The following is a 140,584-nucleotide window of genomic DNA, read 5'->3' as shown; positions in this document are numbered from 1 at the left end:
TGCAGTTCTGGTGTTGTGGCCGCCACACACTCCTCCAAGAGCAGCAGCAAGGGCTGATGGTCCTTCTGATCCACTGCTGCCCAGATGGGGATGAAAGAGCCCAGGGGAAACAGGCTGGTCTTAGCCAGACCAGTAAGGTCTTCTACATGCAACAGAGGGGGGAAGGGGCGCAATGCTCATACGTACTGTACAGCCACAGGTTTCAACTAGCTTTGGGCAGTGTCCTCTGCTAGGAATTTCTTTACCAGGTAAGTTGACTGAACATATTCTTACAATAATTGTTGTTGTATGAGTCACTCACCATTGAGGAGTGCCATGTGGAAAACCAATCCTCCATGACCCTCAGCACTACCATAGGCAGGGATAAGGAATGGGGGAATCCATCCCTCAGGTCTACATACAAGGGGGAATGTTTAGTTTAATAATGAAGGTGGCAAAGGAAGATTTGATTCCAACACCATAGCTACAGTACACCCAATAGAGCCCTAAAAGGCAACACATCCACTGCATTTAAAAAAAATCATTCCCCTCTAAATCAGGGACTGATTTAGACCTGGGACACCAGGTGTGTGCAATTAATGATAAAGTAGAACCGAAAGACAGCAGGCGCCAGACCTCTTAGGGTAAGAGTTGAGTACCCCTGGCATAGATGGTTACCTTATGTAAACACACTTAATATGGTGACTAATAGCAGCAGGTTTGGGCTTTCGGTTAGGTCTGTAAGTCAGGTTGGTTGAATAGATGTGTTTTTTGCCAGTCACCTGGGGAATAGAAGGAGAAGCATTAGTCGTCGCAGGATCCAAAATGGCATACATTGGGTCAAGAGTTAGACATTACCCGTTTCTTGATGGCACAGCCATTGAGGTTGTAGTGGAATGTCGCCATCCCTTCTCCCGTGGGAAGAACAGAAAATGTGGACGGAACACAGTGTCCAAGGAAAAGACGGGCAGCATTTTCAACCAACTCTGGACTGACCTTCCATGTCACTTTAATGGAGTGTTTCTCACAATCCACATTAAAATCTAAAAATATAAATTTGATAATGTCATCATTCACATCTCAAGAGCCAACACCACAACTTGGCTAGTCTGTTAGGCGGTCAGCATGAGATAAGTAGCCTATTCAAGTTAACATGGTATCAGCGCTACATAATCATATTATGCGTTCATTATTAGACGTACCTTCATTGGCAGCGCTTGCTGCTACAACAGCCAAAACAATTGCACATTGCCAAAGGAGAGACATGACTGAATGATCTAGGAGTGCCTACAAACTAGAAATATTTATGGACCAATTGATCCTAATCATCTTAATTCTGAACACCTGTGAGAGGTCAAGGAGCGATAATTATAGACCTAAAAACTTACCAACATCATCAGTTTTGGTATTTCCTGGTCTGAAAACATCCTTGAATTTTTATGGGTTTTAAAAGTAAAAATTGTAATAGTCACATCTTTTCCCCATAAAGTAGTCTGCAAAGCGGAACCTATGTCTCACAAAACACGATGGACGGACGGAATAGTGACTTACACAGGAAATAAAGTTGAATCAAAAAGATTGAACAATCTGGTTTGCTCAATTTGACAGTACCACACTAAGTGTGGATTAGGTATTTTTTACATCGATTTAAAGCGTATTTTATGTGACAGTCAAAATGCTGATCAAGGTTAAGGTAAGACCAGCCATTTAATTGGTGGCCAAGCCCGCTAGTTTACATACTGAATGATTATCTCATCACCGATCTAGCTATCTGCCGTAGCTAAATATATGAATAGATCTGAAAAGCGCTATATAGTGGGCATCGCAGCAGGCCATTGGCATTGAAACAGTCATCCCCGTATAGATTGCCGAGTTCGCTAACGTTAACTATACTGAACCAAAATATAAACACCACTAGCAACAATTAAAGATTTTTCTGAGTTACATTTCATATAAGGAAATCAGTCAACTGAATTAAATTCATTAGGCCAAAATCTATGGATTTCACAGGACTGGGCAGGGGCGCAACCATGGCTGGGACTGGGAGAGCAGGGGTGCAGCCATGGATGGGACTGGGAGGGCAAGTGCGCAGCCACATGGGAGCCAGGCCAAGCCAATCAGAATGAGTTTTTCCCCACAAAAGGGCTTTATTACAGACAGAAATACTCCTCAGTTTCATCAGCTGTCAGGGTGGCTGGTTTCAGAGGATCCGTCAGGTGAAGAAGCCAGATGTGGACGTCCTGGGCTGGCGTGGTTACACGTGGTCTGTGGTTGTAAGGCCGGTTGGACGTACTGCCAAATTCTCTAAAACGACGTTGGAGGCGGCTTATGGTAGAGAAATTAACAGTCAATTCTCTGGCAAAAGCTTTGGTGGACTTTCCTGCAGTCAGCATGGCAATTGCATACTCCCTCAAAACTTGACACATCTGTGGCGTTGTGTTGTGACAAAACTGCACATTTTAGAGCAGCCTTTTATTGTCCCCAGCACAAGGTGTCAAAGTGGATTGTTTGGATTGTTTTGGCAAAGGATCATTGCTAACTAACAGGGATTTAAACAAATTTGTACAAAAAAAGAGAGAAATAAGCTTTTTGTTGAGAGAAACATTAGTTGTTTTAGTAAAGTAGTAATATGCTAGGTTAGTATGTTGAGGGCAGGATGCTCCACCTAAATAAATGCTAGCCAGCTAGATAGCATAATATCATGTCTATTAGCATAGCTAGCTAATTCCCAGTTAGCAGGGTCAGAGTTAGAATAGGGTTCAGGTTTGGGGCCAGGGTTAGGATTAGAATGCCTCCGCTGTACCCGCGCCCCACCATACCCCTGTCTGCACATTATGCCCAGAATCTATTCTACCACGCCCATAAATCTGCTCCTTTTATTCTTTGTCCCCAACGCTCTAGGCGACCAGTTTTGATAGCCTTTAGCCGCACCCTCATCCTACTACTCCTCTGTTCCTCGGGTGATGTGGAGGTAAACCCAGGCCCTGCATGTCCCCAGTCACCCTCATTTGTTGACTTCTGTGATCGAAAAAGCCTTGGCCTCATGCATGTCAACATCAGAAGCCTCCTCCCTAAGTTTGCCTTACTCACCGCTTTAGCACACTCTGCCAACCCTGATGTCCTTGCCGTGTCCGAATCCTGGCTTAGGAAGGCCACCAAAAATTCTGAGATTTCCATACCCAACTATAACACTTTCCGTCAAGATAGAAATGCCAAAGGGGGAGGAGTTGCAATCTACTGCAGAGATAGCCTGCAAAGTTCTGTCATACTTTCCAGGTCTATGCCCAAACAGTTCGAACTTCTAATTTTAAAAATTAATCTCTCCAGAAATAAGTCTCTCACTGTTGCCGCCTGCTACCGACCCCCCTCAGCTCCCAGCTGTGCCCTGGACACCATCTGTGAATTGATCGCTCCCCATCTAGCTTCAGAGTTTGTTCTGTTAGGTGACCTAAACTGGGATATGCTTAACATCCCGGGAGTCCTACAATCCAAGCTTGATGCCCTCAATCTCACACAAATCATCAAGGAACCCACCAGGTACAACCCTAAATCCGTAAACATGGGCACCCTAATAGACATTATCCTGACCAACCTGCCCTCCAAATACACCTCTGCTGTCTTCAATCAAGATCTCAGCGATCACTGCCTCATTGCCTGTATCCGCCACGGGTCCGCGGTCAAACGACCACCCCTCATCACTGTCAAACGCTCCCTAAAACACTTCTGCGAGCAGGCCTTTCTAATCGACCTGGCCCGGGTACCCTGGAAGGATATTGACCTCATCCCGTCAGTTGAGGATGCCTGGTCATTCTTTAAATGTTACTTCCTCACCATATTAGACAAGCATGCTCCGTTCAAAAAATGCAGAACCAAGAACAGATATAGCCCTTGGTTCACTCCAGACCTGACTGCCCTCGACCAGCACAAAAACATCCTGTGGCGAACTGCAATAGCATCGAAGAGCCCCCGCGATATGCAACTGTTCAGGGAAGTCAGGAACCAATACACGCAGTCAGTCAGGAAAGCAAAGGCCAGCTTTTTCAAGCAGAAATTTGCATCCTGTAGCTCTAACTCCAAAAAGTTCTGGGATACTGTAAAGTCCATGGAGAACAAGAGCACCTCCTCCCAGCTGCCCACTGCACTGAGGCTAGGTAACACGGTCACCACCGATAAATCCGTGATAATCGAAGACTTCAACAAGCATTTCTCAATGGCTGGCCATGCCTTCCTCCTGGCGACTCCAACCTTGGCCAACAGCCCCGCCCCCCCCGCTGCTACTCGCCCAAGCCTCCCCAGCTTCTCCTTTACCCAAATCCAGATAGCAGATGTTCTGAAAGAGCTGGAAAACCTGGACCCATACAAATCAGCTGGGCTTGACAATCTGGACCCCCTATTTCTGAAACTGTCCGCCGCCATTGTCGCACCCCCTATTACCAGCCTGTTCAACCTCTCCTTCGTATCTTCTGAGATCCCCAAGGATTGGAAAGCTGCCGCGGTCATCCCCCTCTTCAAAGGGGGAGACACCCTGGACCCAAACTGTTACAGACCTATATCCATCCTGCCCTGCCTATCTAAGGTCTTCGAAAGCCAAGTCAACAAACAGATCACTGACCATCTCGAATCCCACCGTACCTTCTCCGCTGTGCAATCCGGTTTCCGAGCCGGTCACGGGTGCACCTCAGCCACGCTCAAGGTACTAAACGATATCATAACCGCCATCGATAAAAGACATTACTGTGCAGCCGTCTTCATCGACCTGGCCAAGGCTTTCGACTCTGTCAATCACCATATTCTTATCGGCAGACTCAGTAGCCTCGGTTTTTCTAATGACTGCCTTGCCTGGTTCACCAACTACTTTGCAGACAGAGTTCAGTGTGTCAAATCGGAGGGCATGTTGTCCGGTCCTCTGGCAGTCTCTATGGGGGTACCACAGGGTTCAATTCTCGGGCCGACTCTTTTCTCTGTATACATCAATGATGTTGCTCTTGCTGCGGGCGATTCCCTGATCCACCTCTACGCAGACGACACCATTCTATATACTTCCGGCCCTTCCTTGGACACTGTGCTATCTAACCTCCAAACGAGCTTCAATGCCATACAACACTCCTTCCGTGGCCTCCAACTGCTCTTAAACGCTAGTAAAACCAAATGCATGCTTTTCAACCGTTCGCTGCCTGCACCCGCACGCCCGACTAGCATCACCACCCTGGACGGTTCCGACCTAGAATATGTGGACATCTATAAGTACCTAGGTGTCTGGCTAGACTGCAAACTCTCCTTCCAGACTCATATCAAACATCTCCAATCCAAAATCAAATCAAGAATCGGCTTTCTATTCCGCAACAAAGCCTCCTTCACTCACGCCGCCAAACTTACCCTAGTAAAACTGACTATCCTACCGATCCTCGACTTCGGCGATGTCATCTACAAAATAGCTTCCAATACTCTACTCAGCAAACTGGATGCAGTTTATCACAGTGCCATTCGTTTTGTTACTAAAGCACCTTATACGACCCACCACTGCGACCTGTATGCCCTAGTCGGCTGGCCCTCGCTACATGTTCGTCGTCAGACCCACTGGCTCCAGGGTCATCTACAAGGCTATGCTAGGTAAAGTGCTGCCTTATCTCAGTTCACTGGTCACGATGGCTACACCCACCCGCAGCACGCGCTCCAGCAGGTGTATCTCACTGATCATCCCTAAAGCCAAAACCGCATTTGGACGCCTTTCCTTCCAGTTCTCTGCTGCCTGCGACTGGAACGAATTGCAAAAATCTCTGAAGTTGGAGACTTTTATCTCCCTCAACAACTTTAAAAATCTGCTATCCGAGCAGCTAACCGATCGCTGCAGCTGTACATAGTCCATCTGTAAACTACCCACCCAATTTACCTACCTCACCCCCCATACTGCTTTTATTTATTTACTTTTCTGCTCTTTTGCACACCAGTATCTCTTCTTGCACATGATCATCTGATGATTTATCACTCCAGTGTTAATCTGCTAAATTGTAATTATTCGATTTATTGCCTACCTCATGCCTTTTGCACACATTGTATATAGATTCTCTTTTTTTTCTACCATGTTATTGACTTGTTTATTGTTTACTCCATGTGTAACTCTGTGTTGTCTGTTCACACTGCTATGCTTTATCTTGGCCAGGTCGCAGTTGCAAATGAGAACTTGTTCTCAACTAGCCTACCTGGTTAAATAAAGGTGAAATAAAATTTAAAAGAAATTTAAAAAAAGAATAGGGGTTAGGGTTATTGTCAATTGGCGATGCCTATAATAAATGTCAGCAAGCAATCAAGTTAACCACTGCCATCTGTGTGTTTTGCTATGTTAACAACCTCCAGCTGCAGGTGTAACCGGTTCTGCACCGGTGCCTTTCTGCGTTGTGTTCTGGTAAGGTGTAGGTGGAAGATAAGGCTCTGAACACAATTCAGCCGGTTGTCTCTCTTTTAATGATTGCATGGAATGGGTACAAATACAAGGCAAAAGTTACTGCTGCAGTCTGGACTCCGTACAAGTATATTTGCCTCTCCTCATCACACTGAGCAAACTGAGGAGTAAGATCATGGCTCCTGTTGATGACATCACAGCATTAAGACAATTTAGAAAAGAAATACAATAAAATAATTCCCTCTTGAAAGTAATGTAATACATCTTAAAATAACCTTAAAATAATAAATACAAATAAATATGAGGGATTTTCGGTGAAATACATAAAGTATATTTTACACCTGTTACATTCACCCCTCCTGAATTTCACCAACATCCTGAATGCATATCAAACAAGATATGGAACACAAGGGACAACAAACTCTACTGAGTCACTACTGGCACGAGTGAACACCAAGATCTCATCTTTGGTCTCTGCTATACAAGCTATCTGCAGGCAGATTCAGAGGAATCTAAGGTTGATCAGGCCTGAGAACCTCCTGGACAAATACGCTGCCAAGTACATCATACAACACTCGTCCTCACATTACATTATCCCTTGACACCATTCTACACATCACTTAGATGGCTTTACATATCTGTGAATATTCCTCAGAACAACAGAAAAAATAAAGAAAACCTTTTTTAAAACAGAGTTAGAAGAGACTGGGACTTCTTTCCTAGTTTGGTGGCTAAGCCCTCCATAGTGAATGGTCTCTGAGCCATTGTCTCAATAAGACGACTTACAGATTTCACTACCCTGCCAGTGCGTGTTCTGACCACATCTTGCGAATCACATGAACCCGGTCTTTGTAAGTCTTGGTCACTAGCTAAATCAGCTGGTGCAATTGAGTCAGGAATATCTGAAGGTTCTGTGTCAGGGACTACAGCCACCCTGTCATAGTCAGGAATGCTAATAGCAGTCTCATTATTGAGAGATAGCTGAGCTTGACGGTCTTGATTTGGACTGTCCCTGCAGCTGTACGCTGCCTGTTCTTGCTCCATCTCATCTCTGACTATCTCCTGTCTCTCCGAAGATTCCTGATTTGCGGGGTCATCTACTCCACTGAGTATCCATGAACTGGTCATATCTCCAGAGCTTTCCTCTTCATCAAAGCCTGAAAGGTTCATTGACTGACCCTCATACTCTGGATCTACAGCGCCATCTGATTGAGATTCACGTGAATCATCCTTAGGCGTTTCTACCGGCAGAAAGCTGATGGCTAGCAGAAGGTTGGTGTTTCCTTTATCATCCACCAGCTTATATATGTGTGTGTATGTAGGTTTCTGTCAATGACCGTGTACACCTTAGCTTCCCACTTGTCGGCAAGTTTGCTTTTTCCCCTTTCTCCTTTGTTAGCGAGAAGCACTCTGTCTCCTTTGTTCAGGTGAGTGCTTCTGACTTTTCTGTCATAATGTTTGGCCTGTTTCTGTTGTTCTTTAACTGTATGCCGTTGAGCGATGCTCGCTGCTTAATGAAGATAGGACATCAGTGTTTTGACATAACTACTATAGTCAACAACCACAGGATCCCTCAAAACTTGCTTGAACATTACATCAACAGGGAGTCTCGGAACGCGACCAAACATGAGCTGGAATGGAGCATAGCCAGTGGTTTCGTGAACAGTAGCATTGTAGGCAAACGTTAGAGTTTGTATCCGCTGTGGCCATTTCTCTTTAGCTTTTAGAGGGAGTGAGCGAAGCATATTTCCCAGAATTCGATTGAACCTTTCCGTTCCCCCATTCCCCATGGGATGATACGCAGTTGTGTGTGACTTGGTGACACCAGAGAGCTTGAGAAGTTCTGTGATTAGCTCACTTTCAAAATTGGCTTTGCCGTTTGATTTGAGCATGGAAAGGCGTGAGCCAACTTGGTGAAGTGATCTGTCAGAACCAATACATCCACTGAGCGTTGCTTGTTGTCCTCAGCACTCCAAAAGTCGAGACATACTAACTCCATAGGCGCAGAGGTTCTGATGCTTTCGAGGGGAGGTCGAGCAGACGGCTCAGGAGACTTAGCCAGGATGCATCTCCGACAGCACTTGACATACTCCTTCACATCATGCTCCATCTTGGGCCAGAAGAAATGCTGCCTTGCCAAAATGAAGAGTTCTAGCTTGCCCTTGGTGGCCAGCATGGTCATGCACACCACTCAATGCTTTCTCCTTCATATTTTTGGGCATCACATACTGATGTCTCTTTTGTTTGCTCAGGGGATCCTTTGTCGCCCTGTAAAGCACTCCATCTTGGACCCTGAGCCTTTCCCCCTGCTTGGCGAGAGCAAGGGTTTGTGAATCAAATCCATCCCTCTCTCGTCTTGAAGTACGTCTTTTGCGGTTGACAAACAGGATAGCCTTAGAAATCGTAGGATCAAGTTCTTGACTCCGCTGAAGCTCCTCAAAAGAGATCGCAGGAATGGAGTCTTGGCTTGGAGATATGAGTTGTTGCACAGACTGCACTAACTGTACTGCTCGAGCTTCGGTCGCTACATCACACTGATCATAGACTTCACAGTTCGCTTTCACTACTGCAGAGCCACAGGTTAAAGGACAGCTGTCAGACTGATTTCTAGAGATTGTCTCTGCTTGTTTTTTCACTATATGACTCTGGACCTTCAAGCGAAACACATCTTGAATCCCATCTTCTCCTATAGCATCGGCTTCAGCAAGCAGACTGACATAGTTCTCACTGATCAACCTGTGACTAACTAACTTGGCAAATTGGTCCCTACTGGGGGCATCAGCCACAACGTTCTTTGTATCTGCTATGTGCTTCAGATCGAATGAGTAGGGCGCCAATTTGGCTACCCATCGTTGCTCACAGGCGTGGGGTTTTGGTTTCGTCATTATGTATGTGAGGGGATTATTATCAGTCCAAAAAAAGTAATGTAATACATCTTAAAATAACCTTAAATATGAGGGATTTTTGGTGAAATACATAAAGTATATTTTACACCTTTCACACAGGCAATCACTCACTGATCTGGAAATCATTAGAATGAACACATTCCAGTCTTGCAATTGATTATCAGATACTTATCCCGAGTTTGTAACCAAGTGGGAGATGTGAATTTACCAGTTATGAAGTCGTAACTAGTTGGATGCATTGAACTCGTTGAGAAACGCCAATTGGCCAACAAGCTGCATAAACAATAAACTAAAAATACAGCTATCATGCTTGTAAACAAACTATAGTGTTCAAAAACCATATTAATAGATGGCTTTTTATAAATAATGTTTTGTTGTTGCATTTAACTGAAGAAAATGCAATTATCGAGGTATTTTTCGTAGTAGATGACGTCAGAGGTCAGCATGTGGGAGCTCAGGATGATAGACAAGTTTCCCACTAGTAATTAAGCTTGTTTGGAATTGGAACTTTCCCATTTCTTATTCATCGCTTAGAAGTGTTGTAAATTTACCATCAAATTCATTGGGATATAGGGTACTATGGGGCGAGACGCACCCTGGGGTAAGACGTGCCCTCCCCCCTGTAACGATATTCCTCTTCCTCCGAAGAGGAGGAGCAGGGATTGAACCAAAATGCAGCGTCGTGATATGACATGATTTATTAAAGTAAAGACGAAAACACTTTAACAAACTACAAAACAACAAACGACGTAGACGCACCTGAACATAAGAACTTACATGACACGAAGAACGCATGAAACAGGAACAGACTACATAAACCGAACGAACAAACAAACCGAAACAGTCCCGTGTGGCGTAACAGACACTGACACAGGAGACAACCACCCACAAACAAACAATGTGACACCACCTACCTTAATATGATTCTCAATCAGAGGAGATGAAAACCACCTGCCTCTAATTGAGAACCATATCAGGTACCCATTAAACCAACATAGAAACACAAAACATAGACTGCCCACCCAAACTCACGTCCTGACCAACTAACACATACAAAACTAACAGAAAACAGGTCAGGAACGTGACATAACCCCCCCCCTCAAGGTGCGAACTCCGGGCGCACCAGCACAAAGTCTAGGGGAGGGTCTGGGTGGGCATCTGACCACGGTGGTGGCTCAGGCTCTGGGCGAGGTCCCCACCCCACCATAGTCAATCCCAGCTTACATCTCCCCCTCAGAATGACCACCCTCTTACTCCACCCACCTAATTTAAGGGGCAACACCAAGATAAAGGACAGCTCCGGGACAAAGTAGCTCAGGACAGAGAGGTAGCTCAGGACAGAGGGATAGCTCAGGATAGAGAGGTAGCTCAGGATAGAGGGGCAACTCCGGACTGAAGGGCAGCTCCGGACAGAGAGACAGCTCTGGACTGAGGGGCAGTTCTGGATAAATAGCAGCTCTAAGCTAAGGGGCAGCTCATGGCTGGCTGACGGCTCTGGACGCTCATGGCTGGCTGACGGCTCTGGACGCTCATGGCTGGCTGACGGCTCTGGACGCTCATGGCTCGCTGACGGCTCTGGCTGCTCATGGCTCGCTGACGGCTCTGGCTGCTCATGGCTCGCTGACGGCTCTGGCTGCTCATGGCTCGCTGACGGCTCTGGCTGCTCATGGCTCGCTGACGGCTCTGGCAGATCCTGTCTGGTTGGCGGCTCTGGCAGATCCTGTCTGGTTGGCGGCTCTGGCAGATCCTGTCTGGTTGGCGGCTCTGGCAGATCCTGACTGACGAATGGCTCTAGCGGCTCCTGACTGACGAACGGCTCTGACGGCTCGGGACAGACGGGCGGCTCTAATGGCTCGGGAGAGACGGATGGCTCAGACGGCACTGGGCAGACGGATGGCTCAGACGGCAGTGGGCAGACGGATGGCTCAGATGGCGCTGGGGAGACGGATGGCTCAGATGGCGCTGGGGAGACGGATGGCTCAGATGGCGCTGGGGAGACGGATGGCTCAGATGGCGCTGGGGAGACGGATGGCTCAGACGGCGTTGGGCAGACTACAGACTCTAGCCGACTGAGGCGCACTGTAGGCCTGGTGCGTGGTGCCGGAACTGGAGGCACCGGACTGGAGACACGCACTTCAAGGCTAGTGCGGGGAGCAGGGACAGGGCACACTGACCTCTCGAAGCGCACTATAGGCCTGGTGCGTGGTACCGGCACTGGTGGCACCGGGCTGAGGGCACGCACATCAGGACGAGTACGGGGAGAAGGAACAGTGCGTACAGGGCTCTGGAGACGCACAGGAGGCTTAGTGCGTGGTGCCGGAACTGGAGGCACTGAGCTGGAGACACGCACCATAGGGAGAGTGCGTGGAGGAGGAACAGGGCTCTGGAAACGCACTGGAAGCCTGGTGCGTGGTGTAGGCACTGGTGGTACTGGGCTGGGGCGGGAAGGTGGCGCCGGAAATACCGGACCGTGCAGGCGTACTGGCTCCCTTGAGCATCGAGCCTGCCCAACCTTACCTGGTTGAATACTCCCCGTCGCCCGACCAGTGCGGGGAGGTGGAATAACCCGCACCGGGCTATGCACACGTACAGGAGACACCGTGCGCTCTACTGCGTAACACGGTTTCTGCCCGTACTCCCGCTCTCCACGGTTAGCCTGGGAAGTGGGCGCAGGTCTCCTACCTGCCCTTGGCCCACTACCTCTTAGCCCCCCCCAAGAAATTTTTGGGGTTTCTTCTCGGGCTTCCTTGCTAGCCGCGTACCTTCATATCTGCGGTTTTGGGCTTGATTCTCCGGCTTCCAGCCTTGCTTCCTTGCTGCCTCCTCATATCGCCGCCTCTCTGCTTTCGCTGCCTCCAGCTCAGCTTTGGGGCGGCGATATTCTCCTGGTTGAGCCCAAGGTCCTTTTCCATCCAGCTCGTCCTCCCAAGTCCAGTAGTCCTGTGTATTCCACTGCTCGAACATACGCTGCTTGGTTCTGATTTGGTGGGTGGTTCTGTAACGATATTCCTCTTCATCTGAAGAGGAGGAGCAGGGATTGAACCAAAATGCAGCGTCGTGATATGACATGATTTATTAAAGTAAAGACGAAAAACACGAAAACACTTTAACAAACTACAAAACAACAAACGACGTAGACGCACCTGAACATAAGAACTTACATGACACGAAGAACGCATGAAACAGGAACAGACTACATAAACCGAACGAACAAACAAACCGAAACAGTCCCGTGTGGCGTAACAGACACTGACACAGGAGACAACCACCCACAGACAAACAATGTGACACCACCTACCTTAATATGATTCTCAATCAGAGGAGATGAAAACCACCTGCCTCTAATTGAGAACCATATCAGGTACCCATTAAACCAACATAGAAACACAAAACATAGACTGCCCACCCAAACTCACGTCCTGACCAACTAACACATACAAAACTAACAGAAAACAGGTCAGGAACGTGACACCCCCTGTAATTCTCACAACAAAAAAATCAACAGTTTCTCTGGCTGCCGCTAGTCTTGATCAACTACAAATGTCCTCTGTTTCAACATTTTTGAAGTCATGCCATCAAAACAATTTTGAGTTAAATGTATTTAATTATTAATAATTTAGAAAAAGTTGTAGATATAATCCAATGAAGTTAGATACATTTTGTTTTTATATATACATGTAAGGAAGCCTTAAGATAAATCATCCATTTGTTTAGAGAGAAACATTTTGATAGTTTTTTTAGTAAAGTAGTAATATGTTAGGTTAGTATGTTGAAGGCAGGAATCCGTCTGCCACACCAATGCGGCAAGATATCTCTCCTCTTTATGATTGATCATTTGTTTCTAGCTGTAATTTAGGCACTGACTAGCCAAGTTAGCTAGCTAGCAACCTCACTAGCAGAAAGTCTGAGGTGAAATAAATGCTAGCCAGCTAGTTAGCATAATATGTCTATTATCATAGTCAGCTAATCCCCCAGTTAGCAGGATTAGGAGTCAAAATTAGAATAGGAGCCAGGGTTAGGATAAAAGCATATGCTAAATGGCATATGAATAGGGGTTAGTGTCAGAATAGTGTTTACGGTTAGGCTAGGTTCAGAATAGGAATTAGATTACGTGTCAGTTCTCCACCATTCCTAAGATAATTTTGTTTTTAGATGAGTTAACAAGAAAATATCTGATTGTGGAGGCTATGGCGAAGAGGCGCTTCGTTGTGCCCTGAATGCTATTGAAATTGAGGAGGGGCATTAAGACAGCTGCACGGGCTTATAATGTGCCACCCAAAACCCTGAGGCGCCACTGAGACAAGCAGGTCAAAACCATTTGAGTGGGTAACCAGTCTTCACTGGTTCTTTAGAATGAGACCTGGTGAGTCATACCCCAAAAATGGAAAGAGCCCTGGGATGTCTGAAAAGTTGCCTTTGACCTGGCCGGAGAGGATGGGAATCCAAAACACATTGAATAAGGAAAGGCAGTTGGCAGGCATAGACTGGTTTTAACGGTTTTATGAAGCAGCACCCAGGATTATCCATCCGTATATCCCACAAGCAACCAGTCTGGCTCGAGCTGTAGGCTTCACACCCACCATGACCTCTACCCCTGCCACATCAACAACCTCCGACACAACTTCCACCCCACAGGTCTCCAGTGACCTTCCTCCAAATCTTGGTAAGAAAGGGAAACGTCAGCACACATTTTAGGAAAAATAGTAGCATAGTGTATTTTATTTAACTAGGCAAGTCAGTAAAGAACAAATTCTTATTTACAATGACCGCCTACCCCGGCCAAACCCTAACAATGCTGGGCCACTCGTGCGCCGCCCTATGGGACTCCCAATCACGGCCGGTCAAACCAGGGTCTGTAGTGACGCCTCTAGCACTGAAACGCAGTGCCTTGCGCCACTCGGGAGCCCATTATTATTGAACCAATAGTCATGCGTTCCTGTTTCAAAGTACCAGGTCTCCAACAAACAGCAGCCATATTGGAGTCGCCCACCAGGCCAAGGAAAAGGCCAAGTCAGCTACACCCCACAAGAGGTTCCTGGCGGACAAGGCAAAAAAATAAAAGCAACCTGTGACGCTTGTTCTGTAAGGAGTTCTTCTGTTACCGGATACAGTGCAAGTACTGGGCTCATGAGCTATGCTGAAATTTAACTGGGGTGTGATTCATTTGTGACCTGTCAGAGGGGAAATGCCGGTGTTATGAAATGTTTTATCAGTTACATGTCAATGTGACAAAAATGTTAAAGTGATGAACAGTTTGCTCTTGAACTGCTGGGATTTTAAATCTTGCCTTATGCAAATGATAATCTAGTTTAACTGTGAGAAAGGTAGACATTTTTGCAGGTGAGGTATGAAAGACACTGCAACCAAGGCATAATCTTTGGGGTAAATTCCCCTGATGGGCACTTTCCTAAAAAAATATATTTAAACTAAAATGTAAACTACAGCCATTTTCCTGGATTGTTACCTAAGCATGGCAATCAGCCAGCTACAATCTCTAAACTTGGCTTGTCAATTTGATCTTGGGGTGGGCTACTGCTGAATAAGTATAGGTTCACTTATGACAATCTTTCAAATAGCTTTACCATTGCATGAACACCTGCTGTGACTATCATTAGCAAACTAATTATGCCAAGAGAAGAAAGTGTTACAGTTCAAGAGTAAACAGGACACTGGGTAGTCCAGAACAGTCGCAAAACACTGAGCACTCACATTGTGATCATCTTCTTACAACCAGATGGTCACCTCTAGGCTATTTTGTGTAGATACCGGCTCCGCACTACTGGATTTAGGGTACATCTCATCAGGATCATAGCATTTTGACAACCGACAATCATTAGAGACAAAAACCATTGTAAAGTACTCATTTTATTGAAACGTGCTAAAGTCAAAGGACCATACTGGGGGGGGGTGTAATTTCCACCACTTCTCTAAATGTACTGGAAAGTGATGCACCCTTCAGGCCACCAACAATTAGATGGCTGTGGAGACAGAAAAGACAGCCATCCCTGTAACAGGTTGAAGAATTGTTAGTAACATGCATCTCATTGCAATGACAGATGAGTCAATTACAGGTTCAAGTTCATTTGGCATCAAAGCTGATACAATTAAAAGCCAAGTGTAAACTATAGTCTTCAATGCCAAAAGCACCAACCTTGTTCTACAGTAGGATATTTTACAAATTCACTGGGGATCTGGGTTTCAGAGTTTTCCACTATTGTGAGCGGTCCAAGAACAGAGTTTTGAACCAGGCCCTGGGGTTCTGAGAAAAAAGTATTTATAAATTACTTCAAGCTGCATTCCCATCAGAAACTCAAGAGTGATCAGCTCAAATGAATATGGAACTACTGTTTATTCAGGCTTGAAATGAAGCGCCTCAAAATACCTGAATCCACACCCCTCTTCAACCGAGGCTTGCAACTCGAGTCACAGCACTTGCAGAGGTCACTTTGAGACGGGTCGTCCAGCAGCTCCCATCTATGAATAAAAAAAGTTGGCTGTTGCATTGGCACTAACGTCATTATGGTCCAATGTTAAAGAATGTGACCAATACTTACTCTCCAGTCTCTTTAATGTAGTGGCAGGCCTTCTTTTCTATATCAAAAACCTCAGGGTCCCATGCAACAAGCTTACAATGAATATACACCTGGGGTGAAATAAGAGAACAGTCAAGAGCTACAGTATGAAAACAACCCAGTCATACCGAGAACTTGTGGTCCACTCACTTCCTCGCCTAGGGCAAACTTGAAGGACTGCAGGTAAAGCAGAATAGCAGACGAGTGGTACCTAGGCAGGAACCTGGAGTTCCCAGTCTTCCCATCTGCAAGGCAACTGAAAATGCATTGTGCAATGAGCAGACAAACAGAACTTCCATCCAGCAAATAAGCCAACTTTAAAATGTATTCAATACTTTAATGGGATGAATTCCCCCCGTGCACATTTTGGGTTTCGCCCTAGCACTACACAGCAGATTCAAATAATCAAAGCTTGATGACGAGTTGGTCATTTGAGTAGGCTGTGTAGCGCTAGGCAGTCAAAAACCAAAATGTGCACCCTACATGGCCATAGCCAGGTCTGGTACATACCCCTTGTTGGTGATGATGGGGTACACCAGGCTCGCAGAGTGCAGTTCTGGTGTTGTGGCCGCCACACACTCCTCCAAGAGCAGCAGCAAGGGCTGATGGTCCTTCTGATCCACTGCTGCCCAGATGGGGATGAAAGAGCCCAGGGGAAACAGGCTGGTCTTAGCCAGACCAGTAAGGTCTTCTACATGCAACAGAGGGGGGAAGGGGCGCAATGCTCATACGTACTGTACAGCCACAGGTTTCAACTAGCTTTGGGCAGTGTCCTCTGCTAGGAATTTCTTTACCAGGTAAGTTGACTGAACATATTCTTACAATAATTGTTGTTGTATGAGTCACTCACCATTGAGGAGTGCCATGTGGAAAACCAATCCTCCATGACCCTCAGCACTACCATAGGCAGGGATAAGGAATGGGGGAATCCATCCCTCAGGTCTACATACAAGGGGGAATGTTTAGTTTAATAATGAAGGTGGCAAAGGAAGATTTGATTCCAACACCATAGCTACAGTACACCCAATAGAGCCCTAAAAGGCAACACATCCACTGCATTTTTTAAAAATCATTCCCCTCTAAATCAGGGACTGATTTAGACCTGGGACACCAGGTGTGTGCAATTAATGATAAAGTAGAACCGAAAGACAGCAGGCGCCAGACCTCTTAGGGTAAGAGTTGAGTACCCCTGGCATAGATGGTTACCTTATGTAAACACACTTAATATGGTGACTAATAGCAGCAGGTTTGGGCTTTCGGTTAGGTCTGTAAGTCAGGTTGGTTGAATAGATGTGTTTTTTGCCAGTCACCTGGGGAATAGAAGGAGAAGCATTAGTCGTCGCAGGATCCAAAATGGCATACATTGGGTCAAGAGTTAGACATTACCCGTTTCTTGATGGCACAGCCATTGAGGTTGTAGTGGAATGTCACCATCCCTTCTCCCGTGGGAAGAACAGAAAATGTGGACGGAACACAGTGTCCAAGGAAAAGACGGGCAGCATTTTCAACCAACTCTGGACTGACCTTCCATGTCACTTTAATGGAGTGTTTCTCACAATCCACATTAAAATCTAAAAATATAAATTTGATAATGTCATCATTCACATCTCAAGAGCCAACACCACAACTTGGCTAGTCTGTTAGGCGGTCAGCATGAGATAAGTAGCCTATTCAAGTTAACATGGTATCAGCGCTACATAATCATATTATGCGTTCATTATTAGACGTACCTTCATTGGCAGCGCTTGCTGCTACAACAGCCAAAACAATTGCACATTGCCAAAGGAGAGACATGACTGAATGATCTAGGAGTGCCTACAAACTAGAAATATTTATGGACCAATTGATCCTAATCATCTTAATTCTGAACACCTGTGAGAGGTCAAGGAGCGATAATTATAGACCTAAAAACTTACCAACATCATCAGTTTTGGTATTTCCTGGTCTGAAAACATCCTTGAATTTTTATGGGTTTTAAAAGTAAAAATTGTAATAGTCACATCTTTTCCCCATAAAGTAGTCTGCAAAGCGGAACCTATGTCTCACAAAACACGATGGACGGACGGAATAGTGACTTACACAGGAAATAAAGTTGAATCAAAAAGATTGAACAATCTGGTTTGCTCAATTTGACAGTACCACACTAAGTGTGGATTAGGTATTTTTTACATCGATTTAAAGCGTATTTTATGCGACAGTCAAAATGCTGATCAAGGTTAAGGTAAGACCAGCCATTTAATTGGTGGCCAAGCCCGCTAGTTTACATACTGAATGATTATCTCATCACCGATCTAGCTATCTGCCGTAGCTAAATATATGAATAGATCTGAAAAGCGCTATATAGTGGGCATCGCAGCAGGCCATTGGCATTGAAACAGTCATCCCCGTATAGATTGCCGAGTTCGCTAACGTTAACTATACTGAACCAAAATATAAACACCACTAGCAACAATTAAAGATTTTTCTGAGTTACATTTCATATAAGGAAATCAGTCAACTGAATTAAATTCATTAGGCCAAAATCTATGGATTTCACAGGACTGGGCAGGGGCGCAACCATGGCTGGGACTGGGAGAGCAGGGGTGCAGCCATGGATGGGACTGGGAGGGCAAGTGCGCAGCCACATGGGAGCCAGGCCAAGCCAATCAGAATGAGTTTTTCCCCACAAAAGGGCTTTATTACAGACAGAAATACTCCTCAGTTTCATCAGCTGTCAGGGTGGCTGGTTTCAGAGGATCCGTCAGGTGAAGAAGCCAGATGTGGACGTCCTGGGCTGGCGTGGTTACACGTGGTCTGTGGTTGTAAGGCCGGTTGGACGTACTGCCAAATTCTCTAAAACGACGTTGGAGGCGGCTTATGGTAGAGAAATTAACAGTCAATTCTCTGGCAAAAGCTTTGGTGGACTTTCCTGCAGTCAGCATGGCAATTGCATACTCCCTCAAAACTTGACACATCTGTGGCGTTGTGTTGTGACAAAACTGCACATTTTAGAGCAGCCTTTTATTGTCCCCAGCACAAGGTGTCAAAGTGGATTGTTTGGATTGTTTTGGCAAAGGATCATTGCTAACTAACAGGGATTTAAACAAATTTGTACAAAAAAAGAGAGAAATAAGCTTTTTGTTGAGAGAAACATTAGTTGTTTTAGTAAAGTAGTAATATGCTAGGTTAGTATGTTGAGGGCAGGATGCTCCGCCTAAATAAATGCTAGCCAGCTAGATAGCATAATATCATGTCTATTAGCATAGCTAGCTAATTCCCAGTTAGCAGGGTCAGAGTTAGAATAGGGTTCAGGTTTGGGGCCAGGGTTAGGATTAGAATAGGGGTTAGGGTTATTGTCAATTGGCGATGCCTATAATAAATGTCAGCAAGCAATCAAGTTAACCACTGCCATCTGTGTGTTTTGCTATGTTAACAACCTCCAGCTGCAGGTGTAACCGGTTCTGCACCGGTGCCTTTCTGCGTTGTGTTCTGGTAAGGTGTAGGTGGAAGATAAGGCTCTGAACACAATTCAGCCGGTTGTCTCTCTTTTAATGATTGCATGGAATGGGTACAAATACAAGGCAAAAGTTACTGCTGCAGTCTGGACTCCGTACAAGTATATTTGCCTCTCCTCATCACACTGAGCAAACTGAGGAGTAAGATCATGGCTCCTGTTGATGACATCACAGCATTAACACAATTTAGAAAAGAAATACAATAAAATAATTCACTCTTGAAAGTAATGTAATACATCTTAAAATAACCTTAAAATAATAAATACAAATAAATATGAGGGATTTTCGGTGAAATACATAAAGTATATTTTACACCTGTTACATTCACCTCTCCTGAATTTCACCAACATCCTGAATGCATATCAAACAAGATATGGAACACAAGGGACAACAAACTCTACTGAGTCACTACTGGCACGAGTGAACACCAAGATCTCATCTTTGGTCTCTGCTATACAAGCTATCTGCAGGCAGATTCAGAGGAATCTAAGGTTGATCAGGCCTGAGAACCTCCTGGACAAATACGCTGCCAAGTACATCATACAACACTCGTCCTCACATTACATTATCCCTTGACACCATTCTACACATCACTTAGATGGCTTTACATATCTGTGAATATTCCTCAGAACAACAGAAAAAATAAAGAAAACCTTTTTTAAAACAGAGTTAGAAGAGACTGGGACTTCTTTCCTAGTTTGGTGGCTAAGCCCTCCATAGTGCCAGCAGCATACCACCCTGCATACCACTGTTGGCTTGCTTCTGAAGCTAAGCAGGGTCGGTCCTGGTCAGTCCCTGGATGGGAGACCAGATGCTGCTGGAAGTGGTGTTGGAGGGCCAGTAGGAGGCACTCTTTCCTCTGGTCTAAAAAAAATATCCCAATGCCCCAGGGCAGTGATTGGGGACACTGCCCTGTGTAGGGTGCCGTCTTTCGGATGGGATGTTAAACGGGTGTCCTGACTCTCTGAGGTCATTAAAGATCCCATGGCACTTATCGTAAGAGTAGGGGTGTTAACCCCGGTGTCCTGGCTAAATTCCCAATCTGGCCATCAAACCATCTTGGTCACCTAATAATCCCCAGTTTATAATTGGCTCATTCATCCCCCTCCTCTCCCCTGTAACTATTCCCCAGGTCGTTGCTGCAAATGAGAACGTGTTCTCAGTCAACTTACCTGGTAAAATAACGGTCAAATAGTGAATGGTCTCTGAGCCATTGTCTCAATAAGACGACTTACAGATTTCACTACCCTGCCAGTGCGTGTTCTGACCACATCTTGCGAATCACATGAACCCGGTCTTTGTAAGTCTTGGTCACTAGCTAAATCAGCTGGTGCAATTGAGTCAGGAATATCTGAAGGTTCTGTGTCAGGGACTACAGCCACCCTGTCATAGTCAGGAATGCTAATAGCAGTCTCATTATTGAGAGATAGCTGAGCTTGACGGTCTTGATTTGGACTGTCCCTGCAGCTGTACGCTGACTGTTCTTGCTCCATCTCATCTCTGACTATCTCCTGTCTCTCCGAAGATTCCTGATTTGCGGGGTCATCTACTCCACTGAGTATCCATGAACTGGTCATATCTCCAGAGCTTTCCTCTTCATCAAAGCCTGAAAGGTTCATTGACTGACCCTCATACTCTGGATCTACAGCGCCATCTGATTGAGATTCACGTGAATCATCCTTAGGCGTTTCTACCGGCAGAAAGCTGATGGCTAGCAGAAGGTTGGTGTTTCCTTTATCATCCACCAGCTTATATATGTGTGTGTATGTAGGTTTCTGTCAATGACCGTGTACACCTTAGCTTCCCACTTGTCGGCAAGTTTGCTTTTTCCCCTTTCTCCTTTGTTAGCGAGAAGCACTCTGTCTCCTTTGTTCAGGTGAGTGCTTCTGACTTTTCTGTCATAATGTTTGGCCTGTTTCTGTTGTTCTTTAACTGTATGCCGTTGAGCGATTGTAACGAAATTCCTCCTCCTCTTCATTCGAAGAGGAGGAGTAGTGATTCGACCAAAATGCAGCGTGGTTATGTGACATAATGATTTATTAAACAAGACGAAGACGAAACGAAATACACTTGATAAACTACAAAACAAATAAACGATGTAGACAGACCTGGACACGAACTTACAATTAACGTGGAGAACGCATGAAACAGGAACAGACTACAATAACCGAACGAACAAACGAAACAGTCCCGTGTGGTGCAAACAAACACAGACACAGGAGACAACCACGCACAAACAAACACTGTGAAACTACCTACCTTAATATGATTCTCAATCAGAGGAGATGAAAACCACCTGCCTCTAATTGAGAACCATATTAGGTACCCATTAACCAACATAGAAACAGAAAACATAGACTGCCCACCCAAACTCACGTCCTGACCAACTAACACATACAAAACTAACAGAAAACAGGTCAGGAACGTGACATAACCCCCCCCTCAAGGTGCGTACTCCGGGCGCACCACCAAAAGTCCAGGGGAGGGTCTGGGTGGGCATCTGACCACGGTGGTGGCTCAGGCTCTGGGCGAGGTCCCCACCCCACCATAGTCAATCCCAGCTTACGTCTCCCCCTTAGAATGACCACCCTCTTATTTCCCCCACCTAATTTAAGGGGCAACACCAAGATAAAGGACAGCTCCGGGACAAGGTAGCTCAGGACAGAGAGGTAGCTCAGGACAGAGGGATAGCTCAGGATAGAGAGGTAGCTCAGGATAGAGAGGTAGCTCAGGATAGAGGGGCAACTCCGGACTGAAGGGCAGCTCCGGACAGAGAGACAGCTCTGGACTGAGTGGCAGTTCTGGATGAATGACGGCTCCGGACGCTCATGGCAGGCTGACGGCTCTGGACGCTCATGGCAGGCTGACGGCTCTGGACGCTCATGGCAGGCTGACGGCTCTGGACGCTCATGGCAGGCTGACGGCTCTGGACGCTCATGGCAGGCTGACGGCTCTGGACGCTCATGGCAGGCTGACGGCTCTGGACGCTCATGGCAGGCTGACGGCTCTGGACGCTCATGGCAGGCTGATGACTCTGGACGCTCATGGCAGGCTGACGACTCTGGACGCTCATGGCTCGCTGACGGCTCTGGCTGCTCATGGCTCGCTGACGGCTCTGGCTGCTCATGGCTCACTAACGGCTCTGGACGCTCATGGCTCACTGGCGGCTCTGGCAGATCCTGTCTGGCTGGCGGCTCTGGCAGATCCTGTCTGGTTGGCGGCTCTGGCAGATCCTGTCTGGTTGGCGGCTCTGGCAGATCCTGTCTGGTTGGCGGCTCTGGCAGATCCTGTCTGGTTGGCGGCTCTGGCAGATCCTGTCTGGTTGGCGGCTCTGGCAGATCCTGTCTGACGAACGGCTCTAGCGGCTCCTGACTGACGAACGGCTCTGACGGCTCGGGACAGACGGGCGGCTCAGACGGCACTGGGCAGACGGATGGCTCAGATGGCGCTGGGGAGACGGATGGCTCAGATGGCGCTGGGGAGACGGATGGCTCAGATGGCGCTGGGGAGACGGATGGCTCAGATGGCGCTATGGAGACGGATGGCTCAGATGGCGCTATGGAGACGGATGGCTCAGATGGCGCTGGGGAGACGGATGGCTCAGATGGCGCTGGGGAGACGGATGGCTCTGGCCGGATAAGGCGCACTGTAGGCCTGGTGCGTGGTGCCGGAACTGGAGGCACCGGACTGGAGACACGCACTTCAAGGCTAGTGCGGGGAGCAGGGACAGGGCACACTGACCTCTCGAAGCGCACTATAGGCCTGGTGCGTGGTACCTGCACTGGTGGCACCGGGCTGAGGGAACGCACATCAGGAAGAGTACGGGGAGAAAGAACAGTGCGTACAGGGCTCTGGAGACGCACAGGAGGCTTAGTGCGTGTTGCCGGAACTGGAGGCACCGAACTGGATACACGCACCATAGGAAGAGTGCGTGGAGGAGGAACAGGGCTCTGGAAACGCACTGGAAGCCTGGTGCGTGGTGTAGGCACTGGTGGTACTGGGCTGGGGCGGGGAGGTAGCGCCGGAAATACCGGACCGTGCAGGCGTACTGGCTCCCTTGAGCACCGAGCCTGCCCAACCTTACCTGGTTGTATACTCCCCGTCGCCCGACCAGTGCGGGGAGGTGGAATAACCCGCACCGGGCTATGTAGGCGAACCGGGGACACCATGCGTAAGGCTGGTGCCATGTAAGCCGGCCCGAGGAGACGCACTGGAGACCAGACGCGTTGAGCCGGCCTCATGACACCTGGCTCAATGCCCAATCTAGCCCTACCAGTGCGGGGAGGTGGAATAACCCGCACCGGGCTATGCACACGTACAGGAGACACCGTGCGCTCTACTGCGTAACACGGCGTCTGCCCGTACTCCCGCTCTCCACGGTTAGCCTGGGAAGTGGGCGCAGGTCTCCAACCTGCCCTTGGCCCACTACCTCTTAGCCCCCCCCCAATAAATTTTTGGGGTTTCTTCTCGGGCTTCCTCGCTAGCGTACCTTCATATCTCCGGTTCCCTTGTCCGGTTGCCTCTGCTCTCCTCAGTGCCTCCAGCTGTTCCCATGGGAGGCGATCCCTTCCAGCCAGGATCTCCTCCCATGTGTAGCAACCCTTGCCGTTTAATACGTCCTCCCATGTCCATTCCTGTTTCGTGTTCCACTGCTCGAACTTATGCTGCTTGGTTCTGGATTGGTGGGTGGTTCTGTAACGAAATTCCTCTTCATTCGAAGAGGAGGAGTAGTGATTCGACCAAAATGCAGCGTGGTTATGTGACATAATGATTTATTAAACAAGACGAAGACGAAACGAAATACACTTGATAAACTACAAAACAAATAAACGATGTAGACAGACCTGGACACAAACTTACAATTAACGTGGAGAACGCATGAAACAGGAACAGACTACAATAACCGAACGAACAAACGAAACAGTCCCGTGTGGTGCAAACAAACACAGACACAGGAGACAACCACCCACAAACAAACACTGTGAAACTACCTACCTTAATATGATTCTCAATCAGAGGAGATGAAAACCACCTGCCTCTAATTGAGAACCATATTAGGTACCCATTAACCAACATAGAAACAGAAAACATAGACTGCCCACCCAAACTCACGTCCTGACCAACTAACACATACAAAACTAACAGAAAACAGGTCAGGAACGTGACAGCGATGCTCGCTGCTTAATGAAGATAGGACATCAGTGTTTTGACATAACTACTATAGTCAACAACCACAGGATCCCTCAAAACTTGCTTGAACATTACATCAACAGGGAGTCTCGGAACGCGACCAAACATGAGCTGGAATGGAGCATAGCCAGTGGTTTCGTGAACAGTAGCATTGTAGGCAAACGTTAGAGTTTGTATCCGCTGTGGCCATTTCTCTTTAGCTTTTAGAGGGAGTGAGCGAAGCATATTTCCCAGAATTCGATTGAACCTTTCCGTTCCCCCATTCCCCATGGGATGATACGCAGTTGTGTGTGACTTGGTGACACCAGAGAGCTTGAGAAGTTCTGTGATTAGCTCACTTTCAAAATTGGCTTTGCCGTTTGATTTGAGCATGGAAAGGCGTGAGCCAACTTGGTGAAGTGATCTGTCAGAACCAATACATCCACTGAGCGTTGCTTGTTGTCCTCAGCACTCCAAAAGTCGAGACATACTAACTCCATAGGCGCAGAGGTTCTGATGCTTTCGAGGGGAGGTCGAGCAGACGGCTCAGGAGACTTAGCCAGGATGCATCTCCGACAGCACTTGACATACTCCTTCACATCATGCTCCATCTTGGGCCAGAAGAAATGCTGCCTTGCCAAAATGAAGAGTTCTAGCTTGCCCTTGGTGGCCAGCATGGTCATGCACACCACTCAATGCTTTCTCCTTCATATTTTTGGGCATCACATACTGATGTCTCTTTTGTTTGCTCAGGGGATCCTTTGTCGCCCTGTAAAGCACTCCATCTTGGACCCTGAGCCTTTCCCCCTGCTTGGCGAGAGCAAGGGTTTGTGAATCAAATCCATCCCTCTCTCGTCTTGAAGTACGTCTTTTGCGGTTGACAAACAGGATAGCCTTAGAAATCGTAGGATCAAGTTCTTGACTCCGCTGAAGCTCCTCAAAAGAGATCGCAGGAATGGAGTCTTGGCTTGGAGATATGAGTTGTTGCACAGACTGCACTAACTGTACTGCTCGAGCTTCGGTCGCTACATCACACTGATCATAGACTTCACAGATCGCTTTCACTACTGCAGAGCCACAGGTTAAAGGACAGCTGTCAGACTGATTTCTAGAGATTGTCTCTGCTTGTTTTTTCACTATGTGACTCTGGACCTTCAAGCGAAACACATCTTGAATCCCATCTTCTCCTATAGCATCGGCTTCAGCAAGCAGACTGACATAGTTCTCACTGATCAACCTGTGACTAACTAACTTGGCAAATTGGTCCCTACTGGGGGCATCAGCCACAACGTTCTTTGTATCTGCTATGTGCTTCAGATCGAATGAGTAGGGCGCCAATTTGGCTACCCATCGTTGCTCACAGGCGTGAGGTTTTGGTTTCGTCATTATGTATGTGAGGGGATTATTATCAGTCCAAAAAAAGTAATGTAATACATCTTAAAATAACCTTAAATATGAGGGATTTTTGGTGAAATACATAAAGTATATTTTACACCTTTCACACAGGCAATCACTCACTGATCTGGAAATCATTAGAATGAACACATTCCAGTCTTGCAATTGATTATCAGATACTTATCCCGAGTTTGTAACCAAGTGGGAGATGTGAATTTACCAGTTATGAAGTCGTAACTAGTTGGATGCATTGAACTCGTTGAGAAACGCCAATTGGCCAACAAGCTGCATAAACAATAAACAAAAAATACAGCTATCATGCTTATAAACAAACTATAGTGTTCAAAAACCATATTAATAGATGGCTTTTTATAAATAATGTTTTGTTGTTGCATTTAACTGAAGAAAATGCAATTATCAAGGTATTTTTCGTAGTAGATGACGTCAGAGGTCAGCATGTGGGAGCTCAGGATGATAGACAAGTTTCCCACTAGTAATTAAGCTTGTTTGGAATTGGAACTTTCCCATTTCTTATTCATCGCTTAGAAGTGTTGTAAATTTACCATCAAATTCATTGGGATATAGGGTACTATGGGGCGAGACGCACCCTGGGGTAAGACGTGCCCTCCCCCCTGTAACGATATTCCTCTTCCTCTTCATCCGAAGAGGAGGAGCAGGGATTGAACCAAAATGCAGCGTCGTGATATGACATGATTTATTAAAGTAAAGACGAAAAACACGAAAACACTTTAACAAACTACAAAACAACAAACGACGTAGACGCACCTGAACATAAGAACTTACATGACACGAAGAACGCATGAAACAGGAACAGACTACATAAACCGAACGAACAAACAAACCGAAACAGTCCCGTGTGGCGTAACAGACACTGACACAGGAGACAACCACCCACAAACAAACAATGTGACACCACCTACCTAATATGATTCTCAATCAGAGGAGATGAAAACCACCTGCCTCTAATTGAGAACCATATCAGGTACCCATTAAACCAACATAGAAACACAAAACATAGACTGCCCACCCAAACTCACGTCCTGACCAACTAACACATACAAAACTAACAGAAAACAGGTCAGGAACGTGACATAAACCCCCCCCCCCCTCAAGGTGCGAACTCCGGGCGCACCAGCACAAAGTCTAGGGGAGGGTCTGGGTGGGCATCTGACCACGGTGGTGGCTCAGGCTCTGGGCGAGGTCCCCACCCCACCATAGTCAATCCCAGCTTACATCTCCCCCTCAGAATGACCACCCTCTTACTCCACCCACCTAATTTAAGGGGCAACACCAAGATAAAGGACAGCTCCGGGACAAAGTAGCTCAGGACAGAGAGGTAGCTCAGGACAGAGGGATAGCTCAGGATAGAGAGGTAGCTCAGGATAGAGGGGCAACTCCGGACTGAAGGGCAGCTCCGGACAGAGAGACAGCTCTGGACTGAGGGGCAGTTCTGGATAAATGGCAGCTCTAAGCTAAGGGGCAGCTCATGGCTGGCTGACGGCTCTGGACGCTCATGGCTGGCTGACGGCTCTGGACGCTCATGGCTGGCTGACGGCTCTGGACGCTCATGGCTCGCTGACGGCTCTGGACGCTCATGGCTCGCTGACGGCTCTGGCCGCTCATGGCTCGCTGACGGCTCTGGCAGATCCTGGCTCGTTGACGGCTCTGGCTGCTCATGGCTCGCTGACGGCTCTGGCAGATCCTGGCTCGCTGGCGGCTCTGGCAGATCCTGTCTGGTTGGCGGCTCTGGCAGATCCTGTCTGGTTGGCGGCTCTGGCAGATCCTGTCTGGTTGGCGGCTCTGGCAGATCCTGTCTGGTTGGCGGCTCTGGCAGATCCTGTCTTGTTGGCGGCTCTGGCAGATCCTGTCTGGTTGGCGGCTCTGGCAGATCCTGTCTGGTTGGCGGCTCTGGCAGATCCTGTCTGGTTGGCGGCTCTGGCAGATCCTGTCTGGTTGGCGGCTCTGGCAGATCCTGACTGACGAATGGCTCTAGCGGCTCCTGACTGACGAACGGCTCTGACGGCTCGGGACTGACGGGCGGCTCTAATGGCTCGGGACAGACGGATGGCTCAGACGGCACTGGGCAGACGGATGGCTCAGACGGCGCTGGGCAGACGGATGGCTCAGACGGCGCTGGGCAGACGGATGGCTCAGACGGCGCTGGGCAGACGGATGGCTCAGATGGCGCTGGGGAGACGGATGGCTCAGACGGCGCTGGGGAGACTACAGACTCTAGCCGACTGAGGCGCACTGTAGGCCTGGTGCGTGGTGCCGGAACTGGAGGTACCGGACTGGAGACACGCACTTCAAGGCTAGTGCGGGGAGCAGGGACAGGGCACACTGACCTCTCGAAGCACACTATAGGCCTGGTGCGTGGTACCGGCACTGGTGGCACCGGGCTGAGGGCACGCACATCAGGACGAGTACGGGGAGAAGGAACAGTGCGTACAGGGCTCTGGAGACGCACAGGAGGCTTAGTGCGTGGTGCCGGAACTGGAGGCACTGAGCTGGAGACACGCACCATAGGGAGAGTGCGTGGAGGAGGAACAGGGCTCTGGAAACGCACTGGAAGCCTGGTGGGTGGTGTAGGCACTGGTGGTACTGGGCTGGGGCGGGAAGGTGGCGCCGGAAATACCGGACCGTGCAGGCGTACTGGCTCCCTTGAGCACCGAGCCTGCCCAACCTTACCTGGTTGAATACTCCCCGTCGCCCGACCAGTGCGGGGAGGTGGAATAACCCGCACCGGGCTATGTAGGCGAACCGGGGACACCATGCGTAAGGCTGGTGCCATGTAAGCCGGCCCAAGGAGACGCACTGGTGGCCAGATACAGTGGGGAGAACAAGTATTTGATACACTGCCGATTTTGCAGGTTTTCCTACTTACAAAGCATGTAGAGGTCTGTAATTTTTATCATAGGTACACTTCAACTGTGAGAGACGGAATCTAAAACAAAAATCCAGAAAATCACATTGTATGATTTTTAAGTAATTAATTAGCATTTTATTGCATGACATAAGTATTTGATCACCTACCAACCAGTAAGAATTCCGGCTCTCACAGACCTGTTAGTTTTTCTTTAAGAAGCCCTCCTGTTCTCCACTCATTACCTGTATTAACTGCACCTGTTTGAACTCGTTACCTGTATAAAAGACACCTGTCCACACACTCAATCAAACAGACTCCAACCTCTCCATGGCCAAGACCAGAGAGCTGTGTAAGGACATCAGGGATAAAATTGTAGACCTGCACAAGGCTGGGATGGGCTACAGGACAATAGGCAAGCAGCTTGGTAAGAAGGCAACAACTGTTGGCGCAATTATTAGAAAATGGAAGAAGTTCAAGATGACGGTCAATCACCCTCGGTCTGGGGCTCCATGCAAGATCTCACCTCGTGGGGCATCAATGATCATGAGGAATGTGAGGGATCAGCCCAGAACTACACGGCAGGACCTGGTCAATGACCTGAAGAGAGCTGGGACCACAGTCTCAAAGAAAACCATTAGTAACACACTACGCCGTCATGGATTAAATTCCTGCAGCGCACGCAAGGTCCCCCTGCTCAAGCCAGCGCATGTCCAGGCCCGTCTGAAGTTTGCCAATGACCATCTGGATGATCCAGAGGAGGAATGGGAGAAGGTCATGTGGTCTGATGAGACAAAAATAGAGCTTTTTGGTCTAAACTCCACTCGCCGTGTTTGGAGGAAGAAGAAGGATGAGTACAACCCCAAGAACACCATCCCAACCGTGAAGCATGGAGGTGGAAACATCATTCTTTGGGGATGCTTTTCTGCAAAGGGGACAGGACGACTGCACCGTATTGAGGGGAGGATGGATGGGGCCATGTATCGCGAGATCTTGGCCAACAACCTCCTTCCCTCAGTAAGAGCATTGAAGATGGGTCGTGGCTGGGTCTTCCAGCATGACAACGACCCGAAACACACAGCCAGGGCAACTAAGGAGTGGCTCCTTAAGAAGCATCTCAAGGTCCTGGAGTGGCCTAGCCAGTCTCCAGACCTGAACCCAATAGAAAATCTTTGGAGGGAGCTGAAAGTCCATATTGCCCAGCGACAGCCCCGAAACCAGAAGGATCTGGAGAAGGTCTGTATGGAGGAGTGGGCCAAAATCCCTGCTGCAGTGTGTGCAAACCTGGTCAAGAACTACAGGAAACATATGATCTCTGTAATTGCAAACAAAGGTTTCTGTACCAAATATTAAGTTCTGCTTTTCTGATGTATCAAATACTTATGTCATGCAATAAAATGCAAATTAATTACTTAAAAATCATACAATGTGATTTTCTGGATTTTTGTTTTAGATTCCGTCTCTCACAGTTGAAGTGTACCTATGATAAAAATTACAGACCTCTAAATGCTTTGTAAGTAGGAAAACCTGCAAAATCGGCAGTGTATCAAATACTTGTTCTCCCCACTGTATGTAGAGCCGGCTTCATGGCACTTGGCTCAATGCTCAATCTAGCCCTACCAGTGCGGGGAGGTGGAATAACCCGCACCGGGCTATGCACACGTACAGGAGACACCGTGCGCTCTACTGCGTAACACGGTTTCTGCCCGTACTCCCGCTCTCCACGGTTAGCCTGGGAAGTGGGCGCAGGTCTCCTACCTGCCCTTGGCCCACTACCTCTTAGCCCCCCCCCAAGAAATTTTTGGGGTTTCTTCTCGGGCTTCCTTGCTAGCCGCGTACCTTCATATCTGCGGTTTTGGGCTTGATTCTCCGGCTTCCAGCCTTGCTTCCTTGCTGCCTCCTCATATCGCCGCCTCTCTGCTTTCGCTGCCTCCTGCTCAGCTTTGGGGCGGCGATATTCTCCTGGTTGAGCCCAAGGTCCTTTTCCATCCAGCTCGTCCTCCCAAGTCCAGTAGTCCTGTGTATTCCACTGCTCGAACATACGCTGCTTGGTTCTGATTTGGTGGGTGGTTCTGTAACGATATTCCTCTTCATCTGAAGAGGAGGAGCAGGGATTGAACCAAAATGCAGCGTCGTGATATGACATGATTTATTAAAGTAAAGACGAAAAACACGAAAACACTTTAACAAACTACAAAACAACAAACGACGTAGACGCACCTGAACATAAGAACTTACATGACACGAAGAACGCATGAAACAGGAACAGACTACATAAACCGAACGAACAAACAAACCGAAACAGTCCCGTGTGGCGTAACAGACACTGACACAGGAGACAACCACCCACAAACAAACAAACAATGTGACACCACCTACCTTAATATGATTCTCAATCAGAGGAGATGAAAACCACCTGCCTCTAATTGAGAACCATATCAGGTACCCATTAAACCAACATAGAAACACAAAACATAGACTGCCCACCCAAACTCACGTCCTGACCAACTAACACATACAAAACTAACAGAAAACAGGTCAGGAACGTGACACCCCCTGTAATTCTCACAACAAAAAAATCAACAGTTTCTCTGGCTGCCGCTAGTCTTGATCAACTACAAATGTCCTCTGTTTCAACATTTTTGAAGTCATGCCATCAAAACAATTTTGAGTTAAATGTATTTAATTATTAATAATTTAGAAAAAGTTGTAGATATAATCCAATGAAGTTAGATACATTTTGTTTTTATATATACATGTAAGGAAGCCTTAAGATAAATCATCCATTTGTTTAGAGAGAAACATTTTGATAGTTTTTTTAGTAAAGTAGTAATATGTTAGGTTAGTATGTTGAAGGCAGGAATCCGTCTGCCACACCAATGCGGCAAGATATCTCTCCTCTTTATGATTGATCATTTGTTTCTAGCTGTAATTTAGGCACTGACTAGCCAAGTTAGCTAGCTAGCAACCTCACTAGCAGAAAGTCTGAGGTGAAATAAATGCTAGCCAGCTAGTTAGCATAATATGTCTATTATCATAGTCAGCTAATCCCCCAGTTAGCAGGATTAGGGGTCAGAATTAGAATAGGAGCCAGGGTTAGGATAAAAGCATATGCTAAATGGCATATGAATAGGGGTTAGTGTCAGAATAGTGTTTACGGTTAGGCTAGGTTCAGAATAGGAATTAGATTACGGGTCAGTTCTCCACCATTCCTAAGATAATTTTGTTTTTAGATGAGTTAACAAGAAAATATCTGATTGTGGAGGCTATGGCGAAGAGGCGCTTCGTTGTGCCCTGAATGCTATTGAAATTGAGGAGGGGCATTAAGACAGCTGCACGGGCTTTTAATGTGCCACCCAAAACCCTGAGGCGCCACTGAGACAAGCAGGTCAAAACCATTTGGGTGGGTAACCAGTCTTCACTGGTTCTTTAGAATGAGACCTGGTGAGTCATACCCCAAAAATGGAAAGAGCCCTGGGATGTCTGAAAAGTTGCCTTTGACCTGGCCGGAGAGGATGGGAATCCAAAACACATTGAATAAGGAAAGGCAGTTGGCAGGCATAGACTGGTTTTAACGGTTTTATGAAGCAGCACCCAGGATTATCCATCCGTATATCCCACAAGCAACCAGTCTGGCTCGAGCTGTAGGCTTCACACCCACCATGACCTCTACCCCTGCCACATCAACAACCTCCGACACAACTTCCACCCCACAGGTCTCCAGTGACCTTCCTCCAAATCTTGGTAAGAAAGGGAAACGTCAGCACACATTTTAGGAAAAATAGTAGCATAGTGTATTTTATTTAACTAGGCAAGTCAGTAAAGAACAAATTCTTATTTACAATGACCGCCTACCCCGGCCAAACCCTAACAATGCTGGGCCACTCGTGCGCCGCCCTATGGGACTCCCAATCACGGCCGGTCAAACCAGGGTCTGTAGTGACGCCTCTAGCACTGAAACGCAGTGCCTTGCGCCACTCGGGAGCCCATTATTATTGAACCAATAGTCATGCGTTCCTGTTTCAAAGTACCAGGTCTCCAACAAACAGCAGCCATATTGGAGTCGCCCACCAGGCCAAGGAAAAGGCCAAGTCAGCTACACCCCAGAGGTTCCTGGCGGACAAGGCAAAAAAATAAAAGCAACCTGTGACGCTTGTTCTGTAAGGAGTTCTTCTGTTACCGGATACAGTGCAAGTACTGGGCTCATGAGCTATGCTGAAATTTAACTGGGGTGTGATTCATTTGTGACCTGTCAGAGGGGAAATGCCGGTGTTATGAAATGTTTTATCAGTTACATGTCAATGTGACAAAAATGTTAAAGTGATGAACAGTTTGCTCTTGAACTGCTGGGATTTTAAATCTTGCCTTATGCAAATGATAATCTAGTTTAACTGTGAGAAAGGTAGACATTTTTGCAGGTGAGGTATGAAAGACACTGCAACCAAGGCATAATCTTTAGGGTAAATTCCCCTGATGGGCACTTTCCTAAAAAAATATATTTAAACTAAAATGTAAACTACAGCCATTTTCCTGGATTGTTACCTAAGCATGGCAATCAGCCAGCTACAATCTCTAAACTTGGCTTGTCAATTTGATCTTGGGGTGGGCTACTGCTGAATAAGTATAGGTTCACTTATGACAATCTTTCAAATAGCTTTACCATTGCATGAACACCTGCTGTGACTATCATTAGCAAACTAATTATGCCAAGAGAAGAAAGTGTTACAGTTCAAGAGTAAACAGGACACTGGGTAGTCCAGAACAGTCGCAAAACACTGAGCACTCACATTGTGATCATCTTCTTACAACCAGATGGTCACCTCTAGGCTATTTTGTGTAGATACCGGCTCCGCACTACTGGATTTAGGGTACATCTCATCAGGATCATAGCATTTTGACAACCGACAATCATTAGAGACAAAAACCATTGTAAAGTACTCATTTTATTGAAACGTGCTAAAGTCAAAGGACCATACTGGGGGGGGGGTGTAATTTCCACCACTTCTCTAAATGTACTGGAAAGTGATGCACCCTTCAGGCCACCAACAATTAGATGGCTGTGGAGACAGAAAAGACAGCCATCCCTGTAACAGGTTGAAGAATTGTTAGTAACATGCATCTCATTGCAATGACAGATGAGTCAATTACAGGTTCAAGTTCATTTGGCATCAAAGCTGATACAATTAAAAGCCAAGTGTAAACTATAGTCTTCAATGCCAAAAGCACCAACCTTGTTCTACAGTAGGATATTTTACAAATTCACTGGGGATCTGGGTTTCAGAGTTTTCCACTATTGTGAGCGGTCCAAGAACAGAGTTTTGAACCAGGCCCTGGGGTTCTGAGAAAAAAGTATTTATAAATTACTTCAAGCTGCATTCCCATCAGAAACTCAAGAGTGATCAGCTCAAATGAATATGGAACTACTGTTTATTCAGGCTTGAAATGAAGCGCCTCAAAATACCTGAATCCACACCCCTCTTCAACCGAGGCTTGCAACTCGAGTCACAGCACTTGCAGAGGTCACTTTGAGACGGGTCGTCCAGCAGCTCCCATCTATGAATAAAAAAAGTTGGCTGTTGCATTGGCACTAACGTCATTATGGTCCAATGTTAAAGAATGTGACCAATACTTACTCTCCAGTCTCTTTAATGTAGTGGCAGGCCTTCTTTTCTATATCAAAAACCTCAGGGTCCCATGCAACAAGCTTACAATGAATATACACCTGGGGTGAAATAAGAGAACAGTCAAGAGCTACAGTATGAAAACAACCCAGTCATACCGAGAACTTGTGGTCCACTCACTTCCTCGCCTAGGGCAAACTTGAAGGACTGCAGGTAAAGCAGAATAGCAGACGAGTGGTACCTAGGCAGGAACCTGGAGTTCCCAGTCTTCCCATCTGCAAGGCAACTGAAAATGCATTGTGCAATGAGCAGACAAACAGAACTTCCATCCAGCAAATAAGCCAACTTTAAAATGTATTCAATACTTTAATGGGATGAATTCCCCCCGTGCACATTTTGGGTTTCGCCCTAGCACTACACAGCAGATTCAAATAATCAAAGCTTGATGACGAGTTGGTCATTTGAGTAGGCTGTGTAGCGCTAGGCAGTCAAAAACCAAAATGTGCACCCTACATGGCCATAGCCAGGTCTGGTACATACCCCTTGTTGGTGATGATGGGGTACACCAGGCTCGCAGAGTGCAGTTCTGGTGTTGTGGCCGCCACACACTCCTCCAAGAGCAGCAGCAAGGGCTGATGGTCCTTCTGATCCACTGCTGCCCAGATGGGGATGAAAGAGCCCAGGGGAAACAGGCTGGTCTTAGCCAGACCAGTAAGGTCTTCTACATGCAACAGAGGGGGGAAGGGGCGCAATGCTCATACGTACTGTACAGCCACAGGTTTCAACTAGCTTTGGGCAGTGTCCTCTGCTAGGAATTTCTTTACCAGGTAAGTTGACTGAACATATTCTTACAATAATTGTTGTTGTATGAGTCACTCACCATTGAGGAGTGCCATGTGGAAAACCAATCCTCCATGACCCTCAGCACTACCATAGGCAGGGATAAGGAATGGGGGAATCCATCCCTCAGGTCTACATACAAGGGGGAATGTTTAGTTTAATAATGAAGGTGGCAAAGGAAGATTTGATTCCAACACCATAGCTACAGTACACCCAATAGAGCCCTAAAAGGCAACACATCCACTGCATTTAAAAAAAATCATTCCCCTCTAAATCAGGGACTGATTTAGACCTGGGACACCAGGTGTGTGCAATTAATGATAAAGTAGAACCGAAAGACAGCAGGCGCCAGACCTCTTAGGGTAAGAGTTGAGTACCCCTGGCATAGATGGTTACCTTATGTAAACACACTTAATATGGTGACTAATAGCAGCAGGTTTGGGCTTTCGGTTAGGTCTGTAAGTCAGGTTGGTTGAATAGATGTGTTTTTTGCCAGTCACCTGGGGAATAGAAGGAGAAGCATTAGTCGTCGCAGGATCCAAAATGGCATACATTGGGTCAAGAGTTAGACATTACCCGTTTCTTGATGGCACAGCCATTGAGGTTGTAGTGGAATGTCGCCATCCCTTCTCCCGTGGGAAGAACAGAAAATGTGGACGGAACACAGTGTCCAAGGAAAAGACGGGCAGCATTTTCAACCAACTCTGGACTGACCTTCCATGTCACTTTAATGGAGTGTTTCTCACAATCCACATTAAAATCTAAAAATATAAATTTGATAATGTCATCATTCACATCTCAAGAGCCAACACCACAACTTGGCTAGTCTGTTAGGCGGTCAGCATGAGATAAGTAGCCTATTCAAGTTAACATGGTATCAGCGCTACATAATCATATTATGCGTTCATTATTAGACGTACCTTCATTGGCAGCGCTTGCTGCTACAACAGCCAAAACAATTGCACATTGCCAAAGGAGAGACATGACTGAATGATCTAGGAGTGCCTACAAACTAGAAATATTTATGGACCAATTGATCCTAATCATCTTAATTCTGAACACCTGTGAGAGGTCAAGGAGCGATAATTATAGACCTAAAAACTTACCAACATCATCAGTTTTGGTATTTCCTGGTCTGAAAACATCCTTGAATTTTTATGGGTTTTAAAAGTAAAAATTGTAATAGTCACATCTTTTCCCCATAAAGTAGTCTGCAAAGCGGAACCTATGTCTCACAAAACACGATGGACGGACGGAATAGTGACTTACACAGGAAATAAAGTTGAATCAAAAAGATTGAACAATCTGGTTTGCTCAATTTGACAGTACCACACTAAGTGTGGATTAGGTATTTTTTACATCGATTTAAAGCGTATTTTATGTGACAGTCAAAATGCTGATCAAGGTTAAGGTAAGACCAGCCATTTAATTGGTGGCCAAGCCCGCTAGTTTACATACTGAATGATTATCTCATCACCGATCTAGCTATCTGCCGTAGCTAAATATATGAATAGATCTGAAAAGCGCTATATAGTGGGCATCGCAGCAGGCCATTGGCATTGAAACAGTCATCCCCGTATAGATTGCCGAGTTCGCTAACGTTAACTATACTGAACCAAAATATAAACACCACTAGCAACAATTAAAGATTTTTCTGAGTTACATTTCATATAAGGAAATCAGTCAACTGAATTAAATTCATTAGGCCAAAATCTATGGATTTCACAGGACTGGGCAGGGGCGCAACCATGGCTGGGACTGGGAGAGCAGGGGTGCAGCCATGGATGGGACTGGGAGGGCAAGTGCGCAGCCACATGGGAGCCAGGCCAAGCCAATCAGAATGAGTTTTTCCCCACAAAAGGGCTTTATTACAGACAGAAATACTCCTCAGTTTCATCAGCTGTCAGGGTGGCTGGTTTCAGAGGATCCGTCAGGTGAAGAAGCCAGATGTGGACGTCCTGGGCTGGCGTGGTTACACGTGGTCTGTGGTTGTAAGGCCGGTTGGACGTACTGCCAAATTCTCTAAAACGACGTTGGAGGCGGCTTATGGTAGAGAAATTAACAGTCAATTCTCTGGCAAAAGCTTTGGTGGACTTTCCTGCAGTCAGCATGGCAATTGCATACTCCCTCAAAACTTGACACATCTGTGGCGTTGTGTTGTGACAAAACTGCACATTTTAGAGCAGCCTTTTATTGTCCCCAGCACAAGGTGTCAAAGTGGATTGTTTGGATTGTTTTGGCAAAGGATCATTGCTAACTAACAGGGATTTAAACAAATTTGTACAAAAAAAGAGAGAAATAAGCTTTTTGTTGAGAGAAACATTAGTTGTTTTAGTAAAGTAGTAATATGCTAGGTTAGTATGTTGAGGGCAGGATGCTCCACCTAAATAAATGCTAGCCAGCTAGATAGCATAATATCATGTCTATTAGCACTAGCTAGCTAATTCCCAGTTAGCAGGGTCAGAGTTAGAATAGGGTTCAGGTTTGGGGCCAGGGTTAGGATTAGAATGCCTCCGCTGTACCCGCGCCCCACCATACCCCTGTCTGCACATTATGCCCAGAATCTATTCTACCACGCCCATAAATCTGCTCCTTTTATTCTTTGTCCCCAACGCTCTAGGCGACCAGTTTTGATAGCCTTTAGCCGCACCCTCATCCTACTACTCCTCTGTTCCTCGGGTGATGTGGAGGTAAACCCAGGCCCTGCATGTCCCCAGTCACCCTCATTTGTTGACTTCTGTGATCGAAAAAGCCTTGGCCTCATGCATGTCAACATCAGAAGCCTCCTCCCTAAGTTTGCCTTACTCACCGCTTTAGCACACTCTGCCAACCCTGATGTCCTTGCCGTGTCCGAATCCTGGCTTAGGAAGGCCACCAAAAATTCTGAGATTTCCATACCCAACTATAACACTTTCCGTCAAGATAGAAATGCCAAAGGGGGAGGAGTTGCAATCTACTGCAGAGATAGCCTGCAAAGTTCTGTCATACTTTCCAGGTCTATGCCCAAACAGTTCGAACTTCTAATTTTAAAAATTAATCTCTCCAGAAATAAGTCTCTCACTGTTGCCGCCTGCTACCGACCCCCCTCAGCTCCCAGCTGTGCCCTGGACACCATCTGTGAATTGATCGCTCCCCATCTAGCTTCAGAGTTTGTTCTGTTAGGTGACCTAAACTGGGATATGCTTAACATCCCGGGAGTCCTACAATCCAAGCTTGATGCCCTCAATCTCACACAAATCATCAAGGAACCCACCAGGTACAACCCTAAATCCGTAAACATGGGCACCCTAATAGACATTATCCTGACCAACCTGCCCTCCAAATACACCTCTGCTGTCTTCAATCAAGATCTCAGCGATCACTGCCTCATTGCCTGTATCCGCCACGGGTCCGCGGTCAAACGACCACCCCTCATCACTGTCAAACGCTCCCTAAAACACTTCTGCGAGCAGGCCTTTCTAATCGACCTGGCCCGGGTACCCTGGAAGGATATTGACCTCATCCCGTCAGTTGAGGATGCCTGGTCATTCTTTAAATGTTACTTCCTCACCATATTAGACAAGCATGCTCCGTTCAAAAAATGCAGAACCAAGAACAGATATAGCCCTTGGTTCACTCCAGACCTGACTGCCCTCGACCAGCACAAAAACATCCTGTGGCGAACTGCAATAGCATCGAAGAGCCCCCGCGATATGCAACTGTTCAGGGAAGTCAGGAACCAATACACGCAGTCAGTCAGGAAAGCAAAGGCCAGCTTTTTCAAGCAGAAATTTGCATCCTGTAGCTCTAACTCCAAAAAGTTCTGGGATACTGTAAAGTCCATGGAGAACAAGAGCACCTCCTCCCAGCTGCCCACTGCACTGAGGCTAGGTAACACGGTCACCACCGATAAATCCGTGATAATCGAAGACTTCAACAAGCATTTCTCAATGGCTGGCCATGCCTTCCTCCTGGCGACTCCAACCTTGGCCAACAGCCCCGCCCCCCCCGCTGCTACTCGCCCAAGCCTCCCCAGCTTCTCCTTTACCCAAATCCAGATAGCAGATGTTCTGAAAGAGCTGGAAAACCTGGACCCATACAAATCAGCTGGGCTTGACAATCTGGACCCCCTATTTCTGAAACTGTCCGCCGCCATTGTCGCACCCCCTATTACCAGCCTGTTCAACCTCTCCTTCGTATCATCTGAGATCCCCAAGGATTGGAAAGCTGCCGCGGTCATCCCCCTCTTCAAAGGGGGAGACACCCTGGACCCAAACTGTTACAGACCTATATCCATCCTGCCCTGCCTATCTAAGGTCTTCGAAAGCCAAGTCAACAAACAGATCACTGACCATCTCGAATCCCACCGTACCTTCTCCGCTGTGCAATCCGGTTTCCGAGCCGGTCACGGGTGCACCTCAGCCACGCTCAAGGTACTAAACGATATCATAACCGCCATCGATAAAAGACATTACTGTGCAGCCGTCTTCATCGACCTGGCCAAGGCTTTCGACTCTGTCAATCACCATATTCTTATCGGCAGACTCAGTAGCCTCGGTTTTTCTAATGACTGCCTTGCCTGGTTCACCAACTACTTTGCAGACAGAGTTCAGTGTGTCAAATCGGAGGGCATGTTGTCCGGTCCTCTGGCAGTCTCTATGGGGGTACCACAGGGTTCAATTCTCGGGCCGACTCTTTTCTCTGTATACATCAATGATGTTGCTCTTGCTGCGGGCGATTCCCTGATCCACCTCTACGCAGACGACACCATTCTATATACTTCCGGCCCTTCCTTGGACACTGTGCTATCTAACCTCCAAACGAGCTTCAATGCCATACAACACTCCTTCCGTGGCCTCCAACTGCTCTTAAACGCTAGTAAAACCAAATGCATGCTTTTCAACCGTTCGCTGCCTGCACCCGCACGCCCGACTAGCATCACCACCCTGGACGGTTCCGACCTAGAATATGTGGACATCTATAAGTACCTAGGTGTCTGGCTAGACTGCAAACTCTCCTTCCAGACTCATATCAAACATCTCCAATCCAAAATCAAATCAAGAATCGGCTTTCTATTCCGCAACAAAGCCTCCTTCACTCACGCCGCCAAACTTACCCTAGTAAAACTGACTATCCTACCGATCCTCGACTTCGGCGATGTCATCTACAAAATAGCTTCCAATACTCTACTCAGCAAACTGGATGCAGTTTATCACAGTGCCATTCGTTTTGTTACTAAAGCACCTTATACGACCCACCACTGCGACCTGTATGCCCTAGTCGGCTGGCCCTCGCTACATGTTCGTCGTCAGACCCACTGGCTCCAGGTCATCTACAAGGCTATGCTAGGTAAAGTGCCGCCTTATCTCAGTTCACTGGTCACGATGGCTACACCCACCCGCAGCACGCGCTCCAGCAGGTGTATCTCACTGATCATCCCTAAAGCCAAAACCTCATTTGGACGCCTTTCCTTCCAGTTCTCTGCTGCCTGCGACTGGAACGAATTGCAAAAATCTCTGAAGTTGGAGACTTTTATCTCCCTCAACAACTTTAAAAATCTGCTATCCGAGCAGCTAACCGATCGCTGCAGCTGTACATAGTCCATCTGTAAACTACCCACCCAATTTACCTACCTCACCCCCCATACTGCTTTTATTTATTTACTTTTCTGCTCTTTTGCACACCAGTATCTCTTCTTGCACATGATCATCTGATGATTTATCACTCCAGTGTTAATCTGCTAAATTGTAATTATTCGATTTATTGCCTACCTCATGCCTTTTGCACACATTGTATATAGATTCTCTTTTTTTTCTACCATGTTATTGACTTGTTTATTGTTTACTCCATGTGTAACTCTGTGTTGTCTGTTCACACTGCTATGCTTTATCTTGGCCAGGTCGCAGTTGCAAATGAGAACTTGTTCTCAACTAGCCTACCTGGTTAAATAAAGGTGAAATAAAATTTAAAAAAAATTTAAAAAAAGAATAGGGGTTAGGGTTATTGTCAATTGGCGATGCCTATAATAAATGTCAGCAAGCAATCAAGTTAACCACTGCCATCTGTGTGTTTTGCTATGTTAACAACCTCCAACTGCAGGTGTAACCGGTTCTGCACCGGTGCCTTTCTGCGTTGTGTTCTGGTAAGGTGTAGGTGGAAGATAAGGCTCTGAACACAATTCAGCCGGTTGTCTCTCTTTTAATGATTGCATGGAATGGGTACAAATACAAGGCAAAAGTTACTGCTGCAGTCTGGACTCCGTACAAGTATATTTGCCTCTCCTCATCACACTGAGCAAACTGAGGAGTAAGATCATGGCTCCTGTTGATGACATCACAGCATTAAGACAATTTAGAAAAGAAATACAATAAAAAAATTCCCTCTTGAAAGTAATGTAATACATCTTAAAATAACCTTAAAATAATAAATACAAATAAATATGAGGGATTTTCGGTGAAATACATAAAGTATATTTTACACCTGTTACATTCACCCCTCCTGAATTTCACCAACATCCTGAATGCATATCAAACAAGATATGGAACACAAGGGACAACAAACTCTACTGAGTCACTACTGGCACGAGTGAACACCAAGATCTCATCTTTGGTCTCTGCTATACAAGCTATCTGCAGGCAGATTCAGAGGAATCTAAGGTTGATCAGGCCTGAGAACCTCCTGGACAAATACGCTGCCAAGTACATCATACAACACTCGTCCTCACATTACATTATCCCTTGACACCATTCTACACATCACTTAGATGGCTTTACATATCTGTGAATATTCCTCAGAACAACAGAAAAAATAAAGAAAACCTTTTTTAAAACAGAGTTAGAAGAGACTGGGACTTCTTTCCTAGTTTGGTGGCTAAGCCCTCCATAGTGAATGGTCTCTGAGCCATTGTCTCAATAAGACGACTTACAGATTTCACTACCCTGCCAGTGCGTGTTCTGACCACATCTTGCGAATCACATGAACCCGGTCTTTGTAAGTCTTGGTCACTAGCTAAATCAGCTGGTGCAATTGAGTCAGGAATATCTGAAGGTTCTGTGTCAGGGACTACAGCCACCCTGTCATAGTCAGGAATGCTAATAGCAGTCTCATTATTGAGAGATAGCTGAGCTTGACGGTCTTGATTTGGACTGTCCCTGCAGCTGTACGCTGCCTGTTCTTGCTCCATCTCATCTCTGACTATCTCCTGTCTCTCCGAAGATTCCTGATTTGCGGGGTCATCTACTCCACTGAGTATCCATGAACTGGTCATATCTCCAGAGCTTTCCTCTTCATCAAAGCCTGAAAGGTTCATTGACTGACCCTCATACTCTGGATCTACAGCGCCATCTGATTGAGATTCACGTGAATCATCCTTAGGCGTTTCTACCGGCAGAAAGCTGATGGCTAGCAGAAGGTTGGTGTTTCCTTTATCATCCACCAGCTTATATATGTGTGTGTATGTAGGTTTCTGTCAATGACCGTGTACACCTTAGCTTCCCACTTGTCGGCAAGTTTGCTTTTTCCCCTTTCTCCTTTGTTAGCGAGAAGCACTCTGTCTCCTTTGTTCAGGTGAGTGCTTCTGACTTTTCTGTCATAATGTTTGGCCTGTTTCTGTTGTTCTTTAACTGTATGCCGTTGAGCGATGCTCGCTGCTTAATGAAGATAGGACATCAGTGTTTTGACATAACTACTATAGTCAACAACCACAGGATCCCTCAAAACTTGCTTGAACATTACATCAACAGGGAGTCTCGGAACGCGACCAAACATGAGCTGGAATGGAGCATAGCCAGTGGTTTCGTGAACAGTAGCATTGTAGGCAAACGTTAGAGTTTGTATCCGCTGTGGCCATTTCTCTTTAGCTTTTAGAGGGAGTGAGCGAAGCATATTTCCCAGAATTCGATTGAACCTTTCCGTTCCCCCATTCCCCATGGGATGATACGCAGTTGTGTGTGACTTGGTGACACCAGAGAGCTTGAGAAGTTCTGTGATTAGCTCACTTTCAAAATTGGCTTTGCCGTTTGATTTGAGCATGGAAAGGCGTGAGCCAACTTGGTGAAGTGATCTGTCAGAACCAATACATCCACTGAGCGTTGCTTGTTGTCCTCAGCACTCCAAAAGTCGAGACATACTAACTCCATAGGCGCAGAGGTTCTGATGCTTTCGAGGGGAGGTCGAGCAGACGGCTCAGGAGACTTAGCCAGGATGCATCTCCGACAGCACTTGACATACTCCTTCACATCATGCTCCATCTTGGGCCAGAAGAAATGCTGCCTTGCCAAAATGAAGAGTTCTAGCTTGCCCTTGGTGGCCAGCATGGTCATGCACACCACTCAATGCTTTCTCCTTCATATTTTTGGGCATCACATACTGATGTCTCTTTTGTTTGCTCAGGGGATCCTTTGTCGCCCTGTAAAGCACTCCATCTTGGACCCTGAGCCTTTCCCCCTGCTTGGCGAGAGCAAGGGTTTGTGAATCAAATCCATCCCTCTCTCGTCTTGAAGTACGTCTTTTGCGGTTGACAAACAGGATAGCCTTAGAAATCGTAGGATCAAGTTCTTGACTCCGCTGAAGCTCCTCAAAAGAGATCGCAGGAATGGAGTCTTGGCTTGGAGATATGAGTTGTTGCACAGACTGCACTAACTGTACTGCTCGAGCTTCGGTCGCTACATCACACTGATCATAGACTTCACAGATCGCTTTCACTACTGCAGAGCCACAGGTTAAAAGACAGCTGTCAGACTGATTTCTAGAGATTGTCTCTGCTTGTTTTTTCACTATGTGACTCTGGACCTTCAAGCGAAACACATCTTGAATCCCATCTTCTCCTATAGCATCGGCTTCAGCAAGCAGACTGACATAGTTCTCACTGATCAACCTGTGACTAACTAACTTGGCAAATTGGTCCCTACTGGGGGCATCAGCCACAACGTTCTTTGTATCTGCTATGTGCTTCAGATCGAATGAGTAGGGCGCCAATTTGGCTACCCATCGTTGCTCACAGGCATGGGGTTTTGGTTTCGTCATTATGTATGTGAGGGGATTATTATCAGTCCAAAAAAAGTAATGTAATACATCTTAAAATAACCTTAAATATGAGGGATTTTTGGTGAAATACATAAAGTATATTTTACACCTTTCACACAGGCAATCACTCACTGATCTGGAAATCATTAGAATGAACACATTCCAGTCTTGCAATTGATTATCAGATACTTATCCCGAGTTTGTAACCAAGTGGGAGATGTGAATTTACCAGTTATGAAGTCGTAACTAGTTGGATGCATTGAACTCGTTGAGAAACGCCAATTGGCCAACAAGCTGCATAAACAATAAACTAAAAATACAGCTATCATGCTTGTAAACAAACTATAGTGTTCAAAAACCATATTAATAGATGGCTTTTTATAAATAATGTTTTGTTGTTGCATTTAACTGAAGAAAATGCAATTATCGAGGTATTTTTCGTAGTAGATGACGTCAGAGGTCAGCATGTGGGAGCTCAGGATGATAGACAAGTTTCCCACTAGTAATTAAGCTTGTTTGGAATTGGAACTTTCCCATTTCTTATTCATCGCTTAGAAGTGTTGTAAATTTACCATCAAATTCATTGGGATATAGGGTACTATGGGGCGAGACGCACCCTGGGGTAAGACGTGCCCTCCCCCCTGTAACGATATTCCTCTTCCTCCGAAGAGGAGGAGCAGGGATTGAACCAAAATGCAGCGTCGTGATATGACATGATTTATTAAAGTAAAGACGAAAAACACGAAAACACTTTAACAAACTACAAAACAACAAACGACGTAGACGCACCTGAACATAAGAACTTACATGACACGAAGAACGCATGAAACAGGAACAGACTACATAAACCGAACGAACAAACAAACCGAAACAGTCCCGTGTGGCGTAACAGACACTGACACAGGAGACAACCACCCACAAACAAACAATGTGACACCACCTACCTTAATATGATTCTCAATCAGAGGAGATGAAAACCACCTGCCTCTAATTGAGAACCATATCAGGTACCCATTAAACCAACATAGAAACACAAAACATAGACTGCCCACCCAAACTCACGTCCTGACCAACTAACACATACAAAACTAACAGAAAACAGGTCAGGAACGTGACATAACCCCCCCCCTCAAGGTGCGAACTCCGGGCGCACCAGCACAAAGTCTAGGGGAGGGTCTGGGTGGGCATCTGACCACGGTGGTGGCTCAGGCTCTGGGCGAGGTCCCCACCCCACCATAGTCAATCCCAGCTTACATCTCCCCCTCAGAATGACCACCCTCTTACTCCACCCACCTAATTTAAGGGGCAACACCAAGATAAAGGACAGCTCCGGGACAAAGTAGCTCAGGACAGAGAGGTAGCTCAGGACAGAGGGATAGCTCAGGATAGAGAGGTAGCTCAGGATAGAGGGGCAACTCCGGACTGAAGGGCAGCTCCGGACAGAGAGACAGCTCTGGACTGAGGGGCAGTTCTGGATAAATGGCAGCTCTAAGCTAAGGGGCAGCTCATGGCTGGCTGACGGCTCTGGACGCTCATGGCTGGCTGACGGCTCTGGACGCTCATGGCTCGCTGACGGCTCTGGCTGCTCATGGCTCGCTGACGGCTCTGGCTGCTCATGGCTCGCTGACGGCTCTGGCTGCTCATGGCTCGCTGACGGCTCTGGCTGCTCATGGCTCGCTGACGGCTCTGGCTGCTCATGGCTCGCTGACGGCTCTGGCAGATCCTGTCTGGTTGGCGGCTCTGGCAGATCCTGTCTGGTTGGCGGCTCTGGCAGATCCTGTCTGGTTGGCGGCTCTGGCAGATCCTGTCTGGTTGGCGGCTCTGGCAGATCCTGTCTGGTTGGCGGCTCTGGCAGATCCTGTCTGGTTGGCGGCTCTCGCAGATCCTGACTGACGAATGGCTCTAGCGGCTCCTGACTGACGAACGGCTCTGACGGCTCGGGACAGACGGGCGGCTCTAATGGCTCGGGAGAGACGGATGGCTCAGACGGCACTGGGCAGACGGATGGCTCAGACGGCAGTGGGCAGACGGATGGCTCAGATGGCGCTGGGGAGACGGATGGCTCAGATGGCGCTGGGGAGACGGATGGCTCAGATGGCGCTGGGGAGACGGATGGCTCAGATGGCGCTGGGGAGACGGATGGCTCAGACGGCGTTGGGCAGACTACAGACTCTAGCCGACTGAGGCGCACTGTAGGCCTGGTGCGTGGTGCCGGAACTGGAGGCACCGGACTGGAGACACGCACTTCAAGGCTAGTGCGGGGAGCAGGGACAGGGCACACTGACCTCTCGAAGCGCACTATAGGCCTGGTGCGTGGTACCGGCACTGGTGGCACCGGGCTGAGGGCACGCACATCAGGACGAGTACGGGGAGAAGGAACAGTGCGTACAGGGCTCTGGAGACGCACAGGAGGCTTAGTGCGTGGTGCCGGAACTGGAGGCACTGAGCTGGAGACACGCACCATAGGGAGAGTGCGTGGAGGAGGAACAGGGCTCTGGAAACGCACTGGAAGCCTGGTGCGTGGTGTAGGCACTGGTGGTACTGGGCTGGGGCGGGAAGGTGGCGCCGGAAATACCGGACCGTGCAGGCGTACTGGCTCCCTTGAGCACCGAGCCTGCCCAACCTTACCTGGTTGAATACTCCCCGTCGCCCGACCAGTGCGGGGAGGTGGAATAACCCGCACCGGGCTATGTAGGCGAACCGGGGACACCATGCGTAAGGCTGGTGCCATGTAAGCCGGCCCAAGGAGACGCACTGGTGGCCAGATATGTAGAGCCGGCTTCATGGCACTTGGCTCAATGCTCAATCTAGCCCTACCAGTGCGGGGAGGTGGAATAACCCGCACCGGGCTATGCACACGTACAGGAGACACCGTGCGCTCTACTGCGTAACACGGTGTCTGCCCGTACTCCCGCTCTCCACGGTTAGCCTGGGAAGTGGGCGCAGGTCTCCTACCTGCCCTTGGCCCACTACCTCTTAGCCCCAAAAATTGGGGGGGGGTTTCTTCTCGGGCTTCCTTGCTAGCCGCGTACCTTCATATCTGCGGTTTTGGGCTTGATTCTCCGGCTTCCAGCCTTGCTTCCTTGCTGCCTCCTCATATCGCCGCCTCTCTGCTTTCGCTGCCTCCAGCTCAGCTTTGGGGCAGCGATATTCTCCTGGTTGAGCCCAAGGTCCTTTTCCATCCAGCTCGTCCTCCCAAGTCCAGTAGTCCTGTGTATTCCACTGCTCGAACATACGCTGCTTGGTTCTGATTTGGTGGGTGGTTCTGTAACGATATTCCTCTTCCTCTTCATCTGAAGAGGAGGAGCAGGGATTGAACCAAAATGCAGCGTCGTGATATGACATGATTTATTAAAGTAAAGACGAAAAACACGAAAACACTTTAACAAACTACAAAACAACAAACGACGTAGACGCACCTGAACATAAGAACTTACATGACACGAAGAACGCATGAAACAGGAACAGACTACATAAACCGAACGAACAAACAAACCGAAACAGTCCCGTGTGGCGTAACAGACACTGACACAGGAGACAACCACCCACAGACAAACAATGTGACACCACCTACCTTAATATGATTCTCAATCAGAGGAGATGAAAACCACCTGCCTCTAATTGAGAACCATATCAGGTACCCATTAAACCAACATAGAAACACAAAACATAGACTGCCCACCCAAACTCACGTCCTGACCAACTAACACATACAAAACTAACAGAAAACAGGTCAGGAACGTGACACCCCCTGTAATTCTCACAACAAAAAAATCAACAGTTTCTCTGGCTGCCGCTAGTCTTGATCAACTACAAATGTCCTCTGTTTCAACATTTTTGAAGTCATGCCATCAAAACAATTTTGAGTTAAATGTATTTAATTATTAATAATTTAGAAAAAGTTGTAGATATAATCCAATGAAGTTAGATACATTTTGTTTTTATATATACATGTAAGGAAGCCTTAAGATAAATCATCCATTTGTTTAGAGAGAAACATTTTGATAGTTTTTTTAGTAAAGTAGTAATATGTTAGGTTAGTATGTTGAAGGCAGGAATCCGTCTGCCACACCAATGCGGCAAGATATCTCTCCTCTTTATGATTGATCATTTGTTTCTAGCTGTAATTTAGGCACTGACTAGCCAAGTTAGCTAGCTAGCAACCTCACTAGCAGAAAGTCTGAGGTGAAATAAATGCTAGCCAGCTAGTTAGCATAATATGTCTATTATCATAGTCAGCTAATCCCCCAGTTAGCAGGATTAGGAGTCAAAATTAGAATAGGAGCCAGGGTTAGGATAAAAGCATATGCTAAATGGCATATGAATAGGGGTTAGTGTCAGAATAGTGTTTACGGTTAGGCTAGGTTCAGAATAGGAATTAGATTACGTGTCAGTTCTCCACCATTCCTAAGATAATTTTGTTTTTAGATGAGTTAACAAGAAAATATCTGATTGTGGAGGCTATGGCGAAGAGGCGCTTCGTTGTGCCCTGAATGCTATTGAAATTGAGGAGGGGCATTAAGACAGCTGCACGGGCTTATAATGTGCCACCCAAAACCCTGAGGCGCCACTGAGACAAGCAGGTCAAAACCATTTGAGTGGGTAACCAGTCTTCACTGGTTCTTTAGAATGAGACCTGGTGAGTCATACCCCAAAAATGGAAAGAGCCCTGGGATGTCTGAAAAGTTGCCTTTGACCTGGCCGGAGAGGATGGGAATCCAAAACACATTGAATAAGGAAAGGCAGTTGGCAGGCATAGACTGGTTTTAACGGTTTTATGAAGCAGCACCCAGGATTATCCATCCGTATATCCCACAAGCAACCAGTCTGGCTCGAGCTGTAGGCTTCACACCCACCATGACCTCTACCCCTGCCACATCAACAACCTCCGACACAACTTCCACCCCACAGGTCTCCAGTGACCTTCCTCCAAATCTTGGTAAGAAAGGGAAACGTCAGCACACATTTTAGGAAAAATAGTAGCATAGTGTATTTTATTTAACTAGGCAAGTCAGTAAAGAACAAATTCTTATTTACAATGACCGCCTACCCCGGCCAAACCCTAACAATGCTGGGCCACTCGTGCGCCGCCCTATGGGACTCCCAATCACGGCCGGTCAAACCAGGGTCTGTAGTGACGCCTCTAGCACTGAAACGCAGTGCCTTGCGCCACTCGGGAGCCCATTATTATTGAACCAATAGTCATGCGTTCCTGTTTCAAAGTACCAGGTCTCCAACAAACAGCAGCCATATTGGAGTCGCCCACCAGGCCAAGGAAAAGGCCAAGTCAGCTACACCCCACAAGAGGTTCCTGGCGGACAAGGCAAAAAAATAAAAGCAACCTGTGACGCTTGTTCTGTAAGGAGTTCTTCTGTTACCGGATACAGTGCAAGTACTGGGCTCATGAGCTATGCTGAAATTTAACTGGGGTGTGATTCATTTGTGACCTGTCAGAGGGGAAATGCCGGTGTTATGAAATGTTTTATCAGTTACATGTCAATGTGACAAAAATGTTAAAGTGATGAACAGTTTGCTCTTGAACTGCTGGGATTTTAAATCTTGCCTTATGCAAATGATAATCTAGTTTAACTGTGAGAAAGGTAGACATTTTTGCAGGTGAGGTATGAAAGACACTGCAACCAAGGCATAATCTTTGGGGTAAATTCCCCTGATGGGCACTTTCCTAAAAAAATATATTTAAACTAAAATGTAAACTACAGCCATTTTCCTGGATTGTTACCTAAGCATGGCAATCAGCCAGCTACAATCTCTAAACTTGGCTTGTCAATTTGATCTTGGGGTGGGCTACTGCTGAATAAGTATAGGTTCACTTATGACAATCTTTCAAATAGCTTTACCATTGCATGAACACCTGCTGTGACTATCATTAGCAAACTAATTATGCCAAGAGAAGAAAGTGTTACAGTTCAAGAGTAAACAGGACACTGGGTAGTCCAGAACAGTCGCAAAACACTGAGCACTCACATTGTGATCATCTTCTTACAACCAGATGGTCACCTCTAGGCTATTTTGTGTAGATACCGGCTCCGCACTACTGGATTTAGGGTACATCTCATCAGGATCATAGCATTTTGACAACCAACAATCATTAGAGACAAAAACCATTGTAAAGTACTCATTTTATTGAAACGTGCTAAAGTCAAAGGACCATACTGGGGGGGTGTAATTTCCACCACTTCTCTAAATGTACTGGAAAGTGATGCACCCTTCAGGCCACCAACAATTAGATGGCTGTGGAGACAGAAAAGACAGCCATCCCTGTAACAGGTTGAAGAATTGTTAGTAACATGCATCTCATTGCAATGACAGATGAGTCAATTACAGGTTCAAGTTCATTTGGCATCAAAGCTGATACAATTAAAAGCCAAGTGTAAACTATAGTCTTCAATGCCAAAAGCACCAACCTTGTTCTACAGTAGGATATTTTACAAATTCACTGGGGATCTGGGTTTCAGAGTTTTCCACTATTGTGAGCGGTCCAAGAACAGAGTTTTGAACCAGGCCCTGGGGTTCTGAGAAAAAAGTATTTATAAATTACTTCAAGCTGCATTCCCATCAGAAACTCAAGAGTGATCAGCTCAAATGAATATGGAACTACTGTTTATTCAGGCTTGAAATGAAGCGCCTCAAAATACCTGAATCCACACCCCTCTTCAACCGAGGCTTGCAACTCGAGTCACAGCACTTGCAGAGGTCACTTTGAGACGGGTCGTCCAGCAGCTCCCATCTATGAATAAAAAAAGTTGGCTGTTGCATTGGCACTAACGTCATTATGGTCCAATGTTAAAGAATGTGACCAATACTTACTCTCCAGTCTCTTTAATGTAGTGGCAGGCCTTCTTTTCTATATCAAAAACCTCAGGGTCCCATGCAACAAGCTTACAATGAATATACACCTGGGGTGAAATAAGAGAACAGTCAAGAGCTACAGTATGAAAACAACCCAGTCATACCGAGAACTTGTGGTCCACTCACTTCCTCGCCTAGGGCAAACTTGAAGGACTGCAGGTAAAGCAGAATAGCAGACGAGTGGTACCTAGGCAGGAACCTGGAGTTCCCAGTCTTCCCATCTGCAAGGCAACTGAAAATGCATTGTGCAATGAGCAGACAAACAGAACTTCCATCCAGCAAATAAGCCAACTTTAAAATGTATTCAATACTTTAATGGGATGAATTCCCCCCGTGCACATTTTGGGTTTCGCCCTAGCACTACACAGCAGATTCAAATAATCAAAGCTTGATGACGAGTTGGTCATTTGAGTAGGCTGTGTAGCGCTAGGCAGTCAAAAACCAAAATGTGCACCCTACATGGCCATAGCCAGGTCTGGTACATACCCCTTGTTGGTGATGATGGGGTACACCAGGCTCGCAGAGTGCAGTTCTGGTGTTGTGGCCGCCACACACTCCTCCAAGAGCAGCAGCAAGGGCTGATGGTCCTTCTGATCCACTGCTGCCCAGATGGGGATGAAAGAGCCCAGGGGAAACAGGCTGGTCTTAGCCAGACCAGTAAGGTCTTCTACATGCAACAGAGGGGGGAAGGGGCGCAATGCTCATACGTACTGTACAGCCACAGGTTTCAACTAGCTTTGGGCAGTGTCCTCTGCTAGGAATTTCTTTACCAGGTAAGTTGACTGAACATATTCTTACAATAATTGTTGTTGTATGAGTCACTCACCATTGAGGAGTGCCATGTGGAAAACCAATCCTCCATGACCCTCAGCACTACCATAGGCAGGGATAAGGAATGGGGGAATCCATCCCTCAGGTCTACATACAAGGGGGAATGTTTAGTTTAATAATGAAGGTGGCAAAGGAAGATTTGATTCCAACACCATAGCTACAGTACACCCAATAGAGCCCTAAAAGGCAACACATCCACTGCATTTAAAAAAAATCATTCCCCTCTAAATCAGGGACTGATTTAGACCTGGGACACCAGGTGTGTGCAATTAATGATAAAGTAGAACCGAAAGACAGCAGGCGCCAGACCTCTTAGGGTAAGAGTTGAGTACCCCTGGCATAGATGGTTACCTTATGTAAACACACTTAATATGGTGACTAATAGCAGCAGGTTTGGGCTTTCGGTTAGGTCTGTAAGTCAGGTTGGTTTTTTGCCAGTCACCTGGGGAATAGAAGGAGAAGCATTAGTCGTCGCAGGATCCAAAATGGCATACATTGGGTCAAGAGTTAGACATTACCCGTTTCTTGATGGCACAGCCATTGAGGTTGTAGTGGAATGTCGCCATCCCTTCTCCCGTGGGAAGAACAGAAAATGTGGACGGAACACAGTGTCCAAGGAAAAGACGGGCAGCATTTTCAACCAACTCTGGACTGACCTTCCATGTCACTTTAATGGAGTGTTTCTCACAATCCACATTAAAATCTAAAAATATAAATTTGATAATGTCATCATTCACATCTCAAGAGCCAACACCACAACTTGGCTAGTCTGTTAGGCGGTCAGCATGAGATAAGTAGCCTATTCAAGTTAACATGGTATCAGCGCTACATAATCATATTATGCGTTCATTATTAGACGTACCTTCATTGGCAGCGCTTGCTGCTACAACAGCCAAAACAATTGCACATTGCCAAAGGAGAGACATGACTGAATGATCTAGGAGTGCCTACAAACTAGAAATATTTATGGACCAATTGATCCTAATCATCTTAATTCTGAACACCTGTGAGAGGTCAAGGAGCGATAATTATAGACCTAAAAACTTACCAACATCATCAGTTTTGGTATTTCCTGGTCTGAAAACATCCTTGAATTTTTATGGGTTTTAAAAGTAAAAATTGTAATAGTCACATCTTTTCCCCATAAAGTAGTCTGCAAAGCGGAACCTATGTCTCACAAAACACGATGGACGGACGGAATAGTGACTTACACAGGAAATAAAGTTGAATCAAAAAGATTGAACAATCTGGTTTGCTCAATTTGACAGTACCACACTAAGTGTGGATTAGGTATTTTTTTACATCGATTTAAAGCGTATTTTATGCGACAGTCAAAATGCTGATCAAGGTTAAGGTAAGACCAGCCATTTAATTGGTGGCCAAGCCTGCTAGTTTACATACTGAATGATTATCTCATCACCGATCTAGCTATCTGCCGTAGCTAAATATATGAATAGATCTGAAAAGCGCTATATAGTGGGCATCGCAGCAGGCCATTGGCATTGAAATAGTCATCCCCGTATAGAATGCAGAGTTCGTCAACTATACTGAACCACAATATAAACGCCACAAGCAACAATTAAAGATTTTTCTGAGTTACATTTCATATAAGGACATCAGTCAATTGAATTAAATTCATTATGCCCCAATCTATGGATTTCACAGGACTGGGCAGGGGCGCAGCCATGGGTGGGACTGGGAGGGCAAGCCAATCAGAATGAGTTTGAGCTTTATTACAGACAGAAATACTCTTCAGTTTCATCAGCTGTCAGGGTGGCTGGTTTCAGAGGATCCCTCAGGTGAAGAAGCCGGATGTGGAGTCCCTGGGCTGGCGTGGTTACACGTGGTCTGCTGTTGTGAGGCCGGTTGGACGTACTGCCAAATTCTCTAAAATGACGTTGGAGGCAGCTTATGGTAGAGAAATTAACATTAAATTCTCTGGCAACAGCTTTTGTGGACTTTCCTGCAGTCAGCTTGACAATTGCACACTCCCTCAAAACTTGACACATTTGTGGCGTTGTGTTGTGACAAAACATTTTAGAGCAGCCTTTTATTGTCCCCAAGTGGATAGATTGTTTTGGCAAAGGAGAAATGCTCACTAACTGGGATTTAAACAAATTCGTGCAAAATAAGCTTTTTGTGCTCATGAAAATGTCTGCCATCTTTTATATCAGCTCATGAAACATGAGACCAACACTTTACATGTTGCATTTATATTTTTGTTCAGTATAACTAATGTACTGTAGGTAGCTAACTAACTATAGGCTAGCTAGGTGTTACTACCTAACTAAATTAAATTGTATGACCATTGTCCTGTTTGAGCTGCTTTGCTCACCCAGTCTACATCTTAATCCAGACAGGATACAAGGCCTCACTTAGTACAATAAACAGGTGCTGTAGAACCATAGCCAGTACCCACTAATTTAGGCCAATCCTTATAAGATGTTGCTGTGTAGTGCAATATGGTATTTTATGCTCTGAAATGATCAATTATTTTACTGTTTAGACTCTCACTGGCAAAGAAATAGAGATCGACATTGAGCCCACAGACAAGGTATGAAACATCTACATTACTCTGGAGGTTGATATTAATCTCATGGATTTCCTTTCTATGTGTAATATTTGGATTACTCATGTCAGCATACATTGTTTGGGAGTGACGTCCTAGTAAAGACATTTAGCTTATATGCTTTCTTGTACACATGAAGGTAGAGAGAATTAAAGAAAGAGTGGAGGAGAAAGAGGGTATTCCACCTCAACAACAAAGACTAATCTACAGTGGAAAACAGATGTAAGTGATCAACCCTTCCAACACAATCTTGTCATGAAACATCAGCTCCATTTAATCAAGTGGTTGCATTACATCTTGGATGTTTTATCTGCTCCCATCCCTCAGGAATGATGAGAAGACTGCTGCAGACTACAAGATCCAGGGAGGCTCAGTTCTGCATCTGGTCCTGGCGCTAAGAGGAGGGCTAGTCTGCCACTGTAACAGAATACAACTCATCGTCTAGTGGGCAGTGGGGCCGGCCTTGTGCCAACCCACAACTTTCTGTCATTGTCACTCACACCATGTTGCAACACAAAGCAGCAAATTGCCACAATGGTGTGGCACTAAAATTCTTAGGCCTCCTGGGCCTCAGCAAACAAAGGACTTTCTGCTGTAATTCTTCTGTGTAGATTGTTTTTGCAACCACCTCTTGCTTTAAGTATTTTGCTTGTGATTAAAAAGGTAAAGTTGACTATTTTTGTTTTGAAGTACATGGCTGCTATTGTATGAGTGTGTGACTTAGCAGTGCATTGTAAAACTACTTTCCATATAAAGGCAGTTATAGGAATTCTAAACACATTAAGGTTTGATAACCTTTAATTAGAAATGACACAACATGGGAGTCGAAGGCAATGCACACAACAAACCGAATTCTCTTTCCGTCTCCATTTCTCCCTCTGGTTCCTTTGAGGGTAGTGGTCTAAAGGGTGGATGTTTTGCTTATTTGCACTGAATCGCATTAAAGCATACCGTTATTAATATCCACAAACCAATTTTCTATCAATGCAAGTTACTTACAAACAATTGGCAGCTGGTAATAAGGCCCAGATGTTCGGAATATTACAAAATTAATTTATTACTACTTTTGTAACCTTGTGGAGGCACTTCTCCTATTTGCATCAGCACATGTATATAAATTATTTGGTATTGCAACAAGATTTGCAATCTCATACAACCCAAGACTACCTAGTGTTAAGAACATAAGTCACCTGTTGTGCCTTTTTTTTTTTTTTTTGCTGAAAGAGGTTGGGTAGTGTATGCAGGGCAGGGCAGGGGTCAGGGCCAGTCTTTCCCCTAGATTTACTTTCCCTGGACATAAAAAAAAACTCTGTAAGCTAAAGCTATGGCAGGGGAAACACTGGTTAGGACTGGCACTGGTGCTTCAAAGATACAGCGATATGGGGGAGTTATATCATTCACAGATAACACGGCAACTCTCACCTCAAGGTCAATATACACATACACCATAATACCTCAGCTCCAAAACGGGGTTCTGAGTGACAGGCACAAGGGAAGAGAGAAGCAGATGGTAAAGAGAGGTAGGGAGAAAAGCACACCAACGGAAGGCATGTAAGTATAGATAAGGCGTAGTGTTAATGGATGCTGATCACGTGGCTCAGATAGACTACAGAGAACTGTAACAGTGAGCCACACTAGTAAGTAGATCAGTGGTCCTGGAGAGAAAGAAAAGTTGTCAAGCTTTTAACTAGTTTACAAGGTTGCACGAGCCAAGACTTCCAGCTACTCAATTAAAATGTATCCCAACAGACCCCTTTCATGTGGACAGTCATGATTGCAGTTCTCAGGATTTATTGATCTTCTGATTGGACGAGTACCACTGGCTCAGGCAGACAGCTGCATATTACTGTTACTGATTGATGTGACACAGATGACCTGCAACTCTGGAAATACACAGCGAAGCTAGTACCATGTGCAGTAGTGTCATTAATACCGCTAGTTAACCTATGCTATGGGAAATGTAATACCAGTAGTCCGAACAGGAGCTGAAAAGGTAGAATGGTGACAATGGCTTTTAGGGTGACAGAGTCTCTTGAGAGTTCATCTACATGAATCCTTGTCAAACTGTAGGGGGACAATTTCCACAGTTCACGAGGGTCAGCCATTTAGAAAAATAACAGAATTAAGAGTAATTTGAAAACTGGATTAACAGAACATCAGGTTGTAGTGTGGAATAGTTGATTGACAGAGGATCCCCTCTATATGATTTACAGGCAGTTGTTAGGTAGACTGGGTCCCCAGTCCTGGGCCTGGTCAGCTGTCGATCCTTCCACGTACATTGTCTGATGTGTGTCAGTGTTGATGGACAGGTTGATTGCAGCGGTCATTACCAGGCAGTGCTTGGGAAGGAGTCGATCTGCACCGTGTCCTGGCAGACAGAGCTCTGGCTGGTGTAGCACACACGCACCCTAATCTTCAGACTCACCTGGGGGGGAAGGAAGTTCATTTTTAGTCCATTGTGGGTGTGCGCATGCGTGTGGTGACCATGAACTGACTGAATGAAGACCCACCTTGTTTGGGTTGTTGAGGAGCACAGTCTGGGTCACCTGACCTAAGCCATGCGCAGGGATGACGTCACCACTCGGAGCCTTCATCTGTAACTGGACGCTCTGAAGGTGGATGGGAGTGCGAGATAAAGGTCATGTATAGCCTATAACTAGCACCCAGAGTTTTACAAAGGTCACAAACAGCCTATAACCCAGAGTTCTTCCTGGTCAGTTACATGGTCTAGAGGACCCTACTCAAGACGTAAAAGCTTGGAACACCAAATACAAAGGTACTCCGACACAAAGAGATGGGGAAGCAGACCTTGGGTACTGCTGCTTGCAGGGTGAGGCCAGTGATGTCCCCGTCAGTGGAGTTGGTGGCAGTGAGGGTAACGGTCATCCCTGTGTCCGTCTGTCTGTCAGTCTGTAGTTTCAGCGTCACACCGTTCTTCTCATACACTGTAACACTAGGTGGTGCTATGGAAACACAAAGAAAAAAATCTGTCACTGGGAATCATGGAATTCAACACCAAAAACAGATGATCATTAAATACATTATGAAGATGTACTGTATATTTTGTATAAAGCTACAGATGTGTTCATTCCCAAACAGTTGATATTTGACTCCATCTCGCCCTCCAACCAACTCTTTGCGACCCCCTGCTCTGCCCATCGCCCTCTTTTTCTCTCCCTCTCTCAGCTGTTGTGTGTCTCACCAGGTGTTACATCCAGGCCTCCCAGCAGGTCCAGTAGGTCTCCCCCAGCCGTGCTGCTAGCTGGGCCGGGTGCTGTGCTGGACAGGGACGGGCTGGGCTGGAAAGGCTCTCCAGAACCACCCAGCAGGTCCAACAGATCACACACCTTGACAAGGGAAAGCGAGGGTAAAGATTACACATTATGTAATATTCAAGAAGTTTAGCTTGAGAAAGTACACACACAGTATACAATAGTTCTATATATCCAGATAGCTGAAATACCAAAGTTTATTGCAGTCATTTTCATCACTTACCTGATTAGAAGGTTCCTGGGGAAATACTATTTCCTGTGTCAGTTTGGTTGGCTCCAACTCTTTGATAGTCCCCCCTGCTGATTCTCCATTGGTATGTCCCGGGGAGCTTTTGTCAATCACCGGCATTCTCTCCAGCACCGCAGCCCTGTGAGCACAGAGAGCTCTCTTAGCAGTGTACTGGGGTGGGATATAGTAGCTACCATGATGCAAAGCCCCACTCACTGGCAATGTACCCATACATAAAATATAATAGTGGAAATCAAAAACAAATTGTATTAGTCACATGCGCCGAATACAACAGGTGTAGCCCTTACAGTGAAATGCTTACTTATGAGCCCCTAACCAACAATGCAGTTAAAAAAAATACAGATAAGAATAAGAAATAAAAGTAACAAGTAATTCAAGAGCAGCAGTAAAATAAAAATAGCGATACTATATACAGGGGGGTGCCGGTAGAGTCAATGTGCGGTGGCACTGGTTAGTTGAGGTAATATGTACATGTAGGTAGAGTTTAAAGTGACTATGCATAGATGATAACAACAGACAGTAGCAGTGGTGTAAGAGAAGGGGGGTGGGGTAATGCAAGTAGCCATCTGATTAGGTGTTCAGGAGTCTTATGGCTTGGGAGTAGAAGCTGTTTAAAAGCCTCTTGGACCTAGACTTGGCACTCCGGTACCGCTTGCCCGTGCAGTAGCAGAGAGAACAGTCTGACTAGGGTGGCTGGAGTCTGACAATTTTTAGGGCCTTCCTCTGACACCACTATATGCATGTATGATTGGCTAACATTGCAAATAGTATTATGTATATTATTGGTTGTACCTCATGTGGTCGTATTTCTTGAAGAGAGCGTTATATTCCACTGCTCTCTGCTGGAGTTCCACGTCGATACAGCTGCCATAGATGCTGACGATGCTCCTAATGCGACTGCCAGAGAGGGACAGGGGAGAGAAAAACAGGCGGAAGCAAAAGCTATTTTAGTATTCGCTGTATCAGCAATGTAGAGAGTCAAGGCCCAAGACCCCACACAGTGGGCAAAAAACTGACACAGCAGTTTTCAGTTATTGCTGTATAGTAGTTCTAGCAGTGTGAGATACTGATGCTTACTCCACGTTATGTGTTATGCGTGTGCTGAGTTTCATGGTTGCTGTGAGAGCGAAGCCCCTGGTTGCTGGCGACGACATATGTGACTGTAGAACCGTTTCCAAGGCGTCCAGGACATCATCCTCTGTCACCTAAGGGCAGGACAGAAAACAGGAACTACTGCCTCAGTTTAATGACAATTACTACTGTATTGTCAATTGGTATTAATCATGATTGTGTTACAACAACCAAAGCATGTACCTGAACAGGTTCTGTCTCCTCACACTCTCCTCTCAGAAGCAGGTCTCCATACTCCCCAATACACCAGCACGCAACCTGTACCAGGGATTGCTGCACACACACAAACGTTGCACAGTTCCACAGCTGATAATCCGAGTATAACCAGGGCCTTGAGGTTTTCCTGACTGATAACACACACATTCCTTCAGAGCATGGCACACAAACACATTCATACTAAAGCCATACCACTGAGATGTCTGTAATCAGGGCTCTGTACAGCTTGTGGACCGTGTAGCAGTGAAGTTCTGTTGCGGTGGTGATGAGCTGGATCAGGTTGGGCACCGTCTCATCCCGCACATCACCCCCTGCCTGAAAGAGACAGTTCTTAGTTTGACTGAGCTTCAAGTTCCTTAGTGTCCACATCAACAACAAACTAGAATGGTCCAAACACACCAAGACAGTCGTGAAGAGTGCACGACAAAGCCTATTCCCCCTCAGGAAACTAAAAAGATTTGGCATGGGTCCGGAGATCCTCAAAAGGTTCTACAGCTGCAACCTGACCGTTTTGCATCACTGCCTGGTACAGCAATTGCTCGGCCTCCGACCACAAGGCACTTCAGAGGGTAGTGCGTACGGCCCAGTACATCACTAGGGCAAAGCTGCCTGCCATCCAGGACCTCTACACCAGGCGGTGTCAGAGGAAGGCCCTAAAAATTGTCAAAGACCCCAGCCATAGACTGTTCTCTCTACTACCGCATGGCAGCGGTACCGGAGTGCCAAGTCTAGGACAAAAAAAGGCTTCTCAACAGTTTTTTACCCCCAAGCCATAAGACTCCTGAACAGGTAACCAAATTACCCGGACTATCTGCATTGTGCTCCCCCCCCCCCCCCTGAATGTGACTGCTGCAGTACAGAGATAAATTCTATAATTTATGCTGCTGATCTTGCTTTTCACGAGAGTGGAGTCTGAAGCGTGTAGCTTGTTGTTGTCGACAAATCATAAGTCATCAAAGCGCCAATAGGCTTCAGTCATAAAGCCTCCGTGTGTGGCAACAGTTCAGAGATATCTAATCAATGGAAGATGGAATTAAAATGACCGAGTGAAAAGTTAAAGGAGGATAGGCTACAATGACCAAGAGCCAACAGGTAGGCTACTACTTAATATTATTGTTATTTGTAGCCAACTGTAGGGCGAGAAAGCACACAAAGAATCAATTAGTCTATCTAACTTGCTTAACTAGCTTCTCCTGGTTTGAGGCAGTCAAGACAGGCACGACGTTGCGGTCTATCCCTCCCTTCACTTGGTTGGTTGCCGTCTCATCTCTTCCCAACTCCTCCTCCCAGTGTCACTGGCTCACACTCACAGAGTACACACGTAACTCAGCCCCTGCTAGAGCAGCAGCACCTCTCTCTCCCTCCCTCCACTCCCTTTATCAGCTCTGGTTAATAAAGTAGCTTAAAAATTGACTTTTCTGCTGCTTCACTCACTCGCATCAGGTCTGGATCTGACCAAGTCTATAACGGAACAGGTCTAGTTGTCCTCAGGTCCGTTCAGAATGGGTTTCTATATTTTAAAATTGTATTTTGGGGGAAAGCCCCATGTACATTTCAGAACGGGTCCTTTCTGGATCCGTGAAGAACTCCACTGTCTAGACTAAAGTCAAACAGTGGCAATGTGGGGCGGCCTGGTTTCCACCCAGACGTCTTGAGGTATAGGCTAATGGGGTGAGACCAGTGAGACACATCACGGGGGTATTTTTACAATAGCTATTCATAGTTAAAAACAAGTTGTAGAGGCTCTGAACCCAGGTGATTGTGGTGCAGCATAGTGTCATTATTTACCGTGGTGAGGACATGCAGGATGGTGTCAATGTGCCAGCGCTGAGAGGGAGCATACCTGACAGAGACAAAGACTTAGTGGTCAGTGGTGCAGCTCAGACACAAATATAGACAGTCACAGAGACTGACACACAGGGAGGGCAGGCTCCTGGCTAGGCCTGTGTGTTTTGTGATGGAACAGCCAGATAGCTGTGAGATATACAGACACTGAGAGCAAGACAGTAACACGTCAATCAAAGAGACAGGGAAACATTCATATAGACAAAGACACAAAATGAGACATCCCAGCACACACAGACCACAAAGAGAGACTTTGTGGCATAGAGATTATTAAAGCCCATAGCCAGGCGAGGTCCAGCTCAGTACCTTTCTGCAGCGTTGAAGATGCCCGAGGTGGTGTGTGCTCGGAGCTCTGGAGGACAGCTGGAGAGGAAGAGGAGAAGCTCCTTCATCAGAGAGCGGATGTTGACAGCTGACACCAGGGCCAGCGAAAGCTCCAATGCCCGGCTGAGGGATAAACATAAATAATAGAACTATATACTGTTTGCTGTTCTCTACATTACCACACCTCCTGTCATCGTAGCTCATGTATAGGCAGCACATGGCCAGCTGGTAAGACAAGTTCAGAAATCACAACATTACCGTTTGACAGAAGCATCCTGGTCCTTCAGGCAGTCCACTATGGTCCCCCTGTGACGCTGCACTGCATTGTGGTCCGTCTGAACAATTTTCTGAAGGGAAGTCATGGAGATATACCTGTGCATGAATAAAAAGAAAGGCATTCAGACAAGTTATATTTGTGCATTATATTTGTGTGAGGGCTGTGAATTGATCAACACAATTGGTGCATGGATACATTTCACAGAAAATATACTCTGCCCAACCAAGCAACATGCTTGTGATTCTTGTCTACAAGTATCATTTCCAAGATCTCCCATCTCATATATCTTATACAAAAAAAAGTGCTGTGTGCTTTCTTCACTGGTGTTAAGCATGGCTGCTCTCCTCCAAGTTCAAGGTCTTTGAATTTTCTTTTAAATATCTACACTACATGACCAAAAGTATGTGAACACATGCTCGTCGAAAACCAAAATCATGGGCATTAATATGGAATTGGTCCCCCTTTGCTGCTTTAACAGCCTCCACTCTTCTGGGAAGGCTTTCCACTAGATGTTGAAACATTGCTGAGGGGATTTGCTTCCATTCAGCCACAAGAGCATTAGTGAGGTCGGGCACGGATGTTGTGCGATTAGGCATGGCTCGCAGTCGGCGTTCCAATTCATCCCAAAGGTGTTAGATAGTTGAAGTTAGGGCTTTGTTTTGAGCTAGTAAAGTTCTTCCACACCGATCTCAAACCATTTCTGTATTAACCTCACTTTGTGCACAGGGGCACTGTCATGCTGAAACAGGAAAGGGCCTTCCCCAAACTGTTGCCACAAAGTTGGAAGCACAGAATTGTCTAGAATGTCATTGTAGAGTTAAGATTTCCCTTCACTGGAACTAAGGGGCCCAAACCATGAACAACAGCCCCAGACCATTATTGTGTGCGGCTGCTCGGCCAAGGAAACCCATTTCATGAAGCTCCCGAAGTAACAGAGGCAGTTAAAAAAAAAAAACGGTAGTGAGTGTTGCAACCGAGGATAGACAATTTTTACATGCTAGGCACTTCAGCACTCTGCGGTCCCATTCTATGAGCTTGTGTGGCCTACCACTTCCCGGCTGAACCATTGTTGCTCCTAGATGTTTCCACTTCACAATAACAGCACTTAGTTGACTGGGGCAGCTCTAGCAGGGCAGAAATTTGACTTACTGACTTGTTGGAAAGGTGGCATTCTATGACAGTGCCACATTGAGTCACTGAGCTTTTCAGTAAGGCCATTCTACTACCAGTGTTTGTCTATGGAGATTGCATGGCGGTGTGCTCGATTTTATACACCTGTCAGCAATGGGTGTTGCTGAAATAGCCACATTTGAATGGGTGTCCACATAGTTTTGTATATATAGTGCATCTGGTGAAACGATATGACAGAATGATCCCATCTAAGTGTAGCAGCTCTCCAGCAGCCGTCACACTGTCACAGGGATGGGAGCTTAAGCCTAGGACCAGACAAGAATAGCCTGCTGGACCAGACAGACCCTACTGGGACAATCCCAACAGGAAGTATGCCTCAGAACAGACAGATAAAAGGAAACTTGATATGTGAACGTGAGCCCACGACGTACAGAGAACCCTGTCTGTCATTCTAAGGGCTCTAGCTAAATAATCCCACAAATAAACATTACTGACCGTGTTAAGCATGATCAGAATCCAGATGTTTGTCTGCCTCAGGCAACAATAATCTTCTAGGCAACGGGCTAGAAACCATGAAAAAGGACCAGATGAGATCAAAGGAAGAGAGAGAGGGAAGACTAACCGGATGTTCCTATCATTGTTCAGAAGAAATCTCCCCAGGATGTTCACAGCCAAGACCTGTCACACACAAAACATCTTAGATACGTTATGCAGAAATGTAAGCTACATTAGCCTCCATCACTTGTAGCACTTCCAATAGATGTAAATATACACAAACGAGAAATGTCTTGATGACGCTATCATACATGACACTTACCCTCAAGCCACTTTCTGATTTGATGTCCATGACAGTGAGAACCGTTTCATACAAAACAGCACTGCCTGCGGTCTTGCTGCTGTCTGTGTTCGTAGCCACCTGAAGGTCAATAATACATAAGCTGTGATTAAAATCTAAATAGTTCATACAATAACCCTGCATGGCTATTTACTGATGAAAATACTGTACCTGGGCCAGCAGGTCATTCATGGCATCACTGGCTGTGTCATTATTGCGCCCCAGGATCCTCAGCAACCTAAGAATGCGCACCTAATGATGGAGGAAGGAGGAGGAAGAGAGAGAGAAACATGTAGATTCAGTCACAATATGCTTGTTTTTACCCCCACTCCAATTCACTATTCAAAACACTGACCTGCAGGAATGGGTCACTGATCCCAGCAACATTGTGTTCTGGAGAGTAACCCGACATCACCAGGCCTTTCATCATCAGGACCAGCTCCGGCACCGCCTGGACCAAACACACACAGAGCAGGAGTCAGGCTCACAGACCATCATCTAGGGTTGTGGGAGAATGTGTTCTGTTTTTGTAATTAGATGTTACAGTGTAAAACCAAAGATATACATTTGACTGAAGTGTAATGTCTCATGTTGAGTGGATGTACTGGAATGGAGTAGGATGAGGTGGGTGTGTGTCTTACCTTACGAAACTGCTCTAGAGTGTCTGGGTTGCGCTCACACAGCTCAGTGATCAGAACCACAGCTCCATGTAACACCCCTGCAATCGGACCAAACCATTAGGACAGGGAAATATTTGCCACACTGACACCATTTACTATAACATGCTTAATAACAGCTCACAGTCAAAATGTAAGACTACGTAGTGTCCTCAAATGTAAGACTGAAATGGTAGAGACGGACAGCCTGGTACAGAGGAGCAGACAGTGAACAGCTGTTTGATTTATTTATTTTAACAGATCGCTGGTAATAAAAATATATTTTTTAAATGGTTAGATGAAAGTGACTCACCGTGGTTCTTTTCAGAGAGGAGGGATCGAGCTGCAGGGGTGAACAGTTCCCCTAGCTCTGGTACTTTTCTCACCATGTGTACTGCACAAAGAGCTGCCTGAAATGTCAATGTCATCACGATCAGCTTCATAACTAAAATAAACTTCAACATCAGTGCACATGATTGTTTACGTCAGTCTGTTGCAATGCAGTGTTTGACAGTAGTGATCAAGATGGATAGGGAGGGTTGTGTTTCTGCATTACCAAGCTCAGCCATGATGGAAGGAGTGGCGGTGTGTGTGTGTGTGTGGCTACAGACGGTGCTCACCTTCTTCTTGATGTAGGAGTTCGAGGCTCTGAGGAGGCGGTCGATCTCTGGGGCCAGGTCTCGACACATCTCAGCCGAGCCCATACAGGCCAGAGTACACAGAGCCAGAGACTGGACATACTGACTGCTGTGGGACAGGTCACTGAAACACACAGAGAGAGAGAGAGAGAGAAGGGGTTTCATGACCATTTCTCAATTACTTTCTCCTCAAGTAGAGGCTACTAGACCACTAGTTCAATGTTTATGTAACTAATGACTACATTGATCGTACACAGACTAGACATGATTATGGAACTGTAGACAGATCCAGTTCCATCCTGATTAGCAGAGTTTCGTCTGTCTTATATGTCCCCTTTTATAGAGCATTTCAGATAAAATTGTCCTTACTTCTTGATGGAGTTAGTGATGAGCAGGCTGGCATCCTGTTTCTCGTCTAGAAGCATCATGGCACCCAGGTACCCAACACGTTTCTCATTGTACCGAGGGCTTGCAATCAGACGCACACACTCCATCTGAGACCAGATGGGGGGAGGGGGGGTTGTTAGGATACAAAAAGAGCAAATGTACCAACTCTACAGAGTCATCCCCTGACATCTTATGTACACTGAACAAAAATATAAATGCAACATGTAAAGTGTTTGTCCCATGTTTCATGAGCTGAAATAAAAGAGCCAAGACATTTTCCATATGCACAAAAAGCTTATTTCTTTCAAAATTGGTGCATAAATTTGGCTACATCCTTGTTAGTGAGCATTTCTCCTTTGCCAAGATAATCCATCCACCTGACAGGTGTGGCATATCAAGAAGCTGCCTAAACAGCATGTTCATTACATAGGTGCACCTTGTGCTGGGGACAATAAAAGGCCACTCTAAAATTTGCAGTTATCACACAATATAATGCCACAGATGTCTGAAGTATAGAAGGAGCCTGCAATTGGCATGCTGACTGCAGGAATGTCCACCAGACCTGTTGCCAGAGAATTTAATGTTAATTTCTCTACCATAAGTTGCCTCCAACATCGTTTTAGAGAATTTGGCAGTACGTCCAACCGGCCTCACAACCGCAGACCACGTGTAACCATGCCAGCCCAGGACCTACACATCTGGCGTCTTCACCTGCGAGATCGTCTGAGACCAGCCACCTGGACTGCTGATGAAACTGACTGTGGGTTTGCATAACCAAATAAATTCTGCACAAACTATCATAAACCGTCTCTGGGAAGCTCATCTGTGTGCTCGTAGTTCTCACCAGGGTCTTGATCCGTCTGCAGCTCGGTATCGTAACCGATTTCAGTGGGAAAATGCTCACCTTCGATGGCCACTGGCACGCTGGAGAAATGTGCTCTTCACAGATCAATCCCGGTTTCAACTGTCGCGGGCAGATGGCAGACAGCGTGTATGGCGTTGTGTGGGTAAGCAGTTTGCTGATGTCAACGTTGTGAACAGAGTGCCCCATGGAGGTGGTGGGTTATGGTATGGGCAGGCATAAGCTAGAGACAACGAACACAATTGCATTTTATCTATGGCATCCGGAGGCCCATTGTCTTGCCATTCATCAGCCGCCATCAACTCATGTCTTGCCATTCATCAGCCGCCATCAACTCATGTTTCAGCATTATAATGCACATCCCCCATGTCGCAAGGATCTGTACACAATTCCTGGAAGCTGAAAATGTCCCACTTCTTCCATGGCCTGCATACTCACCAGACATGCCACCAATTGAGTATGTTTGGGATGCTCTGTATCGACTTGTACGACAGCGTGTTCCAGTTCCCGCCAATATCCATCAACTTCGCACAGCCATTGAAGAGGAGTGGTACAACATTCCACTGGCCACAATCAACAACCTGATCAACTCTATGTGAAGGAGATGTGCCGTGCTGCATGAGGTAAATGGTGATCACATCGGATAGTGACTGGTTTTCTAATCCACGCCCTTACTTTTTTATTTATTTTTTAAAAGGTATCTGTACCAACAGTTGCATAGCTGTATTCCCAGTCATGTGAAATTCATAGATCAGTGCCAAATGAAATTATTTAAATTGACTGATTTCCTTAAATGATCTGTAACGCAGTAAAATCTTTGAAATTGTTGCATTTATATTTTTGTTCAGTGTAGCTACATTCTGTATATATTTTATGTTGCTTGTTGATTTCTCTTATCAACACTGAGATGATGTAATGAAAAGCGCTGTAGAAACGAAATAAACCTTTATCATCTTAAGAACACTGTTCACTACCTGACCAAAGTGGGCGGGGTAGCCCAGCATGTGCACATACAGCAGCTTTGCCAGGTTGTGAGAGCGGGTCCCATTGTCAGCCTGTCTGAACTGTGCCCGGATGGCAGCACACTCTCTTTGGATCACACCACGCTCCTCACCCTGTGTACGGGCTCCTCTGATCACCCTGATCATCTCCTGCAGACGCACCGAAGGAGACATGGCTCTGCTGTTTGAGTGAGTGAGAGAGAGTTCAGGATGAGCTCCAACAACATCAACAAAGGTTCTTATTACCTGCCTGGTTCACTGACACGTAAGGCAAATGACAGATTTACAAGAAGACAGTAATCTGTATCGGTCCAAGCAGGACTAATAACACGTTCATGAGCGCCTGTAAAAGCACTCGCATTTCCTGTACAGTCATGAAGAACAACAATATTACTTCCGAGGTGCAAGTGGGGTTAATGATACACCTGAGAAGGTCTCTAATTCGTTTTTAAATAGAGCAGCCGTTCAGTCATTATTTACAGTGAAAAGTAAAATACGAAACGACCATGATGTACAACTAAACAACAAGCTTTACGCGATACAGGCAGCCGTGAAATATAAAAGTGACGTCAATTTTATCTTGATACAGTCAATGTAGTTAGCTATCAAATTCACTCACCTAACTACCACTCCTAGCCACACACAACACACGATGTTTTTATGCTGTGATGGCAAGCGAGGAACCACAGCTCTTGCATAGAAATTCAGTTCGTTAGGCGATCTAGTTTTAGAACATATTTAATAGAGATGTCAACCATGCATTTATTTAGCCAGCTAGCTAACGTTAATGCTCGAGGATAACCTCCGATTACATGGGAGCTTGATGCTTGTCTCTTACCTTCAGAAAGTGAAAACGCCCCTATAAAAATACCAATCCGGTTTCTTTGCTCAATAAACGGAGATGTCAACATTCATTAAACTCTTGCCTCACAAATTAATGAGCAACTAAAACTACTCGGCGGCTTATATTGGCTGGACGCCTAATGTACGACAGTACCTAAACCCATAAACTTAATCTGAAAAACATAATGGCAGCATCACTTCCGAAATCGGATCTCTGACAAGCCTTGAACTCCGCCCCTTAAGAAAACTGAAAGCTAGAGACAAATTATTTATATACACACTAGATGATTTGTAGGGGGCGCTGTGTTGAAGCCTCTTGCCTCCATCTTGGCACTCCCTCGACGGTGGAAAAAAAATAGGTATAGAAATTAATGCCTACATTCATTTTTGCCACATTCGTTCTATTACAGACACCTTAATGCATAATGTTAGTGTCCCATTATAACAAAAACATACTTAAATACATGTCATTTTGTCCTTGAAACATTTAATTTAAATACAGTACAATTCCATTCATTCCTATGGAGGACTGCGCCTACTTGGGGGTTGCCAATATGGCTGACCAGTGGCTTCAAAGCCTCTCAATGGCCAATACATAGCATTTCGTCCAGGGTTTATATACAACTTTGCTAGATTTTGTCCTTGAAACATTTAATTTAAATACAGTACAATTCCATTCATTCCTATGGAGGACTGCGCCTACTTGGGGGTTGCCAATATGGCTGACCAGTGGCTTCAAAGCCTCTCAATGGCCAATACATAGCATTTCGTCCAGGGTTTATATACAACTTTGCTAGGAACACTGTCTGTTCCTAGGCCTAGACTGTAGGCTACGTGGAGGTCGGTGTCCTTGACAACAGAGGTGTATTAATTAGTCGGATTCCGTTGCAAAACGTTTCTTGTGTTGCAAAACATTTAGCAACAAAGCAAACATAACTGAATTTGTCCAATAGAAACTAGTTGCAAAACAATCCAACTAATGAATACACCCCAAGTGGATGAACGCTTGATGAGGTAGGGGTTCAGAGTAAACTGATGGTGCATGGCCAGATAGAGAAGCGATCACCTGAACAATTACATTGAAGGTCATGGTCAGTTATCTTTTTCCATATTATAGCAACATTCCTCTCATCAGTCAACCCTATAAATGTAATGTTATTTTCATACATAACATTGTGTGCGTGTTAGTGTCTAAGCATGCACTTTTCCATTTCTGCTGCAGACACACAACTCAATAAACACATTTACGTGAGGAGAGCTGTATTACATGTTATTACTAAACAGTGTGGCACATTTATTGCATACATCTTTAAGGCGGTGTTGAATATCAAATGGAAAGTGAAGTAATATCCTCAAAAGCATAGATCAGACCACATAAATGGCGCAGAGAGGTAGTGTTTGTGGGAGGATTTTAATGGAAGGAACTAAACCACCAGCATTGGGCTTCCCAGCACCACAAGGAGACAGTGGGAGCATGCCTGTTCATTTTCATTGCCTGTTGTAGCTTTACAAACAGGGTAACAAAGCATGTAAGAAACATGGTGGCAGTTCAGTAAGGAATTTCTTATCATTCAGGTGACTAGAACTGTTAGTGTGTTTCATTGCATGTTTGTATTGATATTGAGAATATAAGATGGTAATGAAACTTGAAAGTGTAAGGAATTAGTGATTCCATGCTGAGCAGCACAGTAATAAACATTTGTCAATGCAAGATGTGTATCACCAAATAAAAAGACCTGTGACTGGCATTATAGGAGTACGTTGCATTATTATTGACAACCATACAGAAGTGTGCCCTTGAGCAAAACATATATGCAGCATTTCTATGATTATTAATCATTTGTTTACATAATTATTACTACATTCAGTGTATGGGTCATGCGAGTTCTTTTGCAAGAATTAAAAATCTAATCTTGAACATCAACGCATATTAACAAGTTGTGAGAGAGTGATATAACGTGACTTTAAAGTGGCTTTATCACGTAAAAGGATCTGGTCGTTCAGGAATACACCATACACCTATCCTCTATAGTACGTTGAAGAGCAGTTTACAGAAGACATTACACTCATGTACAACAATAACATAAAACAATGAAAAGGGGTGATAAATTAAACGCAATAAACAAAAACATTTTGGGAATGACAGTTTGTTTAGTGTTATGTGGAAGACTATACATTAAGATCACTATTAAACTTTGCCACAACCAAAACAGATATTAAACCAATACCAAAATCTAAATAAAAGACAATACAGTACAACATTTCCCAAAACAGATCCTACAGAAAATGATCTTCACATCTGAACATCAACATTACTTATCTGTCAAATATATTGATATTGCAGCTCAGACTCATGGGAATGGGCAGTAGTATTGCATTGAGGCAGATGTGTAAAGTCTTAAGGCCAGTCAACATTTAAGAGAGAAAACCAAGTGCTGTAGCATATCTCCTTGAGTGCATCTGTCCATCTTTTGATGTCTCCCAGTCTCTCTCGACACCCTTTTAAGAGTGTGACTGTCTGTGCCAATGTTCATTCAGATGGGTTGAACACATTCCCCAGTTCTTCTTTCTGTCCCTATGCCGTTCCCTGGTTTCCTACATTTCTGCTTTCGCCCATGTCTGGGTACACCACCACACAGAACTTTTGGCACACGTGGGTCATCTTACCTGGGTGTGAGAAGGAAGTGAGGAGTAACCAAGTGTAGAAGAGGAAAAAATAGATTTCATATCAATACAGTCGTGGCCAAAAGTTGAGAATGACACAAATATACATTTTCAAAGTCTGCTGCCTCAGTTTGTATGATGGCAATTTGCATATACTCCAGAATGTTATGAAGAGTGATCAGGTGAATTGCAATTAATTGCAAAGTCCCTCTTTGCCATGCAAATGAACTGAATCCCCAAAAACATTTCCACTGCATTTCAGCCCTGCCACAAAAGGACCAGCTGACATGTCAGTCATTCTCTCGTTAACACAGGCGTGAGTGTTGACGAGGACAAGGCTGGAGATGACTCATGCTGATTGAGTTCAAATAACAGACTGGAAGCTTCAAAAGGAGGGTGGTGCTTGGAATCATTGTTCTTCCTCTGTCAATCATGGTTACCTGCAAGGAAACACGTGCCGTCATCATTGCTTTGCACAAAAAGGGCTTCACAGTCAAGGATATTGCTGCCAGTAAGATTGCACATAAATCAACCATTTATCGGATCATCAAGAACTTCAAGGAGAGCGGTTCAATTGTTGTGAAGGCTTCAGGGCGCCCAAGAAAGTACAGCAAGCGCCAGGATCATCTCCTAAAGTTGATTTTAGCTGCGGGATCGGGGAACAACCAGTACAGAGCTTGCTCAGGAATGGCAGCAGGCAGGTGTGAGTGCATCTGCACGCACAGTGAGGTGAAGACTGACGATGGCCTGTTGTCAAGAAGGGCAGCAAAGAAGCCACTTCTCTCCAGGAAAAACATCAGGGACAGACTGATATTCTGCAAAAGGTACAGGGGTTGGACTGCTGAGGACTGGGGTAAAGTCATTTTCTCTGATGAATCCCCTTTCCGATTGTTTGGGGCATCCGGAAAAAAGCTTGTCCGGAGAAGACAAGGTGAGCGCTACCATCAGTCCGGTGTCATGCCAACAGTAAAGCATCCTGAGACCATTCATGTGTGGGGTTGCTTCTCAGCCAAGGGAGTGGGCTCACTCACAATTTTGCATAAGAACAAAGTAATGAATAAAGAATGGTACCAACACATCCGAGAGCAACTTCTCCCAACCATCCAGGAACAGTTTGGTGAGGAACAATGCCTTTTCCAGCATGATGGAGCACCTTGCCATAAGGTAAAAGTGATAACTAAGTGGCTCGGGGAACAAAACATCGATATTTTGGGTCCATGGCCAGGAAACTCCCCAGACCTTAATCCCATTGAGAACTTGTGGTCAATCCGCAAGAGGCGGGTGGACAAACAAAACCCACAAATTCTGACAAACTCAAGCATTGATTATGCAAGAATGGGCTGCCATCAGTCAGGATGTGGCCCAGAAGTTAATTGACAGCATGCCAGGGCGGATTGCAGAGGTCTTGAAAAATAAGGGTCAACACTGCAAATATTGACTCTTTGCATCAACTTCATGTAATTGTCAATAAAAGCCTTTGATACTTATGAAATGCTTGTAATTATACTTCAGTAGTCCATAGTAACATCTGCCAAAAATATATAAAGACACTGAAGCAGCAGACTTTGTGAAAATTAATATTTGTGTCATTCTCAAAACTTTTGGCCACGACTGTAATCCCGAAGGCTAAGCATTTTGCACTACATTAAATGGTACAGGTACTGTCATTTACGACTTTACTAGAACCCAGTGTTTCTTGACCAGGAAGAACTAGGGGTCGTAGTAATGAGCATCATCACTAGTGAATATGGTTTCCATACCGATGAAGGTGTTGAAGCATTGGGGCTTGTTGTCCCAGTAGACCCCCAGGAAGTAGACAGGGACTCCAGTCAGCATGATAGCCATGCCGAGGCCACACACCACAGGCTCAGAGTACAGCGAGAAGATGAGCAGGAAGGCCCAGAACAACAGGTAGATCACTGGCCACACCAGGCTCACCTGAAGACAGGACAGCCAACAATCTATACAATCTCATACATGATCAAATGTACACAAAGAATGTAATGCATACAAAGTACAGAGTAAACAATTGAACAATCCACAGGGGGAACACAACACATGCTTTGACAGTTATGGCATTGTGCATATGTCAGCTTGTAACTGGTCATAAACAAGATTAGACCCATGACTGCAAGCAATAACCTTGTCCAATCGGATTGAGTGATGGAAGCACAGACATATGAAGGGTTTACCTTGATAGGCCGATATAGGTCTGGCTGTTTGATGCGCAGCACAATCTGCCCAGCGACGGTGACCCCATAGAAGAGGTAGTTTATGAAGCCCACATAGTTGATGAGGGTATACATGTCACTGGTGCACAGCATCAGTAGGGTGGAAATACACTGTAAAGAAGCAGGGTGGTGGGGCAAAAGTCATCCATTCATTTTAAAGTCAAATTAGGCATTAAACACTCGAGAGACTACTGTACATAGAGAGAGTGAACTGGGATGACACGTTTGTAGGTGAGAGAGGAAGAGAGATTATGTTGGGTAAAGTTAGGACTCACGGTGAATAGTAGGGCTGGGATTGGGGTACAGCGTTTCACATGAATCATTGCCAGTAGCCGGGGGAGATGGCCTTCCCTTGCTCCAGCAAAAAAGAGCCTGAATGAAAGAGACCGTGAAGAACATGAACTTAAGGTCAGCACTGAGATACTGGAAAAACAGTCCTCTCTCTTGTTGCTTTTGGACTCGCAAAGAATGAGGGAAAAAAAACTTTAAAAACTGTCCATTAAGGTGTAGAAAAACAAACACAGGTGATAACAAATGGGACACAAAGAAATGAAGACAAAGCAAGGCAGTGATGGTAGAGGCACACAGAGGTGCAACATATGGAATAAGAAAGGGGAAGAGCTGGTGCAGAAAGAACAGGAATCATAGTGACTAGATGTGATCATTCTGTGGTCTGATATTTCCACACGTATGAAGGACGCACCACAGACAGGAGGCAATGTAAATGGCAATGTAAATTACAGACAGCGTGAGAGCAAGAGAGAAGGACGGGGTGCATAAACTGACCTCGACGACGTGAAGAGGGAGCCATTGACCCCCCCAAAGGTAGACAGAGCGACAGAGATGGGCATGATCCATGACATCACTCCAAGTAATTTCTCACCAAATGTCTGGGAGAGAATTTGTGGACATAGGAGAGGAGAGTTTCAACACAAACAAATTCTGCTAACTGATGTTTCTGGATGACTTTGAAATCCAAAACTGGTGACTAAAAGCATTTTCTACTGATAACCAGACTTTAGACCAAGCTGCATGAGTCCCAAAAGCAGCCATTCCCAAAAGCAGCTACACAAGGGCAGCGGAATGGGGAGGGCCGGGGCATCTCACCACAGCAACGGCATTGGAGGCCAGCAGCTCCTGAGGACTCATGGCGGTGACATAGGCGATGTTGGCGAACACATAAACAAAAGTCACCAGAGGGATGGAGATGAAGATGGCCCGAGGAAGGTTCCTGTTATACAGAGAGAACAGGGTTGAAGAGCTGGGGTTCTGGTGGGGGTGTATTTATGGTGTGAATTACCATCCGAATTGATAACACAGGCCTAACAGGACACCGTCTCATCTGTAATACAGAGTTATAGGTATAGATCATGGTTGACTAGGATAACCAGTGCTGGACTTGGACTGAAATAGGTACCGATACTCATTTTGGTTGCCGGTACCGTATATATTTAGGTGCAGCATTTCCACAATACTTTTGAGCTACTATTCTATAAGAGGTGCAGGAGCTCAAGCAGTAGAACATTTTAGGTGCTGGTACTCCACTCCGGTGAGCTCCTGCCCAAGTCGGGCACTAATGATAACCAGACATGAAACTGGCTAGATTGGGTGTGTATGTAATGCTACCCTGTTGAGACCATGTGCAACTTGTGATTTCGGTCAAGTTGGGGGATCTAGCTCACTTGTAGGGGTCGACAAGCTCCTCTGTGACATAGTTGAGGAAGTTCCATCCCCCGTAGGCAAAGGAGCCTTGCAGGAAGGACAGGGCTATCTGGCCAATGTCATAGGGCTGGAACGTCTCGAATGCATGCGCTGGCTCCAGCCAGTAATACTCCCCTGGGAACAAACACAAACAAACCAAACACAAACAACAAACAAACACAAACACAAACAACAAACAACAAACAAACACAAACACAGAGTGGGTGGTGGAATTGTGTGTGGGGTCCATGGACATTAAAACCAGTAGATCGTGACAGCGCTGACATCATCCATCTATTAATATGGAAAACATCCGACGGCGCATGAAGCCAGAAGTATTTTAATTTGAAGCGCGCAATATTGCTGAATTGAGCTGAACGGCACCAACAACAAAAATCACTAAGGATCATGTTGAAAGTGGCTGTAACTGCAGGAAAGGATTGTGGTCGATGTAGTCGTTTTCATCCTGCCTGAGAGTCAACCTTAATGTCTATGGCATGAGGGCGTGGCCCTCAGAGCCTACTGGCCCGTGATTTGTCTGTCAGCAGGTGGTCCTGCATCACGACACTGAACAAAAATATAAATCAACATGTAAAGTGTTGGTCTCATGATTCATGAGCTGAATTTTTTTTTAATCCAAAATTTTCCATAAGCACAAAAAGCTCATTTCTCTCAAATCTTGTGCACAAATTTGATTACATCCCTGATAGTGAGCATTATTCATTTTCCAAGATAATCCATCCACCTGACAGCTGTGGCATATCAAGAAGCTGATTAAACAGCATGATCATTACAGTTTTGAGGGAGCGGTCAATTGGCATGTTGACTGTAGGAATGTCCACTAGAGTAGTTGCCAGAGAATTCAATGTTAATTTCTCTACCAAAAACTGCCTCCAATATTGTTTTAGATAATTTGGCAGTACGTCCAACCGGCCTCACAACCGCAGACCCTGTGCCCAGGACCTCCGCATCCGGCTTCTTCACCTGCGGGAGCGTCTAAGACCAGCCACACAGACAGCTGATGAAACTGTGGGTTTGCACAACCAAATAATTTTTGCACAAACAGTCAGAAACCGTCTCGGAAAGCTCATCTGCATGCTCACCGTCCTCAGTGTCTCGACCTGACTGCAGTTCGGCCTCATGACCGACTTCAGTGGACAAATGCTCACCTTGCCCAGTCACGTGAAAACAACAGGTTATGTCCTAATGAGTTTATTTTAATTGAGTGATTTTCTTATATGAACTAACTCAGTAAAAATGTTGAAATTGTTGCGTTTATATTTGACAAGTACAGTTGAAGTCGGAAGTTTACATACACCTTAGCCAAATACATTCAAACTCAGTTTCACAATTCCTGATTCTTAAATCCTAGTAAAAACTCCCAATCTTAGGTCAGTTAGGATCACCACTTTAAGAATGTTAAATATCAGAATAATAGTTGAGAATGATTTATTTCAGCTTTTATTTCTTTCATCACATTCCCAGTGGGTCAGAAGTTTACATACACTCAATTAGTATTTGGTAGCATTGCCTTTAAATTGTTTAATTGGGTCAAACGTTTTGGGTAGCCTGCCACAAGTTTCCTACAATAAGTTGGGTGAATTTTGGCTCATTCCTCCTGACAGAGCTGGTGTAACTGAGTCAGGTCAGTAGGCCTCCTTGCTCACACACACGCTTTTTCAGTTCTGCCCACCAATTTTCTATAGGATTGAGGTCAGGGCTTTGTGATGGCCACTCCAATACCTTGACTTTGTTGTCCTTAAGCCATTTCGCCACAACTTTGGAAGTATGCTTGGGGTCATTGTCCATTTGGAAAACCCATTTGCGACCAAGCTTTAACTTCCTGACTGATGTCTTGAGATGTTGCTTCAATATATCCACATAATTTTCCTCTTCATGATGCCATCTATTTTGTGAGGTGCACCAGTCCCTCCTGCTGTTTCATCAGACCAGAGGACATTTCTCCAAAAAGTACAATCTTTATCCCCATGTGCAGTTGCAAACCGTAGTCTGGCTTTTTATGGCGGTTTTAGAGCAGTGGCTTCTTCCTTGCTGAGCGGCCTTTCAGGTTATGTTGATATTGGACTCATTTTACTGTGGAAATATATACTTTTGTACCCGTTTCCTCCAGAATCTTCACAAGGTCCTTTGCTGTTGTTCTGGAATTGATTGGCACTTTTTGCACCAAAAAAGTACATTCAAAGTACATTCATCTCTAGGAGACGGAAGGCGTCTCCTTCCTGAGCGGTATGACGGCTGCGTGGTCCCATGGTGATTATACTTGAGTACTATTATTTGTACAGATGAATGTGGTACCTTCAGGCATTTGTAAATTGCTCCCAAGGATGAACCAGACTTATGGAGGTCTACATTTTTTTTTCTGAGGTCTTGGCTGATTTCTTTTGATGTTCCCATGATGTCAAGCAAAGAGACACTGAGTTTGAAGGTAGGCCTTGAAATATATCCACAGGTACACCTCCAATTGACTCAAATGATGTCAATTAGCCTATCAGAAGCTCCTAAAGCCATGACATCATTTTCTGGAATTTTCCAAGCTGTTTAAAGGCACAGTCAACTTTGTGCATGTAAACTTCTGACCCACTGGAATTGTCATACAGTGAATTATAAGTGAAATAATCTGTCTGTAAACAATTGTTGGGAAAATGACTTGTGTCATGCACAAAGAAGATGTCCTAACCGACTTGCCAAAACTATAGTTTGTTAACAAGAAACTTGTAGTGTCGTTGAAAAACTAGTTTTAATGACTCCAACCTAAGTGTATGTAAACTTCCGACTTAAACTGTATATTTAATTAAATATCCCGATTTGTAGCGAACTTTAAAATTATTACCAGTGGGGATCGAGCTTCATAATAAACACATTTTAGAGGCCAAAACAGCAGTCTAAAAAAGTGTTTCTTTTGGCCATTCTGCCAATGGTAATTTACATAGGCTTTCTAGGGTAGTCCAGGGCTTTTGGCACCACTAGGTTGCTACGCAGGAGCCGACCAGCAGAGCTCGTGACTTCACGCTCTAGACAGGACACTGGGGTCCTGGTTTGGTCAGAGATTATGTGTGGGTTGAAGAGGTAAGGGGACTTTAATCCCCTCTCTCACATAGGGACAATGCAAATCCTGTGGAAAGCACGAGTTAACAGTATTATGGTGTTCTGGCACTATATGTTTATTCAGCCATACTTCCCCCTCTCACATATTGTGATTATTCTTGTGTATCAAAGGTTCTGGGTGAATAACAGATTAGACTAGTTTCTCAAACTTCTAGTGGCCTCAGACACTTTGTCCAGCAGGTGGAGACAGATTAAGACCGTAAAGTATGTGTCAGTGGGGAATGATAGCACAGAGTTTGTAAATCCGAGGCGCAACTTTGCGAGACTTCCGGGAACGACACGGTCAAAAACAACATGGAGTGCCTTTGATTTGACAGCCTGAACATGGGCAGTTCAGCACGAGACTACCGTTAGACCCCATGACGTGTTTCTATGCATGAGTTTAGCTTGCCAACGTCACCATGATTTCTCCTACAAGTGTGATCTGGGATTTCTATTGGAAAAGCAGTTTGTTTTTCGATTGGAGAAGCATCTACATAGTGTACTGTCTTTGCCAATACTCTACGTACAGTAGGGCTATCCTGTAGACATCCCAATGACTTTGTAATGAATGATGAAACAAATCAACAGTTACAGATCAGAATCAAAATCCAAGAGACCGAGTCTACCTTTGCAGATCTGCACAAAGCCCATGATGATGATAAGACCCAGGGCTAGCAGCTTCCCAGTAGTGAAGACATCCTGAACACGAGTGGCCCAGCGCACACTGGAGCAGTTCACCCACGTCAGCAACACTGGGACAAAAGGAGGAAGAGTCACATCACGCATCATAGCAACTTACCACACATGGAATACAGTAACACTATACTAGACAGTAATACGGTAGATTTGACCTACAAATATTTATTTTACCTTTATTTAACTAGGCAAGTCAGTTAAGAACTAATTCTAATTTTCAATGACTGCCTAGGAACAGTGGGTTAACTGCCTTGTTCAGGGGCAGAATGACAGATTTGTACCTTGTCATCTCGGGGATTTGAACTTGCAACCTTTTGGTTACTAGCCCAACGCTCTAACCACTAGGCTACCCTGCCTCCCCAAATATCCCTCAAGTCGCAAATTCAGCGAAGAGCGCCAGGAGGGCCAGTGATCAGGCTGAAGTAAACAAAGTAGTCAAAAAAAAAATACGGCGGCATGCATGTTCTGAGGTGCTCACATAGACAGACAGCAGCCAGCAGGCGGAGGCCATTCTCTGGGGGGATGCAGGAGGGAAATAGGGGCTGCAGGATGTAGTTGGAGAAGGTGAGGGCGATGACCGCCTGGTTGGTGGGGTAGATCACCAATACCGCGATCCACAGACGCAGGAACCTGGGAGAGGTAGGTAGGGAGGGAGGGATGTAGGGAGGGAAGGAGGGAGGGGGTCGGAGAATCACACGTAAAAACACCTCAATCACACATATCAACGTCTACATTTCTGATGTAGAGCAAAAACCTGTCAGAATACTTGATACTGTATGTGAGGAAAATAAATACCAGTGCTCATTAGAGGACAGTGGGAACACAAAGAACCAACTAGCAGACTTTTCAATAATATGGGCTGATGTATGTGTACAATAAAGGGCAGACATTAAAACAAGGTTAATGACATATAGGAAATGGTGGGGGACAAAATAATGGTAATTTACTGCTTTGTGGGGGGGTACATTTGTAAAGTATACTGTCAATTTATCTGTGTCTGAGAAAAGGGTGGCTCAAAAAATGACAGATGTAACCAGCATTTCTCTTGCAGTACTCTTACAGTATAAGTATTCTCTCATCACCATGCATTTCCCTTACCCGGCAAGTCCTCCAAATATGTCCTTGACGTACGAGTAGTCTCCTCCAGACTTGGGGATGGTAACGCCCAGCTCGGCATAGCAGAGTGCGCCAATGGCTGTGATCACTCCAGTGACAATCCACACGATGAGAGCCAGCCCCACAGAGCTCGCATTCTCCAGAACGCCCTTTGGGCTCACAAAGATCCCTGAACCGATGATGTTACCTGAGACCCAGACAAAGAGACAAGGAGGGTAAGGAGGAGTGGAAAATGCTGCATCAATCTTTTAAAAGTGGAGGGTAATATTACACAACATTGACTAGGGCCGACATGGTGCCTTTGGCTGACAAACAAGTGGAGTGTGGACTGGAATGGAAAGTGAGTTTCCGGTCACTTAGTCCACAGCTTCCTGCTTAGTGGCCAAGTAAGCGCAACATCACAGGGACCCTTTGCCAACTTCTCATCCTGTATAACTCACTTTCCACTACCTCTTCTCATTTACATCAGTCTCAACACAGCAACTACATCTTCAGACTACTTGTTGTGACTCAAACATAAGATCAGGATTATCAGAATGTTTTTGGGAGTCATAGATAATACAGTAGCACAAACAGGACAGCAGGGCAAAACCACCAACTGCTGACTGTCACGTTTTCCCCCAGGCTTATCTGACTGATCCCTTGTGATCATTATTATTATTTGACCATGCTGGTCATTTATGAACATTTGAACATCTTGGCCATGTTCTGTTATAATCGCCACCCGGCACAGCCAGAAGAGGACTGGCCACCCCTCAGCCTGGTTCCTCTAGGTTTCATCCTAGGTTTTGGCCTTTCTAGGGAGTTTTTCCTAGCCTCCGTGCTTCTACACCTGCATTGCTTGCTGTTTGGGGTTTTAGGCTGGGTTTCTGTACAGCACTTTGAGATATCAGCTGATGTAAGAAGGGCTATATATATACATTTGATTTGATTCACAAAGACCACCCAGGAAGGAAGCTCCCAGTCAGACTCCGACTGCAAAAGTAATTCCAAAAGATTAGATCTACATGCAGAGACATTGATATGGAGTGTGATTCTACAGCACCGGTCTGGCTCTCTAAACCGGTTCCTGGAGAGCTATACTGTCCTGTAGGTTTTCACTTCAACACTGGAGCCCAGTTACATAAAACATCTTAAGTATTACCCTTAAAGGAAAGGAAGCATGAGTTTTTACTTGCTAAAGTAACAGTGTGGTCAAAGACTTAGTAACTTAGTTGTAGTCACGATCTGGTTACCTAAAACTACAAATGTAAAAATGCTTAAAAATAACTTATTTACGGATATCTTCGGAACTACCCACAATGCATTTCTCACCGTCATATGGCGAACCGGTGCTACCTAGCTAATTTCAGCTGGCTAACACTACCTACTACCTGCTAGCATGTAATTACATTCCAAACCATGTGTTGGCACTAGTGAGCTACTATGTACATCCACAAAGAAACCATATAAAGTAATGCTTGTTTGTTAGTGGTAGTCGGGTGAGTGTTGTAGTAGTTCTGTCGTTTGTCGCTAGTGCAGTAATACCTACAAGGATGGGGTTAGGATTCATTTGTGGGCCAAAAAGGAGAAGCAAGCTTTGAAGTCGGAACAGTTTGTCCGGTTGAAGTCAGCAGATTGGAATAGGGGAACCCTGAGCACGTCACTGTATGCAGTACTCACTTCACCATTGATGACTGATGGCATAGTATAACCAGTGGAAGGCAGGATTCGGAATTAGTGACAAACCAGGTGCTGTGCCTAGCGTGAATGTGAAGCCTGCAACCTACTTCCTACCGGTACATGGCGAGTGTCAACAGTGGAGATAAACCGGGTAAATGTAATGTGGATTTACCTCACTATATCGCTATTGGAATAGTTAGCTTTCCCTCTGAAGGTCTCTCCTTAGCTCTTTGACTTTGGTAACCAACTCAGCTGTCAATTTGTTTGGTGTTCTGTGGGTTCCTGGCTATGCTAGACTAATTGTTCTCTGGCTTACTACTTAGCTATGTAGACCATGGTGGTTGGCTAGCTAGGTTAGTTAGCTGGCTAAGCTAGCTAGCAGGCTAAAAACTTTAGCTGGCTGGATAAGATAACCGGTAACATTATTGGATAACTGGTTAGATGGTGTTATGCATTTTCAAAAAGTTGGTTTACTTTAATGTTGCTGGAAGGTAGATGCTGATAGCATCTGGCTGACTCACACAATACTAATGTAACGTTAGCAGGCTAGTAACCTTGCAAGCGGATTTGTAACAAATTCATATTTGCTTGTAAATTGGATGAATTTAATTGAAACCAGTAGTCATGAGGGCAATTGATTTGGTATAATTTGATGTTATACATTTTAAGTTCTGTTAGCGTTTACATATAGGGAATAGGCTGACTTGTCTCATCCTCCATATTAAGTCACACCCCACAATTTATTTTTCTTTCCCGGCATGACTTCAGCATTCTTCGGAATGCTGATCAGTTTTATGTAACAACTCAAAATGTAAAAGTGAAGGGTAACGTTGCACTGGGACGTTTGCTGCGTATTCTAATGCAAAATCATATGTTACATGTGGTTACGTTTATGCTACATACCCTTTAAGGGTATACCTTAAAGCTGCAATATGCAACTTTTTGGGTGACCTGATCAAATTCACATTGAATGAGATCTAACTCGCATTTCTTTGAAAGCAAGTTTAAGAAGTGGTAGGTCTGTTCTGTGCGCTATTTCTGTTGGACATTTCTGTAGAGCACCTTCAAAGCTGCACTACTATACAGAAATAGCTCCGCCATTTCCTGGTTGCAAAAATTCTAGTAGTTAGTCTAATTTCAGTTTGTGACAAAACAAGCGAGTCCAGTACATTCTGAAAGTATTCAGACCCCTTAACTTTTCTTTAATGTTGTTACGTTACAGCCTTATAAAATTTATTAAATATTTGTTTTCCTCAATCTACACACAATACCCCACAATGACAGTGAAAACAGGTTTTTAGAATGGTTTGTAAATGTATTATTTACATAAGATTTCAGACACTTTGCTATGAGACTTGAAATTAAGCTCATGTGCATCCTGTTTCCATTGAGCATCCTTGATGTTTCTACAACTTGATTGGAGTCCACCTGTGTTAAATTCAATTGATTGGACATGATTTGGAAAGACACCTGTCTATATAAGATCCCACAGTTCAGTGCATACCAGAGAAAAAAAAAACAAGCCATGAGGTCGAAGGAATTGTCCGAAGAGCTCAGAGACAGGACTGTGTCAAGGCACATATCTGGGGAAGGGTACCAAAAAATGTATGTAGCATCTAAGGTCCCCAAGAACACTTTGCTGATTCATGCTGATGATTTAAAGTGCAGCTGGTACACAGGCCAAGCATTATTGAGATTACTTTTTATTGACTTCCACTGCATGTGGGTGGGATGGATGCTGCTCTGTGACAGCCATTTTATAACAAATCCACATACCAGTTAAATAGACAACCTCACACAGGCACATAATGTATTATTTTGAGCCATGTGGATTTTCTTGCAATCACAAAACTTTCAGGAGGTAGTCTGGCCATTAAAGAACATACAGATTGAAAACAGGTTTTTCAAGACCAGTTCAGAACAGCTGCAAAATTAGCACTGTTTGTGCAATCCATGTGGACCATACATTTCATCTCAATCAATTAGGTTGGATTTTAGGAGGACACACCCATACCTACATTGAGGAAGAGATCATAGATAGCAAGAACGGATAAGCATAATAATGACTTGCCCACAATAATTCCACATGCGCTGACAAGGCCAATCTCCTTCTTCAGAGCCACTCTTCCTGAGTCCTCTTCAGTGGATTCGGAGGAAAGCGTATCCCCATCTGCCGATGCATTGCCCCGCAGCCTAGGACCATCGGTCATCTCGTCTCCAAGATCACTTTTGTTGGATGAAAAGCGCAGGTGCAGTGCAACCTAGCTCAGTTTGGTGTTACCTGCACTAATGGAGAACAAAAATCGTTTATCTACAGAAAAACTATTAATCAGTGTCAAACGTATCTTTGATGCCATAAAAAAAACATAGCCCGTGGCACAAATGTGATTTACAAATAGCAATTGTCAGTGAGAATTTTCTCTAGTCAATTAATACAAAAATGTAAGCGCTCAGACTGATGAAGCGTGCAATATACCGCCCTATAACGTTTCCCTGCCATTCGAATAGTGTGTGGGCTACACGGAGATTACTGCTATTATTAGAAACTACATTGCTTCATAAATAATTCAGTCGTTCGACGCAACGCGGTGCGACCAGCCAGCCCATGTTCACCTGCGTAAAGTAGGCGCAAGATCACCCAGCAGTAATAGGCTTTGTAGAGGAAATAGGCCACTGAAGATAATCTTGTAGGCCTACTATACACAGCGGGTGGTCAACCACATTGAAAATAACAATGGCAAACTGGCAATGGCAAGCAATTTACAGTAGGCTATATCAGTAAACAAAAATTTCCTAAGAACCCATAATGTGTGCCAGACTAATACATTCCTGTTGCCTATAACAATACTTATTTATAATTTCTCATTTGCCCCGAAAGTTATTCAATTTGTTAAAAAAAGAAAAAAAGAATGCATGATATAACTTAGCAGGGGCGCAACTTTGGTTTTAGAAATGTGGGGGTTGGGGGGACATAATTATTATTTTTTGTTTTCCAGTCGGATAAACACTCCAAACAGCCTACCCGACCGTTCACAGGCGTCCGCATGGTCCTACGGCACAATTGTCTCGTTTTGGATCGTGGGCAAAAATGCAATTTCAGAATGTGGGTGACGTCCCCCGTCCCCAGTGAAAGTTGCGCCCCTGTAGTTTAGTGATGAGGGCGATTCAGTTTGGATGGATACAATATAGCCTATGCCATTGTAATCGTTGACACTGTTTTACAGCCTCAAATTCAAGCAATTGACAAAATGATCGACCCACCTCTTCTCCGGAGTAGCCGTGACTTTTAAAATGAACAATCACCAGCATCCTGTTATCAGCACACCCGACAGCTGTTCGACATTAGCAAGTGAACAAGATCTCAGCCTTACTGGAAAATTTAACACCATTTGCTTGAAATGCTCAACCAATTAACGTGGCCGAAATAGTCAACACAGGGTAAGCCCCTCCCCTCCACGTTTCAGCAGGGTTGTTAATTTATTATTTTACTGTTATAATGCTTTAGTAAACTCAAATACATTTTAAGAATGTTAGTTTAAATTAGTTTGTGAAAGGTCAAGAGGAAGTAGAATGATAGAAATAATTCAAATGCATTAAATAGGAAGGGTGTGAGTAGCCATCGTATTATATAGCATTAACACTGATTTCAGTGTTTTCTGTGAGTTGTCTGGAAACTAGACTGAGCTGAAAAACAAAACAGGTTCCTCTAAAACAACCTTTGGGGTGGAGGCTACAACCTGCACTCCTTCACACCTGTGTTTACAGCTAGATATTTGTTTTCTCTTAACATGAGCAACTCTGTCATCACAAGAAATCTGACAAAACACCTTATTAGGGTCACGCAGACGGACAGATGGAGAGAAACACTGACTTTGAGTTGGTCAAATTCCAAGCTATGCCTCAGTGAATTAATGTGTTTCATTGAGGAAAAAACATCTTATACTTGTGTCACTTACTGCCATAATGACAATTATCATGTGTGCAGCACACATTACTTACACGGCTTGTTGGTAAGACAGCAGCCAGAGTGAGTGTGTGGGTGAGCTAGCGTTGCTGCTGGTCTCCTCATGGTAAAACAGCGTGGGACAGAGACAGCAACACACACAGTCAGCGTTTTGAGAGAGTGAAAACATCAATGGTGGTTAGTGAGCAGTTTCGTTTGTGATGTGGATTAAGCCCAACATTTGAGAATATTTATGAGCTTGTTTTGCATTAGTGTTTGTCCCACCCTAAAATAGCAGGGTACCTATATATCTAGAGCAGACACTATTTAGAGGGCCTAAGTGTTCTGGTCAAGAAAGGTCACTTGGTGCCAGAGCTGTGTTGAAATACGTGTATTAAATTATTTATTTCAACAACAAAAAAATCTGTGTACAGTATTTGAGTATTTTAAAATAATGTGGCCGAAATCAGCTAATTCTATTGGAAGTATTTTCAAACAATTTCCAATAATTTCCTATTTGAAAAATATTTGAAAATTGTTATTTCCAATTACATTACAAATACTCCTAGGACATTGGTCCAAATGCATCAGAGTATTTATTTGAAAATACTCTGCATTTGAATATTTTGAAATACACATCAATACTTTCCAAGTACATATAATTTCCCCGAAAAATATCTGAATATTGCTTCGAAATGTGAAAGTAATTGAAATAGTAATTGAACCCTGGTTTGCTTGGTGCCAAATTGATGTGGGAGTAGGTGAAAGTATTCCCTAGAAGTCTGCACTGCAGCAATAACACTCTCGCCTTGTGGAGACGAGTTTAAAAGAGTTGTCTTCTTTTCCAGAAAGAAACTTGGTGTTTACCAGCAATTCCAAGAATATGTGATAAACTTTTCTCTCAGTTGGTATAGCTGTGTTCCTTCTCCATTTCTATTGGACCTGATCCCTAAATGACAGCATGCGTGGCTTAGCTACCTACTTATTTGGTGTTATTTTGATAGGTTTGCCTCTAATGGTGTAGCCCATCATTGTAAATAAGAATTTGTTCTTAACTGACTTGCCTGGTTAAATAAAAATAATGCTAATTACATTCAATGCCAATATTTGATCCCTACCTCTCCTATGGTGACACCTACTGGACAGAATACATCACCACAGTACATGCCATGGTGCAGTCAGACATTAAAACCAGGGTGCAGTCTGTTGATCAGACACAAAAAGGAATAGATCTTTTATATACAATTTCTTTGTGTACATGCATGCATTTAAGTTTTCCATTCCAAATATCCTTTTGATATAGGCATAGCCTGAACTCAAAATAATTCAGTGGAATAACAACCTTATCACAGCCTGCCATTTAACCCACGAGGGAACATGCTAAATAAGTAAGTAGATGCAAGAGGCACATATACAAACAGGGCAAAGAGCAGCAAGTTGCTAGTAGCTGTCTTTATTGACAATATGGATCAGACAAAAACCGTAACAAAACAAAGAAATGAACACCTGAAAAACATATGACCTGAACAGCCCATCTCCTACACACTGCTGTATCGGAGTTGTAACCAGTTAATAAGTGTGTTGAGTTACAATTTAGAGCCATTTCATCTATCCGTTATTGTATGGAATAGGTCTTTTGACCAATCACATCAGATATTTTTCATAGATGATCTGATTGGTCAAAAGAACAATTAGTGAAAAAAATATCAGAATTCGGCTGCCTATCTGAATGCTGCCATTGAGGGTATCTTGACTGCCGGCTAAATAAGTAATTTAAACTCAATAGGTATGTATGTGGATGACAGTCCATGCCTGAAACTGACTCCTAACTATATTGTAAAGTACCAGTCTCAAATCGCTCCCATCTAAACCATTGATTGGGTTCTTATTCCCAGCTCTAAAGCCTCACTGTGACCCAGGTCTGTAGGTATCTAAAGCCTCACTGTGACCCAGGTCTGTAGGTTTCTAAAGCCTCACTGTGACCCAGGTCTGTAGGTTTCTAAAGTCTCACTGTGACCCAGGTCTGTAGGTTTCTAAAGTCTCACTGTGACCCTGGTCTGTAGGTTTCTAAAGCCTCACTGTGACCCTGGTCTGTAGGTTTTTAAAGCCTCACTGTGACCCAGGTCTGTAGGTTTTTAAAGCCTCACTGTGACCCAGGTCTGTAGGTTTCTAAAGCCTCACTGTGACCCTGGTCTGTAGGTTTCTAAAGCCTCACTGTGACCCTGGTCTGTAGGTTTCTAAAGCCTCACTGTGACCCTGGTCTGTAGGTTTCTAAAGCCTCACTGTGACCCTGGTCTGTAGGTTTCTAAAGCCTCACTGTGACCCAGGTCTGTAGGTTTCTAAAGCCTCACTGTGACCCAGGTCTGTAGGCTTCTAAAGCCTCACTGTGACCCAGGTCTGTAGGTTTTTAAAGCCTCACTGTGACCCAGGTCTGTAGGTTTTTAAAGCCTCACTGTGACCCAGGTCTGTAGGTTTCTAAAGCCTCACTGTGACCCAGGTCTGTAGGTTTCTAAAGCCTCACTGTGACCCAGGTCTGTAGGTTCTAAACCTTCAATTTGGCCCAGGTCTGTAGGTTTTTAAAGCCTCGCTGTGACCCAGGTCTGTAGGTTTTTAAAGCCTCGCTGTGACCCAGGTCTGTAGGTTTTTAAAGCCTCGCTGTGACCCAGGTCTGTAGGTTTTTAAAGCCTCGCTGTGACCCAGGTCTGTAGGTTTTTAAAGCCTCGCTGTGACCCAGGTCTGTAGGTTTCTAAAGCCTCACTGTGACCCAGGTCTGTAGGTTCTAAACCTTCAATTTGGCCCAGGTCTGTAGGTTTTTAAAGCCTCACTGTGACCCAGGTCTGTAGGTTTCTAAAGCCTCACTGTGACCCAGGTCTGTAGGTTTCTAAAGCCTCGCTGTGACCCAGGTCTGTAGGTTTTTAAAGCCTCGCTGTGACCCAGGTCTGTAGGTTTTTAAAGCCTCGCTGTGACCCAGGTCTGTAGGTTTTTAAAGCCTCGCTGTGACCCAGGTCTGTAGGTATTTAAAGCCTCACTGTGACCCAGGTCTGTAGGTTTTTAAAGCCTCACTGTGACCCAGGTCTGTAGGTTTCTAAAGCCTCACTGTGACCCAGGTCTGTAGGTTTCTAAAGCCTCACTGTGACCCAGGTCTGTAGGTTTTAAACCTTCAATTTGGCCCTGGTCTGTAGGTTTTTAAACCTTCAATTTGGCCCTGGTCTGTAGGTTTCTAAACCCTCACTGTGACCCAGGTCTGTAGGTTTTAAAGCCTCACTGTGACCCAGGTCTGTAGATTCTAAACCTTCAATTTGGCCCTGGTCTGTAGGTTTTTAAACCTTCAATTTGGCCCTGGTCTGTAGGTTTTTAAACCTTCAATTTGGCCCTGGTCTGTAGGTTTCTAAACCCTCACTGTGACCCTGGTCTGTAGGTTTCATGGTATGAGCAGGCTCATGATTACAGGTGAATAGGTAAAATGCTAGACCTTTTGTGAGCAAGACTACCTCAACTTCATTTGCAACTAAGTGCCTGTTTAATTGTGTCTGTATGCATGTGTGTCTTTGTATGCGAGTGTGAGATCTTCACAGGCCGATGGTGTAGGATCGTCCTGCTGGGTTGTGGATAGCGGAGCATGAGGGCTCTGTCACGGCCCATTCGTACCACACCTTCTTCCCATTGTTACATCTCCAGAACCTCACCACGACGTCATCATCCTTCGTCACAGGGATCGGTTGCTGCAGGTGGGAGAGGGAAGGAAAAGAGTAAATACACTACATTCTTTTGGGTAATAAAATGTGCTAAATGTAAAGACACATTTTACATGACTGTATGACAGTCAACTTACTTTGAGAGGGAAGAGGATGGGGAACCAGGAGAACATTCCAGGAGAGTGGGTCTCTGGCTTGATACCTTGACCAAACAGATGCACACATTGATGTTAATGATATCAAAACACCTTAAAACCTCATCATATAATCGTCGTCCCCACTCTTACTACTTACTGAGTGTGACATCTCCGTAGAGTGTGGTCTCGAAGTATCCAGCAAAGCCATGCAGCACTGTGTTACACCCCACAGAGAATCTGAGGCACTGATACCGGTTGTTGTTCATATCTGAAGGAAAGGAGAGAAGCGCATTTAGTACATATCTTATGTGTGATCATTAACCGCACCCTTACATGGAAGCATTAGCCATGTAAGGGTGTTTGACGTGTGTGTATGTGTGTTACCTGTGGTAGGGTGAATGAAGGTGAAGCAGGCCTTGGGCTCAGCCAGCTGGTGGAAGTTGTGGAGTCGGACTACGTAGGGGGTCTCAAAGTGGCACTCGGGGTCCTTGTCCCGCTCCCTGCACCCCCGGACCTCATTATACAGCTTGGAGGAAGAGAGGGGGGCCAGGAAGGATGTGTAGGAACAGGGGATGCTCACACCACCATCTGAGAGGAACAAGAGATTGGGAACACGTTTAAGATGAAAGGGTAGAGGTGGTTGAGGCAAAATAAATGGGCATTGAAAGAAAATTACCATGATATGTACAGAGCTCTATCACATAATAAAGATTTCAATCAGTGATGAGCAACATTTCAATATCAACGAGTTGCAAATGACTGCAATTAGAGTGACTTCCCCCCCTACCTTTGAGAAAGTTCTGTGCTCCATCTAAACACTCTGGGGACAGCTCATTGTCCCCGAAGGACCCGAGCAGCTCGCTGACGATGATGTCTGCCTTCTCAGGTGCCGCCCACTCCCTCATGTCACATGACACTACGGTCACCTGATCGCCCCACTCCTCAAACTTCCAGTTCTCAAGCCTGGGAGTGTGTGACAGGATCAGTACAGGGAATTTTTAGGAGCTCAGTGGAGATTAATGTTGCCAACCTCACATTTTTATCTGGATTTATTTATCTGCCAGAGAGTATTAAAGCTATCCGCCAAAATTACTCCTAATGCCCGAATAAAAAAAAAATGGAGGACTTCAATTATCTTCTGGAATGAGTTTAGCCTGTGCTGGCAAATCTTTTGGAGGTCAGGGTTCAAAATGAGAAAAGGTTCCACTCACGTGACGACAGCGTTGGGGTTCTTCTCCACGGCGTAGATACGGAGCTTTCTGTCAGCCTGCTTGGCGGCCCGCAGGGAGGCGTTGACCAAAGGACCTCTCCCAGCACCCAGCACCATCAACACCCTGGGGTTACAGAGAATACATACGGTTACCCACCAGATACAGAGGGGGAAGGTGATTGTCAGGAGAATAGATACTCATTAACAGAGGACAGACAGTGAGGTGTTGGAGCTACTCACTGTGTATTGGTCTCCTTCTGCTCCTCCGGGACTCTGTCCATCAAACACTTATACACAGCCTGCAGAAAGATCAGGAGAACCCAATCGGTACTTAATGATATTACTGTGTTAAACCCTACCAGCCACATCACTAATACTGTTAGTGTATTATACTGTGAGAACATGCATGTCAAAGGCTCCTTACCTGCTGGTACTGGGAGTATTTGATGGGATCCTTCTCAAACACTTCATATGTCTGAGACTCCAGATTGTCCATGAGGGGCTAATGGGAAGAAAACAGATAGAGACATAAAGAATCCAATGCATACAGACAATAGGTATGCCTATTTACAAACTTAACAAACACACACCTGAAGAGGAGACTGTAGGTAATCCTCGTAACCCTTAGCGAACAGTTCATAGGCATTGGGGGCAGGGCGGTTCTGGTTGAGGTATTCAAGGTACTGCAAGTAAGACCGGAAGTCCTTCTCACTGTGACGACTGGTGCCAGTGAAGATGAACTGGGCCTCAAGCTGGGAAAACAAGGAAATGTTTTGCAAAATACATTTTCAAGAACAGAAGACAGACTGAAGATAAAACGGTTGTAGTTGCTATAACAATTGCCATACAGCCTAGCATTTACAGTACCTTGAATAGACGGAAGATGATTTGCTGGTGGGCTTTTGAAAGGACTGGGAACCCTTTCTTATTGGTCAGAAAGATCCTGGTGGGAAGAATAGCTGCTTTAATTGGCTCTCCAAGCCACTTGTCGATCACAGCGTTGGTGGGCATGTTTGCTCCAACCTCAATGGCTTCAGGGAAAGGAAGGGAAGACAGGTCAGTATCAATTGTGACCAAAACAATTCCTTATCAGTTTGTTAACACTCTAACCATGTTTCCCTGTCCTGCTTCCTTACCTAAACAGATTCTCTTGTTGTAGTCACAAAGAGTTCTGAATGAATGCCACCTGAAAAATTAAAAACAAAAACTACATTTTTACAAAAAGCAAAAATACAAGGCTGAAAACCTTGATGCCTTAGCCATGTGGCCCTAGCTGTGACGGCAGACCCACCAGGCCCAGGTCTTCTCGTCATTACTGCCATCATCTGTGTGTTTCGTTTGCTCATTCTCGATGATGTCATCACGCATATCATCAGAGGAAATCAGGGGGACCCGGATCCAGAACTGATATGACACAATCCACAGTTTCTTAGTTGTAGGTTTTATAACTTCAATTTTAAGTTCACTGAAATACCATGAAATTGCCAGTCACAACACAAGCCAAGGATTAAGAATGCGTTATAGTTCTTATATGGTACAAATAGATAACTCTTGACTGCTGTAGCTACCATGCAGGAATGGTGTCCAGTCTGGATGTGGTTGAGCAGCACGCGGGCCAGGTTGGCACAGTGAGGGCCCTTCAGAGGGATCATAAAGGCTGGCAGACCCAGATACGCTGAGAAGTTCAGCTCCTGGACCAGGGCCTGAGACATGACAGAGGGATGAAAGGAGAGCACCAATTCAACCTGTGGCAAAGATGTTTCAAATGGTCTGCTTGAGTGGACAAAGGAGGCCATGGTGTATTCACTAAAATTCAAACGGAACCCAACAGAACAAAATGGGGAGGGACCTACCTGAATTTGTACAATAGAAACAGTCATTTTCATAGCGAAACGTCCTCCATTGCAAAGCGGTTTGCTACTTTTTGTTACGGTGTGAATACGTCTTTTCATGATGTCCAACTCACCGCTTCTGAATTCCTGCGCTCCGTCTCCACCTCTGAGTCTGTCTCGATCCATGAAGAAAGCTTTCCAACAACCAGAGTGTTCCAGTCTGGGTAAGGAAAAATTGTAATTCAATATCCTGATACTTAATAAAAAATTTGATTAGATAGTTATGTAAGTAGATGCTCCTGTGCTCAGTGGAACTTGAGAATGAGAATGTACTGTCTAGTTTCTACCATTGAGGCCAGTATAAATACAGGTTGCCTCTGACCTCACCTCGCCCACAGAGTAGCAGGTCCGAGCGTGTATGTGCTCCAGATCGGACTTTGGCTGGATCCAACTCAAACTCCCTCCTGAACCTCGGGTGGAAGAGAGGCATGCACAAGAAGTCAAACCTGAAAGAGAAGGGACAGATGGGACACTAGTTGAGTTGTCGATGATCTACAGTCCCTGGTTCTAATCCAGGCTGAATCACATCCGGTCGTGATTGGGAGTCATATAGGGCGGCGCACAACTGTCCCAGCGTCGTCCGGGTTTGGTCGGGGAAGGCCGTCATTGTAAATAAGAATTTGTTCTTAACTGACTTGCTTAGTTAAATAAAGGTTAAATTAAAAAAAACATTTTAAATGTCAACTTGTCTGATGCTCTTGCAAAGTTAATTGTACGAAAATTACTTTACAAACGTAGTTAACATTTAATTGGATAATACATTCAAGTAACGTAAAGGATCTACAGTAGCCAACGTTATTTAATTGGATAATACATTCAAGTAACGTAATGGATCTACAGTCAAATGTATTCTCAACAGATCATATTGAGGTAGTGGCCAGGAGGAACATTTCTTAGCCATTTTGATAGTGCACGTGCTAATATTTCACCGGCAAATGAACCTAGCTAGTTTGCCGTTACTGCCGCGCTAAAATAGCTAGCTAGTTAGCTGGCTACATCACGTGTAGAAATGAAGCCAAATGGTAGATAGGGATAGCCTACTCGTCTCCAGTATTTGACTGCTTGAGCGAAGCAGTTTACTTACCCAAGTTTAGCGACCGCTGCAAGCGTGTCAGCAACCTCGGGCACACAATTCAAATCTCTCCCGCAAGACACCCTGCCCCCTGTACTGTGGGACGCCATCATTAACCGAGTGAATGGGGAAGAAGGGAGTTGCAATTAGAATCGGGGAAACTGACGCCATTTTGGCTCTAGTCAAGCGTATGCTGTCATAGCGTGGATATGGAGCGCAGAATCAAAATGACTTCCCTCTGAATGCAGTTTCACGCGTTTCAACAACTGTCGCGACACTTGCACGTCCAGCGAGAATATGGTAGTTTGGGGTCACGTCATAGAGACGTTTGTCAGAGATGTTTGAAAAACCATTGGGATCATATTTGGTCACACCCAGACAACGTAAGTAAGTATCTAGCTGCAGAATTTTTGGGGGTGGTTGTTAATTAGATTCGTCCCGCAGTTCTTGATTTTCTTGTTTATTTTATTTATATATAAAAAATATATTGGCTATATAAATCACATTTTCAGTGATGTTAAGTACTTTAGTAAAAATACTTTAAAGTGCTATTTAAGTATTTATTTTGGGTATCTGTACTTTACTATATATATTTTTGACTACTTTTATTTCACTGCACTACTTAAGAAAATATAGTACTTTTTACCCCATACATTTTCCTTGACACCCAAAGGTACTCTTACATTTTGAATGCTAAGCAGGACAAGAAAATAGTCAAATTCACGCACTTATCAACCGAACATCCCTGGTCATCCTTACTGCCTCTGATCTGGCAGACTCAATAAACTAACTTACTAAGAAATGCTAATATAGGTTCCATTTGACTTCCATTAGATTTATGACACAACTGCTGAAAAGTTTGCATTTGAAACAGTGGCCAGGTAAATAAAACCGAAGCGTTGCTGTGATACCAGGGGGCTATTCAATACACCGATTCTGTTTCAAAACGGAAGCAAACAAAATGGGGCGGGACCTACCTGAATTTGTCCAATAGTAACTCTCATTTTTCTTTGTTCACTTCAGTTTGGTTCTTAAACGGTGAACGATTTCCGTAATGAATATGCCCGTGGGCCATAGACTGCTTACAGAGTAAGAAAACCATTATGTATTTTTGTAATTTGAGTGATCTATCCCTTTAAAAAATGAATCACAGAATAGCAGGAACAGCACCATCTAGTGGTCAGAACCTAGTAATATCAGGATGTGGGATGGTACATAAACCCAACAACTTCAATGCCAAATTTCTCTAAACAAAAACAAAAAAACATTCACTGAGAATATGATGAAGAAACCATTCTCTGAGCCACAGCTCCATACTATTTGTCAAACATAGGGAACTGATAGTATATACTCGTTGTTGGGGTGGGATTGTGGGGGGTCCGTGAGTGTCTTTTGTCATTTCCTCATGTCTAACTCATTAGCTAGATTTCCATCCAATTGGCCACAGATTTCCGTGCAAATATTCAAAAATCTGCATAAAAGCAATGTATGCATTTTACCACCAGAGATGAGTTTCCATCAAATGTACTTTTTGCGGATAAAAGGCTGTGTGTGATGATGTAGTGCACATAAAAAAAACGTTTGCAGTTTAATTCCTATGAACCGAATAAAAAAATACAGGTTAAATGCATTTCCATTGCATTTTCAACTCCACTGATGGTTTTGTCACAAAATGTTTTGCATTATAGCGAATGTGCCCACTCTGGTATTGGCACATGTGCTCTAGCCAACAGATCGCAGCTACAGTGCGGGTAAAGCGTACATAATGAGATTATTATGGACAGAGTGAGAATTTTTATTTGTCAAATGGCAGCCAAGCATCAACCATCATGTCACAAGAATAAAACCTTCGATACTGTGCAGTATTCACACCCCTTGACTTTTTCACATTTTGTTGTGTTACAGTCTGAATTGCAATTAAATTCAATTGAGATTTTATTTTCACTGGCCTACACACAATACCCCATAATGTCAAAGTGGAATAATTGTTTTACAAATTAATTAAAAATAAAATGCTGAGATGTCTTGAGTCAATAAGTATTCAACGCCTTTATTATGTCAAGTTCAGGAGTAAAAATGTGCTTAATAAGTTGCATAAATCCACTCTTTGTGCAATAATAGTGTTCAACGTGATTTTGTATATTGAATATACAAAGTCGTTCTGCCCCTGAGCAAGGCAGTTAGTGGATGTCGATTAAGGCAGCCCCCCGCACCGCTCTGATTCAGAGGGTTTGGGTTAAATGTGGAAGACACATTCAGTTGAAGGCATTCAGTTGTACAGCTGACTAGGTATCAAATCTAATTTTATTTGTCAAATGCGCTGAATACAACAGTGAAATGCTTACTTACAGGCCTCCCGGGTGGCGCAGTGGTCTAAGGCACTGCATCGCAGTGCTAGCTGTGCCACCAGAGACTCTGGGTTCGAGCCCAGGCTCTGTCGCAGCCGGTCGCGACCGGGTGGTCCATGGGGCGACGCACAATTGGCCTAGCGTCGTCTGGGTTAGGGAGGGTTTGGCCCGTAAGGATATCCTTGTCTCATCGGACACTAGCAACTCCTGTGGCGGGCCGGGCGCAGTGCGCGCTGACTAGGTCGCTAGGTGTACGGTGTTTCCTCTGACACATTGGTGCGGCTGGCCTCCGGGTTGGATGTGCACTGTGTTAAGAAGCAGTGCGGCTTGGTTGGGTTGTGTTTCGGAGGATGCATGGCTCTCGACCTTCGTCTCTCCCGAGCCCGTACTGGAGTTGTAGCGATGAGACAAAAAATAAGAAAAAGAAGCAATTAACTAAGAAAAGACCTAAACAAAAGTAAGAGATAAGAATAACAAATATTTAAAAAGCAGCAGTAAATAACAATAGTGGGGCTATATACAGGGGGTACCGGTACAGAGTCAATGTGTCAATATGCAGTGGCATCGGTGTCAAGGCACGGCCAGGCACGACTCCAACACCATCATTAAGTTTGGTGATAACACAACAGTGATCAATGACGAGACATTGTACATGTAGGTAGAATTAGTAAAGCCTCTTGGACCTAGACTTGGCACTCCGGTACCGCTTGCCGTGCGGTAGAATAGAGAACAGTCTATGACTAGGGTGTCTTTGACAATTTTTAGTGCCTTCCCCTGACACCACCTGGTATAGAGGTCCTGGATGGCAGCTTGGCTCCAGTGATGTACTGGGCCGTACGCACTACCCTCGGGTGTAGGCCGAGCAGTTGCCATACCAGGCATTGATGCAACCCGTCAGGATGCTCTCGATGGTGCAGTTGTAAAACCTTTTGAGGATCTGAGGACCCATGCCAAATCTTTTCGGTCTCCTGAGGGGGAATAGGTTTTGTTGTGCCCTCTTCAAGACTGTTTTGGTGTGCTTGGACCATGTTAGTTTGTTGGTGATGTGGACGCCAAGGAAGCTCTCAACCTGTTCCACTACAGCCCCGACAATGAGAATGGGGGCGTGCCTAGTCCTCCTTTTCCTGTAGTTCACAATCATCTCCTTTGTCTTGATCACGTTGATGGACAGGTTGTTGTCCTTGCACCACACGGTCATGTCTCTGACCTCCTCCCTATAGGCTGTCTCATCGTAGTCATGTTGTGTCATCAGCAAACTTAATGATGGTGTTGGAGTCGTGCCTGGCCGTGCAGTCATGAGTGAACAGGGAGTACAGGAGGGGACTGGGCACGCACCCCTGAAAGGCCACCGTGTTGAGGATCAGCATGGCGGATGTGTTGTTACCTACCCTTACCACCTGGGGAAGTCCAGGATCCAGTTGCAGAGGGAGGTGTTTAGTTCCAGGGTCCTTAGCTTAGTGATGAGCTTTGGGGGCACTATGGTGTTGAACGCTGAGCTGTAGTCAATTAATAGCATTCTCACATAGGTGTTCCTTTTGTCCAGGTGGGAAAGGGCAGTGTGGAGTGCAATAGCGATTGCATCATCTGTGGATCTGTTGGTGCGGTATGCAAATTGGAGTGTGTCTAGGGTTTCTGGGATAATGGTGTTGATTTAAGCCATGACCAGCCTTTCAAAGTATTTAATGGCTACAGACGTGAATGCTACGGGTCGGTAGTCATTAAGGCAGTTTACCTTAGTGTTCTTGGGCACAGGGACTATGATGGTCTGCTTGAAACATGTAGGTATTACAGACTTGGTCAGGGAGAGGTTGAAAATGTCAGTGAAGATACTTGGCAGTTGGTCAGCGCATGCTCGGAGTATACGTCCTGGTAATCTGTCTGGCCCAACGGCCTTGTGACTGTTGACCTGTTTAAAGATCTTACTCACATCGGCTGCAGAGAGCGTGACCACATAGTCGTCCGGAACAGCTGATGCTCTCATGCATGTTTCAGTGTTACTTGCTTTGACGCTTGCATAGAAGTTATTTAGCTCATCTGGTAGGCTCGTGTCACTGGGCAGCTCTCAGCTGTGCTTCCCTTTGTAGTCTGTAATATTTTGCAAGCCCTGCCACATCCGATGAGGGTCGGAGCCGGTGTAGTACGATTCGATCTTAGTCCTGTATTGACGCTTGCCTGTTTGATGGTTTGTCGGAGGGCATAACGGGATTTATTATAAGCTTCCAGGTTCGAGTCCCGCTCCTTGAAATTGGCAGCTCTACCCTATAGCTCAGTGCGAATGTTGCCTGTAATCCATGGCTTCTGGTTGGGGTATGTACATACAGTCACTGTGGGGACGACGTTCTCGATGCACTTATTGATAAAGCAGTGACTGATGTGGTGTACTCCTCAATGCCATCGGAAGAATCCCAGAATATATTCCAGTCTGTGCTAGCAAAACAATCCTTTAGTTTAGCATCTGCTTCATCTGACCACTTTTTTATAGACCGAGTCACTGGTGCTTCCTGCTTTAATTTTTGCTTGTAAGCAGGAATCAGGAGATTAGAGTTATGGTCAGATTTGCCAAATGGAGGGTGAGGGAGAGCTTTGTAAGCGTCTCTGTGTGTGGAGTAAAGGTGGTCTCGAATAGTTTTTCCTCTGGTTGCACATTTAACATGCTGATAGAAATTAGGTAAAACTGATTTGTTTCCCTGCATTAAAGCTCTGGATGAGCATTTTCCTGTTTGCTTATGGCGGAATACAGCTCATTGAGTGTGGTTTTAGTGCCAGCCTCGGTCTGTGGTGGTATGTAGCTACGAAAAATACAGATGAAAACTTTCTCGGTAGATAGTGTGGTCTACAGCTTATCATACTCTACCTCAGGCGAGAAAAACCTTGAGACTTCCTTAGATATCGTGCACCAGCCATTATTTGCAAATATGCATAGGCCCCTGCTCCGTGTCTTACCAGAGGCTGCTGTTCTGTCCTGCTGATAGAGTGTATAACCCACCAGCTGTATGTTCTTAATGTCGACGTTCAGCCACGACTCGGTGAAACATAAAATATTACAGCTTTTCATGTCCCGTTGATAGGATATACTGTACGTGCTTTCAGTTCGTCTCATTCATTTTCCAGCGATTGAACGTTAGCTATCAGAACGGAAGGCAAGGGCAGATTAGCCACTCATCGCCTGATGTGTGTCTGTAGTATATCCCCCGCGTCCGACTCATTGAAGAAGAACTCCTCATCCAATTTGAGGTGAGTAATCCCAGTTCTGATGTCCAGAAGCTCTTTTCGGTCATAAGAGACGGTAGCAGCAACATTATGTACAAAAAAAGTTACGAACAACACGAAAAAAACGAACAAAATAGCATGGTTGGTTAAGAACCAATAAGATGGCAGCCCTCAAACTGGCAGCCCTCCCTATGGGTTATTGTGTGTAGAGAGGTAATAAAAAAAACATTTAAACCATTTTGAATTCTTGCTGCAACACAACAAAATGTGGAATAAGTCATGGGACATGAATACTTTCTGAAGGCACTGTATTTATTGGAAAGGAGCATCAAGCTCATCACCGTGCACTTTCACCACCCTGTGAAGTTCATCATAATTTATTTAATCTGTAGCCTAATAACCTGCATGCTTTCCTGAGCCGTAGTGGGAGGACCACACCACTAGTCATCGCGTGACTGTAAGTTGACTTTGTCATGACGTTGCCCTCTTTGGGTACAGCGAGCACCATTCCCCTCTCTCTGTCTCCTATACTCAGGCTGCTGCAACCCCAGGTCGTAAATTCCTGGAGGAGAATATCTCCTCATGGCCACAGTATAGAGAGAGAGTGAGTTTTCATAGAGAGAACAAAGGAATTTCTTCCACCTCACAGAACTTGAGGTCCGAACAACATTTATGTTCTGGAAAATGTATAAAAGATCGGTGAAGAATCCAGCTACGAACTGGTCCATTTGGTACAATTTTGTGAAACTCATGGGAGACAATACGGCCACATTACCATAACGCTGTTTATATAATAGCCTCAGCTATGAGGCTTACATCTAATTGTTGTATAAAATGAATGAGTGAGGATTGAACTGTTTGTGAAATTATGTAATGTGATTTTGGATTGTTTAATGAAGGAAACTAAATCAGAGGACCGCTCATGAGCACAGTTATGGTCGGGCATCCTGGGACAGGCCCTTTTCTGCTCTTCTGAATAAAACCCCCACCCGGGTTTTCTATCACCAGACCAGCTTACCTCGATAACGAGAGGGCCAAGGTTTGAGAGGAGACCATAAACCTGAGTATAAGCTAAGGTTTGAGTAGATGGCTGAATCTTTTAACCATACCACGTGGTTAAACTCTTAGACTATCGATACCGACAGAATAAGACCAAGTCTTTGATATTAATTACTAGTCTGCAGCTAGGAATTCGGTATCATTGAACGCGAAGACCGACATCCGCCGAAACATCTATTCTATAACGACATGAATGAATGTCACTCTTTACTATCAATTCTAACCACGACAGAGCGAGAGGGCGGACAAACTCTCCAACAGAAACAAACTTTTCAACAGAGATCCCGACGACACACTGAGCGTAAATATATATATTGATTGCAATTATTCCCGAATGAGTGAGCGTTCATGTGCAAAGGATTAGCATTTCAATTGTTATAATTATCAACTTTGTAGTGTTTCATCTCAGTTGACCACCACTTCCCTTTTTGTCCACCAAGCCGCGATACCGGTTTATCCCACTAGGGAAACTCCGTTATCATTTCCTTGTAAATATCTACTGTTTGTTTATGCAGTTCTGTGAATTACTTAGTTAATAAATGATTTTAGACAATTGATGTATGGATGACTCAGTGAAGACTGGGTTCGTGCAGATAACCAACAATTTACGGCGTTTGGAATGAGACTAACATGAGGTAAATAATAATTCATTAATTCGAAGACTAAGTGATCAGATATTCAAATATCTGAAAGTTATATTAGGAAAATTATAACTTTATAATCTGAATATTTTCCTTGGTGTCCGACTTCCTAGTTAATTACAGTTACATGATTAATCAGTTTAATCACGTAATAATAATTACAGAGAGTTATTTGATAAATAGTCTTCAGTTTTAATGATGCCAAAGACACGACAACTTCAATATGATGGTTAATATATCAATATTTGAGCATAAAAGCATTTCCACCGGTATTTCTCACATAATTAATTGTCTAGCGTAATTTGTTTTGTCGACATTTGGAACATTTACCGACAAGGCCTGTCGTGACATTTTTTATGCAACATGTACTTTACTCGCATAAAAAGTTTGGTGGTAAACTGGTTAGAGTTAGAAAAAAGTTTAGTCCAAATCGAATGTTTGGCACAATATTTATTTAATATTATAGGTCCTATAAATTAAAATGGCCAATTTTGGTGCAATTAATAAGCTTAATTTCTCGGAGATCAAATTATATTTCAGCAAAATAATGTTGCATGAATGCTAATCTTATCTGTTTCTAACAACAGAAACGATTTCAGAACAATGTGAGATGGTGGGTGTCAAAATCCTCTTTCTTGTTCTTTTTGAATGGTAACTACCCTTTTGTGAAGAATAATAATAATTGGATTTACCTTCAAATATAACTCACAGATATAAAATGACATTAAATGTGAAACAGAAAATGTAACAAGAGGACATGTTTATGCAAGTACAAGTGTCGCTTCACTAATGTGGCCTATTGACAAGCTGCCTCAGAATTGACCCTGTAGTGTTTGTAGAGTCGCTTCTCTATATCGTATCACCATCACAACAGAAGCACTATCATATATCGCTAAGTCAAGCTAAATGCTTGTGAGAAATATTAGTGTGTGTGTTTGTGTGCGCGTTCGCATGTGTGTGTCAGACTGCTATATAAAAACACTTCAAGTTCAGTGTCATTGTATTTGGGGAGAGAGTTGATACCAAGCAGGACTGTCATATACAAGGCTGTAAAAATGGATTTCACTGGGAGAAATTGAACAAGCCTAAGGACAGTTTCTCTGGATTATGGATTGCTCTGAGCTGTTAAATGTTATTGCCTCTCCTTATTGAGAGATTACACTGAGCATCAACCTTTTACTCAAATTCAAGGGACAGTAAATCTGTTTTTGTAGGGAGATTGAGTCTGTTTTGTGATCTTTATTGCATTGATATCTACCACAATCCGTCAGCAAAAGACAATCACAATGGCTTTACAAGACGTCAGTGGCTTTCAGGACACCCCTATGTCTCACAGGTGGAACACTCCTGCCTCACTATCTGGGCCTATGGGAGATACCACTCCTCTCCTGGACATGGCTGATGAAAGGATCCTTGGTTGGGGAAGGTTTAAATCATCTGAGAGAGATGGAGAGGTCCCTCTGCGCTTTTTCATACCTACTCCTCAGAGCTCTGTTCCTTTCCGCTGTGACAACAGACACACGTCCCTTTCTTCCCTGTCCACCTCCTCATCACCGCCCACCCGCCGCCCATTCCCTTTGTCTCATGGAACCACTACCCTGGCCTTTGTGTTCCAAGGAGGTGTTATAGCAGCGGCAGACACACGTGCCAGCTGCTCAGGGCATGTCGCCTGTCCCTCTGCCCAGAAGATCCTGCCCATCCACTCCCATTTACTGGTCACCACTTCAGGCAGTGGTGCAGACTGCATGCTATGGGAGAGAATCCTGGCCAGAGAGATCCGCCTTTACCAACTACGCCACGGCCGCCGCTTGTCAATCACTGGCTCTGCCAAGCTCCTCTCTCATATGCTGCACCCCTTTAAGGGGACTGATGTGTGTGTGGCAGCCACTCTTTGTGGCTGGGATGTAGAGGAGGTTAGGGTGGAGAAATTCAAGGGACAAAGAGTTGATAGGATGGGATCAGGCAGAGACGACAGCATCTCTCCAGCAAAACGGCCCCTTGAAGAGACAGGAATGTCAACTAGTGATGCTTGTAGTCAAGATGACTTGACTGACAGTGCCTGTGAGAGAACAAGACATGCAGTAACTGACGTGGACCTGACAAGATCCCCTGTCAGGGATCGTTGTGGCCCAAAGCTGTTCTATGTGTGCAGTGATGGCACCCGGCTGCAGGGAGAGCTCTTCTCGGTTGGCTCAGGTTCGCCTTATGCTTACGGAGTGCTGGATGGAGAGGTGCGGTGGAGCCTGAATGACCAGGAGGCTATCTCATTGGCCAGAGAAGCTGTGTACAGGGCCACACACAGGGATGCATATTCAGGGAACTGTGTGGACCTTTTCCACATCACTGCCCAAGGATATTGCCGAAGAGACAGGGAGGATCTGAGAGAGGAGTACCACAGAGAGAGAGAGAGGGAGAGGGTGCTGAATAGGGGAAAAGAAAAGAGTGAGGAAGATAAGAAATAGGGATTGATACATAGGGAAGGGGGATGATTAGTGTTGGGGTTGGAGGGTAGGGGTAGATTTAGCCCATTCATAGCTGCTAATTACCTCGTCTATTCATGAACGTATATCTTTTGGCCGGGGGAGTTTTGTTAAGAGCCCCGCCGCTCGTGCTGAACGTTAACATTCATCGCAGTACGGTTTTGGAAACATAAGGAACGTATCTTTCATATCAGCCATATTTCCATGTTACAGCTCTTGTGTACAGAAAACAGATGGAAGACAGAGGCGACTACCTCTGCTAATTAGCTACCTGCGTCTCCGAACACCTGTGTGTAAACGGAAGACGGACGCCATAATCGTGTTGTCACTAAACAATACTGTCGGCGGCAACTCTATTAAAACCGGTTAAAATAGTGTACAGTAAATGTAGCCTATATTTAGCATTTGTGAAATTATTTTGATGTGATATGAAGGTAGAGGGCTCTATGTTTCTTGAACTGTACCGCAATTGAGAATTAATTCACGTTTAGATGGAGTATTTGGATGTTTGGACTGCCAGAGCCAATTCGCCTAGAAACAGAACATGTCAGTTCCTTGGACTATAGGGAGAAATGTTATGCTTCTTTAGTTCATTCTTGGGCTAGTGTAGATTTAAGGAAAATATAAAGTAAATATAATCACTGGCCACTTTTTACAGAAAGTAAGGGAAATGCATGCAGAGATGGTGGGGCAGATACAGGGTGTGGGTGGAGAGGGAGAGAATGAAGAGGAAAGGTTGGCAACAAGCAAGGTATAAATTAGATGAGGGCTGCCACAGTCTGCCAGTGAGATACTATTTCTTCTTGGATTAAGTTTAACAGCGGTTGGCATCCTGCCAGTACAATAGTGGCCGCTCTTAGCATTTGGCGTCTTCGATTCAAAGAAGACAGAAAAGAAAGATGCCGGGAGTCATGCAACATATTTGGTCTTGACTCAATGTGTGGGGAAGAGGAGATCAGTAGAGCGAGAGAAAATACAGAGAGGTGGAGTAAAATGGCGTGGAGTGAAAGCTGAGTTCAAATCGAGCAGAGCGTCAAGCAAAGAAGATGAAGATGAAATTCCTGAATGGACAACAGCAGTGTCAAACTGGAACAAAAAGGAATTGTCTAAAATTTGTATTTCTGAAGAACAGAGGAAGATTGCAGTGGGCCTCAAAAGAATCCGGACAACAGAAGTTTCGTGCTTTGAACTTCGGAGTAGAGCACCCGTCAAAAGAGTCATCTCAGGGGTGACGATGGATGTTCATGTTGAATACCTAAGGAGAATTCCTGGTGTGGTTGGTGCCCGGCTTCTGGTCCTATTGGTCCTATTGTTTTTTGGTCCTATTGTTTTTTTGACAAAGAGCATCTATCTTCGCATGTGAAGCTTGGTTATGTAAGATACAGTGTTAGAGATTTCGTTCCCAAATCACTGCAGTGTAAGAACTGGATTGTTGTTTCAAGTGTGTGCAGACAGACAGAGTATACTGAAGAACGATGTGTAGAAGGACCACGGTGTTGCAATTGTGGTGGGCTTCATGATCCCGAGTTCCTGGAGTGAAGGAGATTGAGTTGGCAAAAGTTAGAGTGATCAATCGAAACTCCTATGCGGAGGCGATTAAAACAATTTAGAAAACAAGCGATGCTAGTGAACTTAGGGTAGTGGATGCACCACAGCCTGTAGTAAAAGTTTGCTGCCAGTCAAACAATACCCTGTGTGTTAAAAAGGTAGAGTTCATGGCCACAGTTATAAACTGTATGACTCAAGTCTCAAAGAAGTCTATAAAACTGGACATTGTGGCTGCAGCAGGAAAGTTTTTTGGGACATAAGAATTTTACATCTGCAGACATGCAAGGGGTACTGGTGCCAGAAGAAGGCCTGGCCTCCGAGGCTCCCCTTGTTCCTGTGTAGGGATCAGATCTATACATTTTTTTAACAGTAAAGTTGTTTGATTTATTTCATAACATTTTAGGTATACACTACCGTTCAAAAGTTTGGGGTCACTTAGAAATGTCCTTTTTTTTTAAAGAAAAGCTAATTTTTTGTCCATTAAAATAACATTAAATTAATCCAAAATGCAGTGTAGATATTGCTAATGTTGTAAATGACTATTGTAGCTGGAAACGGCTGATTTTTAATGGAATATCTACATAGGCGTACAGAGGCCCATTATCAGCAACTATCACTGATGTGTTCCAATGGCACACTGTGTTAGCTAATCCAAGTTTATCATTTTAAAGGCTAATAGGCTAATTGATCATTAGAAAACACATTTGAAATTATGTTAGCACAGCTGAAAACTGTTGTTCTGATTAAATAAGCAATAAAACGGTCCTTCTTTAGACTAGTTGAGTATCTGGAGCATCAGCATTTGTGGGTTTGATTACAGGCTCAAAATGACCAGAAACAGAGACCTTTCTTCTGAAACTCGTCAGTCTATTCTTGTTCGGAGAAATTAAGGCTGTTCCATGAGCGAAATTGCCAAGAAACTGAAGATCTCGTACAACGCTGTGTACTACTCCCTTTACAGAACAGCGCAAACTGGCTCTAACCAGAATAGAAAGAGGAGTGGGAGGCCCCGGTGCAGTACTGAGCAAGAGGACAAGTACATTAGAGTGTCTAGTTTGAGAAACAGACGCCTCACAAGTCCTCAACTGGCAGCTTAATTAAATAGTACACGCACAACACCAGTCTCAATGTCAACAGTGAAGAAGCGACTCCGGGATTTCTCGCATGGAATAGCCTTCATTTCTCAGAACAAGATAATGGGCCTCTGTACGCCTATGTAGATATTCCATTAAAAATCAGCCGTTTCCAGCTACAATAGTCATTTACAATATTAACAATGTCTACACTGTATTTCTGATCAATTTGATGTTATTTTAATGGACAATTTTTAAATTTTTTCTTTCAAAAACAAGGACATTTCTAAGTGACCCCAAACTTTTGAATGGTATATATAAATCCCAGAGTCGGGTAGTACCGTTCAAAAGTTATGAACTGTTATCCTCTTTTCATCCCGTACAGTAGGTGGCGGGATGCACATTAAATTGTGCAATCGCAAAAATACCATAGAAGAAGAAGACGTGCGTGTCGGTTGAGCTCCAAAACACTTTCAAAGATGGCGTTGTCTAGTGTCTTGCAGAGTGAGTCTGCCGATTTTTCATTTAATAATGACCTGTCTTTTTCATTTGGTTGTGGATTCGGTCAGACCGACTTGGGATTTGGGGCTGCACCGGGCGACAGACTTAATTTCGCCATAAAAGCTTCACTCGGCCCTGACGAGGAGGACGGCCCGGAGAGGAAAATAGAATTTCTCCATGGGACTACCACCTTGGCTTTCAAAGTAAATTGAGATTGCTAGTTAATGCCTATTTAAAAAGAAAGTAAAATAACTCACACATGAACTAAAATGATATCCGTGATATTTTATTTGATGTCAGCTATATCTAACGTTAGCTATATTGGTGAAGTGTTCTTGAGTTTCTTGCTGTGTCTGTTTTCAGTTTTCTTGATGGTTAGCTAGCTAGCTTATGTTAGCCAGCCAGTTAGCGTGCTAATTGTGCTTGCTCATTGCCAACGCTAGCCAAACTTGCAAGCTAGCTATTTAAATAACTGCCTACAGTAGCTTGACAACACTGACAGTTCTTCAGCTAGATTACAAGTTTTCTTTATCCAAATGTGTCACATACTAGCTAGTAGCCAAAGTAGTTTATTTGCTTGGCATTTGTCAGTAATTTCAATTGCACTTAGTTAGTTACGTAGTAACAAAAGTTACTTGCTAAGTATAATTACATACTAGCCTAAACTTTGTTCATGAGAATTTGTATCCTTCTAAAAGTGTTGGATCAACCTCTCTGTAGCAGAAAAAAACCATCAACTGACAGCCAGTAAGGCCACCAATCTCTCAAGTCAAGTGCAGCTGGACCTCCTTAACTAACCTGAAATCCCATTTGTCATCATTCCACAGTTCCAACATGGCGTCATCGTGGCGGTGGACTCTCGGGCCACAGCTGGCGCCTATATCGCCTCCCAGACTGTAAAGAAGGTTATAGAGATTAACCCTTACCTGCTGGGCACCATGGCTGGAGGTGCAGCTGACTGCAGCTTCTGGGAGCGCCTGCTGGCCCGCCAGTGTCGCGTCTATGAGCTTCGCAACAAGGAGCGCATCTCTGTGGCAGCTGCCTCCAAGCTTCTGGCCAATATGGTGTACCAGTATAAAGGCATGGGCCTCAGCATGGGCACAATGGTGTGTGGTTGGGACAAGAGGGGGCCAGGTAATTAAAACTCCTACTCTGAGCACACGTGTTACACTGATTCACGTAGCTATGTTACAGTGGAACCTCAGTCATACCTGTACATGTATTTGTTTACACTATGATCTGGGGAACTAGCTAACTATGTAAACTGTTTTCCCATACTCATACCAAAGGTAGGCAACATACAGCATGAGTTAGTAGCTGCTCAGAGTATGAGGTGTGTGTGTGTTTATATATATTTATTTTTTATTTTTTTGTGGTTCATGATAGCAATAGTTAGCAGGGATTGAGCGAACTTCTCCTGTCTGTTGCTTGTGAAAATGTTTACAACACATCAGCTGTCAACAGTTACCAACACAGTTCAGAAAGTAGGCTAAGTACTGGATTGAGTGCATTTTGGTTGTCTCCCACTAGATGGCATTGCTGTCACACTTGCTTACTTTTGTGGATTTAACTTGTGTCTTTAGATGCTGTGAGGTAAGAGTCAGTAGCCTACATTACAGTACATGAGGTGTGCTTAAAGAGGGCTGCACCGTGACACTGTGATGGGAGATTGATAGGGCTGGGACTGTGGGCCAGAGAGAGCTGGCGTGGTGATTGACGCAAGGTCTCGGCCCGGACAATTGGGTCGCATGCATAAAGTGGTTCTGCTTGATCGATGAGCTTTGTTCACAGAGTGGGGAGTATGTGTGGACTTCCAGACTGCCTGGGACCTTGGTGACTCGTATTAAATCCTGAAATCAATCGGGTGAATAATGATCCCACTATAAGTGCAATAGGAATGGTGGCAGCTACAATGCCAGTGATTGAATGGAGAGGTAAATGTCATCTAAATTAAATCAATCTCGATTAAGAGAAAGCTCATTAGCGGTTACAATGATGTCAAGCACTGTTATTCTGGTGATTAAGTGTCTTAAGTGGCACAAGAAATATATCTAATAAAGTATGTTAAGATCTTGACTAATATGACTGTAATAACATTCAATGCCATGACTCATATGGTGAACAGGCTTAGTGCCTGGTAATAACATTCAATGCCATGACTCTCATATGGTGAACAGGCTTAGTGCCTGGTAATAACATTCAATGCCATGACTCTCATATGGTGAACAGGCTTAGTGCCTGGTAATAACATTCAATGCCATGACTCTCATATGGTGAACAGGCTTAGTGCCTGGCTGCTAGATGGTGTGAGTTAACGCACTCCTCTCGTGGTCGTGTTCTGTCACCTCTGTCGCTGGCTTCTAGGACACAACTCGTCTCATGTTTTGTGATCAGTGGACTTAAAGTAACTGTCCAGTGAAAAGCTCACTTTTAAAAGTTCATATTCTGTTAACTCTTATCCAAATAATGTTGTTGACTCGTACTATACTCCTATTTGTGGCTAAAGCATAACTTGGAGGGAAAAAAACACTTCAAAAGCAAGAATATTTTTAATGACACACATTCTGTACGCCCACACCATTCCAACACAATTAACATACTTAATTACAATTTTTTGGGGACGGTAAACTTTCACTAATTATATTTCAAAGATATCTGGGAACATTGAACAGTTGCTTTTAAAGGGTAAGCGTCATAAAATGGAGAGCGACTAGATGATGCATTGACGGCCAAGTTAATGCACTGTAATACCAAACCACATAGGCTCCTGAATTGAGTGAGTCAGTGGATTTGCACAGGTAGCAGGAGCTGTGCAGTATAGGTAAGCTGCTGTTCCCTAGTGAGTGTGAGGCTGAGCATCTGTTTTTGAAGCCCCTGGCCTCCTTTCCCTTAGAGCGGAGCCAGTGGTGTGTTTAAGTGAGACAGACACATTCAGACAGACAGACAGACACTCTGCTCGTCCGTCTGATGCCAGCTCCTGCTCTTCTGAAGGCTGTCACTCTGATGTTCCTCAGCGCTGACATGAAAAAGAGCTAGAGCTTAACCGCCTGTCACCTAACTGGTGGAGTGGAAGGCGAGGCGCTATGCCGGAACGTTGCGCCGTTCGCAGCCCGCCGCCTTCCTGCAGGTTTATGTGGGCTCATGAATTTAAGCCCTTTTGTTATGCCATGATGAGCGTCCCCCTCTCCCCTAATCTCCTGTGCCGCTTCTCAGTGACGCACTCTCCCTCCCCCTCCGTCATCCCAATCTACATTCCTGCGTTCTCTGCATAGATCCCAGGTGTGTTATGGATGTGGAGGTGTTGGTGCTTTTATCCCTGCCTGCCCCTGAAGAGCCTTCCTCCCTGCCTCTTTGCATGAGTGGCTGCCTTTTAGAAAAGTCTCTTCTATTACATTTTTAACCAGTCCTCCTCAGTCTTCAGTCGCAGCTCCAAAATGGAAAATTATCCTGGCGCATAGACAGGAGCTTAGTGATTATCAGAGGGAGCTAACGACGCGTATAGAAGGTGCAATTTGCCAGTTGAAAGCAATTCTGACTTCTTAGAGCAATTTCTTAAAGAAGTATGCTTTAACAGGCTGTCCTTAACTGGCCTGGGAACTGTACTCTGTGGCCTATCATTGGGAGGATTTGTGTGTGTGTGTGAGATTCACAATTATCATAGGTTCACGTTTTGATGGTGTTGAGAGACAGGCTTTTTCCCTCCCTGATTCACCATCTGTAGGTTGGCTCTCTGGTGGAAAAGCACAGGCTGGTGGGGCTAGTCACTGCTGCTGCGTCACTGTGATCAAGCCCTCTGCGTGTGTCACATTGGGGAACAAACTGTCTCACAAGTCATCCTTGCAAATACACCAGCCTGAATTATGTGTGCTTGCATTATCAAGTGTAGCATGTGGGAGTGTGTATATATGAATATGGTTGTGATTTTGTTCTTTCGTTTTTCCATCTTTCCTCTGAGTTCGGGTCACCTGCTTGGCCCGGTATGGGTCGATAGTTAATTTGGGTGTGTTGGGAGGGATCAATAAGGCCTAGAGCAGCGCCCCGGGGTAGACAGGCAGGCAGTGTGTCGGGATGTGCCTCGTCAGCAGGTTCTGCTGGGCTTGGTTTACTCTGAGAGGATGCAGCTGTTCACATTCCCTCTGGAGGGCACCGCACGGTGTGTGCACTTGGATCTATTACGTGTTTGTGTGTGTGAGAGAGAAGTGTGTGTGGATGGTAGGGCTGTCCCTAACTAAAAAATATATATCATCTTGGTCGACCGAGAGTTGTTTGTTCTTTCAACCAAGCGATTGGTAGACATTTAAAAAAAAGTGTATTTTTAAATATATATTTATGACACATCCTATGTTTTTATAAAAATCATCTATATGTGGGCTACTGAGCTTGCCTGATGCTTTAAGCAAATGACTAAGAGTCCGAGATCAATGTAGGCTAACCAGATTTTAAAAACCTGTTCCCGACCCTCCTCTTCCGCTGCTGCCGGCCTTCGCAGATTCAGCCATTATGCTCCTGAAGTTGCCGGTATTAGCCTACACCAGCGGTTTGGAGTGCAAAGTTATTGTAACATTTCTACTGATCTGCGTGCAAGTTATGATTTTCATATGCACATTTTCGTGGAACAGTTTCATTTAATTTATAATAGTCTATATATCTCAAAATAAATCGGGTTCAAGTTTGTCATTGAGTGGCCCAGCCAGAGCCCATTCAGAGACTTGTCCAGAAGCCACTCCTGCGTTGTCTTGGCTGTGTGCTTAGAGTCGTTGTCCTGTTGGAAGTCAACCTTCGCCCCAGTCTGAAGTTTTGAGCACTCTGTAGCAGGTATTCATCTAGGATCTCTCGCGCTTTGCGCCGTTCATTTTTCCCTCGATGCTGACTAGTCTCCTAGCCCCTGCCACTGAAAAACATCCCCTCAGCATGATGCTGCTACCACCATGCTTCACCATAGGGATGGTGCCAGGTTTCCTCCAGATCTGACGCCTGGCCTCTTGGTTTCATCAGACCAGAAACTTGTTTCTTATGATCTGAGAGTCCTTTAGGTGCCTTTTGGAAAACTCCAAGCAGGCTGTTATGTGCCTTTTACTGAGGAGTGGCTTCCATCTGGCCACTAGCATAAATACCTGATTGGTGAAGTGCTGCAGAGATGATTGTCCTTCTGGAAGGTTCTCCCATCTCCCCAGAGGAACTCTGGAACTCTGTCAGAGTAACCATCGGGTTCTTGGACACCTCGCTGACCAAGGCCCTTCTCCCCCGATTGCTCAGTTTGACAGGCCGGCCAGCTCTAGGAAGATTCTTGGTGGTTCCAAACTTCTTCCATTTAAGAATGATGGAGGCCACTGTGTTCTTGGGGACCTTCAATGCAGCAGAAATGTTTTAGTACCCTTCCCCAGATCTGTGCCTCGACACAATCCTGTCTCGGAGCTCTACGAACAATTCCTTGTACCTCGTGGCTTGTTTTTTGCTCTGACATGCACTGTCAACTGTGGGACCTTGTGTAAATAAGGTATTTATTTTTTATAAGTCTGCAAATTCTAAACCTGTCTTCACCTTGTTATTATGGGGTATTGTGTGTAGTTAGATTGATTTGAGGTTAAAAAATGTATTTAATACATTTTAGAATAAGGCTGTAATGTAACAATGTGGAAAAAGTCAAGGAGCCTGAATACTTTCCGAATGGGGGGTGTGTGTATATGTATGTGTGTGTGTGTGTGTGTGTGTGTGTGTATATATATATATATATATTTTTTTTTTTACATTATTTTTCCCTCTGCTAGTCTAAAAAATTCTCGGCCAACCAACGGCCTGTCCACAAAATGGGGTCAGCCCTAGTGTGTAGCCTACACCTCAATTTCCCTGACACAGTTCAACACATTTACATTACATTTAAGTCATTTAGCAGACGCTCTTATCCAGAGCGACTTACAAATTGGTGCATTCACCTTATGATATCCAGTGGAACAACCACTTTACAATAGTGCATCTAACTCTTTTAAGGGGGGGGGGGGGTTAGAAGGATTACTTTATCCTATCCTAGGTATTCCTTAAAGAGTTGGGGTTTCAGGTGTCTCCGGAAGGTGGTGATTGACTCCGCTGACCTGGCGTCGTGAGGGAGTTTGTTCCACCATTGGGGTGCCAGAGCAGCGAACAGTTTTGACTGGGCTGAGCGGGAACTGTACTTCCTCAGAGGTAGGGAGGCGAGCAGGCCAGAGGTGGATGAACGCAGTGCCCTTGTTTGGGTGTAGGGCCTGATCAGAGCCTGAAGGTACGGAGGTGCCGTTCCCCTCACAGCTCCGTAGGCAAGCACCATGGTCTTGTAGCGGATGCGAGCTTCAACTGGAAGCCTGATTCCGGAAGTCTTTAACCCATTTTACCTTGCTCTCCTCCTACCCCTCCCTGAATATCAGATGGTACAGACTGACTCCTGTCTCTCTGCCTCCTCAGGGTTGTACTACGTGGACTCGGAGGGGAACCGTGTGTGCGGGGACCTGTTTGCAGTGGGCTCTGGGTCCATGTATGCGTACGGTGTGGTGGACAGCGGGCTGAGACAGGATCTTTCTGTGGATGAGGCGTGTGAGCTGGGGCGCAGGGCTATCTACCAGGCCACGTACCGAGATGCCTACAGCGGAGGACAGGTCAACCTGTACCACGTCCACAGTGAGGGCTGGACCAGAGTGTCCCAGGAAGACGTATTGAAGCTGCACCACCAGTACCAAGAACCAAAGAAATTGAGAGGGGAGGGAGGAATGGTCGAAGGAGATGGAGGGAGGGCGTTGTAGTTTCTCGGTCAAGAGTTTGAGAATTATAAAAATTAGGGATGGTTGATAAGGATATAGCAATCATTTCCTTCCGTTTTGGATTAATTTCACTTACACGTCTGTTACTTTCAGATATGTTCCTAGCTATTTTAAATGTTTGAACATTTTTCACAAACAATGGGCTGCAGTTCCCCCACATGGTGTTTGATATGGGGGGCTCAATATACGGCTCACTCAGTCTTGGAGTAGTCTCTCTCTTACACTGTTATACCTCTACCTTGTAACCACAACTGGGAAAGCAAGTCTTTTCTCAATAAACCCTGAGATGTTTTTTTCAGCTTGGAATGTGTTTCTTTTTATTTGTGTCCTCTTGTTTTTCCTCCTGTGTTTACTGTAGATGTGCATGTTATTCATGTACACAACACATTCTCACCTGTCATTTCATATTTTTCCTTGACATTGCTCCTTTCCCCAAAATGTTAATTTTCTGTTGACATTTTGTCATCTGCATCTGAGATCCTGATGTATTCTGTTCCTCTACTGACAGCGACCCTTCTAACCCTGCTCTGTGATCCATTGGGGAGTAGCTGCAGTGTTTACCTTTTAAACCATAGGAGTTGCTAATTACATATCTATCACTAATTGTGTTTCCTGTGTGGAATACAGTGTATTTTCCCCTCACTTGTAACTTCCCCTCCACTGGTTTAGCAATGATTTATTTCTTTAATTGGAAGGGAAATGTATTGTTTAATTTCTATGACACACTTAGCTTCTCAATGCTAATGTTATGTGCCGCTCTGTCACTGTGCTTTAGAATGTAACGATCTGCGTTGGGCGGGAAACAACGGCAATGGGTAGACGTCTAAGCCCCTGGCACCTTCAGCCAGGGTTAGAATCTAGTTTCACAGGTGGATAGTTGGCAGATGGAAAAATAAATAAATGGGATTTCAATAAATGTCAACGACCCTTTTCCAGCGCTCTGCTCTGAGAATTGAAGAGATGCAAATTGCAACCTCACAATGGAACTGTGTGTCGAGCTGGATTCATACAGAGCATTTAACTTACTGGTTTGTGGACCACTGATGAGATGACATAGCAAGTTCATATGAGTGAGCAATGACTATTTTAAGGATAAGCACAAGAATCATATAATTCAAATATTGAACTAATCTTGGTCTTCTCTTTCCAACATGATGAACTTGAGTATGTAGAAGAACTGGAATGGAACAAAAGCTTGTACAACATGAGGTGGCCAGTCATGACCGAAGGTCTCCACCAGTGGAGGAGGAATGGTTGGAACGTCCTCAGTGAATTTCATAATTTAAATAATGAAACATAGTTATCCTTTTAATATAAAACTATACTAAATATATTCACGTCACCAAATAATTCATTCAAATACTGTTTTGCAAGGAAGGTCTATAGTAGTCTCAACAGCACTCTGTAGGGTAGCACGGAGGACAGCTAGTTTCCGTCCTCTAGGTACATTGACTTCAATACAAAACCTTGGAGGCTCATGGTTCCCACCCCTTTCCATGAACTTAAACAGTAATTATGACAACTTCCAGAGAACGTCCTCCAACCTATCAGAGGTCTTGCAACATGAACTGACATGTCCACCCAATCAAAGGATCAGAGAATGAATCTGGTACTGAAAGCATAAGCTACAGCTAGCTAACACTGCAGTGCATAAAATGTGGAGAGTAGTTGACTCAAAGAGAGAGAAAGATAATAGTTACATTTCTTCAAAAATGAAGAACCAATAGAGAGAGCTAATTATATTTTGTTGTATTTTTTTCACATTCACGTAGCTAGTCAATGCAGCTAGCTAGTCTAGCCTCTTGAAAAAATGGATCAAACAGAGAGGCACCCTATGATATCTACCTGGCTATGGCTATCCAACACTGGAACTCTTCCAAGTCAAGGTAAGCTTTTGGTTTTATGAATGTATTGCCACCGGGTCTGCTGTTGTAACTGTTAAGCTGCTTGCTGACTGTACACTTTACTGCATGATTGTAGCGGGTTTATTAACGCGTTAGTTCTAGTTACTATGTTGACTGTGACGTTAGCTAATAGGTTGACAGCGATGTAGGCTGTGCTTAGCGGTTAGCTGTTATGATATAAAGGTTTGGCTTGGAAAGTTTTTTTCGCCTGGTCACAGACAGATGTGTTGTGCACTGAAGTCCACAAGTGAGAGGAAAAGGTGAGAAGAGGAGAGCTCTTAGATGCGAGAAGGAATTATTCAACGAACAAATGGTCATGCTTTTTGTATTTGGCTGCTATGAAAGTGAAATGTTTGTGTGTGATCAAGGATGTATTCATTCCGCCGATTCTGTTAAAAACTTTTCTTAAATGGAACGAAATGGGGATAAACATACTACCTGAATTTGAAACTCTTGTTTGCAACTGTTGGACTAATGATTACATCCTAGATCCGCTAGATGCAGGGAAGAGTGTGCAAGGCTGTACTCAATGTCACTGTCACCTTGATTACTAAAATGTATCTCAAACTACATTGTGAACTTTCATAGGCTAGGTTGTTACAACCTCATGATGGGTTCAGGGAAAATTTGAGTTATGTAGTAGCCTAAACCTATTGATGTTACATTGAGCTGGGTGAATGGAATATGAATGACAGTCAACCAATATGCTGTAATAGAAATGAGCCATTCTCATAAAAAATCGTCTTCCTTCATCTTAAACGGCACCGACTGCCACTGGTCTCCACCCGTGGTATAGGGCCATTCAGCTCTCAATATGAGGGACATTTTTCAGTTTCACCACCTCATGATTTGCTCTCTCCACTCTCATAATGCTTTAAAATCGACTATTGGATGGTGACATGGGGACGGTGTGAGAAATGGTGAAAATAACATTGTGTTTGAACCTAAATAACAGTGCATTTTGAAAAAGACCAGCTGGTGAATGGCAATATAGGAAGGTGCCAGCACAATGATTTTCACAGTGTCAGAAAATAACATCTATGCCCACGTTATACCATCTGTCAGGTGGTCCTATGTGATTTTGGTCTCAGCTACCAGATCTGATTAGGGGCGAGGCTCCTGGGGGAGGCCAGTCTGTTAGATGAACACAGATCCACTTCAAACTGGATAGCTCCTGTGGATGGTCCTGTGTAGCTCAGTCGGTAGAGCAGGGCGCTTGCAACGCCAAGGGTCGTGGGTTCGATTTCCCTTGGGGCCACCCATACGTAAAATGTATGCACGCAGGACTGTAAGCCGTTTTGGATAAAAGTACTAAAATGGCATATACATTGCCTTCAGGAAGTATTCACACCCCTTGACCTTTTCCAAATTTTGTTGTGTTACAGCTTGAATGTATAGATTAAATTGAGATTTAGTGTCACACAATTCCCCATAATGTCAAAGTGGAATTATATTTTTTCGAAGTATTTACAAATTGATTACAAATGAAAAGCTGAAATGTCTTGAGTCAATCAGTATTCAACCCCTTTGTTATGGCAAGCCTAAATAAGTTCAGGAGTAAAAAATTACCTTAAGTCATATAATAGGTTGCATGTACTCACTCTGTGTGCAATAATAGTGTTTAACATGATTTTTTAATCATCGCCTCATCTCTACCACACACATACAATTATCTGTAAGGTCCCTTAGTCGAGCAGTGAATTTCAAACACAGATTCCATCACAAAGACCAGGGTGGTTTTCCAATGCCTCGCAAAGAAGGACACCTATTGGTAGTTAAATTTTTATTACATTTTTTTATCAGACATTGAATATCCCTTTGAGCATGGTGAAGTTATGAATTACACTTTGGATGGTATATCAATACACCCAGTCACTACAAAGATACAGGAGTCAGTTGCAGGAGAGAAAAGAAACCTCTCAGGGGTTTCACCATGAGGCAATGGTCACTTTAAAACAGTTACATAGTTTAATGGCTGTCATAGGAGAAAACTGAGGATGGATCAAAAACATTAGTTACTCCATAATTCTAACCTAAATGACATAGTGAAAAGAAAGAAGCTTGTACAGAAGAAATATATTCCAAACCGTGCATCTTGTTTGTAATAAGGCACTAAAGTAAAACTGCAAAAAATGTGGCAAAGAAATGTACTTTATGTCCTGAATACAAAGCTTATGTTTGGGCCAAATACAACACAACACATAACTGAGTACCACTCTTCATATTTTCAAGCATGTTGGTGGCTGCATGATGTTATGGGAATGCTTTTCATCAACAAGGACTAGGGAGTTTTTTGGGATAAGAAGAAACAGAATAGAGCTAAGCACATGCAAAATCCTAGAGGAAAACCTGGTTCAGTCTGGTTCAGTCTGCTTTCCAACAGACACTCGGAGACATTCACCTTTCAGCAGGACAATAACCGAAAACAAGGCCAAATATACACTGGAGTTGCTTACCAAGACGACATTGAATGTCCCTGAGTGGCCTAATTACAGTTTTGACTTAAATCGGCTTGAAAAGCTATGGCAAGACTTAAAAATGGCTGTCTAGCATTGATCAACAACCAACTTGACAGAGCTTGAAGAATAACATGTTTTATAATGTGAAAATATTGTACAATCTAGGTGTGCAAAGCTCAAAGTTGTATTTACTGCCAAACATGTATTGACTCAAGGGTGTGAATACTTATGTAAATGAGATATTTCTGTATTTTATTTTCAGTAGATTTGCAAAAATGTCTAAAAACATGCATTCACTTTGTCATTATTGGGTATTGGAATGAAAAAAGCAATGTAATAATTTTGAATTCAGGCTATAATAAAAACAACATGTGGAATAAGTCAAGGGGTATGAATACTTTCTGAAGGCACTGTATTATTATTATTAAATAACCGCAGGTCGATCTAAAACACTTATTCCATGTGAAGGTAGGAGCAAAGAGATCAAGAGAAAAACAATGATAACCATGTGTGCCTTTGGTGATGATTGAGTGTACCTGAGAAAAACATATTATTTATTTTTCTCTCATCCTTGATGCTGTACCAGGATCGGCAAAACAAATGAGAAGTCTATTTGGCTGAGGTAATGACTCTGGGCGCGCCGTCTTGTGTCCACCCTGAAGGCTCTCCGGGCGTCTGGTAAGCCTAATCAGCATGCTCGAGTCCTTAAACGCCGCCAGTTTCTGACAAACAGCAGAGCTGGCGCGATGGATAATTGCGTTTGTGCTTCTTGCGCATCCCTATCCTCGGTCGTGCAAGAGGCTGCTGCTCCCTCGCCTCATTTGAGAGGAGCCGTTTTTCATTTCTCTGCGGCTCTGAGGAGGCGCTTGTCATTCCTGTCACGTGCTGCTGGTCTCCTCGAACCTGTTTTTCCTCTCCACAACATTGTTTTTGACAATGGCTTTTCCGTCAAATAATTCAGCGGCAAGAATGAATAACTCCTCACTGAGAAAACATTGCCAGCCTTTAAGTGTGGTCTAACAGGTCTGGTCCATTCCGAGTCAGTCCTTGTCATTTTCAGAGGCAGGTTTGTAGGCACTTTTGGCGTGCTGCTCCCCCACTGCTGTGCGTGTTGTTCTGATGATGGTGATGGTGACAATGATAGCCCCAGAGGAACCCTGGTGCTCAGGGCAGTTTAAACCTTGTCATGACACCTGACTGTATAAATGTGGAGTGTCTGTTTGTTTCATCGTCAGCAGCAGAGGTTCCTGGCCTCCCAGGCAAACAGACACGGGGTCAAGAGAAGTGCTAAAGACATGGCAGTAAAAGCGATGGTCTCTTGCCATGTTCAGTCCACTTACTCCTGTGTGGCGCTTGTTTTTATTGCCGCGTCCTTTATAGTCACTAGTTACCACAGCTACAAAGTCATAATTATGGCTTAAACCCCGCCTATTTCTACTATTTATCTTCTATCTCAGATTTTAAACCTAACCTTAACCACACTCCTAACCTTATGCCTAACCCCAACCTTAAATTTCATACATTCTTTACAATATAGCCTATTTATACTTTGTGGCTGTGGTAACTAGTGACAACCTTTATTATATGGTGATCCACATGCATTGTAGGACTGGGAGTGGATTACTCCTCCTTGATTCTTGTTTTTTCAGGGTATCAAAAGGATTTTGAGTGCCTGCTGGTTTTAGTGCTTGGTATTGTTTGTATGAACTAACATTTGCAAAACTCTTTTTGTAATTTTATACATGGCAGTGTGGTGGAGGGAGCAAACGCTGATAATATTCATGTATCCAACATCAAACGACCAGTTTAGGACACAATTAAACGGAGTTCAATTTAGATTCATCACATTATCGGCAGTACTTATGGAAATAGGCTAGCTCTCTGCCTGCCTGTCTGCCTGCCTGCCTGTCTGCCTGTGGGAAGGGAAGGGAAGGGGGAAGTAAATGACAGTTTTTTAGGTTTGAAGTGTCTCAGAGGACTGCAGGGTTTTTGACATTCATCGGCAGGCCTCTGCAGGCCCAACTCAGCCAGGGCCAAACTCTGCACCGAGGCGTGAAGTCGTCTTTCTTCTCCTAGATTTCCACTGAATCTCCCCCCGGGACGACCTCGGCCCATCGTCCACCTTCCCCTTTACCTCCCCAGGCCCATCCAGGCCCGGTCCGATCAATGCCATCTTCCCCCTGGCCTGAACGCCCACCTGGTACATCGTGGGAAGGGAGGTATTAATTAAACATCCCAGAGCTCGTTACTCAGGTCCAGCCCCTCAGCTTCCTGCCTCTTTACTGAGTCTGCAATTGTAATTCAGGCTGGAAGTGGATGTGAGGGTAATGAGAGAGGATACGGAGACGAGGGGAGGACACCATTGACAGCTGATCCGGAGTGATCCGGAGGGATGGCTGTAGCGGCTCAGACGTCCTGATTGACAGAGGTTCTAGTGCAGGGGTCGGCAACAGGTGGCCCATCAGCCAAAACAGGCCTGTAAATGACCCCCCCTCCAAAGTAACAAAAAATCACCAGGAATTCAGCAAAAAAATTGTTTCATAAAGGAAATCTGTTCAAGTATTCCCATGACTAAAGAGACGATCGCATATGTCTCAATGTAATCAAGATATGAAATTATTGTTATTTTCAAGTATAATCTATTTTTGGGCTTAGTTGTAGTCAATTTTCAGTGTGCAAATTATTATAATTATGTTCCGGCCCCCCAACCATCAGCTCCGACAAAAATCCGGCTGAATCTAGTTACCTTCCCCTGTTCTAATGGTTTCCCCACTCACACAGAAACACATGTATGGTAATGTATGGCACCCTATTCCTTATATAGTGCACTACTTCTGGTCAAAAGTTTGAGTTTATTTTATTTTTACAGGGACAGTGCACATTGCCACAGGGTTCAATTCTTGGACCGACTCTCTTCTCTGTATACATCAATGATGTCGCTCTTGCTGCTGGTGATTCTCTGATCCACCTCTACGCAGACGACACTATTCTGTATACTTCTGGCCCTTCTTTTGACACTGTGTTAACAACCCTCCAGGCGAGCTTCAATGCCATACAACTCTCCTTCCGTGGCCTCCAATTGCTCTTAAATACAAGTAAAACTAAATGCATACTCTTCAACCGATCGCTGCCTGCACCTGCCCGCCTGTCCAACATCACTACTCTGGACGGCTCTGACCTAGAATATGTGGACAACTACAAATACCTAGGTGTCTGGTTAGACTGTAAACTCTCCTTCCAGACTCACATTAAACATCTCCAATTCCAAAGTTAAATCTAGAATTGGCTTCCTATTCCGCAACAAAGCATCCTTCACTCATGCTGCCAAACATACCCTTGTAAAACTGACCATCCTACCAATCCTCGACTTCGGTGATGTCATTTACAAAATAGCCTCCAAAACCCTACTCAATAAATTGGATGCAGTCTATCACAGTGCCATCCGTTTTGTCACCAAAGCCCCATACACTACCCACCACTGCGACCTGTACGCTCTCGTTGGCTGGCACTCGCTTCATACTCGTCGCCAAACCCACTGGCTCCAGGTCATCTACAAGACCCTGCTAGGTAAAGTCCCCCCTTATCTCAGCTCGCTGGTCACCATTGCAGCACCTACCTGTAGCACGCGCTCCAGCAGGTATATCTCTCTGGTCACCCCCAAAACCAATTCTTCCTTTGGCCGCCTCTCCTTCCAGTTCTCTGCTGCCAATGACTGGAACGAACTACAAAAATCTCTGAAACTGGAAACACTTATCTCCCTCACTAGCTTTAAGCACCAGCTGTCAGAGCAGCTCATAGATTACTGCACCTGTACATAGCCCATCTATAATTTAGCCCAAACAACTACCTCTTTACCTACTGTATTCATTTATTTATTTTGCTCCTTTGCACCCCATTATTTCTATCTCTACTTTGCACTTTCTTCCACTGCAAACCAACCATTCCAGTGTTTTTATTTTATTTTTATTAACTTGCTATATTGTATTTACTTCGCCACCATGGCCTTTTTTATATTTTTATTTATTTATATATATATTTTGTTTGCCTTTCACCTCCCTTACCTCACTTGCTCACATTGTATATAGACTTATTTTTCACTGTATTATTGACTGTATGTTTGTTTTACTCCATGTGTAACTCTGTGTTGTTGTATGTGTCGAACTGCTTTGCTTTATCTTGGCCAGGTCGCAATTGTAAATGAGAACGTGTTCTCAATTTGCCTACCTGGTTAAATAAAGGTGAAATAAAAAAATAAATAAAAATTAATCAACGTTTCAGTAAAAGTGCCGGTTTTAGCCAGCCGGCTAATTAGTCTATGTTCTCCGTCGCGGACAGGAGGAAACTTATAGAAGGACCAGGTCAGCAGATCATGGAAGCTTAGATTGCAGTATGAGTCACATCGACTCTGTGTCTGGACACTGTAATGATAGGAATAATGACAGTTACTACAAAGACTATTATGGAAATTATTGAAGAGGGTGATATAGATTATGAGACTAAGTGGGTAATGAATATGATAATTTATGATCATTTACAATGTGTGATTGTAGTAACCTGAGAATAAAGTTTCAATTACAATGTAATAAGTTAAGAAGGTTACGGAAATCAGAGTTTCAATGGTATGAGTGAACAGTGTTATGGAGAGGTATTTATGTTGTTTATAACAGACAAAATAAAAGTGCAGTGGTGTATACATTTTTTCAGAATCCTTTTCTGATATAACTCTGTCTTTGCCTTCCACAGCTCCCTGCCCTTCTTGCTTTTTTTTTTCTCTCTCTCTCTCTCTCTCTCTCTCTCTCTCTCTCTCTCTCTCTCTCTCTCTCTCTCTCTCTCTCTCTCTCTCTCTCTCTCTCTCTCTCTCTCTCTCTCTCTTGCAGTGCATGCTGGGTGTTTTTTGGAGTTTGAGTGTTTGGTGTGGAGGGCTCTATCCTAACTAACTTTCTTGATTCTTTTCTTTACATGTTATTTTCTATGGTGGAAGGTTAATGCACAGTTTTTTTCAAAGTTAGGGTGTAAGAGGATAGAGTAACTTTCCTGGGGTTTGGAAGGTGTGGTGTGCGCGATGGCTTCTCAGCCTAGCGCGGAGGAGACGCTGTCGATACGGCATGGATTCAGGTTTGTTCCTGAGAACGGAGTTAAGGTGGAGGAGGTTCTGCTCGCGGTCGGTGAACAGGTAGGAGCTGAATTTATACATTCTTCTGCTTCTAGAATGAACAAAGCTGTGGTTGTGTTCATGAAAAGAGCTAATTTGGTTGGTAGGCTAATTGCTAGCGGAATATTTGTAAGGGATGTGTTGGTGTCAATTTCACCGCTCTCTACCCCTTCGACAAGAGTGGTAGTTGCAAATTTGCCTCCGTTTATTGCGGATGATCAAATCAGGAAAGAGCTGAGTCGTTTTGGTAAGTTTGCTAGCGGTTTTCGTGTGCTGTCAGCAGGCTTTCAGGCAGATGCCGTTAAGCACGTTGTTTTGTTCCGGAGGCAAGTGTTTATGTTTCTGAACAACAATGAGCAACAGCTAAATGTGCACTTTAAAGTGAGGCATGGGGAGGGGCTCTATGCAGGGTTTGCCAGCACAGATAGTCTACGGTGTTTTGAGTGTGGGGATTTGGGGCATAAGAGCTTTGCGTGCCCACATAAAGGCCGTAGACAAGGTGAGGGTACAAGCGCCAGTGGGGGAAATCGAGGTCAAAGTGCAGGGGGTAAGGAAATGCAGACAGCAGAGGCTGGGCCTAGTCAGGCTAGAGATGGTGGTGTAGATGAGGCTGGGCCTAGTCAGGCTAGAGATGGTGGGGTAGTGGAGGCTGGGTCTAGTCAGGCTAGAGATGGTGGGGAAGCGGAGGCTGGGTCTAGTCAGGCTAGAGATGGTGGAGTAGCTGAGGCTGGGCCTAGTTATGCTATGGAGGGTGGTGTAGATGATGCTGGGTCTAGTCATGCTATGGATGGTGGTATAGTGGAGGCTGAGTCTAGTCAGGCTATGGATAGTGGGGTAGCTGAGGCTGGGCCTAGTTATGCTATGGAGGGTGGTGTAGATGATACTGGGCCTAGTCATGCTATGGAGGGTGGTGTAGATGATACTGGGTCTAGTCAGGTTATTCTAGTGGATGAGGAGAGCATAGTGGGGAAGTGTAAGAGATTAGGGGGGAGGAGGAGGGTGTCAAGCGGAAAAGGAAAAAGGGTGTGGACAAAGGCACCATGGACATTTTGCCTGTTGCTGTGGGTGAGGCCCTAACCAGAGAGAAAGAGCAGGTGGTCAGGGTGGGAGTGTCGTGGCAATTTCCTGTATTACCAAATGATGAGAGAGTAAACCACACACCAGTCTGAATTATACTTAAACTTCACCTTTAATAATCATTAAGCTTTTGCAATAGCATTTGACTTTCAACATTTCAGTATCTCTAATGAAAAGTTGAGAGTGCCTAACATAATGGCAACTGAGATCTTTTATAGCAAAGATCCACCCACTAGTCGACATGACAAACCACAGATATTAGGAACTGCTTCACAAAGAAAGACTTTTACTTTAGAGAGGAGTATCCCATACAGAGACAGCATTCGCTATAAATTATCGTTCAGTTTGATCTCCTAAACAAGGTTCTAATCTCATCCTTGATACTTCACTGTCTATGAAAACATTACCTCATCCAATGGCATATATCAATTGTCAATCCTAGATACTCCCAAACCTGAACAAACTCAAAATCAGACAGTGAGCCTCTTAGGTCAAATACTAGGTCAAGATAAGGGCAACCTCAGAGGGGAAATACAATGGTTCCAGACACAGCCATACTCTTTCCCCCAATGAGAAAAGTAGGGAGTGACTGGCGTACAGACATTGTATGAGATAGTGACAATGGTTCCCCATTAATAACGCCATCCCTTCCCATGGTTTAGGAATAGTTACATTGACATATGAAGACAAGCCTGACCTCTCCCCTCTCTGCGCCCCAATGTGACTAAGCCCTAGCTGAGAAGTGATAACTGCAACTACCAACCCTATAGACAAAGAGAAAGATTTTAATGACAAGTATCTCACAAGCATATGATGAAAATAAAACATCTTATCTATGTTACCCAACTCATTCTGATTCATCCCCAACAAGAGATAGAGATGAAGAGGAAAGTGAGTCTGAGGAAGAGGATGAGGAGTTATTTTTTTCAGACTCCTCTTAAATGGGCCCGGAGCTGACAGCCAGTCAAGCAGAGGGGTCTAAGTACACGTTGAGAGAACTGACAAGGTTCCTAAATGAGACTAAGGGGAAAACAGTTAATAATGAGGCTTTTTTTCTGATCCTAGAAAGTTTGTAAGATCAGTACAACATGCTATGAGAAATGAGGGGCATGGTGTCCTCTCACCCAGGAAACGGTTTAGGTTGAGGAAGTGGGTCACAACAGTGCGTAAAGGTTTACCTTCAGACACTGTTTAAATGTTTAATTTCTTTCTGACACTGGGGCTTTTTGAGCTTTGCTATTGGTCAATTTCTCTGCTGGCTTTTCTCCCACTTCTTATGGAGAGTCTTCGGGTAGGCTCGCTCAATATAAATGGCGCCAGAGATGCGGGAAAGAGGAATGTGTTGGGTGAATATGTAAAACAAAAAAAAAGTACAGGTGTTGTTTCTGCAGGAGACGCATAGTAATGTGGTGAATGAAGTCGATTGGGGGCTCTGGCGGAAAGGTGCAAGTGTGTTGAGCCATGGGACAAACCTAAGTGCAGGGGTGGCAGTCCTTTTTGCACCGGGTCTGTCTGTAAAAATTTGCTCCTCAAAGGAGGTGTGTAGGGGTAGGCTGCTTGTTGTTCAAGCAGAAATTAACAACATGGGTTTTGTCTTTATAAATGTGTATGTTCCTAACACAGGGAGAGAAATAGAGGTTCTATTTGGGAGTCTTAGACAGGATCTCTCACAGGTAGCGCCTGAGGTAGCGCTGGTGGTCGGCGGGGACTGGAACTGTACAATGGATTTGACAAAATAGAGAAATGGGGAAGAGCCTCATTCAGTGTCAGTGGGAGTGTTAAGGGACATCATTAATCAGTTCGACTTAGTGGATGACTTAGTGGATGTTTGGAGAACTAAACATCCAAACACAAGACAGTATACATGGTGAAGGTTTTTGGGGCTAGGGTGAGTGCAGCTCGACTTGAACGGTTTTACATGTCTAGGAATCAGAGCAATAGGCTGCTGGGCGCTACCATTCTCCCGGTGGGGTTTTCGGATCATAACATAACCATGGCTCGGCTGTCTATTTCACCAGGGCCCCGGCAGGCATCTTATTGGCCCACTTGTCATTCCAATCTCCTTTGCATTAGCGTAGCCTCTTCTGTAGCCTGTCAACTATGTGTCTGTCTATCCCTGTTCTCTCCTCTCTGCACAGACCATACAAACGCTCCACACCGCGTGGCCGCGGCCACCCTAATCTGGTGGTCCCAGCGCGCACGACCCACGTGGAGTTCCAGGTCTCCGGTAGCCTCTGGAACTGCCGATCTGCGGCCAACAAGGCAGAGTTCATCTCAGCCTATGCCTCCCTCCAGTCCCTCGACTTCTTGACACTGACGGAAACATGGATCACCACAGATAACACTGCTACTCCTACTGCTCTCTCTTCGTCCGCCCACGTGTTCTCGCACACCCCGAGAGCTTCTGGTCAGCGGGGTGGTGGCACCGGGATCCTCATCTCTCCCAAGTGGTCATTCTCTCTTTCTCCCCTTACCCATCTGTCTATCGCCTCCTTTGAATTCCATGCTGTCACAGTTACCAGCCCTTTCAAGCTTAACATCCTTATCATTTATCGCCCTCCAGGTTCCCTCGGAGAGTTCATCAATGAGCTTGATGCCTTGATAAGCTCCTTTCCTGAGGACGGCTCACCTCTCACAGTTCTGGGCGACTTTAACCTCCCCACGTCTACCTTTGACTCATTCCTCTCTGCCTCCTTCTTTCCACTCCTCTCCTCTTTTGACCTCACCCTCTCACCTTCCCCCCCTACTCACAAGGCAGGCAATACGCTCGACCTCATCTTTACTAGATGTTGTTCTTCCACTAACCTCATTGCAACTCCCCTCCAAGTCTCCGACCACTACCTTGTATCCTTTTCCCTCTCGCTCTCATCCAACACTTCCCACACTGCCCCTACTCGGATGGTATCGCGCCGTCCCAACCTTCGCTCTCTCTCCCCCGCTACTCTCTCCTCTTCCATCCTATCATCTCTTCCCTCTGCTCAAACCTTCTCCAACCTATCTCCTGATTCTGCCTCCTCAACCCTCCTCTCCTCCCTTTCTGCATCCTTTGACTCTCTCTGTCCCCTATCCTCCAGGCCGGCTCGGTCCTCCCCTCCCGCTCCGTGGCTCGACGACTCATTGCGAGCTCACAGAACAGGGCTCCGGGCAGCCGAGCGGAAATGGAGGAAAACTCGCCTCCCTGCGGACCTGGCATCCTTTCACTCCCTCCTCTCTACATTTTCCTCTTCTGTCTCTGCTGCTAAAGCCACTTTCTACCACTCTAAATTCCAAGCATCTGCCTCTAACCCTAGGAAGCTCTTTGCCACCTTCTCCTCCCTCCTGAATCCTCCTCCCCCTCCCCCCCCTCCTCCCTCTCTGCAGATGACTTCGTCAACCATTTTGAAAAGAAGGTCGACGACATCCAATCCTCGTTTGCTAAGTCAAACGACACCGCTGGTTCTGCTCACACTGCCCTACCCTGTGCTCTGACCTCTTTCTCCCCTCTCTCTCCAGATGAAATCTCGCGTCTTGTGACGGCCGGCCGCCCAACAACCTGCCCGCTTGACCCTATCCCCTCCTCTCTTCTCCAGACCATTTCCGGAGACCTTCTCCCTTACCTCACCTCGCTCATCAACTCATCCCTGACCGCTGGCTACGTCCCTTCCGTCTTCAAGAGAGCGAGAGTCGCACCCCTTCTGAAAAAACCTACACTCGATCCCTCCGATGTCAACAACTACAGACCAGTATCCCTTCTTTCTTTTCTCTCCAAAACTCTTGAACGTGCCGTCCTTGGCCAGCTCTCCCGCTATCTCTCTCAGAATGACCTTCTTGATCCAAATCAGTCAGGTTTCAAGACTAGTCATTCAACTGAGACTGCTCTTCTCTGTATCACGGAGGCGCTCCGCACTGCTAAAGCTAACTCTCTCTCCTCTGCTCTCATCCTTCTAGACCTATCGGCTACCTTCGATACTGTGAACCATCAGATCCTCCTCTCCACCCTCTCCGAGTTGGGCATCTCCGGCGCGGCCCACGCTTGGATTGCGTCCTACCTGACAGGTCGCTCCTACCAGGTGGCGTGGCGAGAATCTGTCTCCTCACCACGTGCTCTCACCACTGGTGTCCCCCAGGGCTCTGTTCTAGGCCCTCTCCTATTCTCGCTATACACCAAGTCACTTGGCTCTGTCATAACCTCACATGGTCTCTCCTATCATTGCTATGCAGACGACACACAACTAATCTTCTCCTTTCCCCCTTCTGATGACCAGGTGGCGAATCGCATCTCTGCATGTCTGGCAGACATATCAGTGTGGATGACGGATCACCACCTCAAGCTGAACCTCGGCAAGACGGAGCTGCTCTTCCTCCCGGGGAAGGACTGCCCGTTCCATGATCTCGCCATCACGGTTGACAACTCCATTGTGTCCTCCTCCCAGAGTGCTAAGAACCTTGGCGTGATCCTGGACAACACCCTGTCGTTCTCAACTAACATCAAGGCGGTGGCCCGTTCCTGTAGGTTCATGCTCTACAACATCCGCAGAGTACGACCCTGCCTCACACAGGAAGCGGCGCAGGTCCTAATCCAGGCACTTGTCATCTCCCGTCTGGATTACTGCAACTCGCTGTTGGCTGGGCTCCCTGCCTGTGCCATTAAACCCCTACAACTCATCCAGAACGCCGCAGCCCGTCTGGTGTTCAACCTTCCCAAGTTCTCTCACGTCACCCCGCTCCTCCGCTCTCTCCACTGGCTTCCAGTTGAAGCTCGCATCCGCTACAAGACCATGGTGCTTGCCTACGGAGCTGTGAGGGGAATGGCACCTCAGTACCTCCAGGCTCTGATCAGGCCCTACACCCAAACAAGGGCACTGCGTTCATCCACCTCTGGCCTGCTCGCCTCCCTACCACTGAGGAAGTACAGTTCCCGCTCAGCCCAGTCAAAACTGTTCGCTGCTCTGGCCCCCCAATGGTGGAACAAACTCCCTCACGACGCCAGGACAGCGGAGTCAATCACCACCTTCCGGAGACACCTGAAACCCCACCTCTTTAAGGAATACCTAGGATAGGATAAAGTAATCCTTCTCACCCCCCCCCCCCCCCCCCTTAAAAGATTTAGATGCACTATTGTAAAGTGGCTGTTCCACTGAATGTCATAAGGTGAATGCACCAATTTGTAAGTCGCTCTGGATAAGAGCGTCTGCTAAATGACTTAAATGTTAAATGTTAAATGTTATTGGAAGTTCAATGTAAAGCTCTTACAAGATGCCACTTTTTGCTCATGTTTCCAGACTTTTTGGGAAAGGTGGGGGTAGCGAAGAGAGGAGTATGAGTCTCTGAGTCAATGGTGGGATGTGGGGAAAGTGCAAATTCTGCTTTTCTGTCAACAGTACACAGCTCTCTCATCCTCAGAGGCTAGTAGAGTATTGGGGGAACTAGAGCGGTGTATTAGTGAGATGGAGGTAGAGATGGTGGGGCAAGGCAATGTAGGCCTCCAGGCTAATTTAGCCGAATTACGTAGGGACCTGGGCAGTTTTTTCCAGGTTAAAGCAAAGGGAGCACTTGTAAGAGCTAGGTTCTCCATGCTCAAGGAGATGGATGCTCCCAGCTCCTTCTTCTTTGGTTTGGAAAGACAGAGCAGTGAAGCCAAGGGTATGCATTGTCTACGGCTGTCTGATGGGCGGGTGACCTCTGTGGTGGGTGAGATGCGGGAGCGGACTGTGGATTTTTATACTGAATTGTATAGGGCAGAAGTGTGTGATCCTATGTGTGCTCAGGTCTTGTTCGCAGGACTCCCTAAGCTCTCTCTGGTGCAGAGGGATGAAATGGACATTCCTCTGTTGTCACATGAACTGGCAGAGGCTGTAACCCAGATGAGCCCCGGTCGTGCACCGGGGGTCGATGGACTCCCAGTGGAGTTTTATAAAAAATTCTGTGGAACAATTGGACAGGACTTCTTTTGCGTGTTGCGTGAATGCGTCGGGGTAGGAGAGTTGCCGATGAGCTGCCGTCGGGCGGCTCTGACTCTCCTGCCCAAAAAAGGGGACTTGTGTGAACTTAAGAACTGGAGTTCTGTGGCATTACTCTGTGCGGACTACAAGATATTTGCCAAGGTCCTCTCTAACAGACTGAAGTCCCATCTGGACTCTATAATACACAAGGACCAGACACATTGTGTACCGGGACGCTCAATCACGGACAACTTGTTCTTAATTAGGGACATGTTGGACTTGTCGAGAGGTTCTAATGTGAACTTTGGACTGGTCTCTTTAGCTCAAGAGAATGCTTTTGATAGAGTGGACCATGAGTATCTGTTTAATGTGAAGTCTGTGTTTGGGTTTGGGAAGAGTTTTGTGACCTGTGTGAAGCTGTTGTATGCTGGGGCGTCATGTATGGTTAAGGTGGGAGGGGGGCTCAGTATGCCAGTCTGGGTGAGACGGGGCATTAGACAAGGATGCCCTCTATCTGGGCAGCTATACACACTAGCCATTGAGCCTTTTTTCGGACTGCTACGCAGGAGACTGCAGGGAGTGTGCTGGACAGGCATGGGTGTGGTGACAGGAATAGCAGTGTCAGCATATGCAGATGATGTTTCTGTGATGGTCAGGGATGATCAAGATATGCAGGCACTAGAGACCAGTCTGAAGGTGTACGAGAGAGCTTCATCAGCCAAGGTAAACTGGGGCAAGAGCAAAGCTCTGTTATGTGGGGCATGGGGAGATAGGGCCCTCCTCTGCTTCCAGGGGGTTTCCAGTGGGGTTGTGAAGGGCTTATAGTGTTGGGGGTGTACCTGGGCTCGGAGAAGTGGGTAAGGAAGAACTGGGAGGGGCTGTCACAGGCAGTGGTGTCAAGACTGGCCAGGTGGAGGTGGCTCCTGTCCCAAGTGTAATATAGAGGGAGGGTGCTGATAATTAACAACCTGGTGGCATCTTCCCTGTGGCATAAACTGGCTGTCCTCAACCCCCCCGCCGGTCTGCTTGCAGACCTGCAACGCAAGCTGGTGGACTTCTTTTGGTCGGGACATCACTGACTGAAGGCAGCAGTGTTGTACATGACCGTCCCTGAAGGAGGACAGGGCCTGGTGGAACTGGAGAGCAGGATGGCTGCTTTCCGGCTAAAGGCCGTGCAGAGACTGCTGTACCATACTGATGTTGGCTGGAGGGAACCAGCATGCGCGCTGCTGATGAGAGCTGGCGGATTAGGGTTTGACCGGCAGCTCTTCCTCATGAAGCTGGAGAGGCTGAGTACAGCAGGTCTCTCAGATTTTTACTCTGCAATGCTGAGGGCCTGGCAGCTGCTAAGGTCCACATGGGAAGGGGGTGTGGAACCTGTGATGTGGGTGTGGGAGGAGGATCTTCCACAACCCCACCATCCCTTTGAGATCGGTTCAGTCGGCCACCCTGCAGAGGCAACTGATGGCAGGGGGTTTACAAAGGCTGGGTGACCTGAGACTGCTGGGAGAGGAGGGGTGGAAAACCCCGGAGGTCTTGGCTCAACAAACAGGAATAACGTCTCTTAGGCTGCTGGAGAGATTCCTGGAGGAGGTCCAGGAGGCACTGTCTGAGCCGGTAGGGGGGATGTTTGAGAGGCCAAAGGGAGAGGGGCCACCAATGTTTCCGCCACTGCAGGTGACGGCAGAGACTGGAGACTGGCAAGGGGGTCTGGAGGACTTGTTAGATTTGAACACTCCGAGCCTGGGGGAGTTTGAGGGGGTGGGAGGTAAAGCCCTCTACAACCTCTGCGTTAAGGTAAGGAACATTAGGAGCCTAACAGGAGTGAAGGCACATCAGTGGCAGGGGGTATGTGGGGAGGAGAGTATGGTGGGTTTTAGATGGAGGGCGCTCTACAAACCCCCAGTACCAAAGAGGTCAGGGGACCTCCAGTGGAGGGTTCTTCATGGAGCCCTGGCCACTAACAGCTGGTTGGCACGGGTTGAACCGTGAATCGGGCAGGGGTGTCCTTTCTGTAAAATGAAAGAAACTGTGATTCATGTGTTTTCTGTGTGCACCAGGTTAATGCCATTAATGTCTCTGTTGTAATGTCTGTGTGAGAGGTTGGGTGTGGTTTTAGCTGTTGGGATGTTTATAATGGGATACAGGTATTCGAGTAAGGAGAAAGCCAAATGTGTTTTGTTAAATGATCTGTTTGCCCCAGCAAAGTTAGCGATTTGGCTAACAAGGAGGAACAGGGTCAAAGGTGGGGGGATAACAGACCCTTTACTATTGTTTAATGGGATGGTCTCTGAGCGCCTTAGGGTTGATTTTGAGTCTTGAGTTCTATAAAATGATAAAATGTGTGGAGATGTTTGAGGAGATATGGTGTGTTGGGGGGCTGTCTGTATAGCTGGGGAAGATGTTTTGGATATACGGCTGAAGGAGTGGGTATTGTTTTGGGTATTGTGATGGTGGTTTGTATCATGTGGTAGATGGAAAGGTGAGTATGGTACATGTATGCAGTACAGGATATATTTTGTTTTTTTATTTTTAAGGGGGGGTGAGTTTTAAATGAACCAGTCTCTCTCTCTCTCTCTCTCTCTCTCTCTCTCTCTCTCTCTCTCTCTCTCTCTCATTCTCATTCTCTTTCTCTTTCTCTTTCTCCTTCTCCTTCTCCTTCTCCTTCTCCTTCTCCTTCTCCTTCTCCTTCTCCTTCTCCTTCTCCTTCTCCTTCTCCTTCTCCTTCTCCTTCTCCTTCTCCTTCTCCTTCTCCTTCTCCTTCTCCTTCTCCTTCTCCTTCTCCTTCTCCTTCTCCTTCTCCTTCTCCTTCTCCTTCTCCTTCTCCTTCTCCTTCTCCTTCTCCTTCTCCTTCTCCTTCTCCTTCTCCTTCTCCTTCTCTCCTTCTCCTTCTCCTTCTCTCTTTCTTTTTTTCTATTTTTTTTTCTTGCCCTTTCCTGGGCCTTTGCTCTCTCTTCTTTTCTTGTCTCTTCCTTTTGACAGCTGGAGTGCCACAACCTCAAACAACCAGCAGTCTTCGATGGTATTCAGTCTCTGATGTTAAGCTCCCTCGTCAGCACTGCAGCAGAAAGCCGAACAAATATTTATCCGCTGTGTCTCCCCCCTCTCTCACTTTCCATTTCTGTCACAGTCCCCATATCCCTCTTATTCTCTATCCCCTCTCTCAGCTCTTTCTCTCTCTTTTTCTCTCTCCCATGCCCTCTCTGAATCCCAATCTCCCTTTCCTTCCCTCTCTATTTCCCTTGCCCATGCCTCTCTCAATCCCTCTCCCCTCCTGTTCTCTCTGCCCCTGTGTCCCTTCCTCCCCCTCTCTCTCTCCTTCCCTTTCTCCTGTCTCTCCCCCCTCCCGTTCTCAACCTTTCCCCCCGCTCCTCTCTCTCACCTCCCCTCTCTCTCCACCCCCCCTCTCTATCTCCTCTCTCAGGACAGATCTCCTCTCTCTCACCTCCCCTCTCTCTCCACCCCCCCTCTCTATCTCCTCTCTCAGGACAGATCTCCTCTCTCTCACCTCCCCTCTCTTTCCACCCCCCCTCTCTATCTTCTCTCTCAGGACAGATCTCCTCTCTCTCACCTCCCCTCTCTCTCCACCCCCCCTCTCTATCTCCTCTCTCAGGACAGATCTCCTCTCATTACATTGATGGTGGTGATGATTCAGTTCACTGGCTCTCTGTTCTCTTCTCTCCCCAGCACCTCTCCAAGGCCTTTTTCAGCAGTCTGCTCATGTAGCCCTTTTCTCTTCAAGGGCACAGTGGCAGCATGGCGCCTGGTCCTCTGCCCCTCTGCCCTGTGGATCAAACGTTGGCACCACATACCACTTGACCATTAACCCTAGTAAGCATTGCTACCTATCCGCCTTCAACCATATTCAATACTTTTAACTATGTGAACTATAACACATGCAATACATTAGCATGGGATCCTTCTTGTTCCTCTATGATAATGTTGTTTGTGTTTGTTAATCTCTACGTCTATTTCCCTCTTATTGTCATGCCATACATTTCTCTGTGTGAGGGATTTATGTTGCCAATATCTGTCTTACCTGTGATCCTCATGGCTGCTCATTACCGATGTTACCTTGATCTAACGGCTCGTATGACTGGCCTTATGTGAGCTTATTATGGTCCCTTGTTTCTGATCTTTACTGAGTAGAATACTGCCTCTGCCTCTCTGCCTGGCTAGCTGCTGTCCCCCTCGCTCTATTGTTCTAAAGCACTGCCTTGTAAAGCTGCTCTGCTCGGGTATTTTTACTGCGGCTCCATGTTGTCAGTCCTTCACCAGCGTCGTTCCCTAACATGAAACATTAAAGGCTTTTTCTCACTGTTCTCGCTTGCTGCTTTCATCTGTTTATCGGTTTACTGCAATCAGTTCCAGGACCTCTCGTATTACTCCCACAAAGACTCTTAGACACAGACACAATGTACACACACACACACACACACACACACACACACACACACACACACACACACACACACACACACACACACACACACACACACACACACACACACACACACACACACACACACACACACACACACACACACACACACACACACACACACACACACACACACACACACACACACACACACACACACACACACACACACACACACACACACACACAGTCCCTCCCTTCTCACACACATACACAGTCTGGTTGATTGGAAGGATTAATTAATTCATTAATTGGTTTGTTTGTTTCACCTGAGTCTTGTAATGCCTAGCTCTGATCCGGCTGATGTAGCCTTGGCTTTCATCTCACTAATTGGCATATCTGAGCTCAGCTGGGATCCCACCAGAGGGCTGTGTGATTTTGCGAGGCGGGCAGGGCTCAGCCAGCGAGGAGTTAAATGCTGAGTGTGTTTAATGAAGGGTTAAAGCAGCAGATAAGAGGACAGGGCAGGAGGTCCTCGTCTCTACACTTCTCCTCGTCCGTCTGCTCCGAGACAGCTAGGTAGAGTTGGGCCGCCCAGGGCGATGGGGGCAAGGTGGTGAGTGGGGTGGGAGGGGGGTTGTGTGGGAGGAGGAGGGTTGTGTGGAGGGAGGGAGGTGATATGGTGTGTGTGTAATGGCAAGACTGCTCTTGGGTGCAAGGATGTTATCCTTGTATCGCTTTTGTAATGTTTTATTTGGTTAGGTCACAGTTACACAGGGTTTTAAATGGTTTTGTTCATTCCACACGAATACAGCCGACCCTGTACCCACGTTGACCTCTGACCCCTACATCTCTCTCCATACCTCTATCCCTTCATCTCTCCGTACTTCCTCCGGGAATAGGTCTGCTGTAGCCACACCTGAGGTCTCAGGTTCCACGCTGCTCTGTCCAGGTGTGTCCCTGGTAGCAGCTGTGACACACACACTTACACACACTTACTTACACACGCGCGCGCGCACACACACACACACACACACACACACACACACACACACACACACACACACACACACACACACACACACACACACACACACACACACACACACACACACACACACACACACACACACACACACACACACACACACACACACACACACACACACACACACACACACACACACACACACACGTAGACACACACACACACACCAGAGTATGTTATTTTTCTAAACATACAGTACACCCACTTTCTGTTCTTTGTTCAATATTTCAACAACAACTACAGAATCAGAAAAGCATTTCTCCATCTCCTTGTTATTGTCTTGTTAAAAACTTCTTAGGGATCAAATCCCTTTAGCGGGATCGATTTGACAGCATCCGGTGAAATGGCAGAGCTATACTATAAATATTTAACTTTCATGAAATCACAAGTGTAATACATAAAAATAAAGCTTAACTTCTTGTTAATCCAGCCACCATGTCAGATTTCAAAAAGGCTTTACGGCGAAAGCAAACCATGCGATTATCTGGACAGCGCCCCATCATACAAATGCATGACAAACATTTTTCAACCAGGGAGGTGCGACACGAAAGTCAGAAATAACGATATAATTCATGCCTTACCTTTGAAGATCTTCTTCTGTTGGCACTCCAAAATGTCCCAGAAACATCACAAATGGTCCTTTTGTTCGATAAATTTCTTCCTTATATCCCCAAAATGTCAATTTATTTGGTGCGTTTGATTCAGAAAAACACCGCTTCCAACTCGCCCAACATGACAAAAAATTATCTATAAATTACCTGTAAACTTGGCCCAAACATTTCAAACAACTTTCCTAATCCAACTTTAGGTATCCTAAAACGTAAATAATCGATTCAATTTAAGACGGAATATACTGTGTTCAATAGCGGATAAAATCAACGTGGAGCGAGTTCCAGGTCGTGCGCACCAAACAAAAGACTCCACTTGGCTTGACACTTAGTCTGAACAGCCCTACTTCTTAATTTCTCAAAGGAAAAACATCAACCAATTTCTAAACTGTTGACACCTAGTGGAAGCCATAGGAACTGCAACCAGGTGCCTCATAAATCTAGTTTCCCATAGAAAACCAATAGAAAACAGTTTTTTCCTGGATGGTTTGTCCTCGGGGTTTCGCCTGCCAAATATGTTCTGTTATACTCAAAGACATTATTTTAACAGTTTTAGAAACTTTAGAGTGTTTTCCATCCAAATCTACCAATTATATGCATATCCTAGCTTCTGGGCCTGAGTAGCAGGCAGTTTACTTTAGGCACGCTTTTCATCCGGACGTGAAAATACTGCCCCCTATCCCAAAGAGGTTTTAAGAGTAGGCTGCACTTTAGTAAAACTTCTCAATCCCTTAAAATCTCTCTCTCTCTCTCAAGATGGCGCCGATAGACATGGCAGCTCTGTTTCTAGCGCCTAAGCAACATTGCAGTATTTTGGGGGGAGGTTTATTTCTTACATTATTAGCCCATAACGTTTTTTGTGTTATTTTATACAGCCAGAAATAACTTTTGGATATCGGAGTGGCGGTAACTCACCAGAAATACGACTTTCCCGAATTGGATCCTTTGTTCGTACCCCCCCAAGGCAATTGAACTTATCCCAGAGGCTGCTCCAAGACGCCGCCGGTGGAGAAGAGATATTCGGAGTGGACTTCTAGTCCGAATCAGGAGGTGTACACGCCATCCACCGCTTCCGAGTATATTACTCGCTAATGTTCAGTCCCTGGACAATAAAGTAGACAAGCTCAGGGCAAGGATCTTCTTCCAGAGAAACATCATGGACTGTAACATGGAATCATGGCTCTCTCCAGATATACTGTCCCCGTCTATACAGCCAGCTGGGTTCTCAGTACATCGCGCAGACAGGAATAAAGAACTCCAGGAAGAAGAAAGGCGGAGGTGTTTGTTTCATGATTAACTAATCATGGTGTGACTGTGATAACGTACAGAAACTCAAGTCCTTTTGTTCACCCAATCTAGAATACCTCACAATCAAATGCATACCGTATTACCTCCCAAGAGAATTCTCTTTGGTTATAGTCACAGCCGTGTATATTCCCCCTCAAGCCGATACCACAACGGCCCTCAAGGAATTACACTGGACTTTGTACAAACTGGAAACCACATATCCTGAGGCTGCATTTATTGTAGCTGCTGAGGGGGCAGCATTTGGAATTTTGGATGAAATGCATGCCCAAATTAAACTGCCTGCTTCTCGGGCCCAGAAGATATGATATACATATAACTGGTAGATTTGGATAGAAAACACTCGAAAGTTTCCCAAACTGTTAAAATAGTGTCTGTGAGTATAACAGAACTGATTTGGCAGGCGAAAACCTGAGAAAAATCAATTCAGGAAGTAGTTTTTTTTGTTGTTGTAGTTTTCTATTCAATGCCATTACAGTATCCATTGACTTAGGACTCAAATTGCAGTTTCTATGCCTTCCACTAGATGTCAACAGTCTTTAGAAAAAGTTTCAGGCTTGTAACCTGAAAATGAGGAAGTAAGAGCAGTCTGAATGAGTGGACCCTAAAGTGTCACAGAGCTTTTTCATGCGCACAACCGAGAGAGTGCCTTTCTTGTTCACATTTTATATTGACAACGTTATTGTCCGGTTGAAATATTATCGATTATTTAGGCTAAAAACAACCTGAGTATTGAATATAAACATCGTTTGACATGTTTCTATGAACTTTACGGATACAATTTGGATTTTTTTGTCTTCCTGTTTTGACTGCGTTTGAGCAAAACTGAGGTTTTTGGGTATAAAGAGACTTTATCGAACAAAAGGAACATTTATTGAGTAAATGAATGTCTGCTGAGTGCAACCATATGAAGATCATCAAAGGTAAGGGATTAATTTTATCTCTATTTCTAAATTGTGTAACTGTTCTACCTGGCTGGTTACTGTTTCTAATGATTTGTCTAGTGGGCTATGTTCTCAAATAATCGTAAGGTATGCTTTCGCCGTAAAGCATTTTTTTCAATCTGACACCGTGGTTGGATTCACAAGAAGTTCATCTTTAAACCTATGTAAAATATGTTTTGTTTTCTGAATTTTTATAATGAGTATTTCTGTATTTTCAATTTGGTGCCCAGCAGTTTCACTGGCTGTTGAAGAGGTGGGACGCTAACGTCTCACGTGCCCAAGAGAGGTTAACAAAGCAAATATGAGGAAAAGCTACCGAAGTTCTATCAACACATGTAGTACTCACGCTTCAAAAACTCTTGAACTTTGTTACTCTCCCTCCCGGGATGGCTACAAGGCCCTCCCCCGCCCTCGCTTTGGCAAATCAGATCATGACTCCATTATGCTCCTCTGATCCTATAGGGAGAAACTCAAACAGGAAGTACACGGGCTAAGGTCTATTCAACACTGGTTTGACCAATCGGAATCCATGCTTCAAGATTGTTTTAATCACGCGGACTAGGATATGTTCTTTGTTGGTTCTGAGAATAACATTGACGTATACACTGACACGGTGACTGAGTTCATCAGGAAGTCAAATAAAATCAAATTTATTTATATAGCCCTTCGTACATCAGCTGATATCTCAAAGTGCTGTACAGAAACCCAGCCTAAAACCCCTAACAGCAAGCAATGCAGGTGTAGAAGCACGGTGGCTAGGAAAAACTCCCTAGAAAGGCCAAAACCTAGGAAGAAACCTAGAGAGGAACCAGGCTATGAGGGGTGGCCAGTCCTCTTCTGGCTGTGCCGGGTGGAGATTATAACAGAACATGGCCAAGATGTTCAAATGTTCATAAATGACCAGCATGGTCAAATAATAATAATCACAGTAGTTGTCGAGGGTGCAGCAAGCCAGCACCTCAGGAGTAAATGTCAGTTGGCTTTTCATAGCCGATCATTAAGAGTATCTCTACCGCTTCTGCGGTCTCTAGAGAGTTGAAAACAGCAGGTCTGGGACAGGTAGCACGTCCGGTGAACAGGTCAGGGTTCCATAGCCGCAGGCAGAACAGTTGAAACTGAGGCAGCAACACGGCCAGGTGGACTGGGGACAGCAAGGAGTCATCATGCCAGGTCGTCCTGAGGCATGGTCCTAGGGCACAGCCCCCAAAGCCACTTGGGGAATGCTGCTTTTTAGTTAGCTTTGCGACAGTATCAAAAATACATTTTGGATTGTTCTTATTTTCCTCAAAGTGTATAGGGGATGTTGTTCCCACTGTGACTATTAAAACCTACCAAAACCTAAAACAATGCATAGATGGCAGTAGTCGTGCAAAACTGAAAGTGCGAACTACCGCATTTAACCACAGCAAGGTGACTGGGAATATGGTTGAATTCAAACCATAAGGCAATCAAACAGGCAAAATGTCAGTACAGTGATCCCTCGCCACTTCGCGGTTCACTTATCGCGGATTCGCTATTTCGCGGATTTTCATAATGCATTTTTTTTTTTTTTTGGTGCATTGTGCTCTGCATTCTGATTCGCTAAAAACTCACTCCCGCTTCTTGTATCAAAACATGCTACGAATTGTGCTATCATTTTGTCGTCTCGTGCAGTTATGTGTACGTACATAAAACAGCTTGGCAAATTTACATTAAGTTGGCCAAATTATCTTGTAATTTCGAACATCTCCTAAACCCATAATGTCGACGAAACGGCCTACACGTGAGTCACTGTATTTGTATACATGTAATAGTTGCTAATTGTAAAAAAAAAAAAAAGTTTTCTATTTCGCGGATTTCACTTATCGCGGGTCATTTTCGGAACGTAACCCCCGCGATAAACGAGGGATTACTGTATAGAGACAACGTGGAGTTGCAATTCAACAACTCAGGCACAAGACGTATGTGGCAGGATCTACAGACAATCAGGGATTACAAAGGGAAAACCAGCCACATCGCAGACACCGATGTCTTGCTCCCGGACAATCTAAACACTTTCTTTGCCCGCTTTGAGGATAACACAGTGCCACTGTTGGTTCTCCATTGCCGACGTGAGTAAGACATTTAAGCGTGTTAACCCTCGCAAGGCTGCAGGCCCAGACAGCAGCCCTAGCTGCGTCCTCAGAGCATGCACAGACCAGCTGGCTGGAGTGTTACGGACATATTCAATCTCTCCCTATCCCAGTCTGCTGTCCCCACTTGCTTCAAGATGTCCACCATTGTTCCGGTACCCAAGCAAGCAAAGGTAACTGATCTAAATGACTATCGCCCCATAGCACTCACTTCTGTCATCATTACGTTTTTTGATAGGCTAGTTAAGAATCATATCACCACCTTACCTGACACCTTAGACCTTTCAATTTGCATTCCGCCCCAATAGACAATGCAATCGCCATCTTACTGCAAACTGCCCTATCCCATCTGGACAAGATGAATACCTATGTTAGAATGCTGTTCATTGACTACAGCTTAGCCTTCAACACCATAGTACCCTCCAAGCGCATCATTAAGCTTGGATCCCTGGGTCTGTACCCCACCCTCCACTACGCAGATCCTCAACACAGGGGCCCCACAAAGGTGGGTGCTCAGCCCCCTCCTGTACTCCCTGTTAACCCATGACTGCATGGCCACGCACACCTCCAACTCAATCATCAAGTTTGCAGACGACACAACAGTAGTAGACATGATTACCATCAATGATGAGACAGCCTTCAGTGAGGAGGTGAGGGCCCTGGCAGAGTGGTGCCAGGAAAATAACTTCTCCCTCAAT

The 140,584-nt window shown here is 45.1% G+C and overlaps 10 protein-coding genes and 1 long non-coding RNA gene across 19 annotated transcripts in view; 4 read left to right on the top strand and 7 right to left on the bottom strand.

Annotated features, from left to right (window-relative positions):
• Nucleotides 1-1,335, bottom strand: part of LOC139550412 (zona pellucida sperm-binding protein 3-like) — a 2,607-nt gene extending 1,272 nt beyond the window's left edge. Inside the window, exons 1-5 of the mRNA XM_071361290.1 lie at nt 1,182-1,335; nt 838-1,022; nt 658-761; nt 302-393; nt 1-142 (exon numbers count right to left, since the gene is read on the bottom strand). The exon at nt 1-142 is cut by the window's left edge and continues 39 nt beyond it. Of these exons, the coding sequence (XP_071217391.1) occupies nt 1-142; nt 302-393; nt 658-761; nt 838-1,022; nt 1,182-1,245 (587 nt within the window). The 5' untranslated portion in view covers nt 1,246-1,335. The remainder of the gene's footprint in view (nt 143-301; nt 394-657; nt 762-837; nt 1,023-1,181) is intronic.
• Nucleotides 1,336-15,134: 13,799 nt separating this feature from the next.
• Nucleotides 15,135-17,741, bottom strand: LOC139550411 (zona pellucida sperm-binding protein 3-like). Its single transcript, XM_071361289.1, has 10 exons — nt 17,588-17,741; nt 17,244-17,428; nt 17,064-17,167; nt 16,708-16,799; nt 16,368-16,548; nt 16,008-16,113; nt 15,840-15,928; nt 15,668-15,759; nt 15,437-15,544; nt 15,135-15,290 (listed from the first exon to the last, which is right to left on the bottom strand). The coding sequence occupies exons 1-10, from the start codon at nt 17,649-17,651 to the stop codon at nt 15,256-15,258; spliced, it is 1,056 nt and encodes a 351-aa protein (XP_071217390.1). The 5' UTR covers nt 17,652-17,741; the 3' UTR covers nt 15,135-15,255.
• Nucleotides 17,742-33,726: 15,985 nt separating this feature from the next.
• LOC139550410 (zona pellucida sperm-binding protein 3-like) lies at nt 33,727-36,334 on the bottom strand. The gene is made up of 10 exons (XM_071361288.1): nt 36,181-36,334; nt 35,837-36,021; nt 35,657-35,760; nt 35,301-35,392; nt 34,961-35,141; nt 34,601-34,706; nt 34,433-34,521; nt 34,261-34,352; nt 34,030-34,137; nt 33,727-33,883 (listed from the first exon to the last, which is right to left on the bottom strand). Exons 1-10 carry the CDS (start codon nt 36,242-36,244, stop codon nt 33,849-33,851), a joined length of 1,056 nt encoding a protein of 351 aa, XP_071217389.1. The 5' UTR covers nt 36,245-36,334; the 3' UTR covers nt 33,727-33,848.
• Nucleotides 36,335-50,388: 14,054 nt separating this feature from the next.
• LOC139550407 (zona pellucida sperm-binding protein 3-like) lies at nt 50,389-52,968 on the bottom strand. Its single transcript, XM_071361287.1, has 10 exons — nt 52,827-52,968; nt 52,483-52,667; nt 52,316-52,362; nt 51,960-52,051; nt 51,620-51,800; nt 51,260-51,365; nt 51,092-51,180; nt 50,920-51,011; nt 50,689-50,796; nt 50,389-50,542 (listed from the first exon to the last, which is right to left on the bottom strand). The coding sequence occupies exons 1-10, from the start codon at nt 52,888-52,890 to the stop codon at nt 50,508-50,510; spliced, it is 999 nt and encodes a 332-aa protein (XP_071217388.1). The 5' UTR covers nt 52,891-52,968; the 3' UTR covers nt 50,389-50,507.
• A 172-nt stretch (nt 52,969-53,140) lies between these two features.
• Nucleotides 53,141-55,206, top strand: LOC139550406 (ubiquitin-like protein NEDD8). The gene is made up of 4 exons (XM_071361286.1): nt 53,141-53,318; nt 54,471-54,518; nt 54,673-54,755; nt 54,861-55,206. The coding sequence occupies exons 1-4, from the start codon at nt 53,301-53,303 to the stop codon at nt 54,976-54,978; spliced, it is 267 nt and encodes an 88-aa protein (XP_071217387.1). The 5' UTR covers nt 53,141-53,300; the 3' UTR covers nt 54,979-55,206.
• A 107-nt stretch (nt 55,207-55,313) lies between these two features.
• LOC139550403 (AP-1 complex subunit gamma-1-like) lies at nt 55,314-68,414 on the bottom strand. Of its 3 annotated transcripts, XM_071361281.1 has the most exons (23): nt 68,197-68,414; nt 67,978-68,079; nt 67,332-67,539; nt 65,478-65,602; nt 65,091-65,232; nt 64,784-64,880; nt 64,456-64,532; nt 64,170-64,265; nt 63,986-64,066; nt 63,797-63,895; nt 63,602-63,657; nt 61,830-61,943; nt 61,554-61,694; nt 61,191-61,245; nt 59,595-59,717; nt 59,370-59,459; nt 59,133-59,260; nt 58,848-58,952; nt 58,029-58,173; nt 57,736-57,880; nt 57,342-57,496; nt 57,044-57,142; nt 55,314-56,958 (listed from the first exon to the last, which is right to left on the bottom strand). In XM_071361281.1, the coding sequence occupies exons 3-23, from the start codon at nt 67,530-67,532 to the stop codon at nt 56,860-56,862; spliced, it is 2,373 nt and encodes a 790-aa protein (XP_071217382.1). In that variant the 5' UTR covers nt 67,533-67,539; nt 67,978-68,079; nt 68,197-68,414; the 3' UTR covers nt 55,314-56,859. The 3 variants fall into 3 exon arrangements, with proteins under 3 accessions (XP_071217382.1, XP_071217381.1, XP_071217383.1); XM_071361280.1 differs by lacking the exon at nt 67,978-68,079; XM_071361282.1 differs by lacking the exon at nt 67,978-68,079 and having other exon boundaries at nt 67,472-67,539.
• Nucleotides 68,415-69,596: 1,182 nt separating this feature from the next.
• LOC139550405 (large neutral amino acids transporter small subunit 2-like) lies at nt 69,597-83,589 on the bottom strand. The gene is made up of 11 exons (XM_071361285.1): nt 83,451-83,589; nt 79,700-79,904; nt 79,080-79,231; nt 78,532-78,657; nt 74,779-74,932; nt 74,204-74,327; nt 73,883-73,986; nt 73,372-73,468; nt 73,058-73,207; nt 72,626-72,803; nt 69,597-70,868 (listed from the first exon to the last, which is right to left on the bottom strand). The coding sequence occupies exons 1-11, from the start codon at nt 83,587-83,589 to the stop codon at nt 70,777-70,779; spliced, it is 1,521 nt and encodes a 506-aa protein (XP_071217386.1). The 3' UTR covers nt 69,597-70,776.
• On the top strand, nt 81,198-89,685 carry LOC139550408 (uncharacterized). Of its 7 annotated transcripts, none has more exons than XR_011670029.1 (4): nt 81,198-81,530; nt 83,497-87,861; nt 88,065-89,050; nt 89,548-89,668. It is a non-coding gene; the product is annotated as an uncharacterized lncRNA (long non-coding RNA). The 7 variants fall into 7 exon arrangements; XR_011670026.1 differs by having other exon boundaries at nt 87,895-89,050; XR_011670028.1 differs by having other exon boundaries at nt 83,497-88,064; nt 88,132-89,050.
• On the bottom strand, nt 86,760-93,508 carry LOC139550404 (protein arginine N-methyltransferase 5-like). Its single transcript, XM_071361284.1, has 16 exons — nt 93,341-93,508; nt 92,584-92,702; nt 92,331-92,416; nt 91,933-92,067; nt 91,656-91,768; nt 91,501-91,550; nt 91,232-91,395; nt 90,955-91,116; nt 90,789-90,866; nt 90,605-90,663; nt 90,366-90,488; nt 89,942-90,117; nt 89,539-89,742; nt 89,312-89,422; nt 89,155-89,219; nt 86,760-89,044 (listed from the first exon to the last, which is right to left on the bottom strand). The coding sequence occupies exons 1-16, from the start codon at nt 93,439-93,441 to the stop codon at nt 88,892-88,894; spliced, it is 1,899 nt and encodes a 632-aa protein (XP_071217385.1). The 5' UTR covers nt 93,442-93,508; the 3' UTR covers nt 86,760-88,891.
• An 8,364-nt stretch (nt 93,509-101,872) lies between these two features.
• On the top strand, nt 101,873-103,048 carry LOC139551233 (proteasome subunit beta type-11-like). The gene is made up of 2 exons (XM_071362723.1): nt 101,873-102,485; nt 102,702-103,048. The coding sequence occupies exons 1-2, from the start codon at nt 101,873-101,875 to the stop codon at nt 103,046-103,048; spliced, it is 960 nt and encodes a 319-aa protein (XP_071218824.1).
• A 3,034-nt stretch (nt 103,049-106,082) lies between these two features.
• Nucleotides 106,083-113,274, top strand: LOC139550402 (proteasome subunit beta type-5-like). The gene is made up of 3 exons (XM_071361279.1): nt 106,083-106,391; nt 107,016-107,322; nt 112,624-113,274. Exons 1-3 carry the CDS (start codon nt 106,167-106,169, stop codon nt 112,956-112,958), a joined length of 867 nt encoding a protein of 288 aa, XP_071217380.1. The 5' UTR covers nt 106,083-106,166; the 3' UTR covers nt 112,959-113,274.
• The last annotated feature ends 27,310 nt before the right edge of the window (nt 113,275-140,584 follow it).

This window comes from Salvelinus alpinus, chromosome 23 (genome assembly GCF_045679555.1).
Source record: "Salvelinus alpinus chromosome 23, SLU_Salpinus.1, whole genome shotgun sequence".
Classification (NCBI taxonomy): Eukaryota; Metazoa; Chordata; class Actinopteri; order Salmoniformes; family Salmonidae; genus Salvelinus; species Salvelinus alpinus.
Note: the sequence above shows the minus strand (reverse complement) of the source record. Positions and strands in the feature narration are given on the sequence as shown.

What these genes read in the sequence shown, in the direction of transcription:
- LOC139550411 (XM_071361289.1), bottom strand. Translation starts at nt 17,651, where the DNA reads ATGTCTCTCCTTTGGCAATGTGCAATTGTTTTGGCTGTTGTAGCAGCA. An exon ending in AGTTTGCCCTAGGCGAGGAA is followed by an intron (nt 15,929 to 16,007) that starts GTGAGTGGACCA and finishes ATTTCACCCCAG; the next exon opens with GTGTATATTCATTGTAAGCT. An exon ending in TACATTAAAGAGACTGGAGA is followed by an intron (nt 15,760 to 15,839) that starts GTAAGTATTGGT and finishes TTTTATTCATAG; the next exon opens with ATGGGAGCTGCTGGACGACC.
- LOC139550410 (XM_071361288.1), bottom strand. Translation starts at nt 36,244, where the DNA reads ATGTCTCTCCTTTGGCAATGTGCAATTGTTTTGGCTGTTGTAGCAGCA. An exon ending in AGCAAGCGCTGCCAATGAAG is followed by an intron (nt 36,022 to 36,180) that starts GTACGTCTAATA and finishes TTATATTTTTAG; the next exon opens with ATTTTAATGTGGATTGTGAG. An exon ending in CCCATCATCACCAACAAGGG is followed by an intron (nt 34,707 to 34,960) that starts GTATGTACCAGA and finishes ATGCATTTTCAG; the next exon opens with TTGCCTTGCAGATGGGAAGA.
- LOC139550407 (XM_071361287.1), bottom strand. Translation starts at nt 52,890, where the DNA reads ATGTCTCTCCTTTGGCAATGTGCAATTGTTTTGGCTGTTGTAGCAGCA. An exon ending in CCCATCATCACCAACAAGGG is followed by an intron (nt 51,366 to 51,619) that starts GTATGTACCAGA and finishes ATGCATTTTCAG; the next exon opens with TTGCCTTGCAGATGGGAAGA. An exon ending in GAAGAGGGGTGTGGATTCAG is followed by an intron (nt 50,797 to 50,919) that starts GTATTTTGAGGC and finishes CTTTTTTCTCAG; the next exon opens with AACCCCAGGGCCTGGTTCAA.
- LOC139550406 (XM_071361286.1), top strand. An exon ending in ACATTGAGCCCACAGACAAG is followed by an intron (nt 54,519 to 54,672) that starts GTATGAAACATC and finishes GTACACATGAAG; the next exon opens with GTAGAGAGAATTAAAGAAAG. An exon ending in ATCTACAGTGGAAAACAGAT is followed by an intron (nt 54,756 to 54,860) that starts GTAAGTGATCAA and finishes CCCATCCCTCAG; the next exon opens with GAATGATGAGAAGACTGCTG.
- LOC139550403 (XM_071361281.1), bottom strand. Translation starts at nt 67,532, where the DNA reads ATGTCTCCTTCGGTGCGTCTGCAGGAGATGATCAGGGTGATCAGAGGA. An exon ending in ACCCCGCCCACTTTGGTCAG is followed by an intron (nt 65,603 to 67,331) that starts GTAGTGAACAGT and finishes ATCTGGTCTCAG; the next exon opens with ATGGAGTGTGTGCGTCTGAT. An exon ending in AGGCCTGGATGTAACACCTG is followed by an intron (nt 57,497 to 57,735) that starts GTGAGACACACA and finishes GTGTTTCCATAG; the next exon opens with CACCACCTAGTGTTACAGTG.
- LOC139550405 (XM_071361285.1), bottom strand. Translation starts at nt 83,589, where the DNA reads ATGACCGATGGTCCTAGGCTGCGGGGCAATGCATCGGCAGATGGGGAT. An exon ending in GCTGGCTGCTGTCTGTCTAT is followed by an intron (nt 78,658 to 79,079) that starts GTGAGCACCTCA and finishes CTTTTGTCCCAG; the next exon opens with TGTTGCTGACGTGGGTGAAC. An exon ending in CTTTGTGCAGATCTGCAAAG is followed by an intron (nt 74,933 to 78,531) that starts GTAGACTCGGTC and finishes GTTTGTTCCCAG; the next exon opens with GGGAGTATTACTGGCTGGAG.
- LOC139550404 (XM_071361284.1), bottom strand. Translation starts at nt 93,441, where the DNA reads ATGATGGCGTCCCACAGTACAGGGGGCAGGGTGTCTTGCGGGAGAGAT. An exon ending in ACCTACAGTCTCCTCTTCAG is followed by an intron (nt 90,867 to 90,954) that starts GTGTGTGTTTGT and finishes TCTTCCCATTAG; the next exon opens with CCCCTCATGGACAATCTGGA. An exon ending in CTTCATTCACCCTACCACAG is followed by an intron (nt 89,423 to 89,538) that starts GTAACACACATA and finishes CCTTTCCTTCAG; the next exon opens with ATATGAACAACAACCGGTAT.
- LOC139551233 (XM_071362723.1), top strand. Translation starts at nt 101,873, where the DNA reads ATGGCTTTACAAGACGTCAGTGGCTTTCAGGACACCCCTATGTCTCAC. An exon ending in GGCAGCCACTCTTTGTGGCT is followed by an intron (nt 102,486 to 102,701) that starts GGGATGTAGAGG and finishes GATCCCCTGTCA; the next exon opens with GGGATCGTTGTGGCCCAAAG.
- LOC139550402 (XM_071361279.1), top strand. Translation starts at nt 106,167, where the DNA reads ATGGCGTTGTCTAGTGTCTTGCAGAGTGAGTCTGCCGATTTTTCATTT. An exon ending in CTACCACCTTGGCTTTCAAA is followed by an intron (nt 106,392 to 107,015) that starts GTAAATTGAGAT and finishes ATCATTCCACAG; the next exon opens with TTCCAACATGGCGTCATCGT. An exon ending in TTGGGACAAGAGGGGGCCAG is followed by an intron (nt 107,323 to 112,623) that starts GTAATTAAAACT and finishes CTGCCTCCTCAG; the next exon opens with GGTTGTACTACGTGGACTCG.